The sequence below is a fragment of the Rhineura floridana genome, chromosome 3 (genome assembly GCF_030035675.1).
Source record: "Rhineura floridana isolate rRhiFlo1 chromosome 3, rRhiFlo1.hap2, whole genome shotgun sequence".
In the NCBI taxonomy this organism is placed as follows: domain Eukaryota; kingdom Metazoa; phylum Chordata; class Lepidosauria; order Squamata; family Rhineuridae; genus Rhineura; species Rhineura floridana.
The window spans coordinates 8,663,865-8,788,887 of NC_084482.1; the positions used below are offsets into that span (position 1 = coordinate 8,663,865).

Below are 125,023 nucleotides of genomic sequence, written 5' to 3' on the forward strand. Positions count from 1 at the left end.
CACTAGTTTACCTGTCTGTAAGCCTCCTAGAGCTTACATTGTTCCATAAGAACAGCTTCTGCTAGCTCCTAAAACTGATCCCATACTTGAATCTGGTCAGCAAGGGCTAGATAAGGCAGGAACACAGACCCCCAACTCCAAAGTGTCTATAGCCACACCATCTGTTGCTGTGATATGTTCCAAGGAGGTGTAGAATAACGTATCCATTTGCTCAGATCTAGCATAAAAGACAACTCCACACACAGATTGTTTGCTTTACAAATCTGTATTAGTTTCTGCAATCATAAAAAAGTTGTGGAAAAAGCAGCATAGTGAGTACTAAAAATATAATACGTTAGCTGCAAGCATGGAACTCTTTCAGCAATGATTTTCTGATAATACTGAGCTACACATGATGCCACAGCCCCACTCTGGCTCAGGGGACAAACTAGGACTATAGATTGTAGGATGGAGCACCCTTCCACTTTTTATTTATTTATTTTATTTTATTATTATTTAAGATATAACAAAACATCTAAAACAGTGGGGTACAAAACCAGGAAGTTAAAAATATCTTGTCTGCATATTGAGTCCACAAACGTATGAGGTGTATCTATAAAAAATACATTTTTTCTGTACCTAGATACGAAGAAAAATGATATATAGTACAAACAAAAAAATATTCACCTTTACAAAATCCATAGATAGTAGAAAACCTTGGGAACTTTTATATTGCTATCTGCCTCATTAGTGTAGGAAATAAAACTCCACAATTCTGCAACACGTGTCCTTTTGTTTTCTGCCTTTTGCAATCTTTTGTGTCAGATTTTCTGTTAATGCTTACTGCTGCATTTTTGGTACCACAAGAGGATGGAGATGCCCTTCAAATCCTTCCAAACTTGAAATGCTGGGAGGGAAAAACCAGGTATACAAAATTAGGCAGAGATGACAACCTAAGACAAATGGGAGGGTTGGTGCCCTGTTGCCACACCAACTTCTGCTCTGTTCCCAGATATGGAAAACGCAGCTCAAGCATTTTTATGCCCTTCCATCTCAGCACTCTGACCCACGACGGCTGGACTTACTCTGGGCAAACTCTGAGCAGGCCATGCTTTAGAATACTTGCTACATTGCAAAAAGCAGTCAAACTCGGCTGGAATTGGGGCTTGTTTGGCTTGGACCTCCCTGCAGGGGGGAAGGAAAAAAAAGGTGTATAGCACAGATTATAATCTGGTGACATCCTTCCAAAGGAACTAAGCCCATCTGGAATGAATCCGCCAAGCACAGCAGTCCAGGAACAGCAGTACTCCCACAAGCACACCCCTGGAGCTGATTCACCCATAGGTACTCATGTATATCAGGTGTGGGGAACATTTGCCCCTCCAGATGTTGCTGAACTACAAATCCCACCATCACTGGCCATCAGCTAAAGCTGATGGAAATTGTCGTTCAACATATGGAGGTCTAAAGGTTCCCCACTCATTATTTACATGATTAATACAACAGCAAGTACTGACTTCTGGAAGGGGGGGGGTGTCATCAGAAAATGTTCATACTGTCTCCAAACACAATGCTGTCCAATAGAATCTCTTCAGGTGCTCCGCTATCAGTCACAAAATGTATAGTAATAAATCACAGAATCATAGAATAGTAGAATTGGAAGGAGCCTATAAGACCATCAAGTCCAACCCCCTGCTTAACACAGGAATCCAAATTAAAGCATACCCAACAGGTGGCTATCCAGGTGCCTCTTGAATGCCTCCAGTGTTGGAGAGCCCACCACCTTCCTAGGTAATTGCTTCCATTGTCGTACTGCTCTAATAGGAAGTTTGTTCTGATGTTCAGTCTAAATTTGTCTTCCTGCAGCTTGAGCCCATTATTCCATGTCCTGCACTCTGGGATGATTGAGAAGAGATCCTGGCCCTCTGTATGTGACAACCTTTCAACTACTTGAAGAGTGCTATACTATCTCCCCTCAAACTTCTTTTCTCCATGCTAAACATGTCCAGTTCTTTCAGTCTCTCCTCACAGGACTTTGTTTCCAATCCCCTGATCATCCTTGTTGCCCTCCTCTGAACCTGTTCCAATTTGTCTGCATCCTTCTTAAAGTGAGGTGTCCAGACGCAGTGCTCAGGATAAGGCCTAACCACTACCAAACATAGGGAACTAGTACTTCCAAGAGATTTGGAAACTATGCTTCTATAAATGTAGCCTAAAATAGCATTTGCCTTTTTTGCAGCCACATGGCACTGTTGGCTCTTATTCAGCTTGTGATCAACAACAAATCCAAGATGCTTCTCGCACATAGTATTGCTGAGCCATAATATAAATATGTGCTTGTGTGAACCTGTCCTTGATTGACTGACATCTGCCTGTCTGGTAAACGGAAAGCACTGTTTCAGATAACATGAAATTCTTGTCTGCAGCATTACAGCTGCAGTATGCACAAAAAATGTAGATAGCTTTGCTGATCCATTAGAGTATGGGCGCAGGAGAATTCCTGAACCACAGTTTGGAAACACTGTTATCAGTGCCAAACAAAGTGTCACAAAGATGTGAGTGAGCTTTTGAGTTCTCTGCAATTCTTCACTAGGCTACCTACCACTGACTCCTGATGTGGTACAGGGGGTTGAGAAAATGGGGAAGGGGGAGAGGGAAAGATAAAAAGATGAATCTGCTCTTGTTGCAATTTGTAACTGACTTCCAGATGGAGTGTAGGAGGAGCTCTGCAAATGTACTTGGCTCAGCCTCTCTACGTGCAAGTCAGATTGGAGGATACACCCAGGACTGCTGGGACAAAAAAGTTATAATGGCTGCTCCCCCATTCCCCCACAAAAAAAATCTACTGTAGTAATTACTCGGTTAATCTGTGATGGTTCAGTCACATGTGGCAAGTCACTGCCTGGCGTCACAACCAACAAGTGTGAGCCAAGCCTTAAAGCAACCTGTGGCCCTCCAGTTGTTGGATTCCCACTTCCATCATTCAGTTGTAGTCCAAAATGTCTGCATTCTACAGCTTGGAGAAGGCTGCTTTAAAGAAAAGCCAGAGTGAATTGAAAACACACGACTTCATGAATCCATGCTGATCTGTTCCTAGGCATAGTAGAGTATGCAAGGCCATCAAAGAGGCACATCCATCATTGCTGGGGTGGTCCCACCATCATTGTAAACGTGAGGAGGCCATGAACTCTACGCTTCTTGGAAGCATAAAAGCAGAATCTAAAACTTGGGTCTCTTCAGCCTGGAGAGATGCAGAGATACTGAGATCTTGCAAGTTCTTTCCTCTGACACATTAAGAGCCTTTTTCTTTAGCCGAGATCCTGGAAGAAAGCAGGAAAAATAATGGTTGAGCTAAGAGAAGGATGGGCCCCAAGGAGTAGTTGGTTGTCTGTTAGGAAATACCAGCTGCCTCTTGAAACCAATTGTTTGTATCAAGATACCTTGTTGAGAATCAAAAGGCAGCCTCCCCTGGGATGGACAAAGCTTTTTATAAGTGTTATTTGGGCTTCAGTATGGGTGATAACCTGATGTGGTGCAGGGGTTTGAGAGTCCTTGGGCCAGTCACTCTCTTTCAGCCTAACCTACCTCGTAAGGATGTAGTGACAGTAAAACTGAGGGGAGAGATCCATCTACACTGCCTTGAACTTCTTGGTAGAAAGGCAATATAGAAATATAATAGATGTACTACTGTTTCTAATAATAAATACAACGGGTGTTGTTCTGGAATGCAGAGCAATTGAGAATCTTGTCTGTCATTTACAGACTGCACTCCTTACTGTCCACTGCCAGAAATTAAGAATCAAATTAGCAGAAGTTCACACCATATCTCTGAATTAATTAATCCAACCACTCCACCCTCTCCTATTAATATGGATTAGAACTTCCATTCCACAATAATTAGGTATAGCGGGAATGGAGCAATCCCCCTCCGTATTTTGTCAGTCTTTAATAATGCATAGTTAAAGTCTGTCAAGGAGGCACTTTTAATATGATCTTGACCTAATTTAAACAGACGGGACTACGTGATGTTCTTTAATTGTGAAAGTTGAGATTGGTTGCAGAGTTCAGCACTCTCAGAATTGCAACTTTCATTTAAAAAGAAAAAGCAAGTTCCTAGTCCTTATGAATGCAAAGATAGGCTTGACAATATGTGGACAATGGTAACATTTAAAGTACAATGAGAAGCACAGAGCAGGACTACCATTAGCCAGGGTCAGAGTGTCAGTCTCTAGGTAATTCCTTGTCGCTTTCCATGGCTACAAGAAAAAATGCATTAGGCAAGAGACAAATCTATGCAGTATTTGTTTCGTTTGAATAAGGTTTAGAGGTAGAAGGTTTCAGCTGTGCTTGGTGCAGAATATATTTTTCTTAGAGATGGAGAGCTGTATGGGAACAGATGGGTATCTATGTAGGAGGCATCTGAAGCCTCATACATGGCCACTGGAATCCCTCTCCTCATTCCCACCACACTTTTCCAAACTTCTTTACAAATCATGAGGGCTAGAAACACCCTTCCACCCCATGAAACAGGAGATTATCTAGTCCTTAATTTAAACAACAAAAGAAGATGGGAGATAAGCATGCCATTGTCCTGATTTGGGTCTTTTTGTGGGGTTCAGCCCATCATGTTTTATCCTGATGACAAACCACATAGACATGGTGATCAGCCAATGTGGTACAATGGATAGTGTACCTGAACCAGGAGATCTGCAATCAAATCCTTGCTCATGGGCAAATCATTATCTGTCCCGCCTCACACAGTTGGTTTGAAGATAAAGCAGACTAAACCCAAGTATATAACTCTGAGCAACTTGGATGATACAAAATGTGATAAATTAAGAAGTTATTATTCCTGCTAGTTCAAACAACAGACTATTCCACGAGGTTAGCATGAATGGTACATTCAATACAGGGGAGTGTTGTACAAGCTCCCAAAACCAACTTGGTATCCTATGAAAGAACAGACCTCCAGCCTTTTGGTGTAAAATGGTGGCTTTTTCCTTTAAAGGTTATCTTACATGAGAGGGTCAAACGTTCAGCCTAGGAATCTGGCAATTAAGGGTAAATAGACACTTAGCACACGATTCTGATTGGCTAAAACGTTGGGAGGAGAGGGAGTGTAAATATTGTATAAAAATTGAGTTGAAAAATAGGGCAGTTACTGGAAAGTGTTAGAACAGATATGGGGAACCTGTAGCCCTCCAAGATGCTGGACTCCAACTTCCATCAGTCCCAGCTAGCATGGACAATGGTGAGGGATTGCTATAGTCCAACTGCATCTAGAGGGCCACATCCCTGACTTGGAAAGTTGTAGAGTCAAAAACCTGGAAGAGTTCCACTGCTATAAGAGAGAAAAGGGTCTGAAATGATTTAAGAAAGATGGAACACTGGAAAGTGTTAGAGAGAACAGATGACTACTGCTAAAAGACCAAAAGGGAAGCAGAGGTTGGATGCAGCTTGATACATATTGGCTTGGTTAGGGAAATAGTCGAGAAAAGGGATTCCCAAATGGTGATCCGTGGACCATCAGTGGTCTGCAAGCTTCATTCAAGTGGTCCATGGCGTGTCTGCGGATTTGCGGTTGAAGACAGGAGACAGCACATTCATTGCATTAAATAATCATATTGACCTTTAATTGGATTTTTATTGTTTCTTTTATTTCTTTTGTATTTTATTGTATTACAAAAGAAAGAAAGGAAGCAATAAAATAACAATTTAAAATCATACAGAATCCAGCACAGAGCACTACAGTTGCTACAACAGGTGGAAAAATAATTAAGTGGTCTGCCAAGTCCCTCACTAATTTCCAAGTGGTCTGTGGGGGGGAAATTGGGAAGCACTGGTGCTTTTTTTGCATCAGTACCACCATTTTGTGCTGGCACCCACTGCACTTATAACAAGAGATGAGTACTGGCACCTCATCCTTTCCCCCAAAAGGCACAGTGAACAGGTAAAACTGGATGTGTTTATCTCTTATATCGGTAACTATTCAAAACTACTAAAAATTAGGGGGTGAAATCCAGCAAAGTAATGGATTTACTCTTGGACTAACGGTGTATATCACCCATGTATTGTTTTGTAAAATAACTTTCTAAAAAAAAAAAAGTTAAACTTGTTGCCTCAAGTAAAGGCATCATGGGGGGCAGGGAGTGTTCTGAGGCCTTGTTATTCGCCCCACCAAACCACTTTACCCTGTATAGGGAGCAGGTTGGGCCAGTTAAAATCCAGAAGGTTAAAAGGCTATTTGGGGGAGGCTGCCAGAGAAAAGGAAAGGTATCCACTTGGTGGCAGCGGTTAAGTTCCAGAGAAGAAGAAGAGATTGGTTTGTCTCCCTTTCTTCTCACAGGCCAGGCTATAACCCAGCCTTTCCCAACCAGTGTGACTCCAGATGTTGTTGGACCACAACTCCCATCTTTCCTGACCATTGGCAATGCTGGCTGAGGCTGATGGGAGTTGTGGTCCAACAACATCTGGAGGCACACTGGTTGGGAAAGGCTGCTATAACCCCTGCCCTTCACACCCCCATTTCTGCATACTGCTTCTTTCCTCTCCAGGTGGCAGGCAGACACCAAACTACTAGGACTGACATGTTTTAAAAAATAATACGGCAGATGTTTAACTGACAAGGAGGTTATGATAATGTAGCCTGGAGCATTGTCCACTTAAGTGCTATACTGTTCGCTCTTTTTTTCACTCCAGATCAGATCTATGGTGGTTAGGGAAGACCACTATGCTTCATACTGAAGAGCCTGGGGGATACTGCTTTTGAGTGATGTCTCTGTGTAATTAACTTCTCTGCAAGTAAAAACTAGTCCATTGGGGGAAATGCCAGTATCCTACTTGCAGGGAGCTCTTTTCCCCTCCTTTTGGTTAATATAAGAGCATATAAAAACTGTGATTCCCCCACCTGGAATCTGAACAGACCATAGTCTGGAGAACCCAGAATTCTATCATTTCTGCGACTATGTATATTGAATGACTCAGATATATTTGGGGTCATCAACATGGCAGGAACCAAAAGGCCATCTATACCAAGTGTAGGCAGAAGGTAGATCAAAACCTACTGACAGATCACTGGGTGATTTGCCACAGATTGGCAAGAGTTTCTGACTCCCAGTTGTCCAACAATAGCAACAACTAAAAAGTCCCCCCCCCCAACAAAATTTGATTGTTAAAAAAAAGAAGAAGCTTCATACAGGGAAAACCAATTAATTGTAGTTTTTTTGTGTGGGTAAAAGGACTTGTGAGCTTGGTTCTGCTATTGCTCACAAATTCCAGGTGCTGTGCATGTGCTCAGAGGTACCCTGTTCTTTCATTCTTGGTATATGTCTGTCTACCTGAGTCACATTTCTGAACTTGGCTCTGCTTGACAAACTTCAGGATTCTAGTAAAATACAAAATAGATATCACAAGCCTGAAGCCTGTCCAGCTTTGATCTATGTGACAAATGCCAGTTTCTCCTAAATTCTTTCATCTCTCAGCTTATAAATAAACGATCTGGCCCAGAGGTCTCCAGTTGCTGACCTACACAATCCAGAAAGGAGATCCATCAGGGAATGAGAAAGGTTTGCTATTAAAGTAGGTAGTTCTGAATGTACTAAAAAAAACAATCAGATTTTAAACACATGTGCACATACCATTGAAGTCTGCAACCTGGATACACTGCATAATTAAAGTTTAAATTAAGTTCTTAGTTAAATTAAGTATTTAAAGACACCTCAAATTGTTTTAAGCAGAGAGTTTAGAAAAAAATAAACTAAATGTCAGTTAAGCAAAATGTCCATAATTTTTGCAATTTTCCATAATTTATTCACCTTTTGCTATTAGTCATATGGCAAGATAAGGAGAGACTGTAGTTGCAGACATGCTGTTCCCTGGATCTTTGAAAATTCTGGTCAGACCTCTCTATAGTTTTTGAAATTTCACAAGGTAATGCCCACACTGTTTCAAGCATTGGCAATCCCAAAGATTAAAACCTTGTTGTGTTTTTTTTAGGATGATAGATTCTGCACTCAGTAAAATATTTTACACTTGTACACTGCAGTTATGGAAACTGAAAACACAGACAGACATGAGCACTGGGAAACATCAACTATTTTCTACTATTGCAAACCATTTCTAGGCATTGGGACTGGGCTGTGTATACTCTGTTTAAAAATAATAATAATCCAAATACCAAACCAGGATATTTCAAATTCTGCACTCCTAGGAACATTGGAAGCTGCTTTATATTGAGCCAGATTATTAATCCATCTCACCCAGTACTCTCTGCACTGTAGATGTAGAAAGTTTAGGTACAATGTGAATTGAAATCCATCTAGCAATCACATAGGCTGCACCAACAGCAGACAAGGTGATAGCCCTAATCTCTAAGAACATAAACCCTGCTGGATCAGACCAAAGGCCCACCTAGCCCAGCGTTTTGTTTCTCACAGTGGTCAACAAGATGTCTCTGGAAAGCCCACAAGCAGGACATGAGGGTGATGATAGCCCTCTCTGGATAGCCCTCTATAGATAGCCCTCTGGCTCTGGTGTGTAGCTGATTTATTTTTTAGATTGGGGGTGGGGAATGTTTGGCCCTCCAATATGTGTCTGAACTACAATTCCCATCAGCCCTAGCAAGCAGGGCTAATGGGAATTATGGTTCAGAAACATCTGGAGGGGCAAATGTTCCCTACTCCTAGTTTTGATGGTAGTTTTCATTTGCAACTGAGCGAATAAGAAATACTTTGATAGAATAACTGTTCCCAGACTATAACACTAGAGAGGTGGGCGACTGCCTAACAGCAATCCATTATTGTCTTTTTTTTAAAAAAAAACCCTCTACATGCAAAACTTGTATGCATAACACAAGAAGCTGCTTTTTACTGAGTCAGACCATTGATCTATCAAGCTCAGTGGCTGGAACTGGCTCCCCTGGGATCCAGGCAGGAATCTTAGTCCTACTTGAAGCTACCAGGGATTAACTCCAGGATCTTGTGTATGCATGTGCTCTACAGCTGAGCTAGAAGACTAGCCTCAAACTTGTTTTCTATGTGTCAAGAATTAACCTCATGGAGGCACATCCAACCACGTAATTCTCCCCACCTGCAGTCTGAAGTGATAGTCAGGAGTGCCGACAGAACTGCATAGGGGGCCCAGTGTGCCATTTCTTTTCTGCCTTAAGGACTGTGCACTCTGGTGGAGTGACAGAGCCCCCACCCCACCCCCAGAGATCTGAGTTGGGTTCTCTCTAATAACATCCACCATTTCACAGGGACATCCTTTGTAACTCAGCTGTTTATACACCAAGAAACTGCCAGAGTGCCACCTTCTCTACCTTATCCCCACCCCCCCATGGGGAGTTCCTCCAAGGCCATCCACCTGTCAAGCTTCACCATGATGCCAAGTGAAGCATTCTCCTTTGCCCACAAGGCTCGAGATCAAACCATGTGGACAAAGACACAGGGGTTACAGGTGGCATTTTATCAGTTGATTGGCAGTGCCTACAAACCCTGCTTTTGGCAAGGAATCGCATCTTTACCTGCCCACCTGATGACATATAGGACATCAGGTGCTGGGTAGGTGGGAGCTGCTTAGGGAAAATGGCCCTGTGGGCCAAATTAGGACCCCTATCAGGCCAGGTTCTCCATCCCTGATTTACTGTTTGGACAGGCAGTTATGGCCAGAAAGGAGGAACAGAAGCAGCACAACAGCACTCAGGTCCTGCTTGTGGGCTTCCCATGGGCATTTGGTTGGCCACTGTTGGAACAAAATGTTGGACTAGATCCAGAGGTGGAGAGCTTTTGGCCCTCCAGATGTTGCTGAACTACAACTTCCATCTTCCCTGGCCCTGCTTGCTGGTGCTGAAGGAGTTGTAGGTCAGCAACATCTGGAAAGCCAAAACCTCCCCACCCCAGGCTAGATAGACCTTTGGCTTGATAGAACGTAAGATATGACCTGCTATAATAGGAAGATGCCTTACACTAAGCTAGACCAACACTCCATCTCGCTCTGCATCTAAAGACAGGCAGTGGCTCTCCAGAGTTTCAAACAGGGGTCTTTCTCAGTCCCACATGGACGTGTCAGGGATTGGACCTGGGACCTTCTACATACCAAGGACATGCTTGACCACTGAGCTATGGCTCTTTTAGCAATGGGATACCATGTGCTGTAGAGACTGAATTTCTAGAGAACTGGACAGCAGAGCTGAAGCCTGAAGACAGACTAGCATTTCAAATTTATATACGTATTTTTAAAAGCCACCCCTAAAATCTCTCTCCAGAAGACAGTCTCTTATCAAGGACAGGTATCAGAAAATAGGGTCTAAAAGGATGGTTGGAGGCTTGTGTGTAGTCTTTTTCTGGGGGTTGGGCACACTATCCAGGACCAGTTTAATCAGCTACTCTGCTATTTGCATGAACTAAGCCAAAGGTTAGATATATGGCACTACCCTATGGCTCTTGTTTATCATACTGTGCCCCCAGATTTTAATCTATAAAGTAAGATCCTGTGCACTGAAATATTTAGTCTATAAAAAAGATGTGATTAAAAGAGTGCCCCCAGTTCATCAGGCAGATCTTTATAATGGAAGTACTTGCAAAAACCAAGGCCATGGAAGAAGAGGCATTCCTCCTCCCTGCACTCTCTCTCACAGAAGAGGGAATGTCTCTCCTAAGATGGCGCCTGCTGTGATATGTGCATGCATTCATCTAAAAAGAAAACCGTTTCCTCCTCTACAGAGCTATTTATTAGAATGCAACTATATGTAGCTTTAATTGAGCATTCAATGGATCTAGCTTTATTTAATCAGCAGGCAGCCCTATTTCTTCCTAATCCCAGCTGTAGGTTCCAGCTATGGCTACTCCATGTGGTGAGGGAAAAGCATCATGAACCCACCCAACAGCGTTCTTTATTATTCATTCCAAGGATGAATCCCTGCATTGAAAAGGGACTGTACTCAAAATCAAACTTTCCCCCCTTGTTTACCTTCCAACTGACACTGATGAGCCCAAGCTCCCAAAGAGGAAAAGCCTCACTCCACCCAAAGAATACCACCCCAGCCACCTTCCAGTGTTAATAGGGTTAGACATGCGGTGAGTGAGGCAAAGCTCTGCCCTTTTTTGAGATTTCTTTAATCATTAAGCAGCAAGACTAAATAAATACACTCTCTTTATTCATCTGTGGTTCATGTACATTGGCAAACAGTACAGGCTTTTTTTCTGTGAAAAAAAGCAAGATTCATAGAAAATAATCAGCAATCTAAAAACTGTATATATACACAGACCATGTTACTTTTGATTATCTTCCCACCCCATCCCAACACACCTAACACCAAACTCCCCTCTTTAGGGTTAGTGCCCCCACAACACATAGCCCCCGTCGGCACAGAATGTATAATGATTAAGAAAGGAAGGCAGGTGAAGTCTCATCAACCCTCACCCCACCATCAAGAGGAGGGAAACTGAGGCACAAAGATGGGCACCACCACCATCACCTCCAAGTCCCAACCTGCCATGGCTCAAGCCTGCATAACTTGTGAGCCACTAAGCTGAACACAGCCCAGCAACCACATATGGTGGCTCACTAGGGGATGTATATCCCAGTTCAGCTGCTTGCCTGGAACGGTGAAACCAGAGAGGTTGTTAAGCACCTGGCAGACCTCAAATACATGGCTGCATTAAGTTTAGGAAATCTCACACTGTGCAGGCTGGCCTACTTGGCAGGAATCGTGGTTGCAATTTGGATCCACCCTTCCACCCTGCAGAGTATGAAAGAAACTGAATGGTGCCGATTTTCAGCTTCCTGCTCCATACCTCCCGAGTGGATGCTATTCGGTTCCAGAGGGACAGGCATTCAAGTCTTGCTTCCCAAGTACCTCCATTTAGCAGTAGACAGAGTTTATCAAGATTCCTAGCCTCGCTTAGATCTTCCATCAGTGCAAGTCTGTCCTCTGTGCACTGCTCACGCTGTTCCAACATCCTTTTCCTCACAATTGCTGTAATTTCAAACCAAGTGTCCCTTGTGTTGAGACAACTGGATTGCAATTCAGTTCCGTTGCATCTCCCTCGCCCACAGTAAAATCATAATTAGTAACTAGTGATTCATGCTCCCCCTCTATTTACCCAGTGATCCTCAAAAGACTATAAGACACTAAATACATGCTGGAGGCAGGAAAGAAGTAAGAACTCAGCTCAAATCTTGCTATGATCCAGTGGTTCCCACTAGCCACCCAGAACAGGAGACAGAAATGAATCAGGACTCCTAGCAGCCTACTCTTTCATTATCAGCTTTCCTCTCACCTCAGTTCTTCTCACTTCAGACATGCAAGGGGCTTGGTTTCTGCCACACAACCCTCATCCCTTCTCTGCAGAAACACACATTCAAACTCTTCTCATTTAATTTTCATCTGCCACAATAGATAAATTTGACACGGCCAGCTGTAAGCAAGCAAATTTCTACCAATTCAAAGGTGGTATTTAAAAACATTTTTAAAAACCCCCAGAACATTTGTATGCCCCAAAATGGCAGATGAGGCCCCCTTCCACCCTTCTCTGCTTATGTACAGCTGAGTTATCTCCATGGCAACAAATACAACACCTTCCATGGCTGTATCTGATCCTTCATTCAGAGTATTCATACAAAAATACACCTCTTTGTACATTTACTCCCTGCTGACCAAACAAGAGGGAGCTTTGTGGGTCTCAGGGTAAAGGACACAGGTGATCCCAAAGCAGCCTTTACCCTTTAGCTGCTTCCAGTAGGGCAGGGATTGTCCCCAAACAGGCATAGTGGAGAGAGAGAGACATAACAATGAAGAGTGAGAGAGAGCTTGAGAACTTGTGTTGGCAATGAAAGAAGTGGGATGTTGGGGAAGAATGGATGATAGGCCAAGCACAAGATTAAAGTGTGTGTGGAGGGAGAGAAAGAGAAAATAAGATGATGATATGGAGAGGAAGGATGAGAGGTGACCATGGGGCAGCAGAGAGTTCGAGGTGGAAAAGGGGGACACTGAAGGAGGACAAGTGCTGTGGAAGCTTCACAAGTAACAGATGATGGGTATGAAGCATGTGCTCTTTTCTTCTCAATTGACCAGCACTGACTTTGAGAGGAAACCATCTGTAGTCACGGAAGGGAGTTCCTTGCTCTGTGCTGTGTGGCTCTGATGCTGTGTAGCTGTCCCCACTAAGGACCTGCTGGCCAAAGGTCCCTTAGGCAAGCTGTATAGATAGACAGCCCCTATGACCAGCCCTGCTCCTAGAGCAAAGAGCAGGTTGAGGTGGAAGTCAAAGAGGTAGATGGAAGCCACAGTGGACACTACGATGGAGAAGGAGGTGGCAAAGCCCTTGAGGATGTTGTCAGCATACTTTACAACCACAGCCACCAGGAGGCCACCAAAGGCTTGGTTCAGGATCACTCCCCACACCAGTGGGGTGTAGCCAAAGAAGAATCCATGCTGAGCCACGGCTGTCCCTTCCGCGGACCACAGCCCCAACAGCCCCAGCAAGGTCCCGAAGATGCCAAGCTGGACGTTACGTAGCCAGACTGAGGCTGCACTGCCCTTGAGGATCTTTTCAAAATAGACTCCAGCAAAGCCAGAAGACAGGCACGACACCACCACAGCCACAAGCCCCACCATGTAGTTTTGTTGCATTCCCTGGCCCCCGGGGCTTAGTTTGCCCCCTGCCTGCTGTTGCTCCACCTGGACAATGGCCACACCAGCAAAAAGAAGCACAAGGGACAGCCACTGGAGACGGGACAGGCTCTTGCGGAGCATCAGCACAGAGAAGACAGCTGTGGTGAGGATCTTCAGTTGATAGGTGACCTGAGAAAGGCAGTGCATTTAGTAGGCATCCCAACATGCCACATGATAGGAGAACTTCCAGCCAGAGTGGGACCTATGGCTTAGGCTTTGTCCCCATTCTCTAGATAACTACAGAGGTTCATGTTCTGTTACTGAAACAAGTGGCTGCCTCAGATGCAGGAATGCAGTCTAATACCCCAAACCCATTTCAGATCACATTCTGTTCTGCATGTGCCAAATTAGGCTCAGATCTCAAATGGTGCTGGATTGATCAACAAATTTATAACAAACCCATTTTAACCCAGGAATACAAAGAAAGTAGTAGAGGATCAGAAGCACATACCCAGGAGTGTGCATATCGCAATTGAAGTAGAGATGAAGTGCAGAATGTAGTACTGAGTGGTCAATTCAGCTTCCTGATAATCTCAGCTTTCATTTTTAAAAAGGAAGCAAGTTTCTAGCAGTTATGACTGTGTGGACACTGAGGATAAGTGGACAATACCTGCTGAGATCACAGAACCCAGAAGGACAGTCTGCTCTTCCTCCCGACTTAGCAGAACCAGAATTATGCCAAATAGTAAAAAATAAAAAACAGAATTATGCACAGTAAGAAAAAAATGCTGATTTGCATGATTTATTAAGGGTTGCAGCCAATGCTAATCCCAGAGTAGACCCATTAACATTACTAGACATGAATAATGCAGGTCCATTAATTTCAATTGGGTCTACTCTGGGTAGGATTAGCACCAGATGCAACCCACAGATCACATAATTCTGCTTTTTCTGAACACACTCTCCTGAGGGACTGCACCAGAATAAGACTTTCCCAGAGTTTCTCTGTCCTCACAGAAATGAACAGTTGTCCATGGCAAACTTTCCAGACATAGGGATGGGGTGCATTAATGAAGGCTTGCGAATTAAAACAACAATTTAAATTAAAACATTTAACATTGTGGAGGTACAGAGGAAAATGGGATGTGTGCCCATAAAGTGAGTGAACGAAAGTGACATAGGGCATCCTCTTATGAATAACTTGCATGGGAGAACCTAAAACTGCTTGGGTAAATGCCACCCACAGCTGGTGTCTCACCTGGAAGGTGGCTGCAGGCAGGTTGGAGATGGCCACATACTGGAGGTTGTTTTGGAGGGTGTAAATGAGAGAAGGCACGGCTAGTTTGAGTGTGTCCATGTACTGCACCACAATGGAGTCATACAGGGAGGCAGCAAACTGTTTCAGGTTACCTGGAAAAGCAGAGGCAGACAGATAAGACTTGGCTGGAAACTAGTGATTGTTTTTTTTAACAAGGGCCATATTTTTAACTTAGAAAGGATGAAAGAGCCAGCAATGACAGTCAAGATACAAAAAGAATCCTTTCCTTTCTAGTGGGAACAGGAAGAGAGGCTTTGGCAGATCCCTCTCATTACACACCTCAGCTCCACCTACCTCCTGGTGAACACACAGGAACGAGCAGCTAAGATAAGGACAGACAGATTCAGTTATACTGTTCATGCTGGGGGAAAGAGTACAAATACTACTTTGCCAGGATCTTGGCTCATGCAGAAGTATCTGAAGTTTGTAATGGGGAGGAGAGAAGGGATTCCTGAAGATCAATGTCCTGTGTGCCAGATTGGCAGGTAGCAGCCTGAACACCATGTGCAGGAAAGGCTGAACATTAGAACTTAAGAATTTACATACCTGGTCATACTATCTGATCTCAACATTGTATCTAAATACTTCAGGGAGGTTCACAAATGGACCATAAAAGCAATACCCATGCCCTACTACAATCCCCTCTGGCAATGAGAGGCATGCTGCATCTCAAAACAGAGTTGTAAAAGTCAGAGGGAATCTATTTAAAAAGGAATTAATGTTAGCGGCCACCCATTTATCTGAAAGCAACTAGTTCTTTGGTTAGTTATACACTGTGTGACAAAAGACTTCCTTTTGTTTAAACCTATTAGTTGAAGTGGATGACTTCTGGATTTTGACAGAGATTTTGTTTTATTTTATATACGAATACTATTATGCCCTCATATTTACAGCAATAGCATTGTGGTCATAGTCCAGAGGTAACACAAGGAAGGGAAGGGAAATAAGTGGTGAAATAAGCAAAAGCTTAACAATCAACCCAACCAGAATGCCAGTGGACAAGGGCTAATGAACTGGGCATGGAGCACTCCTTGCAGGGTATGTGTTTTCTGAGGCACAGTATCCCCACCTTTCTTCTGAACAAAGATGAGCAGCAGGCAGGTGACTCCCTTAAGGATTTCAGCCATGACCACAGCTGAAGTGGCAAAGAAACGGTCTCCAGGCAGTGTACGTACATAACGGATACTGAGGATGAGAGAGGCATTCTGCACCACCAAGACAGCTAAACTGATGTATTTCAACTGTCGGTTACCTGAGAAAAGAAAAGTAGGAATCAGCTCTGTATTTCACCCTTTGGAGGAAAGTGGCAAGAAGCAACTACCACAATCCAGACTTGAACAACAGACACAAGAGAGATGAGATTTGGGGAACCATCACCTCTTCCATCAATAGATCTGGAGATGTCCAAGGAAAAACATAGAAAATCCAACACATTGGGAGCCATCTGGGTTCTGTAGGGTCCAAACCATCAGCAGCCACCAAAGTAAGCATGTGTAACTGGAGGCCCAAGGGTTGAATCCAAGCTGCCCATGGATTAGCAGTTTACCCCCTGCAGTTGTCAAACCAGAGGCAAGAGAATTGCATAAATAGAGTGGGGAGCAAAATGAGGAAGGGGAAAGCCCTAGCTCATCATCCTCCATTTCCTCAGAAAGTGACCTTCCCATATAACAATTTGTTGACAACTATGGTAAAGACGTAGTATACTATGCCCTTATTTGAAACAAGCCAGGTACTAATAAATGTGAATTAAGTATGCAGTGTGGGACTTCTTTATCAAACATGTAAACAAACTGAAAGTAGGTAGGAGGGCACCCCAGACTCATGGAAATCTGTGAAATGATGTCCTAAGGCAGGAAGGGGATAGTAGAGAGTGAGATATGTGACACGGAGTGGATTATCAAGAGATATCAAACACAAATGACAAAGTGACAGTGATCTCACGTTTATAGTTGATGTTGTGAAGTTTTATTGTTGGTCATGTATTCGATGCACTTTGTAAATGTGAATTTTCTTTAAAGGTAAATGTGAATTATGAGAAAAGGCCCTGAGATTTTTAGGATGGAGACAAGTCCTACATTTATGATGGATAATCTTTTTCTAGACCAGCTGGTACTGGAGGCTCACCCAATAACCTGGCTGCTTGGCATCAAATGAGACTTCTTTCCAGTCTTACTGCCAAATGGAATTACTACAACAGAATATTAAAATAAACATCCAGGTTGACCCATTATGAGCACAGAGCAAAATCCCCCCTGCAGTACTTCACATCTACTGATCCCAGTCTCAGAACTCTAGTGATATGGAAAAAAGTCAGATTTTCATTCCACTGTTCTGACATTCGAACCGGATTTTTCAGCCAGCTAGCATCCTGTTCTGTTTGGCTATGCAAACAGTATCTTGCACCTGGTCATGGCAGGCGCACACACACACACCTAGCAGGAAGTGCGGACAGAGAAATGACACAGCCACAGCTTGCTGAACTACATTCCATCCCTAGACACAGTAGCCATCTACATCCTGGAAAAGAAAGCCAGGCAGCAAGGAGCCTAATACAAACTACAGAAATGGTTACAGTAAAGGGCTGGTAGAGGCACTCTCCAACTCAGTACCAGGATTCAACTATAGTGTTAAGATTTACCTATCCCAGGATTGCAGAAGTAACTGTTAAGAAGCACGGCCTTAACAGAGCATATCAAAGTCCAGCATCTCAAATCCCCAGTGGCTAGCCCAGTGGACCAAGAAGTTGACAATGTAGACATGGCAATGATAATGAACTAATGTTTGCCCCCAACATCTGGTAGTCAGGGGTATACTTCCTCTCAACACGCAGGCTGCACTTTTAACCATCGTGACAGCCACCAGTCCTCCAGAACTTTTTGCTAGCGGCTATTGCCAATTCTATTAATTCTGTTCACTAATCCTTAATTACACCGGAAATTGCCACCAACAGTATCGCAAAATAACCTCCGCTGGCCCACCAAAACTACTTAAGATTTTGTTTTAATGTTTCTTTGGTCTCTTTTGAAAAAAGGGGGGCACATAATGTAGGGTATATTCAGGAGACAGGCTTTTCCATGCGCAGTCATTGCTATGCCTTCATCCAGATCCAAACAGAAACGTGTAATATTCCCTCCCCAACCTCCTCCACGCGCTAAAGTTTACCCCGACACACACAGAGAGCAATCATTCCTCATAGCTCACCAGCACACACGTGACAAAAAGCGAGAGCAACCCGAACAAAAATCCTGCGAAGAGAGAAGGCAACACCACGCGTGTGGGTGAAGCGGGGAAGAGGGCCACTGGAGACACTGGCAGCTATACAGAGAGAGCGCGCCCCTAAACGGATTCCCTCCCCTCTCCTCCCTCCCCAAACTTTCCCTCTGGCTCAGCCCCATTTCAGGTTGCGGGGAGTAGAGCGAAGATGTGGCGTCCCCGCTCCCTCCAACTCTCACCTCCTATAGCCACAGGACTCCCACCGTCGCCTCCCGGGCCCCCAGCCGCTGCCATGGTGGCAACCGCTGGGCAACCGAGCTACCCCAACGCAGCCGACACTTCCGCATCCTAGCGTCCAACACATTTCCGCTTCCGTGAAAAGTACAGAAAACCACAGAGATGAACTAAGAAAGCGAACAGAGCGTCCCTGTTCCTTTAGAGCTTCCTCGCTAGGAAGGCGAGAGCATGGAGGAAGTGAGAACATAATAATAGACTTATGAAAGTTAGATTGACACACGTTATCTAAGTCCCGAGTTGAGCTAGAATCTTCATTTGACGATTTTGCTAGTCAGAGGCAAGACACAGCAGCGTGTCCAAGGCCACCGCATAGAACTGGGTGGCAAGCGGTTCTGAAGAGACAATTTAAATAAATTGATCTCTATTGGAACCCGATCGCCCCCACAGCTGCTTCCCATCCACTCCCCCAGCGCTGTGACTCCTGTCAACCTCGTAGTTCCCCTCCCCCAACGCACGCACATACTTTTCTTTTAAAAAACACGCTCATAGCTACCTATCCAGCCTGCAATATTAACAACAGCCTAAATCAGCGGTTCCCAAACTTCACCCACCACCACTACTTGAACATGGCTTGAGGGTGTTGGTGGACCACTAAATGGTTTTTCTACCTGTAATACAACGCTTTGTGCTAGTCGCTGAATGGTTTTTTGTTGTATTTTTATTGCTTCTTTTATTTCTTGTATTGTTGTTGTTGTTATTTGCCTTCAAGTCGACTGCGACTTATGGCGACCCTATGAATCAGTGACCTCCAAGAGCATCTGTCGTGAACCACCCTGTTCAGATCTTGTAAGTTCAGGTCTGTGGCTTCCTTTATGGAATCAATCCATCTCGTTTGGTCTTCCTCTTTTTCTACTCCCTGCTGTTTTTCCCAGCATTATTGTCTTTTCTAGTGAATCATGTCTTCTCATGATGTGTCCAAAGTATGATAACTTCAGTTTCATAATTTTAGCTTCTAGTGACAGTTCTAGTTTAATTTGTCCTGACACCCAATTACTTGCCTTTTTTGTGGTCCATGGTATGTGCAAAGCTCTCTTCCAACACCACATTTCAAATGAGTTTATTTTTCTCTTATCAGCTTTTTTCACTGTCCAACTTTCACATCCATACATAGAGATCAGGAATACCGTGGTCTGAATGATCCTGACTTTGAGGTTCAGTGATACATCTTTGCATTTGAGGACCTTTTCTAGTTCTCTCACAGCTGCCCTCCCCAGTTCTAGCCTTCTTCTGATTTCTTGACTACTGTCTCCTTTATGGTTAATGACTGTGGCAAGGTGTTGATAGTCCTTGACAAGTTCAATGTCCTCGTTGTCACCTTTAAACTTACATAAATCTTTTGTTGTCATTACTTTAGTCTTTTTGACGTTCAGCTGTAGTTCTGCTTTTGTGCTTTCCTCTTTAACTTTCATCAGCATTCGTTCCAAATCATTGCTTCTGCTAGTAGTATGGTATCGTCTGAACGTCTGCATTTATTTATATTTCTTCCTCCACTTTTCACACCTCCTTCATCTTCCCCCAATCCCACTTTCCATATGATATGTTCTGCGTATAGATTAAACATGTATTGGATTGTACTGCAATTTGAATTCTATAGAAATCAAATGGTAAGTTGCCTTCACAGACACTCCATGGACCAACTGAATCAAGTTCATGGACCACAATTTGAGAACACCTGCCCTAAATCAGAAAGTTGTTGTAAGCCACTTTTTCTTAACCACAGTCCTCCAAACCCACAATATGGGGATAATGAGACTACATTGCCGGGTTGTTATAAGCCACTCTCTTGCATCCTCCTCAGCCCTACCCTTCAATACAAGGATAACACTGAATTACATTGCAGGAAGGCACAATAATTAAAATTTGCATTATATAAATTCTGCTTTTTGTCTGCTATGCATTTGAACACCTATTAAGATATCAAAGTTTTTTTGCAGGATGGTTCCTGCGATTAGGAGCAGATTTCTGTCTATGTTTGGATAAAATTGGATGCAATTTTGAATCAATATGGTGGACTGAACCTTTTAAAACTGCACTTTGTTTCTGCACTATATTTCCCCACACAATAGGATATGGAAGGCACTATTGTCTTTATTTCTGCTTTGGGGTGCAGAGAGGGTAATGACACACTGCTGCTAATTTTTTAATTGTCTCTTATAAGATTCTTAACCCTTTAATAAGCAAAACAATAATAAGGCTCATCTCCAGACAAAGGAATCATAGCTATTAAAATATACTTAATTTCATTAAAAGTACTTTATCTCTTTTTCTGTCTCTGTGAAAAGAATTATCAGTGTAAGGCTATTTCATGCCTATTGTGATGCCTATCATCATTCTTATCTTTGAGCTAACAGAGTCCAATGTAGAAACAGTCTTACTCCAGAAGACCATGGCATGTATCACAGAAAAGTGGGATAAAGGTCAATAAGATTTAAGTAAATTAGCAGAATTCTCAGTGCTTGAAGTTCTTTTTTAAGCCCTGAAAATTAATCTCCCATTTGCAGTTATCTGTATATAACAGACAATGTAGGAATGCTCTGCTTTTGCAGTGTTGTGATTTCACAGCTGTATGCCCTCCTAGACCAAGACACACACACAAATGCTAGAAGTTCATGCAGTGTGAAACTCAGCTCCTCTTCTGGGGTGGGGGAAGCAATTTTCTAAGATTACTTTTACGTGCCCTACAAATGCTAAGAGTTGGAAAAATAACTATATTCATGTTTAGTTTTGACATAACTATCTAATGTGCTTTGTTGGCATATTTCTTCCTCAAAGCAGAAATAAAAGAAATATATTCTGTGTGTATCATATAGACATAAGCTGTTTCCAACACATCCATGGCTAGCAGTGGAGAAATAAGAATTAAGACAATGATAACAATTACAAAGAGCCTTGTCATGCCATAAAGACTTAAAGGCCACTCCTATACTCAGAAGATTATCCCTCTGCAAATGCAATCTATACAGACTTGTCTGTGAGACCTAGTGAAGTAACAACCTCAGACTGTAAGAAAAGAGGGCTGTCATTTGCTTCAATTCACACTGTAAAGTACAGTGGGCGTTGACAGTGTGCTATGACAATGGATCAGGTTTTTTTCCCAGTCACCGCTCTCTGAGATAGCTTTTCCTTGAACTTTGGGTTTCTGCCACCTGTTACCCAGTTCCCTTGCCTCCTTGCTACTATTCTTTGAGCTGAAACTTTCTACAGGATGTTGCAGCTGGGAAGAATACAAGAGCAGGTACACAAAACATGCAGGTGGCATATAGGTGAATAGTGCAGGTCTTGTCAGGGTGTGGTTGGTGAAGTGTGTACTTGAGGAGGGCAAGTAAACACCTGAGTGACGTTAGTCTCAGTTGTGCGTCACATCTTGATCCTGGCTGGCATTCCCAGACTTATATCCCCAAGGGCAGGATTTACAGGAACTTGTCTTGTTGATTTCATAAACTAAGTATTTTCTCTGATAAGGGAATGTTCTATGTCTAAGCGAAGGGAGCAGCTCTTTAGGGGAAGGCTGCATCTGCTGTGCAAATATAAGCCAGAATTTCCAGGTAGGGCTGGGCAGGACCCCGTCTGAAACCCTGGAGAGTCACTGCCGGTTAGTGGTTAGATGGACCAATGGTATGTCTCAGCATAAAGGCAGCTTCCTATGTTCCACTCATGTCAACAGCGGCTCTAGGGCAAGATTATTTTTAAATACTCAGTAAGGATGGCAGGGAAGACAGGAGGTAATTGCTACAGTCAGAGCCGTAAAGGCACTTCAAATACAGAAGAGGAAAGGAAGGGGACATGCCTCAGCCCCAAAACACTTGGGGGACCTGCTTACGATCTGTGTGTACCTCCTAGAACTACATCTAGGGGTCTATTAGCAGAGATTACTACCACCCAACGGGAACCTTTGAGCATGTACAAAGTTTTTGTTGAATGAGTGAATGAATGAATGAATGAATGAATGAATGAATTTATTGATACAGTCAATAGACCAATCCAGACAGCATACATAGTTATACAAACAAATAGCAAAATTCCAGTGTTAGGTCCAACCCCAGCACAATTAAAACAATTAAAATGACTATACATATTATTTTACAATTGGGAAATTCTTCCTACTTTTCTTAAGTTGGATGGCTGCCGCACTAAATTTAGCGACTGCAAAAGTCACCTCGGGGGAATAATCACCTAGTAAATAGTCTGAATAAAATGCATAAGATCTACCTGGAAGGGATGATAAAATAGGTAAAATTAATTGCTTTCTCAAGTCATCATAGTATAAACAGCATAGCAGGACATGTTCGTTGGATTCAATTTGTCCTTCATTACAAGGGCATAGTCTTTCTGGGTAAGGAATTTTATTATATCTGCCTTCAAGGACAGCAGAGGGCAAAATATTTAATCTCATAAGCATAAAGGCTCTACGAAATTTAGGGAGCTCCAAACTCGAGAGGTAAGACATTAAAGTAAAGAATTTGGGGTTGTGGCGCTGATTTCTAACAAGGAGTAGGTGGTGCTGAAAGTCAGTATCTTTGAGTCGTTGTTTGACTAACTCTCGAGCAGATTGATAACCCAGTTGGAGAATATAAGATAGAGATAAACCTAAACCCAACAGCTTATCTTGAATCATTTTTTTCCAGGGGGAGTAATAGTTGTCAGCAAGAACATGGGGAGCCAAGCCTAAAGGGTTAAAAATCAATTTCAGCCAAAATAGTATTCTCAATTTCCATATACATGACTCGACAGATTGGAGACCACATTCTAGTCTCAGAATGTGGTTAGGGACACAGGTGGGGACTCCTAGAATGGATCTTAAAAAGGAGTTTTGAAAAGCTTCAAACTTTGTAAAATTCATATATGTACTAGTTTGAGCACCATAGAGAATTTGCGGTACAATTTTAGCCACGAATACTTTTATGGCCGGGGAAATAGATTGACCTCCTTTAGTATAAAAAAAAGATAATAAAGTCTTTGTTGTACGCTTGGCATTTAACAGAGTAGAAGTAATATGTTGCTGCTGTGAACCTGAGGCTTGAAATATAATTCCAAGGTACCTAATGGTTTTAACCTGTTCAATGGGTAGTTTGTCAATCCTCCACACATGATTTATCTTTTTTTTGGTGAAAACTAGTACTTTGGTTTTCTGGTGGTTTATTATTAATTCTTCCTCTAGACAGAATGACGTGAGAGCTGCCAGCATTCTTTTAAGACCTATAGGGGTAAGTGATAGCAAAACTATATCATCGGCGTACAATAAACAAAATCTCGGAATGCGGAATAACATTGGAGGGTGCGATGAGATAGGTGTAAGAGTGTCCACTATGGCATTGATGTAGATGTTAAATAGCAGGGGTGCAAGAATGCACCCCTGTTTAACTCCCTTTGAGGTGGAGATTTGTTTCGTTAAATGGCCTTTATTATTACATCGTATTTGTAATGAAGTATTTTGATATAGACTTTGGATCAGAGCTAATAGACGTCTATCAATGCCCAATTTTTGCAATTTCAGCCAAAGTCTAGGTCTAGAAATTGTATCAAAAGCCGCTTTTAAATCCACAAAAGCAGCAAATAAAGGATGGCCCTTATTAATACTATACTTAGAAATCAAGTGCTGCAAAACCAGAGCATGGTCGTAGGGAGAGCGTCCGGCTCGAAAGCCTGCTTGCTCTGGAGCAAGGAGATCCCTTTGGTTGACCCAATCTAATAATTTCCTATATAGAAAGGTGGCATAAAGCTTACTTATAATATTAAGCAAACTTATTGGCCTATAGTTTGCTGGATCTAGATGGGAGCCTTTTTTAAAGATGGGAATTATTATTGCTGCACCCCAACCTACAGGAATGACCATTGAGGAGTTGATCTTAGTAAACAAAGCAGCCAAAAGAGGGGCCCACCATTGAGCATTTAGTTTATAAATCTCTGGGGGTATATTGTCGGGCCCAGGAGTCTTATTAAGTTTTAGAGAGAGTATAAGATCCAGGGTTTCGGCTGCAGTGACAGGTGGCCAGGGGGGGATGTCGGTGGAGGCATCTAAGGAGGGCTTCTCATTAGGAGTATTAGATTGATACAGAGAGGCATAGTAGCTTTCCCAAACAGCAGGAGCAATGGCACAGTCCAGTCTAAAACTGGATTTGGGCCACTGTTGGAATATTATATTCCAAAAAATTGTAGAGTTCTTTAATTTAGCCGCCTGGATAAGGCTTTGCCACGTTTGCCTCTGGGCATATTTCTTTTTTGCTTTTATTAGCTGTTTGAAATTTTTCCTAGTCTCTCTAAATATTTCTAAAGAGTCTCGGGTTCCGTATGATTTAAAGGCTTGATGTGTAGATTTTACTTGTTTCTTGATTTCGAAACATTCTCGGTCAAACCAGGGATTCGTCCTATAGTTAGATCTACTTGAAGCTGAGACTGGGGCTCTCCTGAGCAACCCTTGGATGTTGATTATCAACTGATTGAGATAATAGTATGGCTCACAGTCGTCCGAGGCTAATATAAGTAAATTTTTAATAGTTTCTAATTCTAGGGGATTTAATTTCTCAGAAATCTCCTTCTGTACTTTAGGGATCCATTTTATCTGAGGTGGACGTATTTCTATTTCCATTACATCAAAAGCACGTTGATTTAGAAACGGAGAATCATTGGAACCATATATTGAGAAGATCACCGGGAAGTGATCACTCTCGGGGCGGGGTAAAACTCTACAAGAGTCAACTAAGGGATAAATTTCCTGAGAGACAAATATCAAATCTATAGTGGATGCACCTCTAGACATTAAATAGGTTAGCTCCCCTTCTATATCTCCAATAGTGTGACCATTCAGCAATAAAAGGTTCATCTTCACAGACAAAAGCATTAAATAAAGCCCCGCAAAGTTTGTGCCCTTGTCTTTAGATTTTCTTGTGGGAATATTTGGAGGGCCGTCCAACTCAGGAGGTTCTAAATGAAATTTAGTGTAAAGTTCAACATCTGAGGAGCCTATTCTGGCATTAAAATCACCAGCTAAAATTAAAATAGCCTCTGGGAAAAGAGTTGTCAGTTTTAGAATATAAGTCTCAAGGTTATTTAATTGTTTTTTAGTCAGATTTTTATTTTTGGTAGGTGGCATATAGACGTTGACAATCAAATATGTAAGATGTAGGGATTTTAATACTATAGCAACTGCTAGGCCTGAAAGAGGGTTCAACACAAGAGCTTCGGCATTTAACCTAGTAGTAACAAAGGTACATATTCCACCTTTGGCTCTTCCTCCGCTAGTGCTCGGCATCGCGTCCCATGTAAATGCCGAAAAGCCATTAAGATAAATTTCACCTATTGACCAAGTTTCTTGGATTAAAATAATGTCATATTTAGATAAAAACTCATTAACAGTTGGTAGTTGAATTTTGGAGTGCCAGCCGGCAATATTCCAAGAAATCAATTTCATATTCCAATTTGGGACAGATGTTTTTGGTCAATTGGCAGCAGGAAGATGTCGCTTAGAAATAATAGGAGGTCTTGATTGAAATGTATCGGCTAAGAGGTCATTTAGAGGCTGAGTATTAAAGGTCTTTGGGATATTTTGACCATCATTAGTTAGTGAGGGTATATCCAAAACCATATCCCCATATTTTATATCTCTATCCAGCATGCTTGATGTTTGGGTTTTTAATGTCGTTAATAAAAGGTCCATTTTTATAATTATCTCTTTTTTTGCGTCTACCGAAAGGGTAGAGAATGAGTCAAGTAATACTAGCTCTTCTGGTGTAAAATTCTCATTATTTGAGTTGCCTGAACCATGTGGGTCATGGAAGGTTAATAGGGACGCATGTGATCTCTCCATAGATCTTCCAGGGCCACTAGTGGGATGTGCCCAATGGCACTTCACAGTGGCGGATCTGGTTGACGGCGCGGGGCTGGATTTAGTTGGGATAGTCGGTACCAGACATTGGGGAGAAGCACAATTCACAAACACTCTGGAAATTATTAGATTGTGATTTAGAAAAATCTGTCTTCTACTATAAAGCCATTTAGTCAAATTGTCATCACAGAGTGTTATCATTGCCCTAAGGGATACATAATTATAAGATAGATAGTTTACAGAGATGATCTGATGAGTATCAAGGATTCCAGGAGATATTTTTCCCGAAGTGTCACATAAATGTAATTTTCGAGCTTGATGTTTTAGCATTCCCCTAGGTTTAGGATAATTTGCAATGACTAACATATTTCCTTGGTGTACTAATTTCCATTCGTTCAGTTTGTGAGTTGGTATAAGTTCAAATGTCTGCAGGGGTTGAAGCTCATGGGATTTGGTTTTTTCAGTCTCCATAAGTGAAGGTGAACTTATAATAGCCTTGTCAATATTGTCCAAAGGCAAAGATTCTAAAGCAGGACCTTGAGCTGATAGCTGAGATTCTAAACTTAATTCCTTTGGTTGCTTTTTTTCTTCTTTGTCTTTTTCTTCTTCTGTTGTTTTTTAGACTTAGATGAGGAAGAGTCTATAATTTTAAAAAGTTTATTGTAATTTAAAGTGTTCTTACAATGGTTTTTAGATGACTTTTGATTTTTTGTCTTCTTAGTTTGAACATGCTTGAGACGTTTTTTGGATCCTCTGTAGTTATTGTCAGTTAGGGTCATTAAGTGGCTTTGTTGAGCTTCGATAGTTTGCGTCGATTTAGTAGCTGTGACTGGTAGAACATTGTGTGGTAAAATAGGTTTGTTTCGTACGAAGTCTGTTAAGGTGGTAAGTAATAAATTAGATTCAGCCACAAAGTCTGCAATGTGAATTAGCATTTGAGTAGTAGTATGAAACCAATTATCACTTAAAGGAGAAGGATTCGTGTAAGCTGCCTGAGAATTTTCTGTCTCCTGATGGATAATAGGCTCGTCTGTGTGACTTGAGATAATTGAGTCATCACAGTGTGAGGATTCAAGGGACGGCATTGAGGGCGAAGCTTTAAAGATTAAGTCGTCTAACGTATTTCTTGAAATCAGGGAATCATCCTGAGGAGCATCCTCTGTAGCTTGAGCTAATTCCTGAGCTAAATTTATGGTTCCAACGACCTCCTCTATCATCAGACCCTGGGAGCTGGAAATTGTCCAATCGTGGCCCAAGGAAGGAGTTAATGGGTCAGATCTGAAGTTCGTAGCTGAGCTAGAGTCTACCCTCGGGCAGCAAAAGTTTGTTATTTTCCGTCTGCCTTGTCTGCCTCCCTGCAGTTGGAGCTGGAGTGGAGTCGACCGCCAGAGAAAGACCCAGTTCTCTGTAGCTTTTTCTGGTGAATACCATCTTTATATCGACTTAATGTAGCTTTGTTCACTCTAAGAAATCTATATATGATTTAAGGTTTTAACAAGTCACCATATGGTAAGTCAGAGCTGTAAAGTATGGGAGGTTGCTGTGAACCTGACCTAAATAAAAGTCTCTCCGAGTCACGGTAGCTATATCACTCGACTCGACATAGCATAACAAACAGCAGATAGAAAAAGAAAAGAGGCATACGGAGATAAATTGACTATAAATCTTCAATGCGTGGCATGTCTGCAGAAAGATGAGCAGAGGATAGACAGTTGAATAAAAGACATGGAATGGATGTGTGATGGAGGAAAGATAATGCACAGGCAAGCCCTCCAAGCTGTGGGTGGAGAACCAGGCCTGTGCGTGGTTGTCTTCCTGCTCACAAAGTTTTTGTTTTGCATATGTCATCAGTGAGAAGGACTTGTAGTCAAACCCTGGCAATTCTCATAAAATTAAGTAGTTCAGGGGATCTGAAGGTATGTGGGCCAAATGGGCTGTGGAGAGATTCCGTTTTCCCAAGAAGATTGGGAAGAGAGATTTACAGTACAAGCCTCTATCTACTGAGTTAGAAATAAGTACCATTGATTTCAATAAGACTTACAGTACCTCTAACAAAGCAATGACTGCAGGGGCAGTTAGGAAATGTTTTTTTCTTGGTAAGTGAAACCTTACGGTTTTACTTATAATCTGCTTTTTAATATCATCATCATCCTCGTCATCTAAAAAGATATTTAAAAACGTTACAAAACCAAATAAAGTATCCATTAAGACTGTATGTCATAATGGGACTTCCCGGAAGGAGTGCTGGCTGGTGGTTGTCTCTGAGGGAGCTCTGCCTCAGAGGAAGCTTTTTTCAGTTAAAAGTCAGTCAAGAGGAATGTTCTCCAAGATAAGGAGAACCGAAGAGATTACCCACGTTAACTTCGTTGAGCTGTAGATAGCTGGATTTGATCAGGAATCCCCTGAGATAAGAAGGCATATCTAGCAGCGGAAGACGGAGTCTGGATTTACAACAGGCTGTGCTGAAAATAAGCGAGACTTTTTTTTTCTTTCAAAAAAAAGTTTTTAACGAGCGAGCCTCCTTCTGTCTATATCTTATCATTTGACTTAAATTACTACCGTAAAAGAGACTTGTTTACGAATCAGCAATTCAGAAACCTGGGTGAGTCACACTTTTTTCTTTTATATAAAGTTAAAGAAGAAGGGAGCAACTTAAAGAACTTGTTTTATTTTTTTATGACAAAAAGCTGGCTTAAATTTGGAATTACAAAGATTACAACGGATAAGAGGCAGCTTATTAGATAAGATGATTTGATTATTTGAAGGAAATATATCTGAGACTATTTTTTTATTCCTTTTTTTGGATTATTTTTTTTGAACAAATCTGCTGTTCGTGTATGTTACTAACTGCTGGATGCTGAGAGCTGGATTTGTTTTACATTCCTGAACGTGCTGGAGATAAGAACCGTGCTGGTTAGATCATATTAACAGGCCTGGAATATTAACTCTTTTGTTGTTGGGGGAAAAAAGAAACAGTTTGCCTCTAAGTTTGGGAACATTGACTAGATAATAGAAAAGGTTTTTTCAAGAATGACAACCAGGAAAGCAGCCAAAGTTTTAGAGCGAAGAGGTTCAACTGATACACAGGAAGGGATAGATATGTTCCAGAAAATTATGGAGGGGATTAATGATCTTAAACAAGAGATGAAACAAGAGATGAAACTGGACAGACAAGAATTTAAAGGTGAATTTCGCAATATGAAAAAGGATTTTAAAGATTTAAAAGATCATATCACAACAGAAGTGGATCAGATTAAAGTCACAATTGGGCAACTAACACAGGAAGTAAAAAATGTTAAAGACAAGGTGCAAACCTTAGAGAATAGAACAGATATTTTAAATATAGAATTGGAAAAAAAATTGGACTATATTGCTGTCATGGAACTCAGAGACAAAGAACATTGCTTGAGATTCCGTGCAATTCCTGAGGAAACAGGTGAAGATATCAGAGAGAAAATTGTTAATGCCTTGGTAAAATTCTTGGACTGGGATGAAGATCGGATGGAACTTGAAATAGATAAAGTTTATAGAATTAATTCCAGATACGCAACATTGAAAAAAATCCCAAGAGATGTGCTTGTTTACTTTTTAAAAAAGAGGACCAGAGATATGGTTTTGCAACATCATTTTAACAATGTCTTCAAAATTGACGGTAAAGAAATATTGGTGATGAAGGAAATTCCTATTAGACTTCTACGTAAGAGAAAAGAATATGCTTTCTTCACAGAAAAACTCAAACAATGTAAAATTCAATTTAGATGGGATGTTCCAGAGGGAGTGATTTTTACATTTAGACAGAAGTATCGATTGAATACTGTTCAAAAAGCAAGGGATTTCTTGAGAAAAGCTTCAAAAGACATGGAAGAAGACAAACTTAAAGACATGGATATAATTCCTGGGAAACAAAGTCAACAGAAACAGGTAGAGGAAGAAAAGGATGATGACGAATTAAAGGGAGCAACAGGTACAGACTTTTCTAAAATACATGCCTAAAAATGGATTACAAATATCTAACTTGGAATATAAATGGAGCTAATACATCGCAGAAGAGAAAGAAAGTATTTCATTATTTGAAAAAATTAAAATTGGATATAATTTGCTTACAAGAAACTCATATTAAGAAGAAAGATTCTAAATATTTGATCTGTAAAAATTTGGGTGAAGAATTTATTTCGGCAGGATCCAAAAAAAGAAATGGTGTTGTTCTTTATATTAACTCACAACTGTCTCCTAAATTGATATTATTGGATGATAGTGGCAGATTTGTGGGAGTTGAAATCACCATACAGGGTACAAAAATTTTGATAGTGGGCATTTATGCCCCCAACGAAGATAAAACAAGGTTTTATACAGGACTTATGGAAAAATTATCAGAGTTTGCATATGATCATTGGTGTGTCATGGGTGATTGGAATGGGGTAATTTCACCAAAAATGGATAGACTTTCTGAGAAAAATATTAAAGAGACACAGGGCAAATTGCCGAAGATCTGCTTTGAATTGATGGAAAATTTAGAATTGGTGGATGCTTGGAGATATATAAATGACAATGCAAAGGAATTTACTTACTTTTCAGAAAGACATAAAACATTTTTGAGGATTGTTATGATTTGGATGTCTAAAAATTTAGTGAAAGACATTTCCAAGATGGATGTATTACCAAAAACTTTTTCGGATCATAACCCTGTGATATTGACTTTTTTAAAAAAAATCTTGGATTTAGATGGTGACTAAATGAATCTTTATTACAGAATGATAAAGTAGTGCAAGAAGTAGTGTAAGAAGAAATTAAAAGAGTTTTTTGAACATAATTTATACAAAGGAACAGATGAAAATATTGTTTGGGATACAAGTAAAGCATTTATGAGGGGATATTTTATTAAATGCAATTCTGAACTAAAAAAGAAGAAACAACAGAAAATGCAATTAATTTTGGAAGAAATAAAACAAAAAGAGGAAGAATTGAAAAAGAATCCAACTGAAGTTTTCATTATAAATCAAATTAAAATGTTACAGAAACAAGTGTCAATGTTGACAGTTAGAGAAATTGAAAGGAAATTAAATTTTGCTAAACAAAGGACTTTTGAATTTGCAAATAAACTGGGGAAATGGTTAGCATATAAATTAAGAAAAGAACGACAAAAAAATCTCATTTTAAAGATACAAGAAGGAGAAGAGATGTTGACAGACAATGTAAAAATCCAAAAAGCTTTTCATCAATATTATTCAATGTTGTACAAATGTCAGGAAATTCCTTCTGAAAAAATAGAAGAGTATATATCTAAACAGAATTTGCCTAAAATTACAGATTTTCAGAGACAAGCTATTGATGGTCCTATTACGTTAAGAGAAATATCCGATGCAATAAGTAAAATTAAACTAGGAAAGGCACCAGGACCAGATGGATTATCGGCAGCGTATTACAAATGTTTGGAGGAGGAACTCTTGTCACCTTTACAATGTACAATGAATTCAATTTTGCAAGAGGGGAAGATACCGGATAGTTGGAAAAATGCTAATATAACACTAATACCGAAAGAGGAGCAGGACTTAACTAAAACAAAAAATTATCGGCCAATATCTTTATTGAATAATGACTATAAAATTTTTACAATGATTTTGGCAGAAAGAATGAAAATAATATTGCAACAATTTATTCAGGAAGATCAAGCGGGGGTTTTACCTAAAAGGCAACTATGTGATAACGTCAGGAATGTTTTGAATGTGTTGGAATATCTAGAACAACGAAATGACATACAAGCAGCTTTGATATTTTTGGATGCTGAGAAAGCATTTGATAATCTGAATTGGAAATTTATGTTTAAGGTTCTAGAGCAAATGGATTTTGGAGATAATTTTATAAAATGGATCAGATCGATTTATACATTACAGAAGGCACAAATAATTGTCAATGGGGATTTAACGGACTCATGTGAAATACAAAAGGGTACAAGACAGGGATGTCCACTGTCCCCTCTTTTATTTATTTTGGTTCTAGAAGTGCTGCTTAGAGACATAAGGCAAGACAAAAGGATTTCGGGAATAAAGATAAAAAAAGAGGAATATAAACTGAGAGCATTTGCTGACGACTTGATAATTGTATTAGAAAATCCCTTGGAAGTAATTAAAGTATTGATGGATAAACTAAAAGAATTTGGACCATTAGCAGGATTTAAGACCAATAACCAAAAAACAAAGATGTTGGTGAAAAATTTATCGTTAAGGGATCAAAAAGAATTAATGGAGAAGACAGATTTTAAAATAGTAGAAAAGGTGAAATATTTAGGTATTATTATGACAAATAAAAATTCAAAGTTGTTTCATAATAATTATGAAAAATTATGGACAGAGATTAAGAAAGATTTGTTAAAATGGAATAAATTACAGTTGTCATTAATGGGTAGAATATCTGTAATAAAAATGAATGTATTGCCGAGAATGATGTTTCTATTTCAAACAATACCTGTAATATCCTCTGATTTACCTTTTAAACAATGGCAAAAAGATATTTCTAAATTTGTTTGGCAGGGGAAAAAACCAAGAGTTAAATTTAAATTATTACAAGACGCCAAAGAAAGAGGAGGACTGGGATTACCAAATTTGAGACTTTATTTTGCTGCTTGTTGCTTAGTCTGGATAAAGGAATAGATTGTATTGAGGAACAAAAGATTATTGGATTTGGAGGGTCACAACCTGAAGTGGGGATGGCATGGATATCTATGGTATGATAAAGTAAAAGTGAATGTGGATTTTAATAATCATTTTATAAGACGTCCTTTGTTGAAAATATGGAATAAATACAAAACAAGGTTTTTTTTGAAAATACTACTATGTGTTTCAAGTCAAGAAGCATTTTATAGAAGAGAAATGGCTGGAAAAGAGAAATGGTTAACTTATCAAGAATTATTAGAAAATGTGCATGGAGAATATACAATGAAAGAGAGAGAACAACTAACAAAGGAAGGATATAGTTCTCAATGGTTTGCCTATTTACAACTGTTAGAAAGATACAAAATGGATAAGAAAATGTATGGGTTTGAAATAAATAAATCTGATTTTGAAATAGGTTTGTGTACAAATGATGAATGTATAATTGCAAAAATGTATAAATTTTTATTGAAAATGGACATGGAAGAAGAACAAGTAAAAGAGTGTATGGTCAAGTGGGCAAAAACTTTTGGTTATAATATACAAATGGATCAATGGGAAAATATGTGGAAAAAAGGTTTGAAATTTACATTATGCTATAATCTTAAAGAAATTTTTTATAAAATGATGTATCGTTGGTACATGACTCCAAAAAAGTTGTCAAAAATGTATAGTAATGTTTCTAATGTATGTTGGAAATGTAAACAACAAGAAGGATCTTTTTATCATATGTGGTGGTCGTGTAAACAGGCAAAATTATTTTGGGCACAGATAGGTAGGATGATGCAAAAAATCTTAAAGATAAATATTCAGTCAAAGCCAGAATTTTTTTTATTGGGTTTTATGGATAAACAAAAGGAAAAGAAATATGGAAGAATAATATTATATATGATTACGGCAGCAAGATTATTATATGCACAAAAGTGGAAAATGGAATTAATACCAACAACGGAAGAATGGCTATTGAAATTAATGGACTTAGTAGAGATGGACAAATTGACATGCCTTCTCAGAGAAAAAACGACAGATACATTTCTTAAGGAATGGAAGCCTCTTTTGGACTTTTTGTTGAAAGAAAAAAATGAAATGATGATAATGGGATTTGACGATTAATTAAGATAGACTATGGAAAAAAGTGAATTTTGTATGTTTTAGGGGACAGGTTTGATATATATTATATACTTATAGCTGATCCGTGACAAATCGGAAGTCAAGTTTTTCTTTTTATTTTTGTTGTATTGTTTTTGTTGTTTGATTTTGTTGTGTTTGTTTTATGAAAATTTGAATAATAAAAATTATTATAAAAAAAAAGACTGTATGTCATAATGACAATTTACCAAAATAAAAATAAAAAATAAATCCAACAACCCAGGAGGCAAAATCTAATACCAGCTAGAATGCCAGCAGTTTAAGGCTTCAAAGGTCAGGCAAAATGAAAAAGGGCCAATGGTGTGGCTCTCCTTTTCCAATAGAATTCCACAAGATTTGCATATCTTGTGGCAATCAATCCAGGTTTGCCAACAAGCGCACATTGAACAGGGTATTGTAGTCAATCATGACTTTCTGATGTGTAGATTTAGTCATGTACCGAACCCCCCAATGGAATTGCAATTTAAGGGACCCAGGCTTAACATCTGCAGCATGTAAGAACTAAATAAATTCTATAATCCCACGTATTGTGCTGGCTGACACCAATTTAGCCTCTGTGCATCCAAACTTCCATTTACAATTCAGGATTCCAGTGGGCCAGCCTTTTAGGATATTCTATACCATTTTCCACCACTAGCCCCCCCCCCCTGACAGTCAGCATTTCATGGCCACTGAGCATGATATGTCCACATTGGGCTGTTCTGGGAAAACCCCACCCCCTGCTTAAGGGTTTTGGATTCTGCAAACCTTGGGTTTTCCCTGAACCTGCTGTTATTTATTTATTTATATCCCGCCTTTCCTCCAAGGAGCTCGAGGTGGGGAATATGGTTCTCCTCCTCCACCTCCAGTTTATCCCCCCCACAACCCTGTTAGCTAAGTTAGGCTGAGAGATGGTTACTGGCCCAAGGTCACCCAGCAAGCTTCAAGGCTGAGTGGAGAGTTGAACCCTGGTCTCCCAGGTCCTAGTCCAACACTCTAACACCACTACACCACACTTCCTCTTGTACTTGGATGGTGCCTTCTGGCCACATATGGATCAGCATCTGGAGAATTGGTTCACTATTAGTATATATCAGTCAGGAGGAAACCAGGCTGTGCCCCCCCCCAGATGTTGTTAGACTAGCAGCTCCCATCGGTGCCAGTACAGATGGCCACTGGTCAGGGATGATGGGAGTTGTAGTCCAATGAAATATGGAAGGAGGGCCACATATGTCTCATCCCTACCATAAATGATGGCATCCATTGATATTGACTGGCTATATTGGGGGCGGAAAGTTGGTAGAGTTATGAATCAGGGAGAGACAGAGGACAAGGGCAAATACAGCTATTGGTGGGCATCTGTATCAGCATGGGAGGTAACAAGTCAGCAAGAGAAGCTCTGTTTGTATGCGAGATTGTAGAATGCAGTTAACGGCTTGCATAGCACAGAAGCCCAAGTGCCTTATGTTGCAATTTCCATGCATTTTGATGTATGGACAGATCTCTCTGCATCTTAAAACCAACTTTTATTTTAAACCAAAATTTTTATCCTTTAATTTTTTTGGATTTAAAAAAAAAGAAAATTAACTGAATTATATGAACCATCAGAGAGCAGCTAGCAAAATGTAACTTTACAGCAGCTGTATAACAGTTTGGTTTTAGGGAGATATGCAAGGTTCCCTTTCCCATTTTTACTGTTTTTTTCCTACCCCCATTTCCCCCCATCCCCATCCCAAGAATGGTGCCCTTTTCTTCCCCAGTCTGCTTACTTGAAGCTACAGTAGTGACCACAAGCCTCCTTCCCAATCTGGCGGCAGCCATGTTTTTTGTGGGAAGAAAGAAAGAAGGCACCAAGTATGGATTGCTAGATTTGCCCTTCCTAATTTTTTTTTAAAAATGGGAAATTTTAAAGTTAATAATTTAATAAGAGACCCAACAGCATTTCACAAAGCTAAGAAGATCCCTCCATTTTTGGATGCATTTATAGGGAAGAAAAAACCCACTGAAAGTATGTTATTTGAACGTAAAACACAGTTGGAAAACAGCAGAAATTTTGCCCAAGAAAAAAAAAGTAAACTGGTATATTGACTATTTTATTAACAAAAGTGTGCAAAATTTGGCTAGCTGGGGTTCCAGTTAGATCTCATAACCTTTGTTTGAAAACAGCTGCTTTGGTTGCCAGTTGTTCCTGGGCCCAATATAAGGTGCTCATGCTAATGTTTAAGGCCTGAAACGACTTAGGTTCCAGATTATCTGATACAGACCCTCTTGGGTGCTAACACCAGCAGGGGAAGCCCTTTTGGCTGTTCTGCCACCTTCAGTTCAGGTTGTGTGTGACCTGGGAGAGGATATTCTCTGCGGCAACCCCTAAATTGTGGAATTCCCTCCCCACAGATGTGTATCTGGTACCTTCACCTTGGAGTTTTCGGCCAAAGCTGAAAATGCACTTCTTTAGCCTAGCCTTTGACACCCGAGATGTATATTTTTAGAACCCACCCTACTCTTGTGACTGTTAATTTGTTTTGAACTGTTTTTAATGTTGTATTTTAAATTGTTGTAACCTGCCCTGGGACCTTTAGGGTGAAGGGTAGGAAATAAACTAATAATAATCCCAACGTGTTTCAACCTGTAGGTAGGGTGGGGCAAATAGGGGCACTGCCACCCCCACCCCCACAGCTGTGCTTCACCACCCCTGCCCCAGACATTTTTGGGGAAATTGCCATTTCAGTTTCTGACATGACAGACAATGATAGCTTCCATTTAAAGAATGATGACTTGTTTTAAGAACAGTAGCAATGTAAGAATAGGACCCTCTATAAATTTGGTGAATAAGGAGGGTGAGGGCATGACAAAAGCCTCATTAGAAAGAGCCCAAAAAAGGCTGCTCACTCAAGATTTTTCCTGACTGAGGGTGAATTTTTCATTATCACAATCACCCTATAATTGATTCTGAAAAATCAGTCTGTATAGTAACATGACCCTTTAAAAGTTAAATACTTTGTATTATGAGCTTCCATCCCTTGGACTTTCCTTTACTCTGCTTTTCAGTTTCCATTTCAGTTGTGCTCTACCCAGCCAGCAATAAAAAATGTGTTTGCTTGCCTACAGTAAGAAGTTATTCTGTTATTATTGGTAGAGCAGGATTGGATGCTTATTGCTAAAAGGTGAAATAAAGAGATAACTTAAAGTGATCTGAGAAAAAAATCTCACTATAGTCAAACATAGTGGCTATTTCTTCTTCTTTTTTGCCCCCCCAAATCCCACCTAGAAATATGGCTGCACCACCTAATTCATTTCATTAATATTTAGAACATTTGGGTTTCATAATTGTGGAATACTATTTGACTTATCTACCACCTTCTTAGTCTCCATGACGCATTACAGAACAAAAAGCCAAACATCCTACCCCTGTCTTTCAGCAACATTGAAAGCAGTTGTTTCCAAAACCATTTTGATACACCATTTTGAGTCAGAGGCAGCTGCTTCAAATGGGAAAATTAAGTGTAGCAGGCAGAATCTGTGGTTATGGAGAGCACAACATTGGGATTTCCTGCTTTGTGTCTTGGGCCATGTGACTTGGGCACATCCAAGCCTCTCTGCCTGGTATTTGTGCCATCTGAATGTTGTTAAATGTGGGATAGACTTCAGGGAGAGAAACCTAATGTACATTCTAACCAACATAGGTTTGACTTCCACATTATATACATTTCCAGTCTTACATGTGTATATACGCTGAGATAGAGCAGTCCTTAAACCTCAAAGACAGTCAGGAAAAATGATTCATTTTCAGAAGGTCTTATTTTTATTAAATAATTTCCATTCAGATTTTGTTGAATGGATATTCTCTGCAAACATTCCTTTGAAAGAAACACCACCAACACAGAGTTAGGGCAGCAGAATGCTACCCCAGAATCATCTTCTCCCGAAAAGGCTGGCAAATAGCAATACACAAGTATTTACATAAACAAACATGTCTGATCCCTGGGCAGGCCAGAATTCAAACATAATTTGGGCAGTTGAGAGAACTTTGCATTTCAGCATCTGGGTTCTAGACAAGAGGAACCTCTTGTCCCTTAGTTCAGTTTGTAAACAAAAACAAAAAACACCTGTAGAACCAGGTTAACTCTTTCTCAGCCAATGACCAAGCCTGGCTGCCTAAGGTTCAGTTGGTACCATTAGCACCACCCTCCCCATCTCAGAGGGGGAAGAGACAGAAAAATGGGTTTTAAGTCTCTCAGCCGCTGCTGTTGCAAGCTATGGCCCGAGGGCTTGCTAGGCTCTGTGATTCTTCAGGCTGAAGAAGAGGGTCAAGCTTCAGCCAAGAGTGCAAGAGCACTTGCTCCAGTGTTGGCCGTTCAGAAGCTTCTGGAGATAAGCACCATCGGATGAGATCTTGGCAGTCTGGAAAAGTTGAGGAGTCAATATTTTAAAAAGAATCCAGGAATCCTTGCTTCTGAAGCCATTCCCCTGCCCCACCCTAGTTAGGTCTTTCTACACAATAATCTAACTCAGGATTGCTGGGAGTACTCTGTGAAGAATGTACTATCTTGGGAAATCCAGAATTTCCTTTTTAAAGAAAGGTACACATATATAGACACACAGGCACTAGTCCTTAAGGCTATGGAAATAGGTGGGAAAGGTGTATGTAACTGCTGGTGCGACCTCAAAACTGAACAGAGATGGGGAACCTTGAGCAGCACTCCTGCCACATCTATATGACTGCTTTCTATAGATGTAATAAATAGTAATACTTATTTTTATCCTGCCTTTCAGGACGGAAATTCTTCTTAGGCAGCTTTTACAAGAAAAAGAGTATCATCATCTAAAAAGCCATCTCCCACAGGGCAGTTTATGGTGGGATGGCCCTGTGGTGGGAGGGCCAGATCCACATGGGCAGGGGAATGTATAGACTGGTTCTGATTTAGTTCACTATTAAATGTAAAACTAAATCTGCTCAATTAAAAAACAGAACCATGGACTGATCCCTACAGACGACCCAGGAAAACAGCAGAGAAGCACAAGCAGACGCTCACCAACAGAGACAGGGGTGTGGAACTCCACCCGTGCAGCCACAATCTCCTCGTCCCGTTCAAAGGGGATGTCACCACACACCATGTCATAGAGCAGGATCCCCAGTGACCAGATGGTTGCTGGGAGAGCACGGTACTGCTGGGATTCCACCCACTCTGGTGGGCTGTAAACATGTGTGCCTGAGAGGATGAGAGAAACCAACAGGTTACCAATCCACCACGTAATTTCCTTCACCTTAGTCTAAAATATATTTATTAAAAAAAGAAGAGTGCATTCAAAACAACTTAAAGACCACTTTTCTAGAAATCAAACACTATTCCATTCTTTTCCTGAAAGGAGATTTAGTCAAGCTGGCCTTCCTAGGCAATGCATCCCATAACTAAGGGATGGGGAACCTGTGGCCCTCCAGATGAGGATGGACTCCAGTTCCCATCAGCCCCTGCCAGTATGGCCATTGGTCAGGGATGATGGGAGCTGGAGTCCAGCAACATCCAAAGGACTACAGATTCCCCAGCCCTACCCGTACCTGCACAGCCCTGATTGAGAGGGCCCTGCTGTGGACGCCTGCAAGCTGAACCTCATGGAAGGCCTCCTGAGCAGAATTCCACATGGAGACGTTTATGTGGGAGCCAACTTGTTTTTATTTTTTAAACCCCATTTATTTTGGGTTTTAAAGAACATAGCCAATACCTCAAAGCAACCTCAAAAGCATACTGGAAGCTAGAGACACTGGGCCAGGACTGAAGTAATTAATATGCAGCACTGATAATAACTAGACAGCTGCCTTCTAGACCATAATGCCACCCATCTCCAAGGGGCATTTTAGCAGCATTTTAGCCCTGCTGCAACTTGGGAAGTCAGATGAAAAAACAATTGGGTCAAGGCTGCCAAGTCAACTTTGCTTCAGAGTGGGTATTTGAACCTGGGTTCCCCCATTTCCACACTGGCTCTCAGCAGTTCCACCTCCCCGCTGTCTACTTCTGGAACCAAGAGGCTTCACTTCCCTCCAAGACAGAGAAAACGCTCCACTGCCTTGATACTTACCGTCAAACTCTGTGTAGACGGAATCCCTCAGCAAGGCCCCAGAACCAAAGTCAATCAGCTTCAGGTTGCCAGTGCGCACGTCCACCAGGATATTCTCGTCCTTGATGTCCCGATGCACCACCCCCTTTTCGTGGCAGTGGCATACTGCTTCCACCACCTGGCGGAAGAACTGGCGGCAGAGCTTCTCAGGGAGAGGCCCCTGCTCAGTCACAAAGTCAAAGAGATCCTGACAGTGCTCAGGCCTCTCCAGCACCAGGAAGAAGCCTTCAGGAGCTTCGTACCAGTCCAAGAGCCGAATCACACCATGATGCCCAGTCCCTGAGCACACAAGCTTCATCAGTGCCACCTCCAGAGGCGCCACCGTCCCATTGGGCTGCAAAAGGAGGACAGAGAAGAACTTAGTACAAGAAGCTCAGGGAAGTGCCCGTATTTAAGGAGCAAAGGACAAGAGCTCAAAGGTAAAGAGTTGTCCAAGCTCTAGTCCACTCAGGGGTCTTTCTAGGACTAGTCTGAAAGAACTGATCTACACTATAATCTTAAACTGGTACAAATGCGTTAATGGCTTCTTCTGCAGCAGTCTCCTTCAACCTTGGGTCACCAGATTTTGTTGGACTATAACTCCCACCATCCCTGGCCATTTGCTAACTTGGCTGGGGATTATGGGAGCTATAGTTCAACACATCTGGGGACCCACGGTTGAAGAATGCTACTCTGCAGAATCCTGAGAGTTACACTAAGGATTCTTAGTTAAACATCCCTAGAGGCTAGGGATGGCGAATCTGCGGACCTGCAGATCTTGCTGGACTACACAACTCCCAGTCATATTGACTGGGGCTGATGAGAGTTGGAATCCAACAAGAGCTGAAGGATCACATCTTTCCCCTCCTCACCCTAGTCCTCTCCTCACAGAACTACAGTTCCCAGGGTTCCATGGGCTGAAGGCCTCCAACAGCTCCAGCCTCCCAGTTACCTGTCTCAATGGTACAATTTAGGGGCAGATAGCGCACTCTTTCCCACCCACAACCCCTTTCAAATCACACCCAATTATGCCTTTGGGCAGTGGCAGCTGGTGCTCCGTGTCAGTGGACCAGCGGAATTACTCCAGGTTTTAGTCTGAACTTTAAAGGAGCTGTCCAAGGTGCTTCCACTGCTCTACTGACATGGAGCCACCAGTCAGCACTGTTGTCTCTGGCCAACTCACGTCTTCTACATACTGGACAGCTACTGTTATAATGAGAAGAATCCATGTATAAAGGATGCATACCAAACAATATAAGCCAGTTAAAGACACAGACATAGGGCACACTCACTCGTCCCTCCTCCCCATGTACATACACGTGGAGGGGGTAGTGACAGTCTGCCTTCCCTCTGAGCGTCCTTACTGGTGTACTGGTTAGTGTTGGACTAGGACCTGGGAGACCAGGGTTCAAATCCCAACTCAGCCAGTCATCATTTGTCAGTCTGACCTACCTTGCAGGATTGTTGTGAGGATCAGCTAAGTTGCAACTCCCCCACCCCCTGGCAAATCTTAATGCTTCTCCTGCTCAAATTACTTTGGATGTGATTGGGCGGCAGGGGAGACAGACATATAAATGGGGTACACAAGGAAATGCTTTGCAAACAAACTCACCAGCTCTGCCCACTCTGCAACCTTGTTCCTGGCAACATGTTTGATTGCAACCTGTGAACAAAGACACAGATATAAGAGCCTAATTCACACCACCAGAGACTGAAGAAGGATCAGACCTAACTTTTCCATATACCAGGGGTGGAGAACCTTCGATATACATCAGTATGGCTAACCCTCTGGGTTTTAGCTTTTTTTTGGGGGGGGGGGGTTAGCGAGAGTTAACCCGTCCCTTCTCAATGGCACTCAGAGAAAATTGCCCTGTCCCCAGCAGCAATTAGGGTTGAAACAAGTGCTCTGAGCAAATAAAGGGTGTTTTTTTTGCAAATGTAACTGTTTAACAAAGGGCAAGCAGAGCAAGAAGGAGATGCTATGGACCAGACAGGGATGCCTCAGGAGCTGCATCCAGCCCACTATTCAGCAATTCCCCACCTCTGTCCTAGATTCTGAAGGCATCCAGTGATCTCACCACCCCTTCTATCCACTCCAATAAAGGTCAGTGTAGAGCACTTGTTTTAAATGTGTACATGTAAAATGTTCCTAGGTGTGCATGCATGCACATACCTGTAAAGACAACATAATCAAACCCAAACAAACCCAGAAAGCCGAACTAGTGAGAACCCTATTTTCATGTAGAGTGATATAAGCACGAACAGGGTCTCCAGATGCAAAGGAGAACTGTTGAGCTCCTCATCTTTAATAGCATTTCAGAATAGGGAATTGAAGCAGCTTCAGCTTTTATTACAACTGGAGGACAAGCAGCGTCTGCCAAAGTCTCCTCTTCCAAACAACTACGCAACACTAGAGTTCTACAGCCAAAGGTATGAAATAGCCGGCCCAATCCATGTCAGAGCCAGTTTCCTTCTTCTCTGAAGTTCTGGCAAAGCCATGTCACCTCCTACCTTGCTTTCCTTTCTTCAGGCTCTTCCCTTTCTGGCCTTCTCTTTTGGTCCTCACTCCTCCGGAGCATCCCTTGTTCCAACCCGCCTTTCTTGTGTCTTTTCCAAACCCTTCCTGGCCTGCTTGTCTCACTGCCCTTCGCTCACATCAGAGAAGCTCAGCCAACGGCAGTCACCCTCAGCTTTGTACTTCCACTTCCCCACCCCACACATACACACGTGGTGGCAAACTCACACATGCCACCTCATAAGATGCAAAACGGACGTACGGCAGCCGTTCCCATCCCGCTATCTTACCTGCAGCCCATCAGCAATCCTGTGGCCAGCATACACCATACCAAAGCCACCCTTGCCCAACAAGCTGCCTCGCTTATACAGAGCTTCAAAGGATTCTTTGTCTTTGCCTTTGCCTAAAAGAAGTAGAGTAGACTACAATGTTACATTGGCTGGATCCACACCAGGACATTACTGCTGTTCACCATGACTGCTGCTATCACGCCCACACTTCCAGTGATAATTTGGTGATGACACCCTGTTAACAACTGTTCTGGTTCCAGCAACAGTTCTGATCTTTCAAGCAGTGTTGCCATCAGGGCAGGACATTTGGGCAGGACTACAACTCCCATCATCCCCAACCATTGGTCATCCTATATGGGGTTGATGGGAGTTGTAGTCCAGCAACATCTGCAGGGCCACAGCTTCTCCAGCCTGGCAATAGGTTAAGCTTTCCCAATTTCTGCATCTCCTGGCCTGGCGGAAGGCTTACCTGTCTCCCTCCTGCCCATCACACAGCTGTTAAAGAGCTGTGCCATTTAAAAAAATACATGAGAGGATGTTGGCACCACTCCTAATGTCAGATCCAGCTTTTGGTTGTGTGCATGAATTTAGAACACATGGAATGCACAAACATGTCCCACACACATATCATGCTATTGAGCAAGTTACATTTCTCTAACCACAACTCACTTCCTACTTTGTGTGTACAGAAAAGTGCATCACACTTCAGTTTCATTAAATCCTAAAGCCACTGGAGTGAAGAGGTGGGGGAAGAAGGCTAACACAATGGGCAGCTAGTAGCCAAATTGTGTAAGGTTTTTACATTCTCACTTCTCATGCCCTACACACAGGAAGTCTGAGTCAATGGCAACACCACCCAGATCTTTGCAGCAGTGGGTGACTCACAGAAATGCCACCTGCTCTCCCGCCCTTCAGTGACTGGCTTCCCCAGATTAGCAACTGGTGAAACTAGCTCAGAGCCGGGCTTCCTGGTTAAATGCCTCTTGGCCCAACTTTCGTACAAACAATATGGGGGAGGAAAGAGAGAAGGAATGTGGATTAAGATCCCTGGATGTGATGTTGCCAATTTCTTTTTTATGAATGGAGGTTCCTTGCCTTGAACAGCTGAAGTCAATGGGTGAAGCTTTCTCCAGAAAGGAGACGCAGCAATGGAGGAAGACTTCCCCAATGCTTTCTGCAAAGGTATTACAGGAATAGTCCTTGGGTTTGTGAGTGTGTGCGCATATACATATACACACACACAAGAAGGTGCCATTATAAAGCTCTTTTTGTAGCAGCCTACAACCTTCCACATTTGCCAATTGATAGCAGATTTTTTTAAAAAATCAAGAGCTGATCCTAAAAAAGAAAAAGTGTCACCTCCCCCACCCCAAACACACACCTGCATATGATAGCTGTACAGCAAGCAAGTGATGAGGGAGACTTCAGCTGTTGAATTTTTGCCCATTACACAGTGGTTAAAAGGCACAAGATTTCCATCAGGAAACAATTAGCAACTCAAAGGAGGGAACATTTAGTTCACAGCCACACTATACATTTAAATGGCATGGCTTCCCCCAAAGAATCCTGGGAACTGTTGTTTACCCCTCACAGAGCTACATTTCCAAGCACCCTTGACAAATTATAGTTCCCAGGACTCTTTGGAGAGAAGCCATGTGCTTTAAATGTATGGTGTGGATGTGACCTTAGTTGCTATTATTTAGCCTGAAGCAAAGACCATACCACAGATAGCAAAATAAAGGAGGTTTTCTTTTATTTTCATCAGATGACCCATTCCTTTGTTAGGCAGATGGGCAGGTTAATAGCCCAGGAAGCTTAGCTGATTATTCATCAATGGGAGGTAATGATCTGGAGATGGTTTCTGAGAATTCCTGTTTTGAATGAGATATCAGAGAAGGTGATAACCCTCCAGGGGGGAAGCCATGTGTGTGTCTGAGACAGTGTAAGAGAAAGAAAGAGCTGAAAGCTTCTTGCTGGAGATGGCAGGTGCAAGCAGATCTGCCTTGTCAATGTGCCTGTTCGCTCCACTCATGCTCTGCTTGTGTTTGTAAATAAAGCAAGCAGTGCAAAGATGCCCACAAACCTGTCATCTAGGAAACTAAACCGGTAACAACTGCATGCCCTGGAATGTCTCATTGCGGGGGGGGGGGCAGATGAGAGCACAGGGATGCTCAACACTGTTGTATTTTGAATGAACTTGCACATGTGCACTTTATTCAGCAGGAAGCAGCAGAGAGTCACACTACCTGCTTCCCCAAAACCTCTTCCAAGCATTTATACACACACTGCTTATCAGACCTCCCTAACTGTCCTGCTTATTAGTTGAGGAGTCTTTTGGCCTCCCCAGTTTGTTTGTTTTTTTCTGGGGGGGGGAGTACTCTAATCCCCGAGTACCAGATTTAAGGTAACAAGATGCAATAGGAAAACGGCTTCCTGTACCTAAAGCCCTTGTGCAAAAGGAGAGATTTTTAACAGGTACAGCAGCATTGTGGGGGCAAAAAAAGGATGCATCTGTGGAACATCAGTTACCTGTTGCTTGTTTTAATTTTTAATTTTTGCTTTTGTCTCTTTTTTTAAACTCACAAGAGCAAACAATTTGTAATACACCAGTATGACACAGATGTTAAAATCCAAAAGTCACCTTCACTATATACCCCTCCTAGCAAAGCCAGGTGGAGAAGAGGCCGATCAGAGATGCTAAGGACTGAAGTGACTACACCAAGGATCCTTCCGCTCTTAAAAAGGACTAGCAGCCCTGCTCCCAAACAACCACCTCCCATGCCATCCGGCTCACCCTCGTCTAAAAAGGGCATTGGGAGAGAGAAAACAGAATGGAGAAATTCAAAAAAGGAGGTGAGTAATAAATAGGGCGATCATCCACAGCAAAAGAAAACAGGGCTCTTTTGTTCCCAAAGCTGTTTCTAAAGGTATCTAATATTGCTGTTTTAGAAGAGGACAATTCAAACAGATGCAGCTGATCATGCAGATAACAGAGAGAAGCCACATCTTTGGGAGTCTCTCTAACTTCCTGTCTAACAAGAGTCCTGCAGCCACCCCCACCCCCCGTCGCAGCTGGTGACCCTCTTTAGGCATCTGTTACCCAAAATATGAATTGAGTGATCAGGTGTAGTTTTTTTAAAAAAATACTACTACAGCTACAACACCGGCCCTGCTGCTGTGCCTTTAGAAATACCCCAGCACTCAAAAATTTAGCGGCGGGGGAGATTTTCCTGATGTGCAAGGCAGAGCAAAGAAATAAAAGTGCTCCCACGATTAGGAGAATAATATTCTGTGTGTTTACAAAGCACAGGATCAGAAACTCTTCACACATGACGTTTTGCAGCACGCACTGCAAATATAAACAGACGTACTTCTAAAAATATAATAACGTGAGAATGTGACAAGCACGTGCCTCGTACGGCTACACTCGTTAGGAAGCCGAGACTGGTGGCAGGCAGCTGCTCCCCGCTGAGCGACTTCGGTGTGGCACACTCAGCGTTTGAGGCTGTGTTGCAACCCATGAAAAGCCCTGAGCAACACGAAAGGTTGAATAAAGAGTAACAAGCGGCAGAGAGGGGAGCCCACGCTGTTGTTATTATTGTTAATTTATAGGCCGCCCTTCACCAGAAGGTCCCAGGGCGGGTCATAACAGTACTTTTAAAGCAGTTTAAAACAAGTTACAACCACAATTAGAAAGGGTATCTATATACATAAATATTTACCTGCCGGAGTCCAAGCAACTTCACTCCGTTCTGGGACCATCGTCACCAGGGCTGTAGCGCGAGATCTCAATTCCGATGGAAAGCGAGGAAAGGGCAGGGCTCTTCAAACCCGGCTCACCGGAGCGCCCATGCTGGAAGATCGCATCCCAAGTACCCCGACCAGCCTCTTCGCCGCCGCTTCCCCAGCCAACCGGCGGCAAACTCCTTTCGACACCCAGCCCCCGACCTATCAGGTAGCTCAGCATATTTGCATCGCTCCGCCCACAACCAATGAAAGGCGGCTTTCCCACTATGCAAATCAGTTGACGAATATGGAGCGAGGAGGAAGTGGAGTGCGGAGGTGCGCGCGTGCGTGTCTCCCCCCCCTCCGCCCCACGAGCGTCCTGGAAAGATCTTGTGCAATGTTGTATTTTTGTTGTTTTAATTACGTTGTGGAAACCAAGTTGCGGTCGCCTTCCTTGCGCGTTCTCTTGGGTCACGGCAATGAAACCCAGTTGGCGCTGATTCAACGAGTGGTGACTGGCAGCCTCATCCTCCTGTTGGCCGTGAATTCTTGGTGGCATTTACTCCCACCAGCACCGGTGCGCACGGGATTGTATCGTGGAACAGGGTCAGGCTTCAGGCTTGTGGGATCTACTTTGTTTTTTTTATTAAAACCTCAAGATCTACCGATCAGAGCAGGTGCAATAGATATACTGCTAGAATTAAATAGGGTGCTCTGATAATGCCTAGGAATCTGTTTCTAGCACCAGAACTGAACTGAGCTCACGGTCCATTGGCACAAAAAACACCACTCTTGAAGCTGCGTGCACCCCATACATTTAAACCACATTAATCCCCCCCCAAAATCCAGTGAACTGTAGTTTACCCCTCACAGAGCTACTTCCCAACACCTTTAGCAAACTACAGTTCCCAGGATTTTGGGGGGGAAATAATGTGCCTTCCCCCCCCCATTTCAGCAGACTAGCTTAGGTGAGAAAAGCCATTTTGTTGCTGCCATTGCTAAACAATTGGGAGACTGAAATCCTTCCTGATCTACTGTCAGTCACCCAGAGGTCTCCAGTAGATCCCAATCTACCTTCTGTCAACTCCTGGTCTATGCCTGCAACACTTTGTATACTTACTTGGAAGTAAACTGCATTGGGACTTCTGTACTCACCATATACATTTAAAGCACCTCCCACAAGAATCATGGGAACTGTAAGTTTGTCCCTCACAGAGCTACCATTTCCAACACCCATAACAAACTACAATTCCCAGGATTCTTTTTTGGGGGGATATGCTTTTAAATGTGTATTCCTATGCATATTTAAGTTACCCCCCCCCCCCGCCACTCTTGAACATTGTGGGATTCACTTCTGAATAAACTTGAGTAAATTCAGGCTGAATTTATTATTTTAGAACAATGCCTGCATGACTAACTTGTCCTGGTATTTCCAATGAGGCTGTCACAATTAATTTACTGGCTGGAAATACTGTAAAGGATTGTATCCCACTCTGAGTATTCTTTTCTCCCTCCCTCTTTTTTTTCTTTCTTTCAAAAAATGCACCTGATGAAGTAGGTCTAGGAATCCTCCATGCTTCCACAAACACATTAAACTTTAAGGTGTCCCAAGTCTTTTTGTCATTTTACAAATGTGCATTTGGGGCTACAATTCAATGCATGTTTACCTGGACATGAGTCCCATTGGGAGACGGGTGCTGATCACCGATCCTGTTTGTGGGCTTTCCACAGGCATCTGGTTTGCTACTGGGAAACAGGGTGAAATAGGCCTTTGGCCTATTCCCACTGGGCTCTTAGAGCTGAAGCAGGTTGTAGGTATTTTGCTCCATATCAAATAAAACAGAAGACACAATCCATCAAGAGTCCAGTAGGAAAAGTAGTACCCATATACCCCAAATTCCCCTTTTACTAAAGACACTCTGTGCATTTCCTCCTAATTTTGACTTTTGAAGGAATTTTTGGGATGTCTTTTAAAAATGTTTTTAACACACTTGTATGCTGAGGAAGCCATTTTTTAGGTTTCAGTCTCCACATCTCTCATTTCTCCATCAGCCTTTCGCACCCCAGATGTTGCTGGTCTACAACTCCCATCAGCCCCAGCCCAAGTGGCCAATGGTCAGAACTGTAGCCCAGCACATCTGGGGACCCAAAAGTTGGGAAAGGCTGCAGATGTTAGGACTGTTATGCTTAATACTGCAATCCTAATGCAATTTACTTGGGAGTAAGTCCCAGTGAATTCAGTGACAGTTACTTCTGAGTAGACATGGCTGGGATTGCACCCTTACCAGAGAGTAAGCCTCACTGAACACAGTGAGATGACCTGGGTAAGCTACACATTTATGAGCTATAGTGAGATTCATTTTGAACAGTTAAGTACAGCGTACTGAAGAGGAAACCTGTGTGCCTCCAGATGTTGTTGGACTCCAACTTCCATCAGCCCCAGCCAGCATGGCTAGTGGTTAGGGATGATGGGAGCTGTAGTCCAGCAACATCTGGAAGGCAACAGATTCCCTATCCCTTTACTAGAGCCATTTTTTAAAAAATATAATTTTAATTAAAATAATCAATGCTTTTGTATAATCTGGCCAAACCCAGTTGGTTGCTGATTATTTCTTTGTTGTCTAAACACCAAATATCAGTGTGCTACTTCTATTCCATCCTGTTGTTTATCCAGTTAGTAAATGTTACTGAATGTGTCAAGATGAAATTCCTCAATAATAATAATTACAACCAGATCTACATTGAAATGAACTACTCTATTAAATATTGGATTTTTAACAGGGAAGCCTTTATGTCCAATTTTCTAGCACAACCTCCTTTAGATATCTGCACAGGTCAGACTTTTGCAAAATAAATTTACGGGGAGTTGGATCTAAACTAGGTTAGTTGTAGCACTGTATAATTGAAAGCAGTTTGAAAAGTTAATCATGACTAGTTCAACTGATTCCAGTGGGAAGTACAGCTAAGGCTGCAATCCAATATCTGTTTACTCAGAAGTAAGCTCCATTGGATTCAATGGAACTTACTCCCAGGTGAGTGCATATTGGATTGCAGCCGAAGACTGCAATCCTATACCGTTTCCTAGAAGCCCCATTGAACTCAGTGTGATTTACTTTTGAGTACACATGCATGGGATCATGCTGTTAGTCTGGATCCAATCCGGTGTGCTGAGATTTTGAGAATAACTGTTGGTAACGTATGGGAGGGGGAAGAGGTGACTGAGCAGAGCTCCTTGATGTGAAAATGGGGGCCTTATGAATACATGTGTCCCTTTATTCACCTGTGTGGTGTCGAGGGACTAAATAATATTGTGGCACCAGCTCTATTGCAGCATAAGATTTAATGGATTACAGTCCACTTCACCAGACGCACGATTGGAAGAGCATATTCACAATGGGAGTGAGAGTAGTGATAATTGAAGGAATAGTTGTTACATCAGGGAAATACTAAATGTAAACCACCCAGAGAGCTTCAGCTATGGGGCGGTATATAAATGTAATAAATAAATAAATAAATATTAGGATTCAGTTAGGAGTTGTGAGGAACTTGATGAAGCAATAGTCAAAATGTAAATGTACTGCCTTCAAGTTGATCACGACTTATGGCAACCCTACGGTTTTCATGGTAAGCGGTGTTCAGAGGGGGTTTACCATTGCCTTCTTCTGAGGCTGAGAGGCAGTGACTGGCCCAAGGTCACCCAGTGAGCTTCATGGCTGTATGGGGATTTGAACCCTGGTCTCCCAGGTCATAGTCCAACACTCTAACCACTACACCACACTGGCTCTTGAAGCAATAGTCAGAAGCAATAGTCAGATCCAGCTAATAAAGGAGCAAAGTATTTCAGAAGCAAATGCTGAGCTGTACTAAGCATGTGTGCTCACTAAGGGCTGGAAACGTGTCCTTCTGGTTTGACCACTTGCATGCTCCTGCTGCACAGGCAAGTCCTTCCATTCCAAAGAATCCAGTCAGACTGGCTTTGCATCAGGACCAACACAAAGAAGTGGATTCCTTTCCATGCCTTTTCCTCATGCCTTCCATCTCCCATCCCAGAAGCTTGGAAAGACATTACTAACCTTTGGTACTCATTGCTATAGGAATTATTTGCCCAGAAAATGTCAAATAAAGAGTTAGAGGCTATCATAACAAATCCTCCTCCTCCTCCTCCTCTGCTGTTGAAAGGAATGTAGGCTCCGTACCTCTAAGCTGAGATTTCACAGGCCTGACCTAGACTCCTGTTACCATAGCTTGGGGTTTCACCATGGGGATTTCCTCCTATTTCTTCCTAATGTGTTCCATCTTCAGCATTAAGCTGCAGGCATGCTCTGGCTTCCCTTCCAATGCTACTGGTCTCTTATTGTGTTTGCCTATTCATCTTGCAGAGCAAGCTTTTGGTCTCCCACCATGGCAACTTATAAATGTAACTCAAATCCAGACGTTATTATCTCAAAGTTGTGATGTTTACTCAAAGAAAGAACTGGACTTGCCTGTGATCACAGTTGTGTGCAGACAGTGGCCAGCTGGATAACAGAGCTCATGCATTACAGTAGGAGTGGGGCACCTTTTTCAACTCAAGGGCTGCATCCCATTCTGGGCAACCTTTTGGGGGTCACATGCCAATGGTGGGTAGGGTCATTTTACCTTTGTACAGTAGGTTAGTTTTTACCAACACTCACAAGCCCCTCTCTATCCTTCATCTAGGCAAGCAAAAAGGCATTTGCCACAAATCAAGGACACGTTCTAACCAGGTAAAAGCACCTGAGGATGCAAAGCTGGGCTAGTGAAGGCCATGGCCTGGGAAGAGGGAGAGACTCCTGGGGGCCAGATAGAGAAGCTTGGAGGGCCATATCTGGCCTCTGGCCTAGAGGTTCCTCATCCCTGCATTACAGATACAGACCTGGGCTTTGATTCAACACACCAGGGCTGTCAGGTAATTTTGCTTTTGAAAATATGAAATTCTGTATCCAAGGTAGTTCTAATTCTGCACAAAGAAAAGCCAGATTTTGTGATATATTTAAATTATGGCAATTAGAAATGGCATTGGGATAAGGTACTGTGAAGAGTAGAACATCAACTCTGCTACAACATACATGAGAGCAACTGTAATATATCAAACCAGAGCATGAGAAACCTGTGGCCCTCCAGATGTTGTTGGGCTGCAACTCCCTTCAGCCCATACAGCATGGTCAATGATTTTGGGAACTGTAGTCCAGCAACATCTGGAGGGCTTCAGATTTCCCATCCCTGCATTAAACATAGGAGCAACCCAAGGCTAGGGGACGCAGCCTGGCTCAGGTAGCAGGTTATGGTGTATTAAGAGGGGAAGCTGTAGCACCTCGGACAGCTCCTTGAAAATTCAGACTAAAGCCCAAAGTGGATTCCACTGCCCTACTGACATGGAGCCACCATTGCATCAGGGGATCCTCCATGAGAAAAATAAGCAATGGAAGGCCGTCTTTGTAAAACTGTTTACCCATCTGTACCCTTGCAACTCACAGCCTCAGGGGAGTGTTCGATATGTTCCAAAGTGCCAACTCAATTCATGTAAGGCAGGAGTGAAATGCAACAGGCCTAACCCATGCTTTGCAAGAACATGGAACACCTTCCATATAGAACATGTCTGAGAACCCTCTGCAAACTGCAGGAGATTCCATGGTAGACAAAGAAATACGGAAAAGTTTCCGGACAGGCTGAAAAACCACTAAGAGGCCAGGAAACCATTTCACCAGCCTGAGCGTAGCCAACCAACACATTTACTTTCTACATCAGTGATGGGAAGCATGTGGCCCTCCGGATGTTACTGGGGTTATAGTCCAACAACATGGGGGGATCCAAAGGTTGAAGAAGGCTGGTATACAGCATGTGTCCCTCCTCCCCTAGATGCCAGTGGCACATGGAAGGAATGCCAATGTAGGGACTTCCTACATCTGCTTCTCTCTTCTCAGGAACTGGAACAACCTTAGCATTGGAAGCCGAGCTGCACAACCCAGCTCTTCCAACATTACCAAAGCTGTTTCAGATGGACACATGCCATATGGGTGCTGTCCCTCAGAATATGTTGGAATGGGCCCTACCAGTAAGGGAAAAGAGTTGCAGTGCAAGCTCAGTTGTGACATCAGACTATGGACATTAGGAAGTGGGATGGGGAAGGCCAAGACAGCAGCAATTCTTGCCGATACATGGTTTAAAGGGACCTATGGCACCTTGTATTGTTCTAAACAGAGCAAGATGATTTACCATTTGATTGGCGAAGACCCTGCTGCATATAGAAAGCTGCCAATCTCTCTTTATCATAGCCATACCATCACGGAGGCCTGATCTACACATACAGCAGAATGAAGTGGTAAAACCTTAACAGACTGTACAACCATCTCCAGCTACAGGTCGGGCAGGGGGCTTGCCATTTTTTAATTCCTTCAAGTAAACAACGAGGACATGGGAGAAGGGTTCTATCTCTTAGCCTACTTCCTGCTATACTAGTTTTGTAGTTTACTTTTTTTTAATTACAGGAAAGCATTAAAAATGTGACAACTGTGCACCCTCCCCATGTGAAACTATCACCTCACCTCATTCTGCTGCATGCACAGACCAAGTCTAATATCCTCAACTTGTTTTAGCTCACATCTGGTTATGGCAGGAAAAATGTTGGTAGCTGCAAGTATCTGAAAGCAACAGAGCCAGCCTTGACTCTCAGTATGCTTTCCTGACCAAAACTGGGTCTGTTCCCTTTTAGACTTAGCCGTTCCTATGCCACTTCCTCTACCCTGACTGCTGTGTAGAGTACTTACAAAAGCTCCTCCTTTTAGCCATGGTTTGGCTATTTTAAATCTAGGGAAGCAGTTAATTGTCTAGCAACTACACTTCCCTCCAAAAGGTAGCAAATATGAGGGCTAGTTAGCCATGGGTTGGTGGATGCTCCTTCAGGGTTAGCGTTCTATGGAGCAAACGTGGAAACAATAGACCAGCTGCCTCTGGCAATCGCTTGTGGCACGGGACCTGGCTACTGTGAAGTATCTTTTCCACTTTCTGGAGACTGTGGCTTGTAGGATACACTAGACTCAGCAATGAAATATGTGCTACAAACTCAAGGTGTTTTTTCAAGGAAGTGAAGCCACCCTGGGCTCCTACTGGGAAGAACAGGATATAAATTTAATAAATAAAAAGAATAAGCCTGTGTGCCTGGTGTTTCTACATGCTTAATATGCCCTGATACCTATTAGCCAATCACCTAGTTGTGCGTGTGTGTACGTACGCGTGCACACACACACATCTAAGTAACTCTTTGCATTGGAAATAAGATTGAATGCCAATTTCTGACTGCTATGTGTCACTTAAAAACCTGTTCTTCCCTAGCGGTTATAGAGCACCAACAGTAACGGGGTTTGTGTGTCACAGAACCCTTTGGAGCCTTACCAGGCGAATAGCATTAGACGGTGGAGAGGTGACAAAAGGGCACGTGAGGAATGAAGCCTGGCTCAAAGGGCCGGTCACCCAGAGAGAGTTGTGTATTTGCACAACTTGTCTTTTCCCCTCCAATACAGAAGTCCTATATGCAGGGATGTGACATGGCCCTACTGCATGACTGCTGTCAGAAACTACCTTCACTCATGGAATGTATTAGACTTCTGCAAATGTCAATTTCATTTTTAAATAAGTTGCCAACCCTGGTGACAATGGAGATCTTGAAAGGTAAAAAGTGGATGCAGTATCAGGGGGCTCCTCCCTCCATTTTCTTCACAGCCCTTACATTTTCTAATAAGCCTGATTATTCAGCCCTTGCCCATCCTTTTTTGAAACCACTTATGAGAAGATATGGCTAAAAAAAATGGCCACCTCTGTGATGCACAGCATGTGCATGCTCTGTGTAATGGATTTCCAATATATCTGATTGCTTTACTAGATCAAACAAAGTCATATTTACATGATTTATTCTGCTTATATCAGTCTTGCAGAATTTGGCATTTCGGGTCAAGAGATTTTCATTGCTAATTGGCAGTAAACCAGCACATAGGGTGGGGCACAGGGCACATGTAAGTGTGGCCCTTTTAGCATTCAGTCCTAAACAGTTGAAAACCAGCAGCTGTTTACCACTGTTGTGGGGATCATGGAAGCTGAATGCAAGGCCCCATGGAGAAGCAAGGACAGGCTACACTATTCACCTCCAGCTACCAGTGAGGTTTGTAGGAACAAGAAAGCACATCAAAGAAACAGACTTGAACAGTTTGCTTTGTTCTCATAGTCTTCAAGTACATCCTCACCTGTTCCCACTTCATTTTTTCATTCTGTACAAGGGAGTTCATCACCTCTCTCACAGGTGAAACGTGAAGGGAGAAGGGAGAGAGAGGGAGGGAGGCGGGGAGAGGGAGAGAGGGAGAGAGAGAGAGAGAGAGAGAGAGAAGTAGAGTGCAGGAGATAAATTCTTCCCATACTTTATTTCAGGCACCAAATACCACTTTTAAACCAGTCTCCCATGGACCAGTTTTTCCTAAAGTAGTAGACTACCTACTTCCTTCTCCCCTGTTCAAAGCTGCCTCTTTGGAGCCTTAGAAAGCAATGTAATGGGGCAGGAGCTTTAGCAAATCCCACCCCTTCATGAATTTTGGGCACAGCAGAAAGATGCAGGAGTAGTTGAGCACACTGGTGCTGTGCCCTTGCACGAACAGAGAAGGCAGAAACATTTGTTCAGACCCAGGCTTTGAGAGTAAAAAAATGGCCACAATAGGTGAATTATAACCACAGCAGTAGTGAGGAAGACACCACACTTAGAAGAGGTAAGGATGCCAGACATCTTTCCTTTCTAGGAGTTATTTACCTTTAAGCCAACCTGCCAACAGTCTAGGCCCTCATGGGACAGGTGCCCCTCCCACCCTATTTGCATTGGCCCTAACCATGGGATTCGACATCTATTTTCGCCACAGGAGAGAGCTGGTACCTTCCCACCATTGCAGTTGCAGCCTCCAGCTTTTGACCTGTCAGAGTCCATTTTGTTGCCAACAGCTCCTCTCCATTCTGCAACTAAGGCCAGGCCCATTCCTGGGAGGTATTGACACTGAATGACAAGTGATGCCCCCCTGCTGCCAGGCACAGGGAGAATAGAAGAGTCAGCAGCAGGTGAGGCAAAGACAGGCCAACATGCACAGAACAGCTCCATGGAGACCAGTGAAGTGGGGCAAAAAAGTTAGGAGCCACGGGAGCAGTGGTACACTCTGGGGATGTCAGGAGCCACATGTGAACAAACGGGGACTGACACATGGGCAGGAAGCAAGAAAGAGAGGCTGTCGCACGGAGAAAGAAGAGACAGCAAGGGTGGTGGTGCTACTGCAGACAACCAAAAGCTGTTCCTCAGAGATGAAGGTGGAGTGATATTAACTGGCTGCTGGTTTAGGGCCCGCTCCACTGAAGTCCCTTCCATTAGAAGCCCAGGGCACTAGTGTAAAAAGAGTGCAGGCGAAAGAACAGTACACACACTGCTAACCCCATCTCCATGCCCGAACATGGTTACAGTCCCAGCTCCCAGGGTGAGAGAACTTGGCAGGCCCTACAGTCACACACTGCTTCCGCAGAAGCAGCTGAGCTTCTCTCCACTCCCCTAAATCCAACCTGAAGAGTCCCTTCCCGCATCTCCCCCCCCATATGCAAACTGTAACACACACACCCTCATTCCAAAGTGGGGAGGGCTCACTTAGGACCAGATCATTTTTTTTTAATAATGAAGGAACGGCTGATGAAGGGGGAAGCCCAGCATGCCCCAGTTTGTGTGTGTTCCAGCTCCTTGCAGAGGAGGTCCTGTCCTTCTCTTGCTTCTCCCCCAAACACACTGGAGGTTGGATGCAAAGAGCCAAAAAATGAGGGGCAAAAGGGCAGCCGAAGGAGCGTTGATCAGCAGAGGAGGAGGGGAGGGGTCCCAGGTATTGTCATCCTTCTTGCCAAAACATGCACCTAAGGGGTGTCAGGTGAGCACAGGCGCTGCGAGTTATCAACTTTTGTCTGAACCACTGTCTCTGTGCAGGGCACTCTTCTTCATGCTTTCCAAGTACTCCTGTTGTGACACTGCCAGCACCGAAGCCAAGATCTCGTCGTCATCCCAGTCGCTCAAGCCTGGCAGAAGACAAAGGAGGTTGAAGTAGTCATGGATGGGGTCACGCATTGCTATGCTCTCAACCTTGGCTATGCTCCTGCCTCCTTCCACTTCCCAAGCTACCCAGCCATCCTCAGTCTACTGTGCCGTAGTTCCATACCCAGCCCAGCCTTTACCACCATTGCAGCCTATGCTTGAAACTGGGCTGCAATATGGATGCTTTCACCTTAACACCCTCAAAAAGACTCCATAAGTACTGGCAAAACGAGATTTGAGAAACAATTCAAAGCTCCAAACATTCCAGTTTTCAGAATTAGCAGTTTCTGGATCTGGGCACTCAAAATTGTTCACACAAAATCCCCACCCCCACCTCTTCTAAACGTTGGAATTCAAAATGTGAATTTTACATAATTAAGAGAATTAAAAATCTTTTTTGCTCTACTCACAGGGCCCTATTATCCATGACTCCTTCTCACAAGGCTTATTTTCCTTCTCCACTCCCTCCCTCCATGTCCACAGCCTGAAGCCAGAGAGGAATTAGGCAATAAGACCATACGAGGCCATATGTGATCTCCTCCACTCAAGGAGGTCAGCCCACTCCTAAGAGATCGTGCAAGGGGTAGAGAAAATCTGAGAACCAATTGCCCAAGAAATGTTAAGTACAGTTTAACATTTTAAAGGCAAGTTTCTAGCCAACAAGATTATGAATAAAAACCCGAGTGTATATTGAAAACATCAAAATGGGAATAGATGGTGGTGGTGGGTTTTTTTGCAGCATTCAGGAAATCTTTACTCAACACAAGTTATCTATTGTTCATGTCCAAGACCACTCCTCTCCTGTCAACTTCCCCCACGGGCTGGCATTTTAATACTTGTTCAAGCTTAAAACGACCAATTTTGAACTTCTTCCCCCTCCAAATATACACTAGACTGTTATACAAATTGTGAGAAGTAACAAGTGGCCCAGCTGAAACCAGCTACTGAATGCAGGATTCTGTACTGGAAAACAGAAGGACATTCCAGTTATAGCACCAAAATGCGTGAAAAGAACATGAGATATAGTTTGGAATTATTAAAAGGCTGGAGCCAGATCTTCAAGATCCCCCTCACGTCCTGGTTGTTTGGCACAAGGAAGGGCACTTACCGAATGCTGTGGGTGACATCTGTTGCATGATTGCCCGGCACTCCAGGGCTGGATACAATGACACTAAGGGAGGGGTTGCTCGGCCACTGCCGGCAGAAAGCTGGCTGCTTGTACCTGGGTAGGTGTGGAGATTTATGGTGGAATAGTTAGTGATGCCAGGATATGCTCAGGCTAATTTACATGTCAGGGTTTAGAACCTGGTATTCATTATAAGAAATCACCTGCAAACTTCTAAGTTTGAATTGCCACAGCTTCCTTTCCAAGAATGTTAGGAGAAAAAATGGAGAGGAGCCATGCACTGAAAATTGACCTTTAGGAGATCTACATCCCTTTCATATATAAATAATGTTCAGGATGTTCCTTGAGAGAAACAAAAGTGCATAGTGTAGACAGGGCCGAAACAGAGATTCCTGAGAATCTCAGTTTTCTTTTTTTCTAAAGAAATTTTCAAGACCCAGAAGACCACATAATTCAGAGGCAGAACTCTTCAATTCTCTATCAGTATCCATCCTGCACCCCTGTAAGAGCTGTGTCGATTCTGTCTGGAATGCTAGCATGGAATTTCAACATCAGTTCAACATCTGCAAATCTATGCAATAAAATACTCGAAGGAATCACCGAGGCAGAGAGGTCCATCCTCAAAATAACAATGGCACTGCTTTGTCTCCTCTAGGCCCGAGTACGGACGCACCTATGTGAAGACTCAAATCCTTCTCTTATGTAACTGAAATATTAATGCAGCATTGCAAGTCATGGGTGTGTGTGCTACCAATCCTGTTCTGCTGCCCCACCTCTTTTCTGTTCTAATGAACCACCTCCCCATACTTTAAGATCTTCCCAGTCCAATGTCCACAGGGGATGAAATCTGTGGTGTATGGATAGGATCTCCCTCTGTCTGCTGTGATGCCTCAGCTGTAGAATAGCCTCCCCAGGGAGGCCTAGCTGACAAATTCACTTCCCAAGTTCAGTACCAAGGGAAAGCTCTCCTTGGCCTCTGGCTTTAAGGATTTTGCTTCCAGCCCTGCAGTCTCATTTACAGCACTGAGTCCATTTATAGCTTATGGCTTGGTCTTGTGGCTGGGGAAAAAAAAGCTTTACTTCTGCCTTCAACAGGATTGTTGAGTATTTTTATTTTATTGTTTTTTATTTTGAAATTATGGTTTGTCAGTGTGAACTTTCTCAGGCAACACCATTTCAAAGGCATGTGACAATTTTTAAAAGGATGAGTACAGCTAAGTATCTTGTCCTCTCTCCTCATACCCTACCCCAGCTGCAAACTCTTCCCCCCACCCTGACCCTCATCTCTGAAAAATGACAGAGAAGATGCAGATGTGGAGAGACATACCACAACGGGGCATTATGGCAACAGCACCTGTGACTCTTCATCCAAACTTAAACAGGAGGTACAGCCTCCATAGGACCGTGCTGTGTCAAAACAGAACAGCATTATGTTGTCTACAGTGTGACTTTATTCCTTGCAGCACAAGCAGTTTGGCTCCTGGATGAAAACGCAATGACAAACTGCATGATCTTGTCCTGTCACATGGACTACCAAAATGAGCACAGAGACACCCATGTACCTTTAGTATGCAGAAAGAATGTGCCCGACACTGGAAAATAGCTGTTTGGTCTGTATGTGTCCCAAGTAACAATCAGGTTTGTCTCCCTGCAGCATAGAGGCCACGGGCATCCAGCCCCTTCTGTCCCCACCAAAGAGGCATTATGCTCCCCGCTCTGACTCATGTGGCACTCACCAGGAGCGCATGGCGAGGGGGGCTTTGTAAGTGCTAGAGTTGTGGTGTTTCCAGGGGAAGGTGGTTTGGCAGCATTCAACTCATTGTGCAAGTCTGGGTGCTCTGGGGAAGACGCTGAACTGCGCTGGCGTGGTGACCGGCCACTCCATTCTTCCAAACCACTGGCTGCGGCTGCTGTGGCAGAGCTGCAGGTAGCGCTGGCTTTGCGAGGCTGTGGGGAGGAAAAAAGCAGGGATGCTGTTCAGGGCCACAGATCTTGCTCCCTCAGTTCCACTGAGCCAGTCCCAACTGGAGGGAAGAGGCCCACTGAAACACTACCTCAGTGATCCCCAAGATACCCAATTACACTCACTCCCCTCACTTGTGGAGGAAATCATCCAAACCTGTCTGGCCTGCTTTTCCTGGTCACGCAACCACTGCAAATAAGACTCCCTGGCAACCTGCTCCTCAATGGCCTCGTTGGTTGCTTCCCAGTCTGTTGCTCGCTTCTTATCTTCCAGCATTTGTTGCTCGATCCACGACTCCTCCGATGTCTTGATTGCATTTTTCATCAAGGACTGCTCTGCATACTACAATACATGGGAAGTTCAGCAAGGCCACAGAAGTCCCAGGCTCAAACCCACTACTCAAGTTTGTTTGCTGGATTTAAATAATGAAAGACCCAACATGCTTTGGACCTCAGTCCATCATCAGGGAGTTTCAAATACAGAAGAGCAGTCTTTTGTCACACTGTCTCCACTTTCCTTCTACTGTCAAAGAATGAAAATGACCGACAGTATAACAAAGGACTGGACCTTCTTCAACGTATTTCGGATCTTGGTCCCTCATCAAGAACCAAGGTCCGAAATGCGTAGGACATTTTACTTTTTCTCCTATCCCTTTGCTTCCTGCTCCCCCACCCTCCATTTGCCTGGGGTTTCCCCCTTTTTGCTTCACTAGTTTTAAACAGCAAAAGGAGACAACCCCTACCAGTCATAAAAACAAACATAATTGTAATTAAGAAAATTGGAACAGAATGAGAATGGCTCCTGTAGGAAGAGCACATATATTCACTTTTTCCCTAGCAGAGAGGAAGAGATGAGAGTAAATAATCCTAAATGTGGTTACGGCAGCCCTGGACAAATGGCTGCTTTGCCGGATCCAGAGGAAGAAACAGGAGATAGTTTCCTAGCAGCCAGTACATATGCTTCTCCAGCCCTTCAAGGTTGGCTTGGAAGTGGCTGGGGAGGGCATCCTAGAGCTGCTGTTTTCAACATGCTTCTTCACCCTGCTCTGCCAGAACAGCCAGATGGCCACATCTGAAGTGTGATGGTGGTAACATTGGGATTGGCAGGCCCAACACTCTGGACAGATTCTCCTATCTGTCAAGCCGGTGGGCTGGTTCTGTCCCAACCGATTCGCCAGATCAAGCAGCAGCAGCAGGAGCAGAAGCAGCAGCAGCAGTATCTAAGGGCTGGAGAGAGGGCATCATCCCTCCAGAGCCTTCATCAGGCCCCCTGTAATTAGAAGCAACCAGGAGTTGCAGATTGTCCAGCTGCCCCTATGAGGAGATGCCGCATCCTCCCAGGGACTAAAACGTCTGGTACTACCTGGCCCTGGGTTGCTAGGTTGCACAAAATGGAGGGGAAAGGTCCACACCATGGAGAGTCTGAAGGGTAGCAACTGAAACAGCCATAGTATCAGCATCTAAGGCCATGGTGGGAAACATCCAACCCACAAACCAGACCTTCCCATTTGGCTCCCAGGCCCATTTTGTCCAAGCCATGCCCACCTGCTCTACACATGACACCATATATGACATTGTGTGTGGGGCAGGTGAAGATGCAGCTGGTCTGAAAAGGGGTTTGCAGGCACTGCTAATCAGCTGGTTTGTTGGGGCTTGCATAGTGCTATACAAGCCCCAACGATCAGCGGAGGGAGGCTTGAGGAGAGGGCATTTGCCCTCATCATTATCCCTGCTCCCCCAAGCTTTCAGAAGTCACCATGGCCTTTTAAAAGAATATTGTTGTATTACACTTTAATTTTCATTTGTTGTCAGTTGCCTTGGAGGCAGTTGTCAGGCAGGATATAAATATTTGAAATAAATAGATATTTACTTGTCTTGGGTGTCTTTTTGAGAACAGAAAGGAGGAATATAATTATTTTATATATAAAAAAATAATGTAAGAGTACTCAGCTCACAATGCCGGTTACATCATCAGGCACAACTCTTAATAAACCTAATTTCTCCCTGCCCCCTCTTTATCCATCAAATCTCTCCTTGCCATGTCCCAACCTTTCAACTTCCAGAACCCTGCTCATTTAACTGACTGCCACTCTTCTAGCTTGTATCTTGTTATGAAGAAAGTTACAAGGAGCAAGGTCAGGAAGGGACACCGAACCCCAACCTCTTGCTCAGGCTAAAAAAGGCCTCCCTTCCCCAAAACGCACCCGGAAAAGACTCACCCCTGGCTTGAAGGAAGGCAGCCCCAATCCCACCCCAATGGTAGCCTTGTTGGGGTTCACCACGGAGTTGTAATGTATGTTGCGGTGATAGCTCACCCGGATGGGTTCATCCTCATTCTGATGGATGCCGTGGAAAGTGTTGATGGGCTCTGGAAGGGAGAGATGGCAGCTCAGTGGGAGGTTTAACATAATACCCTCCTCCACTTGCCCCAACGCTCTTGATGTAATCACCCAGTTTAATAGCAGCAGATAAGAGGCTAACACCCCCAGCCCAGGGTGGGCATGAGCAAGGGTTAGGAGACAAGGACTCACGCGTACCTGTGCCATACTGGTAAACCTCCACAGGTCTATTGTACATCTCTGCCATAGCCTGCATCTCAATGTGGTTGCCATGACAGTTGTTTTTCCGCTTCCGGTTAATGTAAGTGGTGAAATCTTCCGTCACGTAATTGGAGAAGTAATCAGCATTCTTCATCTGCAATATGAAAGGGCCTCAAGATTAGAGGGATGGAGAAAGACTCCCACACTGAGAAAGGAGGAGGATGGTGAGATAGGAGAGCTTTGCTAGGAAATGATCATAAGTACAAACCTATGTGAGAGCTGACCCTGCAGAGAGAAGGGGGGGGGTAGGCTTCATCAGAGCTGCTTTTCTCCAACAACATGGGAGCTGTTCTCTCTCTCTCTCTCTCTCTCTCTCTCTCTCTCTCACACACACACACACACACACACACACACACAAAAGCAGCAATTCCGGTAGAGCTGGGGTAATGCTTAAGAGTCCCCTCAGTGCTGATCCTACAAGGCCAAGGTCGACCAAACTGCTCTCAAGCAATTTATGAATGGTTCCCTGAACTGCAATTTTAAGAGAGGTTGCTTAATATATAAACATATTACATCATCTATATAAGACAGAGATTTGTCAATGACTCCTCCTTTCTCTCAGCATCTGGGAATGGGTGGGAGATGCGAAGAAAAATGCCAGTAGCTATAGTACCAGTTGCAGTGTTCCAAATGTGAGGATGAAAGGCAGGATGATATTTGGGTAGGATGCTTAGTGCTTGGAAGGAACAGTTGGAGAAGAGGGTAGAGTCAGGGACCTAAGCTGGTAAGAAGACTCTGCTCTTGATTGGCTGCCTATGTTCACAGATTACAGAATGCCTGGTAACCACAGTCCTGAAGGCCAGACTTAGAGGCCTTGGTAGAAGCCCACCCTCCTCTGGATTCCTATCCTCACTTACCAGGTAGTCCATACAGTGCTTCCTGACCACTTCGTGCATATCTTGGTCACCGTATACCTGGTCAGCTGGAAAGAAAAATGGGAGATCATCATCAACCCAACCCAACCATTACTTGCCCTACAGGTGGAAAGAAGAGATGGGGTAGAAATCTCAACAAACCCTTGCTTTCTTCAGATGGCCTGTGGACCCAGGTTGCAATATATAAGCATCTGCAGCCAAGTCAGGCCTCAGTCCCAGGTCAGCCTCTTATTCCCTCAGTACTCAATAACACTGGGATGGAACTTTGGTCCTCTTGACTTCCATGAACCTCCAACAGAGGCATGCTTGGCCTTCCTGTCCATGAAAGTTCTCTTCCCCCACAGTACAACAAACTGGGTGGACATGAGTGCTGAAGACAGAATAGAAGACTCCAGCCTTCCTCCCCCTCACCAACCCAAAGACAGTAATCAACATTTGGCTCGCAAACATCAGACACTTATTTGGCACCCTTAAACATTCTAACTGGGGTAAGCTTCTTTAGTATTTCTCACCAACCCAGATTTCTAACCCCCACAACTATGTTGGAGGCAGGGTTGATGAGAGCACCCTTCAGTCCTTTTGCTTAGAAAGGCTTTCTTTTGGTCCTCCTGTGTTGTGATTTTGCAGTCCTGTGCCATTCTTTTTGGGGATTGATTTATGGAATTTTGTTTGTATGCTACTGAACATTTTGTTGTTTTAATATGCTGTTTACTGCTTTGGGGTCTTTTGGCTGAAAAGCAGCACATAATTAATTATTATCCAGAATCAACTAAGACTCATATCACGTGTCATCCAGAGGGACCTGACTGATCACATATTTAGGGTCAGGAAAGAAAAACTTCCTCACAAAACAGATTTTGGTTAGTAGCTGAGGGTAGGGCTTGAGGTTACAGCATGTAATAATAATAATAATAATAAAATTTTATTTGTTAGTCGCCCATCTGTCTGACTTAACAGACACTCTGGGCGACTTACACAATATAAAACACAATTTAAAACATATTCATACAACAGTAAACCACCTGTTAGTAATAGCCTAACCCACCCCAGAAATCCCATAGGCCTGCCTGAATAACAAGGTCTTTAAGGCTCGACGAAAAGCCATCAGGGAGGACGCATGTCAAAGGTCAAAAGGAAGCAAGTTCCAGAGGGTGGGGGCCACGACCGAGAAGGCCCTCTCTCTGGTCCGTACCAGCCTAGCTGTTTTCACTGGTGGGACCGAGAGAAGGTCTTGTGAGGCTGATCTTGTTTGGCGGCATATTTGGTGATTTGGTGTAGTTTTAGTCTGTATGTAGCTTCTGCAAAACACCAACTCTTTGCTTGTAGAACACCGTTACCTGCATTATGAGGATCTGCTTTCATGCTGCAAAGTCATTTATTCCATCAGAAAAACCTTAACACTAATTAATCTGACAACCTGGTTTACAGCTGGAAAAGAAGTGGGCCTATTAGGAAATTAAGTCTTTTCTGCAGGCTTTTTTTCCTCCTCTGGTTTTGTGTTTGGTGCTACTTCTGCTCACAGTTCAGATTGGGGCAACAAAAGCTTTACCTTGAGTAATCTAACAATTACAACTGATCAAAACTGGGAGCCCTAGTTCCGTTATTAGTCAGCTAAGCCACAACAAGGCAGCAAATGAAACTGACCAGAGCCAGCGCTGAAACCCAGGGATGTGCTTAAAAGCAAGATCTTACAGATTTCTCACCATCACAGAATGTCTTTGCAGATGTGCAACTATTTCCAGGAGCAAGTGTAGAAACAGCAACCTGATGCCAGCTTTGGAAGCATCAGAGAAGCAAACATTATTGGAAAGTGGGTTACCTGGAAGGCAAAGTGGCTGAGAGAGGTCACGGCTATCAGCAATGACTTACAGAGAAGTGCCAAAATTCCTGGCTATTTTGAGTTGCCTATATGGCCTCCACTTCAAACTACTGCTGTAACTCAAAAAAAGTTGGATTCAATATGCGGTACCACAGGGACCCTGAAGCTTTACCATATTCAGACTCCCTCAGATTCAAGCGTCAATTCTCATTAAGGTGTAGCAAATTGAACTCAGATAGTCAGTTGGCTTGGCATGGTCCAAGCTTATCTATGACTCGGGCAGTCAGATCAAAAGAAAAAGAGAAGGAGCCAAGCTACACACTGACAACTGACTTCAGGGGCAGGGAGAAGAGGGGAGAACAGCCTCCTAGTGTTGGGAGGGAAAGTTCAGATAGCAGCTGGGGGAGGGGGTGGTTATGCACAAAATGACAGAGAAAACTTAATGAAAAAGCAAGGCATACAATCAAAGCAGTTTCTCTTTCAGCAGCACTTATGGCAAATATAGAGGATTCCAGTTAAGTCTAGGGAAACTGGTTTATGGAGCTCAGTGACCATGACATTCAAATTATTCTACTGAGCTACCTGCACCGCTGATTATCCCCTGTACCTCCCAGCCCAATCAACTGACACTGAAGGAGGTTGAGAGAAGAAGCTACCTTGAGATGCATGTCAGCAGTCCTTCTCTAGGAATGCTATTTTGGGCAGGCACACTCTTGATGTGGAATCAATAGTGGCAGGGACAGGTAAACCAGGCTCAGAGCTCTACCACTGAAAGGTGAGAGTCAAAGGGACATGCCAAGTAGGAAAGAGGAAGAGAGACCTGTGACAATCACAACAGACCACAAGGTCAAAAGACGGCAAATGAAAGAAAACCTGAATGAGGCAAGGGCACCACAGGGGAGACAAGTTGCTGCATGTCCATGCCAGAGAAGCTTCCAATTGTGGGACAAGCTGTGAGTACTGTATGCCCAGCCCCTAGATAAGCTCTATCAAGAATAGCCAGAAAGGGTAGGATGTCAGGTTCATACTGGGAGAGGTTGAGGAGGAGTTTGCATCTCCTGAACGACTGCCTATGCTCTTAAGCAAGGCCTGCTTCTCACCTCTAGACTCCCCAGGAACCAGATACATAAAAGGAATCTCACAAGCTAGGAGATGGATAGATGCATCTGCGTATAAAATATTTAGAAGCAAAGGGGAAAAGCTAGTGAACACATAAAAACCCTTTGATACATCATTACATAGCTCCCACAAAACAGGTAGCCACTGCCATATTCAGCTGAGGGGAAGGGGAAGCAACATTAAACACCACTACATTAATATCATGTCACTGCACACATACCAGGTTTCCCCTACTCTGCATTACTGGCCACTGCTGTCAGGGGTGAGAAAACTTGGTACACAACATGTTCTTACTGGGGTGGAGGAATGAACACAAAGGCAGGCTTTACAAACAGTTAGCCTTATTGGGCCAGTTACATGTTCAGGACATAAGAATGTTCTTCTCAAGTCACTCCTGCAACTGAACATTTCAAAACATAATATAAAAAGTGATGAAAAAGAGTATTCACTTTTAGGAGGCAGGCAGAGTTTGAAAGACTTTTTAAAAAATGCGTAGGTGCCAGCATGGCATAGTGGCCAAGACAGTTAGGAAGTCACAAATTTATTAAGTGGCCCAAGGCAAACAATGTGTTTCAGCTTCAGTCCCTCCACAAGCAATATGGAGGCAATAATTCCGGCATACCTTACAGCATCCTTTCCCAACCAGTGTGCCTCCAGATGTTGTTGGACCACAACTCCCATCAGCCTCAGCCAACATTGCCAATGGCTGAGGCTGATGGGAGTTGTGGTCCAACAACATCTGGAGGCACACCGGTTGGGAAAGGCTGCCTTACAGGTTTGTCATAAGAATGAAGTAGGTGAACTGAAATAAATGGTATATGAAATGACACTGCCAGCAAGGAATGGAAAAGACTTTCTCCTTGTTTCCTCCCAAGTAAGGCTGTTTTTACATTTTTCAGTGCGATGCAAAAGCAACTAATGGGAAATTAAAGTTGGGGAGAAGTTTTAGTACATGAGAGTAGAGGTCAGCAATCCACCTCCAAGTTTGCCTCCCTCCCTTTCACGGTCCTTGAAACATCTCCATAAGTTGTTGGACTCCATATCCCCCAACCCCAGCCAGAGTCTCCAATGGTCATTGTAGCCCACCAACTTCTGGAGAGAATATCTCCCTTGCCAACCTATAGCCAAAATGTTTGGTAACACAAGAAGGATGAACGTGGGAGAACAGGGAAACCTCCCTGTTTAGTGTGACCTGTTGATAAAACAAAGCTCCGAACCAGGAGTAGAGCAAGAAGGGAATGGAAGAGAGGGATCAAAGCTCCTAAGCCCAAGAGTAACAAATGTTTGTACACAACCAAGAGCCTCAGGATAAAGCCTCTGTTGCTCCTCCAAACACAGCAACTTCCTCAGCCCCCTGCTTCTTTTCTCTGCCCAAACACTTGCAGCAATTGTTTCTCCTCCCTCCTTGCCTGGCTTCTCTTCTCATGCCTGGTCTTTTTTCTGCCTTTTAAATTCCATCCATTGCACTTTCCCTCCTCACTCCAACGTCTGTCCACAGGCTCTGCCAGTACCAGCAGCACCACCACCTATGCTTCAGGAAAGGGAAAGGCTTTCTTGCACCCTTAGGACACACAAACATTAGGATCAGCTTCTTTCTATGCTGAACAGGAGCCACAAAGACTTCACAAACCATCCCTAAAACAAAGAGCAATATCCCAACTACTGGAAATTGGACTGAAGTCCTGGGAGTTCCAGTGTGGCGAGTGAAGTGGTGGCTATTACTGTATCATCAATTCTGGTGCCAGAGGTGAAAACTCCCTGCAGCAACCTCCCAGATGACAGGACAGGACCCACTGAAATGCTCTTGCGTAGCTCTCATTTGTTCCAGAGGGGCTCACAGAGAACTTCAGTGGATTATGTAGTCCAGCAGTCAAATCCATTTAGCTTAAATCTAGCTGCTTTTAATGATACCCCAAACCTGTCAACCAATGCAGCAGCTTCCCCTTGTCTCACAAAACGGCCACTTCTGATGGCACATGCTGGAACAGCAGTGGCCCATCTTCCCAGTTAAGAGAAACATTTTATAATATAAATCTAATAATGCAGTGGCGCAGCTGCTTACTGGGCCAGGGTATTGCCAACATGTCACCCTGCTGCTGAAAGAATTGCACTGGCTGCCCATTAGCTACTGAACCAAGTTCAAGGTTCTGGTTTTGGTGTACAAAGCCCTATACAGTTGGGACCAGGATACCTGAAAGATCATTTTACCTCTTATATACCCAGTCAATCACTGCACTTTGCAGGTGAGGGACTCCGGCAGATACCATCTTATCAGGAGGCCTGTTCCGCACAACACAGGAAGCGGACCTTTACTGTAGTGGCACCTACCCTTTGGAATTCCCTTCCCTTAAGACTGAAGACCTTCCTCTTTCAACAAGCTTTTTAAGCAGACACCTTATCCTAGTCTGCATCTGTGTTGGAACTGCTTTTTAAGATGTTTTAAAAACTTTTTTAAAAAATGTTTTGTTTTAATATATTTTAAAGTCTGCTTTTAAGATGTGTTAGAGTGTTTTTAGTGTTTTGTTTGCCACCCTGGGCTCCTTCTGGAAGGCAGATAGATTAGATAGACAGATTAGACAGACAGACACCTGCCTCAAGGCAGTATGGAATGAACAGACCAAAAAAAGGTGGCTTGCTTCATATGGCAACTTTTGCATGCACTAGTAAGAATAAGAAAAATGAGAGTGGCATGTGGGATAATGTAAGTGTGTGGACCCCCAGGGTCATCAATCAAACACCATCTTCTAAGCAACAGTGTGCCAATAATGTAACAGGGCTTCCTACAACAGTGGAAAGGGGTGAAGAGTATTAAAAAGGTAAAGGTGTCCCCGCACTTATAGTGCAAGTCGTTTCCGACTCTTAGGGTGACGTCTTGCGACGTTTACTAGGCAGACCGTATATATGGGGTGGGATTGCCAGTTCCGTCCCCGGCCTTTCTTTACCCCTCAGCACATGCCGGGTACTCATTTTACCGACTACGGATGGATGGAAGGCTGAGTGGACCTCGACCCCTTTTACTGGAGATTCAACTTCCTCCTTCCATTGGAATCAAACGGCCACGAGCAGAGCTTCGGCTGCATTAACCGCTGCTTACCACTCTGCACCATGGAGGAAGAGGTATTATTAGGCCCCTAATCAGGAATCCTGATGGCAGTTCCATATATTTACTTGACACCCTCTAAGGTTACCTTTCTATGCTCCCCAAAGCAACGGCAAGAAAGCAAGATCAACATGGGTCAACAGCTTTTTGGCGGGCCGCACACTGCATCATGGGAGCAGGTGACTCATCTCTAACCTCTATGTAAACAAGGATGTGGTTTCTGGTGTGGAGAAGTGAAGCCGGCAGTTCCAGCAAGTCACATGGGCATCGGCTTTTCTACGAAACTTGTGTTGTGGTCACCACTCCAAGCCCCATTTTTGTTGATGATCTGTGCACGTGCACACAAATGCCCTCAATAAGGACATGAACAGAAATGAAAGCCCCACTGCATAACATATTCCAAGAATTAGGGCCATGATAACATTTTAGCTGGTAGTTAGAGGTTACAGCTGCAACTTGCTTTATTCTATCTCCATTAAGGAAATTTTATGGTGTATATTTATTGTTTCTGTTTTCAATTACTGTACTTTCTATTTTTAATACTATACTCAGTTTTATTTTTGTAAGCCACTGCGGGAATATTTAATTATTAATTATTATTGCTGTAAACTGCCGAGAGAGCTTCGGCTATGTGTGTGTGTATATATATGTGTGTGTGTGTGTGTGTGTGTGTAAATAAATAATGGTAGAACTGGGAGCTATGGCTCCCAGCCTGAATTCCAAGTCAATCAATTGCTGTTCTTAGAACAAAGTTTTATTTATTTATTTATACCGCCCCATAGCCGAGCTCTCTGGGCGGTTTACAGTAACTTTTATATAGTCTGCTTCTTCAAACTCCAGAGGGAGGGTGAGGGTGACAGGACAGCTTTTTCTCCCTTTTTTAAAAGTGCAACATTTTAGGCCTCATGTCTGCATCTAAGAAAAGTATGTTAATAGCAAAACTTCTAAAGAGCAGAAACACAGAGATAAAAGCAGCCCCAATTCATTTCATTTATCAGCTCTTGCATGTCTTCTAAGAACACCTACTGAGGTTGTTCAAAAATTGACAGAAGGCATGTTCGAGGGGCAAAGTTTGTGAATGCATATAGATTAGGGATAAGTGAGACACTCCACCAAGCCCATTCACAAAGACAGGCAAAGTATGTTAACGGTATACAGTAGGGGCCCACTCATACGGCGGGTTATGTTGCGGACCCCCTCTGTAAAGCGAAAACCGCTGTAAAGCGGAACCCATTGAATAGAATGGCGCGTGATGCCCGAAAACCGCCGTAAAAGTGGAACAAGCGCCATATGAGTGGGGCTTTAGTCTAATTGTGTCTAACTGAGACCGCTGTATTAGAGAAGCGCTGTAAAGCGGGGCCCTACTAGAACGTCCCTCTGACCCAGGGGCTTGCCAGTAAATCAAACCGTGAGTGTTCTTGAACCTCCTGGATGACTTTGCCTCACTTATCTACAATCTCAAAACTGTTGAAATTCACAGAATTTCAGATGTATTGCCGCTGATTAATAGCTCACACAGAACTGTCAACAATAATCTTTAACCCTTGCTGCCCGAAGTTCAAATACACCACCTCTTCTGTCTTTTTATTGGGATGGAAGTGGGTCCTGAGGCCCTTCTTCAGATCCCTCCTCTGAGGAAGGCTTGGAGGGTGGCGATAAGGGAGACAGCCTTTTCAGTTGCGGCTCCTCATCTGTGGAATGCCCTTACCAGAGAGGTGTGCCTGCTGCCTTCACTGAACATCTTTTCAGTGCAAAGTAAATAGTTATCTTTTTTCATAGGCATCTGATAGACTAAGATACTACTGTTTGTTATCAGTGTGCTGCCAAAGCTTCCTGTGACTGAATGAGGGTTGTTGCTGTTTTATTGTTTTTTAATTGTATGATATATTCGTTTATGTTTTTAACAGTGTTGTAAGTCACTTGGAGCTACGGCCATACTACCCTGAACATGCCTGATCTCGGCTGATTTCGGAACCTAAGCAGGGTCAGGCCTGGTTAGTACTTGGATGGGAGACTGCCTGGGAATATCAGGTGCTATAGGCTTCCCTCATACCATGAAAACATTATGAATATATATTTAAAAAATTCATAGGGTCACCATAAGTCATAATCATCTTGAGGGCATATAACAACAACAACAAAGCCACTTGGAGAGCTTCAGGTAACAAGCAACTAACAAATCTAATAAATAATAATAATGTGTAAATGGCCCCTCCTTATGCTTCCACCTTTGCCAAGCTAAGCAGAGTGCCTGTAAGCCAATAAATCTTGATTAGCTAATTCAAGACACTTGGCATCTGCAACAGGCTTTGCAGTGTCACAGTGGGTCATTGCTCTGCCACAGAGACAAGCCCTTTGCTATTGGTCTAGCTAATCCGATGTCACAGCCAGTGATAATGAGCAATAGCAAGTCTGGGCAATTTTGCTTCATCAATCAGCCCAAGTTAAGTATATTTATGCCAAGGGATGTTGAAAGCTGGCTCAGATCAGTGAAGTGGTCTCTGAAAGTAGCCAGCTTCTGTTTGGGAGGTATCCCTAAAACCACTCCCTTCTGTGTCTGGTGTTCACAGGTGAGCGTAATTGCATATGCAGCCGAAAGAGAACCCTCCACACACAAGAGTGGCATCAGCAGGTTTGGGGAAACCTCATGGGTTTACATATTTTTCTCTTTTTTTAAAGAAAAATCCTGAAGTGTATTGGGGGGGGGGAACCCCACAAGCATGTTCTGTAGCCACAAAATGCTGACTAACTGTTGGTAGGAGACGGGGAGAATGGAAAACCAGGAAAAAGGGGAGAACAGAAAGAAGTGTCATGAACAGAAGCACTCCACTTTGAGACATTTTGTTGCAGGCCCCATAACCTTCTATCGCCAAAGAAGAATGATTTACTGCCAAGAGTTGAGCTGCATCTGAAGATGGAAATTGGTTGTAATATTCCCCTATAATATTTTTAAAAAATTATTTCCAGTATTTGAAGTGTGATAAGTGTATCTTTTAAAGAATGTGAGTGGGTGGGGTAAATCCCATCATCTGAACAGCAAGCTAAGTGCCATGGGCATATTTTTGCTGCCGCTACTTGGTGGCTTTACTGTTTTGTGATTTAATGACTACTTATACTGCCGACACAGAATTCTTTTTAGGGTATTGCACTGTATTTTAGTGTAGTGTATTTATTGTCATTGTCAAAAGTAAGTATTTATTCTTTATCCTGAGACATTTGGGTGAAGGGCAGATTATAAATATACTTAATGATTAAATAGATGACTGAACTAAAAGTGAACTACTATAGGTAAGGAATAAGTTTGATGTTGTTGCTCATTTCAAAATGCCCAGCTACTATCAAACATTCCAAAACAAAACGTATTGGGAGAATACCAATTATAATTAGAAGAGTGAAGAGGTGGGCTGTTATAGTCACAACAAAGGAGACGGCAAGGTATCTTTGGATACACAAAGGTAAGTTACGGGGTTGCTAACAAGATGAAGGACACTGCAAAAGCCAACCAAAAAGGGAAAGCAGTGGCAAAGGCTGCGTGTCAGTGGGTTAGAAATTAGATGAGTTGGTGGACAAATCCAGGACAGAGCACTGCAGCAACAGGTTGCATTAATTCCTTTCCTAAAAAACCAACCCTCCCTGAATGATTTTCAAAACCACTTCAAGGACGGAATTGCATTCTGTGAAAATGTTTTCCAGAATCCTCAGTTTATCTAAGTCCCCCCCCCCCTCCGCAAATGTCCCATGTTGGATAATCAAGCTCTACACACATTCAGTAGGCCGAGCTTGCTATACAGATCAGTGTCATTCCTCATACAGGCAGGAATCAAAGCTCAGTGGCAGAACACACACATACTGTGTGGATGGTCCAAGATTCAATCTATGACATATCTAGTCAAAGGGTTTCAGGCAGCAGAGCTGGGAAAGACCTCTGTCTAAGGAACTAGAAGAACTGGCAGCGTAGAGAATTCTGGGCTAGATGTGCTAAAGGTCCAACTCCAGCAGCTTCATATTATCTATATATGCACTGTGGGTACCCAATGAAACTGTATCATCAGGGAAGGAGCAGTGCAGTGCAGGGCTGTGGAGTCGGAGTCTGAATCAACTTTGGGTGGAGTTGGTAGAAATGTACTGACTCCGACCTCAAAATAAAATTAATATTTTAATTTTAATATTAATTTATTAATATTAACACATTAATATAAATTTGCCATTTATGACTGGGTCAAGAAGAGTGTGGGCCTTTTTGCCTGGGCTGCGCTGCAGCTTTTCCATCCGGAGGCCTCCCGCTTGCCGGTCCATTTGCCCCGCTTTTGCCGCTGGTGGAGGACGCAGTTCTGGAGCTTTGGGGGCAGTGAGAGGCAGTGAGAGGCGTTTTCTGCCGGTCTGGACTGCATGGTTGTCGTCCCTTTCCGCAGCATTGAGCGGCGCCAAGTGGGGAGGCGTCTTGCGCCGTGTGGTTCCGGGCACCGCCCCTTGGGTGCTGCCAGATGGGGAGAAGGACTCCCCGCTTCCTGCTTCCTGTTTTCCATCCTGTGCGGCTGTCGGCGAATTGACGAACGAAGCGGGGGCTCTCTATTCTCTAGTGCTGGACTCTCCAACACTGCTCTTGTGGAGACCTGCAGGACTGGGCGTCGAGACGACTGGTTGGTGTCTGTTGAGTTGTTCTTCCGCTCGAGATCTATGTGCAGGAGCGATAGTTGGACTTGCAGCGTTTGCCGACTTCCGTTTGTGTCTTTTTTCGCCTTATCCGGTGGACGAGGACAGCGGTTAGGCTATTTTCAACGGAGTGAGAAGTTGCTGATTGTAATGCTGCCCGTTGTGAGGAAGTCGTTTCATCATACTTTCCCAGCGACGAGGTTCTGCTAGAGAGCTCTGTAGTGGCTCTTGCTTTGTGTGGGGTGGCGGGGTGTGTATGCTGTGAGTGTGTGTGGTGGGGATTTGCATCATGTGCCTGGGAGAGAGGAGCCAAAGCCGACTGGGAGGATTTGAGGGGCCCCCAATTAGGATAGTGACGGGTAGAGGGAGATATGACGTTATGCGGAAGACTTGCCAGGTGAGGGGAACTCGGCCCAGGCAGTTAACGGCTGTGCCGTGTTCCGGTCTTTCACACATCCACAGGTTTGTTGGTTGCCCTATCAGCCAGCTCTCTGATCTCCGGATGCTGCTTTAAATGCCAGATCGGTACATAACAAGACCTCCCTCATCCACGATTTAATTGTGGATGAGGCAGCTGATTTGGCATGTATAACTGAGACCTGGGTGGGTGAGCAGGGAGGAGTTAGTCTCTCCCAGCTGTGCCCACCGGGGTACACGGTTCAGCATCACGGTAGATCTGAGGGCCGGGGAGGGGGTTGCTGTGGTCTATAGGAGTTCCATCTCTCTCTCCAAGAACCATGTCCATGTAACCACTGGTCTGGAGTGTTTGCATCTTATGCTGGGTCAGGGGGACAGACTGGGGATTCTGTTGGTGTACCGCCCACCCCGCTGCCCAACAGACTCCCTAACTGAGCTGGCAGAGGTGGTCTCGGATGTTCTGCTGAGATCCCCTAGACTGTTGATGCTGGGGGATGTCAACATTCATGCCGAGGCCGTCTTATCTGGGGCGGCTCAGGACTTCATGGTCTCCATGACAACCATGGGGCTGTCCCAATGCGCTACTGGCCCAACGCATGTGGCAGGACATACTCTAGACCTGATTTTTGTGACTGGACATGGAGATGGTGATCTGCATGTAGGGAATCTTACATCAATCCCTTTGTCATGGAGAGATCACCGCTTGTTGAAGTTTAGACTTACAGCGGCTTTTCCCCTCTGCAAGGGTGGGGGACCTATTAAGATGGTTCGCCCCCAGAGACTAATGAATCCGGATGGTTTTCAAAAGGCTCTGGGGAGTTTTCCGGCTGATAGGGCTGGCGCTCCTGTCGAAACCCTGGTCGAATTGTGGAATACAGAAATGACCCGGGCAGCTGACATGATCGCTCCTGCGCGCCCTCTCCTATGTAGAGCTCATACAGCTCCTTGGTATACTCCAGAGCTGAGAGCGATGAAACAGTATAGGAGACGGCTTGAGTGCAGATGGAGGTGGACTCCTGATGGATGCAACTATGCTCTGGTAAGTGCCTATACCAAGTTGCATTTTGGAGCAGTACAGGCTGCAAAAAAACAATATTTTGTTGCCACTATTAAATCTTCTATCTGCCGTCCGGCGGAGCTTTTTCAAATTGTCAGAGGACTATTACATTCTAACCCTAGGGACATGATAGAATCATCCGAAGCACGCTGTAATGAATTTGCTAGGCACTTCCAGGATAAAGTCTCTTGCATCCGTCAGGACTTGGACTCCAATGTTTTAGCAGTTGAATCAAATGAGGTATCCGGAGCACAGCCTGGTCGTGATTTATTGGATGAGTTTCAATTGGTGCAGCTTGAGGACGTTGACAAGGTGCTTGGACGGGTGCGAGCAACCACTTCTGTGTTGGATCCTTGCCCTTCTTGGCTAATAAAAGCTAGCAGAGATAGCACCGCCAGTTGGGCCAGGGAAGTGATTAATGCCTCACTGCGTGAGGGAGTGGTCCCTGGCTGCCTGAAGGCGGCAGTAGTGAGACCACTTTTGAAGAAATCTTCCCTGGACCCAGAAAACCTTAACAATTACAGGCCAGTAGCAAACGTTCCATTCTTGGGCAAGGTCCTCGAAAGAGTGGTTGCGGACCAGCTCCAGACACTCTTGGATGAGACCGATTATCTGGATCCATTTCAATCGGGTTTCAGGCCCGGTTTTGGCACGAAGACAGCCTTGGTCGCCCTGTATGATGACCTTTGTCGGGAGAAAGACAGAGGGAGTGTAACTCTGTTGGTTCTCCTTGACCTCTCAGCGGCTTTCAATACCATCGACCATGGTATTCTTCTGGGGAGACTTGTGGACTTGGGAGTTGGAGGTACTGCTTGGCAGTGGTTCTGCTCCTACCTGGCGGGTCGTCTCCAGAAGGTAGTGCTTGGGGAGCATCGCTCGGAACCCTGGGCTCTCCAATATGGAGTTCTGTCCCCCATGCTCTTTAACATCTATATGAAGCCGCTGGGTGCGGTCATCAGGAGTTTTGGAGTGCGTTGCCACCAGTATGCTGATGACACGCAGCTCTACTTCTCCTTTTCGTCTTGTTCAGGTGAGGCTGTCAAGGTGCTGAACCGATGCCTGGCTGTGATAATGGACTGGATGAGAGCGAATAAATTGAAGCTCAATCCAGACAAGACTGAGACGCTGTTAATAGGTGGTTCTTCTGACCAGATGGTGGATGTTCAACCTATTCTGGATGGGGTTGCACTCCCCCTGAAGGAGCAGGTTCGTAGCTTGGGAGTTCTTTTAGAACCATCCCTGTCACTGGAGGCCCAGGTAGCCTCGGTGGCACAGAGTGCTTTCTACCAGCTTCGGATGGTGGCCCAGCTACGCCCCTATCTGGACAGGGAAAACCTTGCTTCGGTTGTTCATGCTCTGGTAACCTCTCAATTGGACTACTGCAATGCACTCTACGTGGGGCTGCCCTTGAAGACAGTTTGGGAACTACAGCTCGTGCAGAATGCAGCGGCCAGACTGATAACTGGGACAAGGCAGTCCGAACATATAACACCGATTCTGGCCCACTTGCACTGGTTGCCTATATGTTTCCGGGCTCGATTCAAGGTGCTGGTTTTAACCTATAAAGCCTTGCACGGCACGGGGCCACAATACCTGATGGAACGTCTCTCCCGATACGAACCTACCCGTACACTCTGTTCAACATCGAAGACCCTCCTCCGGGTGCCTACTCAGAGAGAAGCCCGGAAGGTGACAACAAGAAAAAGGGCCTTCTCAGTGGTGGCCCCCGAACTATGGAATATTCTTCCTGATGAGGTACGCCTGGCGCCAACACTACTATCTTTTCGGCGCCAGGTAAAGACTTTCCTCTTCTTCCAGGCATTTTAATTTTAGTTTTAGTTTTTTAGCTTTTTAGTATTTAGTATTTTAGCTTTTAATATTTAATATGCATTTGTATGTGTATACATATGCTTTAATTTTGATATCATTAATGTATGTTTAAGTGCTTGATATGTGGTTTTAATTGTATATCAGATGTTTTACTTGTTGTGAACCGCCCAGAGAGCTTCAGCTATGGGGCGGTATATAAATTGAATTAATAAATAAATAATAAATAAATGAAGGCGTCAGAGTTGAAGTCAGACAGTAGAAAAATTAATATACACTTGCCATTTATTTATTTATTTTTATTTATTTGTTAGATTTTTATACCGCCCCACTAGCATAGCTCTCTGGGTGGTGTACAACAGAAGGTATATACAATAAAATCACATAAATCAGTACAAAAACATATATATAAAAATCCACAAATCTAAAACCAAATTGAACATATTAAACTAAAATGCCTGAGCAAAGAGAAAGGTTTTAACTTGGCGCCAAAAAGATAGCAATGTCGGCGCCAAGCGCACCTCAACGGCAAGACTATTCCACAATTCGGGGGCCACCACTGAGAAGGCCCTAGTTCTTGTACCCATCCTCCGAGCCTCTCTATGAGTCGGAACTCGGAGGAGGGCCTTCGATGTTGAACGTAGTGTACCGGCAGGTTCATATCGGGAGAGACGTTCCAGGAGGTATTGTGGTCCCACGCCGTATAAGGCTTTATAGGTTAAAACCAACACTTTGAATCTGGCCCGGAAGCATATAGGTAGCCAGTGCAAACGGGCCAGAACAGGTGTTATATGTTCGGACCGCCTGGTCCTCGTTATCAGCCTGGCCGCCGTGTTTTGCACAAGCTGTAGTTTCCGAACCGTCTTCAAAGGCAGCCCTACGTAGAGCGCATTGCACTAATCCAATTGAGAGGTTATCAGAGCATGGACAACTGAGGTGAGGTCTTCCCTGTCCAGATAGGGACGTAGCTGGGCTACCAACCGAAGTTGGTAGAACGCATTCCGTGCCACCGAGGCTACTTGAGCCTCGAGTGACAGGGAAGGATCTAAGAGTACTCCCAGACTACGAACCCGCTCCTTCAGGGGGAGTGTAACCCCGTCCAGAACAGGGTGCATATCCACCATTTGATCAGAGAAATCACCCACCAACAGCATCTCAGTCTTGTCTGGATTTAGCCTCAGTTTATTAGCTCTCATCCAGTCCATTATCGCAGCCAGGCAACGGTTCAGCACATTGACAGCCTCACCTGAAGAAGATGAAAAGGAGAAATAGAGCTGCATGTCATCAGCGTACTGATGGCAGCGCACTCCAAAACTCCTGATGACCGCACTCAGCGGCTTCATGTAGATGTTAAAAAGCATGGGGGACAGAACTGACCCCTGCGGGACTCCACATTGGAGAGCCCAAGGTGTCGAGCAATGTTCCCCAAGCACTACCTTCTGGAGACGACCCGCCAGGTAGGAGCGGAACCACTGCCAAGCAGTGCCCCCAACTCCCAACTCCACGAGCCTCTCCAGAAGGATACCATGGTCGATGGCATCAAAAGCCGCATTTATGAAGGAGTCGGAGTTGGACAGTAGAAAAATAGAGTAGGAGTCAAAGGTTTGACATACCGACTCCACAGCCCTGGTGCAGTGGCACAAGTTTAGTTAAGCTGCCAAGTCGTGCCCACTTTTAACATGCCTACTTTTCACATGCCTACTTTTCACTGGATGCCAGGACTGGACACCCATCCTCCCTTCTCTTCTGAACAGGAAAGGCACAAAGTGCTTCTTTCTGTGAGCAAGCATGGAGTTGGGCTAATTAGGTGCTGTTTCCTCCACTGATGGGAGGCCATGCCCACACAAGTTTGTGTCCTTGAGTCTCCTTCTGCTCTTTTACATGTGGCAACTGTTTCGTGTTATGCCACAAGCTCTTGGCAGGCATTTGATGAGTGGTGCCCATGGCACTTTCACAAAATTCTAAATGTGCCCACTGGTCCAAAATAGTTGGCAACCCTGCTGTAGTGCGTGTATCCACTGGCTGCAAACATGTCCATATAATCCCAAGCACATTCAAATGGCTACAAGAGAAGTATCCAATTGCCTCCATGTCTATTAATCTCAAAACAGCAACACCATTCTTTAAGCAAGTCTCCCCAGGGTGGTGCTATTACGTGTGCACACAACCACGAATCCTGTCTTTTTCTTTAGCTCTTTTCTACTAGTTTCTAGGATTTTATACAGCAATGTTATGACTTAGGCAGAGTGAGATAGTGAGGACAGGCAGTGGCAGCAGTTATAGAAAAACTTGAAAATGCACTAGCCATTTCTGTGAAACCATGTAGAAACAAAGCTTAAGCGTTAACCACATTTTCTACCTTTTTCACACAGCAAAACTTCAAAAATGCCTTTCCTCCACCCCCAACCTTTACAAGCCTATTCCTACCATCTGCATTTCCCTTCTTCATTTGATTTCAAAGTTACAAATTTTGCAACCCACAGCTAAGAGTTATGTCCAGTCCAGCAGATTTCCATCAGCTTGCCTAAGGCAGTGGTTTTCAAAACCATGTTCCAAGGAACAGTGGGGTTCCTCAGAAGCATATCAGTAGTTCCTTGGTGAGAAGATGAGTAGTGGTGGACATGCTCTGTAAGACAGCTTGGTCATCATCACCAGTCCTCCGAAACTGTGGATAAATATTATGTGTGTTCTAGGCACACTCCTAGTTGACACAGAGTGACAGAAGTGAGCTTGTGCTTTAATGCCCACAATCCTCAGCAACATCAAGGGGTTCTTAGCAGATGAAATGATCTGCTAAGGAGGTGTTTGGAAGGTAGGACATTTACAAGATCACTGGCCTACTGCCTTCCCACCCCAGACTCTGTTATTCTAAAAAAAGCATTGCCACCTATGAAACAAATCCATTTATTAAGTCAACAGTAAGGAAGAAAAAAGTATAGAGAGGTTATGGGGGCTGTGACAGTCTCTACCTTCGCCAACCCTTGATTTTTTTAAGAGAAAAGAGATATTGGGGCAACTTTACCTGGCACTATGCACAGCAGTCTGAAAAGCACCCTGCTTTCAAAGTTTCGGCACCATAGCCCAGAGCTTCTTTGACCCTGGACTGTTTTATATATACTCTACCAGGGCAAGAATACTTTCGACTTGCAGAATCTTTTTTACTAAAACCCTGGTGCAAAAGATATGCTCTTAAAATTTGATGATTCTGAGCCTATGACCCCCAGGAATTTGTTCTGAGTACACAAAGTGCATTGAGCTCACAGTCAATCTAGGTAAAAATCCACTCCTGGGTACCTCTTCCCAAGCTTTCTTCATTTCAATAGAAATGAATGTGTGTGTCATTTTATTAATTCCTTGTTAAAAATTTAGTCAGAAATCCCTACTGATCTACTTCAAATTGCTCAGAGATCAACCAGTAGCTCCTAAACTTCTTCTGACTACTCTTGCACTATAAATGGGCTAAGAGCAACTTTAGGTATTGCTCAAGATCTTGATGATGCACAGTGGATTTTTCTGTCACATTTTTTCTTGATCAACTAACTCCCAAGCTATACTACTATCTGGTTTTGACAGCCCCTGCACATTTCAAAAGGGGTTTCCCATGTTGGATTGGGGGTGGGGAGCTGCTTGAAAAAAACAATTTTAAACTATCTTGGGCACATGGAACTCATTCTGTGGTTCTTTGCATCCTGGCCATTATTGAAGCCCACTCGGTGACCTTGGGTCAGTCACTATCCGCCTAGCTAACCTCACAGGGTTGCTGTGAGGATAACATGGAGAGGGGGAGAAAGCAAGTATGCCACCTTGAGCTCCTTGGAGGAAAGGTGGGATATAAATGTAATAATAAAATATAGTCAGCAGCTCTGGAATTCTATGCTAAAACCTTCCAAACTGGACAAATATAGAATTCTAAAAGTTCCACGCTATATTAGTAATTTGTGTTTGCAAGGAGTTTAATAGAATTTGATAAGTCAATAATAAGATTTTCTTATTGTTAACAAAATGCTATAAAAAAATCAGTCATGCTTTCCACTTGCCCTGCTTCACCCACAGCTTTTGTGGCCCCAGTGGCATGTTTTCCTGTGTGTGCAGTGTTCATTCTTAAACTAATCATGTTTCTCTTCCTCCTGTAGCGAAGGAGAAAGACCCATTCCAGAGGGGGTTAATGAAACCGAATGGCAACAAGGAAACTCACAATTTTTTAGCAGCTGTCCCAGGACAGGCCTTTGAAAAGAGAAATCAAAGGAAAATTAGGGTTTGGGCCCATGATCCCCCTTGTCAATATGTCTCAGGATCATTTCCAGGGCAAGAGGCTGGAAGTGATTTGCATGTGTCAGAGAAAAGTAGGTCTGTGACCCTGGAGTGAGAGTCCAATCCAGCATGGAACTGGGCCCTTCCTGGGTTGGAAACGGGGGAGTGTTGAGTTTTATCCCAGGTGAAAGCTGAGGTCTGAGCCACAGGCAATATTTTTATATGGAGGGTTTCTCCCAGTTTGATGTCCTCTGATATTAACTGCTTGCTGTAGTCTTGTATTTTATTAGAGGTGGGCCAGGGAAATGTGTATGTGTGGACAGAGATCGGTGGGTGGGATGAGAATAGGATTGCCATCCCCATGAGAGTAGGTAGGGGGAGGTATGGAGGTGAGCAAAGGTACACAAGGGGGAGGAGGAGGGCTAATTACATCAAAGCTCTTGCTATCTCCCTTGCTAGGAGACCAATCCACACTGTGTCTGGTTTTGAGGGATTGTTCACCGGGATGTTGCTAGTATATCCACTCAGCCAGCTTACACTACAACCTCCCTAGCTGTGCAGAGGGGGCTGTCTTGGTAGCTCCATCACCTTCAAAAGTGCAGGGAATGGAGGCCTGGGAGAGGGTTTTCTCTATGACAAACCCTAAATTGTGGGATTCCCTCTCCACAGAGATGCATTTAGCATCCTCATTGTACAGCTTTTTCCGTATGCCATAGATGCACCTCTTTATCCTGGCCTTTGACCGTTTTGTTTTGTGGGACCCACCTCTTTTGTTGAATCTATACTGCTCTGTTCCAGTTGAAATGTCTTTGTTTTATAGTTGTAACGGGTTTACCTATTTTTATAATTATGCATTATATTGTTGTAACCTGTCCTGGGACGTTACTTGGTGAAGGTAAGAAATTTTATATAAAAGAAATGAAGGTGCTTTTGTAATGGTTTTCGTTAGGGCTGGAAAAAAATTCATATTACTTAGTGCCAAATCAAATTTCAGCAGCTGACACTTTGCCAGACTAAAAAATTCAAGAATTGTGAGACTTTATTCTCCACTGTTCTGGGGCAACTGAGAGCCAGATTTCCTTCTAGTCCTTAACTTCTTTTGTTATTCTTTAAATAAAGCATTTAAAATGGAATTCCAGACACCAAGTTTTAACACAACAAGGGGCCTGTTGAGATCTTCAGTAAAACAGCATCTTGCATGAGTTGGGGGGTGTTGTTAATGGTATCTTCCTCCCACCTCATTTCCTTATCAGCTTTCCTCTTACAATTGATTTTCCTGTCATTTACAAATGAACACCTTAAGCCACTCTCCTTTTGAAAAACAAAGTGAGGTATCCAATCAAGTTGAGAGGGCCTCCGACTACCAATCAACTTATAGATGCAGTCATGAAACATTTTATACATAGTTGCATCAAATGGAGGGAATCTGAAAGCCCATGGGAAGAATGGCCCCACCCTGACAATCAGTAGGGGGGAATCTGCACTTATTTTGATAGAAACTGAAACTATTGGTCAGAGGTAACTTTGAACACTAGCTCTTTGAAAGAAGAATTCCCAGTGATCCTTCCCATGCGTAACTGCAAAATGGCATTAGCCTCTTATACAGGGCAGGAAAGTAAGAAAGTAAGAGAGATGTAATAGTGATTTTTTATTTTTAAAAACATTTATAAAGTGCTGAATATCATGGCAGCTAAGTTACAGCCAAGATAACCTTACTGTGAGTTATCTCACACACCCCCAACATAAGCAGCATAATGCCAACAGGCAGCCTTCCACCTCACTACAGGCAATTTGGGTGAGGATACAGGTGGGCTTTTACTAACAATGAAACCCCCTCTGAATACTGCTTACCATGAAAAGCCTATTCATAGGGTCGTCATAAGTCGGGATCGACTTGAAGGTAGTCCATTATATTATATCTGGTGCTACTGGACAAGCATTGGTTATAGCAAGTGTGGGGAACCACTGGCTCTCTAGATGATGCTGAACTACAAGTCCCATCAGCCCCAGTGGCCTGTCAGATGCCTTTGGGAAGCCTGCAAACAGGATAAAAGCAAAAGCCCTCTCCAGCTGTTCTTGCCCTGTGACTGGCATTCAGAGTGATGCTGCCTCTGAACCTGGAGGCAGAATATGGTCATCATGACCAGCAGCCACCAATAGTCTTATCCTCCATGAAATCAGGTTTTCTTGGCACACAAATGTTTTCTTAAAGTGCAGAGTAAGATCTCCAATCCTTAGTGTACCTCAACACTTGTTTCAGACAAGTTTACTTCAATAAACCACACAGCAGCCCTGTGAAATAAGCCGGGGTGTGTGGGAATGTTTGTCTAAGGGCCAACACCATTAGGTTACCTTGCTCTGTCACAAACACAAAGGGTTGCATCCAAAGCTCCATGAGCAAAACTCCGCTTGCACAACAGGACTTCCCTTTCCTCTCCTCCTACCGCCCTGTGTGCTCCCCCAAATCTGCTCTAGCGAGTCCCCCAGCCCTCCAGAGCTCATTGTGAGGTTGTGTAGGGACTACAGGGAAGAGGAGGGGAGGAAAAAGTTCTATTCCACAAGCAGAAATCTCTTGCACTAGCAGCACAGGAATGTTGGATACTGCCCAAAGGCACCAGCTAGAACACACAAGAGCAGTACATCTCCCTCAACAGTGTAAGCCATCTGAAGGACTAACTTGCCCTGAGGAGGAGAGGAAAGCAAGAGCTTGATGAGCTGCCACCATCCAGCTCCCAGAGGTGGCCCCTCCCTCCTCCAACTGTCACCACAGGGGCTTCTGCAGATCCATCTTACCCTGAGGGAAGCAAAGAAAAAGCAGTTACAGCTTCTTCTAGACAGTTGTTTTTTTTAAAACTTTATTTAAAAAAAAGCTTATTGGTGTAATAATCTTATGAAAACTGCTTTGTGAGGTGCATCTGAAAAGTGATATATAAATACAGTAAATAAATGAACAGCCACAGTGAATTCACAACTAGCGAGCTTGAGTATGGGCCTTTGCGGATCAAACTCCTAAACACTCTGCACTCTAGACCTCCCCAGCTCTCATTCTGTAGCAGCAAGTCAACTTTCCCTTTTCATTTAATCTCATGTCCAAAGAAAGGACAAGAGAAACCACAGAACCTGTTGTGAAGACTCTTCCTCTAATGGGATGTTCCTTTTAGAGAGGAAAAAAAGACTAGTGCAAGAGTAGGGTGGAAATGACGGCAAAACTGTCAATGGAAACAGTCAAGCTAAATTTTGTACCAAGGGAATGAAGGTATGGATACAAGAATATGACAGGAGGACCCATCTGGTTACTCATTTCCAGTCTGTGCAGCAAGAATACTCTTTGTCACCTCTAGCAGCACATTGGTGCCAACTTTGAGACTGTCCACCACAAGAGAGACTTGGCTGCCACATATAGAAATACACAAGGGTCAAGCCTGTCTTGAAATTAAGCCTCTGTTCTGGAAGGTCTGTAGTAACTGCTGGTGGATATATATTTAAGAGGCACTCTCCATTTTTACTAAACCTTTGTGAGCCCTTGGTGATCCCTAGGCCAGGAGTTAAATTTTATGCAATCTTGGTGCACCAATGTAGGGCTTGGCATTTCAAGGGTCTTGGTAGGTTTTAGATTTGCATTCCCAGAGAACTGCAGAGAAGAGCTTGAACTCATTTGGGCAAAGTCTATCAAAACCTTACAAGCCAGACTGCGGTGAGGAAGACTTCAAGTACGCAGGGACTGCAAGGTGCTGAGCCCCACATAGTTTTTTGTTTATCCTCTATGATTATAAAGATGTAAGTCTCAACATTTTTCTCCTTTCATTTCCCACATGTCTGAATGCAAACCAAGCACGTTTACATGTATTATCAATTAATTTTCATAATTTATTCTGGCAGCAAATATAGGCTTCCTTTGCCTAGAGCAGCCTTTCCCAACCGGTGTGCCTCCAGATGTTGTTGGACCACAACTCCCATCAGCCTCAGCCATTGGCAATGCTTAGGTTTTTTTCTGTCACATGGTTCTGAACTTAGCCAAGGCTAACACTGTAATGCCATTTGTGATCAAATTCTGCTCTTGGAAACAGCTGCACCAATCAGACAACTGTATGTAATTTTACTTAAAATTATGGAATTTAGCCTGACTTGCATTATCTAGACTTTTCATGAAACACAGAGTATTTTGTCAAGGATTGGACTGATCAATAATGGACCTTCTCTACTGCAGTGCCCCTTAAATATCAGACAGGCGCCATTTCTGTTATCTTTTTGGCACCTACTGAAGGCCGCCTCCTTTCAGTGAGCCTTTTAAGTACAGACCTTATCCCCTTATCATCTGTTATGGAATTGCTTTTTAAGGTGTTTTTAAATATTTTTTTGAAAAGATTTTTTCAGATGTTTAATTTTTAAAATGCTTTTAAGATGTATTTGAGATGTTTTAAGATGTATTTAGTGTTTTCTTTGTTTGCTGCCCTGGGCTCCTTCTGGGAAGAAGAGCATGATAGAAGTTTAATAAATAATAATGATGATGATGATTGTTGGAACTCCCTCAATTTATTTATTTAAAGCATGTATATACTGCTTAATATTTTTTTAAAATCATCAAATGGTGAATGCACATTCCACAAAGAACAGAAGCCAACTGTGACTCCCTGATGAGAGTGCTGGTGTGATATGTTTGTAGCCACATCACTGTCACATTCACACTTTTAGATATACACTTAAAACAACCTAGGCTGCAATTCTATGCCCTCTTACATGGGGCAAGTCCCACTGCACTCAATTAGACATGTATAGGATTGCACCGCACATTTCATTTATTCTTATATTTTGTTCTGCTCTTCAACCAGAAAGCTCCCAAGGCACAGACACAAAACTCTGATGTGCAAAATGGCTGAAGAACATGGAAGTTCCAGCTCTGAAGTAGTGCCATTTGGGTTGCCAAGTCTTTAGCAGACACTATCATTGCTTTGAATGTTTAACAATGAACCTTGCCAAAAACTAAAGCCAAGATTCTCAGAAAGCCAACTGCTGCATCAGAATCCAGAATCTTTGTTAGTGTAGGCTGCTGATATGTTGAATATGAACAGTACAGAGCACTTGGGGAGTAAACAGCCTGCCTAGAGCACAGAGATAAAGAAAGAGGGAAAGTAGTACATTAAGACACTAACTCTAGCCACCCACTAAGTTTTGGTCAGAACAAAGTCCTAAAAGGTATACTCTAGCTCTACAGTCAGGTACATAAATTCACAGCAAGTCCAAAACAGAATTCCATGGGATAGGCTGCATGTACACAAACATCAGTGAAGAGCACTAGGCACTTGTGTAGTTTATTTAAGTAAGCATGCCCTACAAAGGAAGAGTACAGATAAGTAGCACAGAACTGCAGGGATGGCGTCAGGAAGGCTAAAGCTGAGAATGAGCTGAGGTTAGTGAGGGATGCCAAAAGCAACAAAAAAAGCTTTCTTCAGGTACATCCACAGTAAGACAGAGAAAAGAAATGGTGGTACAACTACCCAATGAGGATGACAAAATGATAACAGATGACAAAGAAAGGACTCAATTCCTACTTCTCCCAAAAGAGGGTCTATGACCCTTCTGGGAAGTGTGAAGTTGAAGGGGCAGGATTGCAGCTTCAGACTGATAGACAAATGGTTAAGGAAAACCTAATCACTTTGAATGAGCTCAAATCTCCAAGGTCCGATAAACTGCATCCTAGAGTATTGAACTGGCTGAAGAACTCTCAAAACCACTGTCTATTATCATTGCAAAATCGTGGAGAACGAGTGAACTGCCGGATGACTGGAGGGGGGCTAATGTTGTCCCTACCTTCAGAAAGGAGGAACCTGGGAACTACAGACCAGTCAGCCTGACATTGATCTCTGGGGAAATTCTGTAGCAGATTATAAAGCAGTCAATCTGTAAGCATCTTGAAAACAATGCATTGATTACTAGAAGCCAAAAACAAATCCTGCCAATCTAATCTTATTTCACTGTTTGATCGGGTATCCTCTCTGGTAGACTGTGGGAATGCTGTGGACACAATACATCTCAACTTCAGCAAAGCTTTTGACAAAGTGCCCCATGATATTTTGATTAGCAAGCTATCTAAATGTGGGCTGGATGAACAACTATCAGGTGGATCCACAGTTGGCTACAGAATTGTACTCAAAGTGTGTTTATCAATGGTTCCTTCTCAAACTGGGGGGAGGTAACGAGTGGAGTACCACAGGGCTCAGTCCTGGGCTCAGTGTTCTTCAACATTTTTATTAATGACTTGGATGAGGAGGTGCAGGGAATGCTTATCAAATATGCAGATACAGAATTGGGAGGGATAGCTAGTAACTTGGAGGACAAACAAAATTCAAAGGGATTTTGATAGGCTGGAGCTTTGGGCTGAAAACAACAGGATGAAATTTAACAAGGTTAAGAGTGAACTTCTATATCTAGGAAAAAGAAACCAAATGCACAGTTATAAGATGCAATACTATGTGCAAGAAGAATCTTGGGATTGTTGTTGATCACAAGCTGAGTATGAGCCAAGAGTGTGATGTGGCTGCAAAAAAGGCAAATGCTATTTTAGACTGCATTAACAGAAGTATAGTTTCCAAACTGCGTGAAGTATTGGTTCCCCTCTATTCTGCACTGGTTAGGGCTCATCGTGAGTGCTGCATCCAGTTCTGGATACCACACTTTAAGAAGGATTCAGACAAACTGGAACAAGTTCAGAGGAGCGCAATTAGGATGATCAGGGGACTGGAAACAAAGCCCTATGAGGAGAGACTAAAAGAACTGGGCATGTTTAGCCTTGAGAAGAGAAGGCAGAGGGGAGATATGATAGCACTATTCAAGTACTTGAAAGGCTGTCACACAGAGGAGGGCCAGGATCTCTTCTTGATTGTCTCAAACTGCAGGACATGGAATAATGGGCTCAAGTTACAGGAAGCCAGATTTCAACTGAACATCAGGAAAACTTTCTGTTAGAGCAGTACAATAATGGAAGCAATTACCTAGGGAGGTGATAGGCTCTCCAACGCTGGAGGCCTTCAAGAGGCAGCGGGACAGCCACCTGTCGGGTATGCTTTAATTTGGATTCCTGAATTGAGCAGGGGGTCAGACTCGATGGCCTTATAAGGTGCCTTCCAACGCTACAATTATATGATTCTACTCCTATACTATTCACATACACTTCAAGGAATCCTTAATATGGGGATAGCCAACATGGTGCCCTCCAGATGTTTTGGACTACAATACCCATCAGCCCCGACCATATATATATATATATGGCTAAACAGCACAGGGATTAAGCCATTACTCTGCTTTGATGGTCAAGTCCCATCCTCTCTTCTACTCCCCTCTAAATGTGAGAAGCAAAGGAGTGAGAAAATAAGTCCCTGAAAACGAAGTGCAATGTAGGCACTATGAAAGGAAGTTATGTACAATCTGAAATCCAACTGGATATTTTTTTTTTGGCCCAAGTCCCTTTCAGCAAAAGTACTCACAATAATTTCATTGTGATGCTATCAGGGCCACATCACATTAAAATGTTCCTGAGATGCCCAAAAGGCAAAAAGTAAAAGAAAGGATGGATTAGAGAGCAAATAATTAGTCAGTACTAGTTAAGGGAAGGTAGGATACAGGTTTATGGGGAGAAAGAGTAGTTCTCATATGTTATCAAGTCTCTCCTCCTAGTCTCCTGAAACCCATCCCAATGCCTTTACTTTAAAAGCCAATGCATTTGCCCTTTAAGACTTAAAAAGTAACGTTTCCAATCTCTGGATTCACGTGGTGGTGATGAAATGCCTTGTGCTACCATTTTACTACAGTAAATTTGTTATTACTAGTTAATATACATTTGAAGGAGTCGGAATCGGAGTCGGACAGTAGAAAAATAGAGGAGTCGGAGTCGAAGGTCTGGCGTACCGACTCCACAGCCCTGGTCACAACAGCAATAATGATGCATTTTCCATGGTAATGCCCTGGCCTTCTCTCCCCCCCCTCCCCGAATTTGGCCATGCACACCACTAACAGTCAGATGCCAGGTGTAAATCTGGGTGTTTGTTTAAGCCTTTGGCCATTAGCGCTACCATTATCAGATGATGTTTTATTATATTTAAACTTTGGTATGTGAGACTGTTTTGTTGATTTTATTGGGACCTGTCCAGAGATCCTAGGATGCAGGGCAGCATACAAATAACCTATATAACATAAATTATTGGTTGTGATAATGTTGTGACCCATCCAGAGATTATATCATATAGGGTGGGATACAAATAGACTAAAATAAAAAATTTAAAAATCCTAGCAGTGACAAGATACACCAAAAATAATGTATGCAAAAATATTATGAAAACAGACAGTAAGCAAATGTAACAATTTAAATAATATCTGTAGTAATATCAAGGAACTGCAGGGCTGGAGTGGGAGCACAGAAGAGAACTGGGCTTGGAAGGGTCTGCTGGGCAGTTTAGAGTCCAGTAGGGCCCCACTCATATGGCGAGTTACGTTTCAGACTCCCGCCGAAAAGCGGAACTCCGTCGATAAAATGGCACCCGAAAAATGCTGTAAAAGCGGAACAAGCGCCGTATGAGTGGGGCCTTACTCTAAATACTCTAATTGAAAGCTGCCGTATTAGCAGGCCACCAAAAGAGGGGCCCTACTGTATACGGAAAACTCAAGACCCCTGAAAGCAAAAGACTGTAACTCACAGTTGTGATTTAGAGGCAGAGACCACAGGGCTGCAATTGTGATACAGCCCTTGTCCTCAAAAACAATTCAGTTAAAGTACTAACAAACTTTGACACTAGCTCTCACAAAGAGGGATCAGAGTGAATGAGCAAAAGGTATGTACTGTTGAACAGTTTGAGAGTGTACTCCCAATGTAAAGTTGCATCCACCCCATCCCAGAGTACCTCTGTCCATTACAGAAGGGGTGACCATTTTCTATGACAGGCAATGAACAGAGTACAAATAGTGAGGGCTTGCAAAGAATTAAAGAGGAAACTCTGCAGGATACTCCTAGTGGCTTTCCTAACCTGGTGTTCTGCATCGTGTAAAATGTACTCCTGCACACAAATAATACCATGTGTAATCCCACCAAGGGAACAGAAGAGTAGAAAAAAGGGGAGGCCAAGAGAGAGGGGAAACCAGAACTGAAAGTATGGCTTTGACAAGATTACAGACTACAAACACAAAACACAAACTAGTAACACAAAAGAGATGACATCTGGTGGGACAGAAAACATAATGAGTACAGGCAAGTATCACGGAATTGCAGGGATGCTGTCAGGAAGGCTAAAGCTGAGAATGAGCTGAGGCTAGCGAGGGATGCTACAAGCAACAAAAAAGCTTTCTTCAGGTATGTCCATAGTGAAAGACAGGGAAAACAAATGGTGGCACAGCTACTCAACGAGGATGGCAAAATGATAACAGATGACAAAGAAAAGGCAGAAGTGCTCAATTCCTACTTTGGCTCAGTCTTCTCCCAAAAAAGGGTTTATGACCTTCCCGGGAAACATGAAGTAGAAGGGGCAGGATTGGAGCTAGAGATTGATAGACAAATGATCAAGGAATACCTAATCACTTTGAATGAGTTCAAATCGGCAGGGCCTGATAAACTGCATCCCACAGTATTGAAGGAACTGGCTGAAGAACTCTCAGAACTACTGTCTATTATCTTTGTGAAATCACAGAGGACTGGGGAAGTGCCGGATGACTGGAGGAGAGCTAATGTTGTTCCTATCTTCAAAAAGGGCAAGAAGGAGGAACCGGGGAACTACAGACCAGTCAGCCTAACATCAATCCTTGGAAAAATTCTGGAGCAGATTATAAACCAGTCAATCTGCAAGCACCTTGAAAGCAATGCAGTGATTACTGGGAGCCAACATGGATTTATGAAGAACATATCCTGCCAAACTAATTCTATCTCATCTTTTGACCAGGTAACCCCCCTTGTAGACTGTGGGAATGCTGTGGACATAACATACCTCGACTTCCGCAAAGCTTTTGACAAAGTGCCCCAAGATATTCTGATTAGCAAGCTAGCTAAATGTGGGCTGGATGGAACAACTATTAGGTGGATCCACAGTTGGCTCCAGAATCGTACTCAAAGAGTGCTTATCAATGGTTCCTTCTCAAACTGGGTAGAAGTAATGAGTGGGGTACCACAGGGCTCGGTCCTGGGCTCAGTGCTCTTCAACATTTTTATTAACGACTTGGATGAGGTACAGAGCATGCTTATCAAATTTGCAGATGATACAAAATTGGGGGGCATAGCTAATACCATGGAAGACAGAAACAAAATTCAAAGGGACCTTGATAGGCTGGAGCATTGGGCTGAAAACAACAGAATGAAATTCAACAGGGATAAGTGCAAAGTTCTGCACTTAGGAAAAAGAAACCAAATGCACAGTTATAAGATGGGGGATACTTGGCTCAGCAATACGACATGTGAGAAGGATCTTGGAATTGTCGTTGATCACAAGCTGAATATGAGCCAACAGTGCGATGTGACTGCAAAAAAGGCAAATGCTATATTAGGCTGCATTAACAGAAGTATAATTTCCAAGTTGCGTGAAGTATTCGTTTCCCTCTATTCAGCACTGGTTAGGCCTCATCTTGAATACTGCATCCAGTTCTGGTCACCGCACTTCAAGAAGGATGCAGACAAACTGGAACAGGTTCAGCGGAGTGCAACAAGGATGATCAGGGGACTGGAAACAAAGCCCTATGAGGAGAGACTGAAAGAACTGGGCATGTTTAGCCTGAAGAAGAGAAGACTGAGGGGAGATATGATAGCACTCTTCACGTACATGAAAGGTTGTCACATAGAGGAGGGCTGGGATCTCTTCTCTATTGTCCCAGAGTGCAGGACATGGAATAATGGGCTCAAGTTGCAGGAAGCCAGATTTCGACTGGACATCAGGAAAAACTTCCCAACTGTTAGAGCCATACGACAATGGAATCAATTACCTAGAGAGGTAGTGGGCTCTCAGACACTGGAGGCATTCAAGAGGCAGCTGGACAGCCATCTGTCGGGAATGCTTTGATTTGGATTCCTGCATTGCGCAGGGGGTTGGACTTGATGGCCTTATAGGCCCCTTCCAACTCTACTATTCTATGATTCTATGGGCTCTGAGGCTTCCTCGAAGCCTGCTGTCCTTAGCACAGTGAGGATCTGATCACACTATAGACCAATATGGGGTAGGCGGACAATGAAAGTAGTGGTTTTACAATACTGACTTTGTGGAGTCCATTTAACACAGCAGGTGGGATGAGGACAGTGGCTTACTCGGGCTAGGCCTAAAATGCTTGGAAGCATTTTAATGTGGCTCTTGCCAACTCCCAGCACTACCACCTACCAATCCCTCCTTCTTTAGAAACCTAAAAATAAGCATTGGGAGGCTAAACTTACTAAAAGATGCAACTGTAGCACAAAGGAGTAAGACATCTTTTAAGCCTGATTGTTTCCTGCAATTCTGCACATGTGGGGTTCTGATAGCATTTTGGTATGTAGCTCAGGGAGGATAGGTCTATGAATTGCTATTAGTTATAATAACAACTATTTGGAACCTTCACGTTCAGATTTAGGGTTATGTCCAGTGTAGTTCTACATGAACACTCCGTCAATGCAAGAATTTCCTGCTTGTTAACGAGCATTCTACCCCTCCCCTCCCCTCCCTCCAGGTGCCCAACAAATCTGTTCTAGCAGTTCCCCCAACCCACTGGAACAGATCTGGGGACAGTGCAGGGGGAAAGTCCTGTTGCGCAAGTGGAAATCCTTACACTGACAGAACATGTTAGTTGAATAACACCCACAGGATACCTCTGAATACCTGATGCAGATGATAGTCAACAGGGGAGCACCATTGCTTCCTTGCCTTACTCGAGGGCGTTTCTTGAAGCATCTTGCTACTCACTGCTAGAAATGGGATGTTGGACTGGAGTTTTGGTCTAAACATAGCAGTATGCACTTAAAATCTTGAGAATCTGTGGGTTTCTTTTTTAAAGCACGAAGTTAGTTCTCGGGGTCCTGGAGAGGCATTTGAAAATGTCATTTGCACCTTGCATGGCTACCTCTTTCTACACGTCAAAGCCCTGTTTTCCTAGCCACTTATTCAGGGATCCCATGGGTTCAAACAACCCTGACCCTCACATTTCAAGCAGTACAATATTAAATTTCACTGCTCAAAAAAGATAAGCAGCCCCCTGATTACATTGCTACTCAGATGAGTAGTGTTAGCAGCTCAGTGGAAAAAAATGCAATTAAAATCTAGCAATTTGTAATCCCTAAATGCTCATACATAAAACTGAGAGCTCAGAGGGAAGTGAGGATCAGACCCCTTGTGGTTGGATGGGAAGGAATAAGCTGAAGCTGAACCCTGACAAAACCGAGGTACTGTTCGTGGGAGACAAGGGAAGGTTAGGGGATTTGGACCTGATGCTCAATGGGGTACAATTGCCCCTGAGAGACCAGGTCCACAGCCTGGGGGTCATTCTTGACTCCCAACTGTCCATGGAAGCTCAGGTTTCGGCTGTGAGCCAGGCAGCACTGTATCAACTCCATCTGATACGGAGGCTGCGCCCCTGCCTTCCAAATCATCTGCTCCCATCGGTGGTACATGCCCTGGTCTCCTCTCGCCTAGACTACTGTAATGCGCTCTACGTGGGGCTACCCTTGAAAACAGTCCAGAAGCTGCAACTGGTACAGAACGCGGCGGCACGCCTGATTAAAGGCAGCCACTGGTGAGATCACATCACTCCTGTGCTAAAAGAGTTGCACTGGTTACCAGTTGCTTGCCGGGCCCAATTCAAGGTGTTGGTTTTGACCTTTAAATCCCTACATGATTTTGGCCCAGTCTATCTGAAGGAGCACCTCCAGCATCATCAGCTATGCCACCCAACAAGATCAGCCTCAAAAGACCTTCTCTCCATCCCAATCAGTCAAAACAGCCAGACTGGTGAGGACTAGGGAGAGGGCTTTTCAATTGTGGCCCCCACCCTGTGGAACTCCCTCCCAAATGATCTCCGCCATGCTCCTTCTATGACAAGCTTCTGCCAGGCCTTGAAGACCTGGCTCTTCAGGCAAGCTTTTGGGGTGGGCTAGATTTTATTATCATTGTTTTCAGATTTTTAATGTCTAATGTATTTGTATGGCTATTTTGTACGTCGCCCAAAGTGGCTGGATAACCAGCCAGATGGGAGACTAATAAACTCAAATAAATAAATAAATAGTTGAGGTTACTCTACATCCTATTAGTTTCCCTACATACCCCGCACTTATTTCTCTTCTCCTGCTACAAACTGCCCCAAATTCTAACAAACCTCACCTATCAGTTAAGAATAAATCATGCTGACTGTGCAAGCTTATGGAAATTAAGCATATCTGCCTCTGCAATACCGTTTTTGTTGTTGTTTTTAGAGCATAATACACTTGAGGTCAAAATGCACAATTGTGGATATTCCAGACACAGAGTATCAATGGCTCTGCTTTTACAACAGACACCCTCAGGTTTCAACCCAATCAGAGCTGTCATCTGCAGCCTCCGGTTCTGGGCTCCCTGCTTCATTGAGCCTGTTTTGTACTTATTCAGGTTCCAATGAGCCTCAGGGCTTCCTCCTTCCTACCATACTAGATGGAATTTGGCTGGGGAACCCCACAGCTCCACTTGCCAGGCAGTGTGTGAAAAAATGGTGGGGAGGTCGATACAGAGGAGAGTGAAGATACAATTAAAAACATGACCTGTAACCAGAGTTGAACTTAATTGTGTTCTCCTAAAGTCAGGCCTCCGTTTCAGCATATTAAACCAAAGTATGTGTTTCGGCATATTATGCTTCTACTGGTCACAGGGAGGAACAAGGAGCCACTACTCAAGACACAAACTTAATAGCTTACTTGAGATTTCATCAGGTACTGCCCATGTGCTTTTAAGGACACCTTTACATCCTTAAGGGCAAAAAGCTTACCTAAAAATAAATGAAAAAAGGCAGATTCTTTGCATGATGCACTGAAAGAAATGCAGGGCAAATACATAGCTATCCCCATGAAGTCACAGGGGGCCATTTTGCCTCAGACTGTATTAGCACAATTCAGACGGTCCAAGAAGTGAGCACAGACTGTTAGCTCACAAGAGTGTGCTAAAAAGGCAAACTTGTATAGTGGAGAGTAGCTATCTAAGCTGAATTATGGCTTAATATGAACAAGGAAGTGTATTGGTGTCTAGTGAGAAAATTGGTGCCACTTCACTCCTCTCCTGCTGATGGGCTACTAAGAGCTACGTTTGGCTTAGCGTTACATCAAAACACAGGCATATGGCTTATCTCCCTCAAACAAACTGCGAGAACAGTAAGTCAAGAACAATCTTGGTTTCAGCTTGTGGTTTGTTTGGAGTAAGACAAACCATGATCCCAGGTTCAGATGTAATGCTAAGCCAACCCATAGCTTAGTTCACAGTAGCAGTGCAACAGCAATAGTGGGGGAGGAGTGAAGTGGCTACCATTTTCTCAATGTACACCAGCACACTTGCTCATTCATGCTGAGTCATAGTTTAGAGTTACATGGGAGCCAGGCCATTCAGTGTTTGTCGGAGACCTTGGGACGGAAGGAGAAATAAATGGGCAGGCACTGTTTATGCAGATATGGATGTGGAAATTATGTAGAATGAACAGGATGACCTCAGGCCCTGGAGTTGAGGAAACAAAGTTCAGTAGGACAAAGTGCAAGGTGACACACTCAAGGGACTAAGGGCAAGTCTCCATCAGGGGGCAGAAGAGGAAGACAGATACAATGGGACCTTTGTCATTCATAAGGCAACCAAGACTGGCAGCAGTGGGATGGCTGCATATAGCGGCAAATCCAATTCTCAGGTGCATTAGACAAGGTATTTCTAGTAGAGATAAAGCAATATTTACTCACTGTTTATGATAGGGATTGGTTTATGCATCATCATCCAGTTTTGGTCACTTCTATTCACAAATGAACTCATTCAAATCAGACCAAGTGGAAGGAACCACAGCTAGAATGACTGCAGAAACACAGTACTACTTTCACGTGACAAGCATGACCTCTTAGCTCAGTAAACTGGATGACAGGTCATCATGTTGATGCCTGCTAGACAGCAGAGCTCCCACCCACCCTCTCATCCTATGTTGGTGCAGGGCCAGAATGGATTCGCTCACTGTGTTTGGGATCTGAACAATTTTTTCTTTTTTTGGACTGTGACTATCCAGGAAAAAAAATAGGGTCATGATGGAAAGCTTGCTTAACATCACCACGGTGTGCAACAACAGTGAACAAGGAAGACCGCTGTTGGGAGTGATTACAAAAAGGATAGAAAGATGAAACAGCAAGTGCCATGTTGTTATTTAAAAAACCTATGATATGCCCACATTTGGCATACTGCAATCAAGAGATGGACTGATTCCATAAAGGAAGCCACAGATCTGAACTTACAAGATCTGAACAGGGTGGTTTATAACAGATGCTGTTGGAGGTCACTGATTCATAGGGTTGCCATAAGTCGTAATTGAATTGAAGGCACATATTAAAATTGTCTGGTCAGTCCATATACAAGAAAGTGTTATACAGCCACCACTGCAGCCTGCGGGGCCTCCTCCTCTGCCACCACCTTCTCTGCCACCACCTCCTCTGGCGACACTGTAACAGCCTGTGCAGCTTCCTCTGGCACTGCCACTGCCTCCTCCAGTATCACTTACATTGCAGCCAGTGCAACTTCCTCCAGTATTGCTGCCGAGTAGCCCACTCACTCGCCTAGCAGTCTTTGCTGCCTCGCCCCCGGTGTCATGCCACACGACATCATGAGGGCTCACATTTTTATTAAATAGGAAGAAAATCTGGCAATGGGTATTAGCCAAGATGCCCTTAAAAAGGATAAGAAATTAATGGAGGATAGATCTATTTATAGTGAATTACCCTTGATAACTAAAAATGGAAGGATGTTCTGGGCTCAGCTTGAGCAATTCTGGCAGGCCACTGCTGGCAAGTGACACTAGATTATATGGACCTTTCCTATGGCTCAGTAAAGCAATTCTGAGCAATTCTGAGCAATTCCTTCAACTCGGAAGGCACCTGAATACCAGTCACTGGGGGGCACAAGTCTGGAGAGTGCTACTGTGTTCATGTCCTGCTTGTAGGCTTCCCAGAGGCATTTGGTCAGTCACTGTGATAACAAGATGCTGAACTAGATGGGTCTTAGGCATGACACAGCAAATGTTTCCTATGTTCTGGCATGGGTTCTGCTTACTCCAGATGAGATGAGGTTGGGCGTAGATGCGTAGCCAGTGAATGGGCAGTGATATGCAGCAATATTGGTGCACATGGATTACTCTGCCAAGGAGAAGACATCAGACTAGATCCATTCCAGCACTGTGCTTCTATAGATAATGCTAACTCAACTGTGGCAAAAACACACTGGCTTCACTGTGAATGTAGGCTGACAGAGAGTAGCAATATCCAAACACTAATGTCATAGAGATCTTAAAAGTAGGTGCTAAATGCTTTGAGGAAACAGACTGGCAACTCCTCCCAATTATGGGTGTGTATCACATACAATTTTTTGTTATAGCACATTTTTGTCTGTTTTACACAACTCTACCACCATGCATTCCCAACACATACAATTTTGTCAAACTTCAGTGGATTAAAAGCCAGCTCCTGGCCATTTATCGTAACCCCACATCTCTTAAAAATGCCGTGTCACCAGACAATTTGCAGAGTCATGTTTTCTCCAAGAGCTGCCATCTGCTGAGTCAGTAAAGCAGGGTGTGTTAACACAAACCTTCTATGCCCGAGGAATGGGGTGCTTTATCTGTAGGTGGCAGTCAGAGATGGAAAAAAGGTAAGCTGTAAATCTTATGCTGCCCCCTGCAGGGCACAGTTGAGAACCATTACCTACTTAGAAAGCAAATACTGCATGAACATTCTTTTCGAAGAGCTTGCAGTGGAAACAAGCTAGCCAAGAGTTTAAAACTCAGTAAAAGCGATACAGAAAAGATACACCTTTAAATGAGATCAAGGCCAGGAGGCAAAATCGCTGCCTTGGCTCACACAAACAGTGAAATTCTTGATTATTCCCTCATCTTTCATGCCCCATTCACAAGCCACTTTGGAAACTACTGCCTCATTCAAAAGCCATTTGCCAGGAGGCAAGAGGGCAGTGGGGTATAAGAGAGAGAAAAGGTGTGCTTCACTTCCTCTGCAAGTCTAGACCTAGGCAAAAAACCTATATAGGCAGCAGAGGAGACCCTAGAATGATCCAAGCATATTAAATAACAGAATGCAACTCAGTATGATTATATTCAGCCAGAAAACACAGATGTTTCTGAACTCCCAAAGTTGGATTTCTGGAAGGTGAAATTCTAGACCTCTTGGTCCAATTATGAGAATGCACTGCAAATTTAGCTGTTTCTGAAGAAAAAGATGCTTCATGGATTCCTCCAAGAGAGAATCCGTCATCATGGAGGACAGACGTGGAATAGCTGTGATGAGATATCACAACTCACTTAAGGTTCAGGAAGGCACTATGAGAGAAAGGTCTGCAAATATCAATAAGTTTTAATTTACACAAAAGAACATGCATAAGCTCTCCCCTCTGTGACAGGAAGATCTTGCAATTTGCTAATCACCAATCTCTCTGGGAAGACAGTCATTAAGCACTTTTCAAATGTGAATCTTTCTCATCTAGGCTCCCACTTCATGGTGAAAAGGCAATAATTGCCCTTTGGTTTCTAGGGATGTGTAGCTTGCACCTTCACAACGGTTAAGAATGCTTCAGTTTCTAGATGACTCAGGCTCCCTTTAGACACAACGTTAGCAGCAGAGAAACTTCTTTCACAGGTTCATCCACAGTGCTACAGAAAAATGTGGGAAGTGCCAATCACACAGAACCTTAATACCCCAAATTATCCTAGCTGGGCAATGTGGATACTTGATAAGGACCTGCACAGTTGCCCTGCCTATGTACAGTACAATATTTTTGTATAGGTCTAAAGTAGTAGAGGTGGTGAAGGTTTGGACAGGGCAATTGTCCCATCATCCCTAACCACTGGCCTTGTTGACTGGAGCTAATGGGAGTTGGAATCCAACAACATCTGGAAGGCCACAGGTTCTCCCCCCCCAATTCCTGCTTTAAACACTATAGTAGCATAGCAGGACAAACACATGGGACATGGGCTCCCATAGTAGTGCTGTAATATCTAAAGTTCACCCCTGTGGATGCCTACTACTAATGTTCAAGGACTGACTGCCCTTAAGATCAAATCCCCCAGGTCACATTGGTAAGAGCCTTGGGAGGAAGTGGGGAGATCACCTTTCTTCTACAACATGCAGCTTGGCTCACTTGCATGAATCACCTGGCTTTTTTTGTTGTGTGTGTACTTTGTGAGATAATCCACAGCTCAAGAGTAGAGTGCATGCTTTGACGGTAAAGGTTCCAGGTTCAGTCTCTGCCATCTCCTATTATAAAGGAAGTCAGGCAACAGGAGCTGTGAATGACTGCAGCCGGAGACTTTGAGAGCTGACTTGGTAGAGTAGGCAATGCTCGGTTATGCAAACCAAACCACTGGCGTGACAGTAGAGTAGATGGGTTGGGGGCAGGTGCTGCGGGTGTATGGTTCTGCCTTGCAGCACAGAACTGGATTAACGGCCATTTGATTCCTTCTGACACGACGATTATAAAACAAAAACAAATATTAACTGCATGAAGATGCAGCTGGTGTGGAATGCAACAGCCAACATGTCTCAAGCACACGTTACATCAGCATCTGTTAAGTCTGAATTTTCCAGGCGAGAGTGGCCCTCCAGATGCTGTTGGACTTCAACTCCCATCATCGCTGGCCAAGCTGGCTGGAGCAACATGTGGAAGGATACATGTTCCCCACCACTGTTCTAGGAAGAATTTAAAAGAGGTTGGTTTTGACTAATACCACCACAAAGAGTTTGAGATAGACTGGAAAGCACCTTCATACATAAGAAAATTTGGAGGGTGGCATAGAAAAAACCATTCTCAGAAGATGCTCCCAAGCTTTGCAACCTATAAATGCAGTCTTCTCCAACATGGTGACCTCCAGATGCTTTGGACTCAAGTCCCATCAGCCCACTCAGCACAGCAAATGATGGAAGTTGTAGTTGTAGTCTAAAATGTCTGGAGGGCACCATGTTAGTAAAAGCTGCTATAAATGGTTATCAAAGTTTCAGCCTGTTTGTTTTAGGAGCAATGTTTTTAACTGGTGGGAAGAGGCAGAGAGATACAGTGAAAAATAAACAATTAATGCATGTGTGATATATCTTAATGGGTATTTTAAAAGAGTTAAAAAATCTATTATTCAGGCAATACCTTTATTAGGCCAACCATAATATCACAAAACAGCGAGCTAGCTTTTTGAGTTTTCCAGAACTTTTCAGCTGTCTAGATGATAAAGGGGGGAGGGGGAGGTTGGCTGCTGGTAAACTTTTTTTCTCCCTCCCCCTTGGTTTGCTTACCATCAAGACAGCTGAAGAGTTCTGGAACTCAAATTGGGACTTCATCGGCATTGATGGATGACCTGTATAGGGAGAAGGATGGGGGAGTGCAACTCTGTTACTATTACACGATCTCCCAGCAGCTTTTGATATCACTGACCATGGTATCCTTCTGGATCAACTGTATGGGATAGGAATCAGAGGCACTGTACTACTGTGGCTCCATTCCTACCTGCGTGGTCAAGGCCAAACAGTAGCATTGGGGAAGTGTTCTTCAACTCCCTTGCAACTGTGCTCTGGGGTTCAGCAGGGCACTATTTTTGTCTCCAATGCTATTTAACATTTATACGAGTGTTTTGGAGCATGGTGCCATCAGTACACCGATAGCACACTCTGTTTCTCCATAACAGCTGAATCAGGAGAGGCTGTGCCAGCTCTGAAACAGTGTTAATGCAGTGGTGAACTGGATGAGGGCCAAGAAACAGAGTTTGAATCCTGGGAAGACAGAGACTGTGTGGGTAGGTGGTTCCTATGCCCAGAAGATAGGCCAGTGGCCTGTTCTAGATGGGGCTGCACTTCCTCTGAAGCAGCAGGTATGTAACTAGGGGTTACTCCTGGATACACCTTTGTCATTAAGAGGCTCAACTGATCTCAGTGGCTAGGAGTGCCTTTTATCAGTTTCATCTGGTACGCCAGCTACAGTCGTATGCTGATCAGGATCACTTGGCCACTGTAGAGCATGCACTGGTAACCTCTAGACTGGATTGCTGCAATGTCTGGAAGCACCTGAGGGTGCAAAATGCAGCAACTAGTTTGCTCATGGTGGCAGACAGCCAAAAGCATGTGCACCCCTGCTAAAACATCTGCCCTGGCTGCCCATAACCTACTGGAGCAAGTTCAAGGCTCTTGTATTGATATGCAAAGTCCTGATCAACTTGGGCCCAGGATACCTTAAGGACCTCCTGAGCCATGACATCCCAGCCTGATCACTGAGATCATCCAGAGGAAAGCTGTTAGTTGCCCTTATGTTACAGAGGCCCAACTGGCCTCAACCAGAAGTCGGGTATTTAGTAACACTGGTCCCATGCTATGGAACACTCTTCAAGCAAAAATTAAGCAGGCACCCTCACTTTTGACTTTCAGGCATCTCTTGAAGACTTTTTTGTGCCAACAGGCCTATGCAGCTGTTTAAAATGTTTTTTTGAGTAGCCAGCCATTTTAATGATTGTTCTGTATTGCTTTTAAATGTTGTTGTACTCCACCCTGACATTTTGCAAGAGGGCAGTATATAAATACTTTTATAAATACAAAGCTTATTCATTTTCGATTCACCTAATAAAGGTATTGCCCCAATATGGATTTTGGATTTTTTCCAAATGGGCCAAGACAGCTATCTTTACTTTTTGTTTAAAATACTTATTTTGTTTAAAATAGCAAAGGAGGATAGGGTGGAACAGAAATGTTCAGTTGCAAGAACATTTCTTCTCCCCACCCCCACTAAACACAGCTCCAACTACCTCAAAGTAAAAGCCTTGCTATATGCTTCTGAAAGATCCTCACCGCTGGGTCTACAGCTAGTCTCCTAGGTCAGGAGGATCCACAAGTGGGGAACAGACACAGAGGATGCCTCTCCTCCAACAACCCTAGCTGGAAAACTTGGCGCAAAGATAGAAAAGGGCATTTGTGATTAATCTTAGAGACTGCAATGGGTCAAGAAAGTGGCTAAGCTGGAGCCATTTACTGATGGGGAACAGAGGTTGATAGATAGTAAACTCAGCCAAATTCATGTCATGTACATAATCAAGATGAAATCAGAATCCAAATTCACCGTTCTATCAACTCAATCAGTGTCTCGTCCTAGACAACCTTTGATCAAAAGATGTCCTACTCTTAGTTCAACTGTATTGTGATTATGCTGATATGTATTAAGGACCAGTCTTTTTTATTATGTCCCATAACCTGCAAACACATTGATGATGCTATCTATATTTTAAAAAACATGAGGGGCAGTACTCTGATTATTTGACATATTTCTCTTTCCTATTTGTGACAAGCCCCAACCTCTTCTAGGTATAGATGAGGTTTTACTAAGAAAACTCAGATCATAAGTAGCAAAGTGGTCAGCGCACTCACCACCGCTATCTAAGAGGAAACGTCTTTTTCAGCCTACTTCTTGTAAGGGAGACTGGATCAGCACCCTTTCTAGAAAATGCATTACAGCTGTGGGGAAGGGGCTGAAGTATTTCCACTTTACCAGAGGGTAGTGCCCAGAACTGGAAATTTCAGATTTCTACAAAATTCAGAGTTGTGCTATGAGTTCCAAGAGAGCTGCTCCAGAAACCATTTCAGAATAATCTTAGAAACAGGATTTTTTTTTTTTGGAGATCCCCTTTTTTTTGTAAGAATGTACCATCTAGGTATATGGCAATTTACACAGGCAAAACAACACATTCCTGCCTGGCTGAGTTTATCATTTGACATTTCAAGTGGCAGGGAGGGTAAAGAAAGAAACAAAGGCGGCAGGCGAAGAATGTAGCTGCATGTACTTAGGGTTAGTTTCTGAAGGGGGAGAGAATTAAAAATTTAAGCCAACAGCTCTACAGAAAAGATGGTTCTCACAGAGGGATATGCAAGAAGGGGCATCACAAGTATTTTGGGAAGGTGTTCCAGGCATCAGGGGCAGCAAGAGAACACAAGTGGCTTTGTTGAAGGGAGCAAGAAACCTCTAGGAAATTGAGGGAGATAGGAATAATAGGACTGAAGGGCATGGGCAGGAGCCTAGTGTCCAAGGAGAGTGGCAAATGATTTTGGTGGCAGAAATCTGGGTAGAGGTGAGAAGAATAAGCTAGAAGACCAGAGAGAATGAAGTTGCAAGACCCAATAAGGAAGGTGACCAGAGAAGGTACTAGAGTTTTAGGAAAGAGGATGGGGATTGAGATGTAGGGTGTAATTTTCACAATGCTGCCCAGGCAAATGTGATATGGCTGGATGACTGAATGAATATGGGGTAAGCTAATGCATCTTGCCTAACATTCTCTCAAGCGACAGTGCACGATCAATAAGAGAATCGCTTGGGAAGAAAGATGAGAAGCTCAGTTTTGAGCATATTGAGTTTGTGAGAGATATAGAACAAAGCAGAAATATCAGACACACAGGACTGGAAGGAAGGGGAAAGCTCTTGAGGTGGAGAGGTAGACCGAGATGTCATGTTTTAAATCAACCTTCCTCAACCTGGACCTCTAAATGTTGTGGTCAGGAATAATGGGAGTTGTAATCCCAAACATCTGGAGGGCACCAGGTTAGGAAAGGCCACTTTAAAATGGTACTTTTGAAAAACACTTTATTTCAACTTGTTTATCTATAAAAAACATTTTCTGCTGGTGAAGAGCGACCTTTAACTCAAAATGTATTGGAACCATTGTTTCTCTAATTAATTCAGTCTTAGACCTTACATCAGTCTCTCCGTGGCGCAGAGTGGTAAGTGGTGGTAATGCAGCTGAAGCTCTGCTCACGGCCAGAGTTCGATTCCAACGGAAGGAGGAAGTTGAATCTCTGGTAAAAGGGGTCGAGGTCCACTCAGCCTTCCATCCATCCGTGGTCGGTAAAATGAGTACCCGGCATATGCTGGGGGGTAAAGAAAGGCCGGGGACGGAACTGGCAATCCCACTCCATATATACGGTCTGCCTAGTAAATGTCGCAAGACGTCACCCTAAGAATCGGAAACGACTCGTACTGTAAGTGCGGGGACACCTTTACCTTTACCTTTTAGACCTTACATCAGGTTGTATCCAACCAAGTCATACTTGAGAGTAGACCCACTGAACCAAGACCATTAATTTCAATGGGTTGAATCCAACGCTGTTCATGCACGAGTGGAACAGACTTCCACTCGTGCAAAGGGACTCCAAAGTCCTCTCCCTTCAGTCCTCCACCCCCACCTCAACATCTGCTCCAGAAGGTGGGAAACTCTCCAGAACAGATTTTGGAGGTGTACTGGGGAAGCAGAGGACAGTGAAATCCCATTGCGCAAGTGAACTTCTTCATTGGATCTACTCTGACTGTGACTTAGGTGGCCACAACCCTAGTTTTTATTTTCACTAAGGGGAACACAACCTATTGTGCTATTCATATACTCTTAAGCAAAGCCACTTTCTCCTCCTTGCCCAGTATTCATAAACTAGTACACAAAGTAGCATAAAGATGATAATGACACAATTAACTCTGCCCTACCACTCTAAATGTTGAGAGTTTTGGGACATGCAAGTTCTAAAAAAATTTTTATTCTTTACAAAACTCAGGAGCCACCATCACTTTCTAGAAATCAGACTGGAAGGTGGCATGGGGATTTGAACATGCTAGAGAGAGGAGCAGTCCTGTTCCCATTGATGCATTTTGGTGTCCAAGTTCCACTACCTTTCTCTAGCTAGTAGGCCACTTCTACCTCCGTCTGAGAAGATTGTAAACTGCAATGAAAGAGGAATGAACTAGGGGAAAAGGAGAGTAAAGGGTGTCAGCAACCAGGCCCAACAAATGGTGGCATCCTTGGGAGGTGGAGGCTACTTCCCACCTTCAGCAACCAAGGTGCCAGTCAGACCCCATGCCTATTGGGCACTGGGATTTGTCTTCCCACTGCAGGTATCCCAGTACTAGTCATCAAGTAGTAAACACTATGGTAAAGTCAATGATCAAATCTAAATAATGGAATCTAGTGTCAGGTGTTAAACACTATACCAAGTATTCTGCAAATATGCAATCTTAACATTTGCAGGACTTTGAGCAGAATTGAGGGTGGGGAATTGTTTCAGCTCTAGTGCCGCCTGCTGTCCAATCTCTAAAAGGAAGACCCGTCAGCAGGCAGGACTTACCCACAGCCCGGAACAAGCAGGCCCCATCTTCCTTCATCTGTTTTATGATGAACCCTTTCTTCTCTCTCAGCGCCTTCTCGAACCTGTGTTCCTGCTGGTGACAGGAGGGGCAGATGTCAGCAAGTTAGACAGCATCCCCATCTCCCAAGCTAGAGAGTGTGACATATTCTACTCTTTCTCTAGTACCACATGCGCAACAATCCAAAAATGGGGTACCAGCCTGAAAATCCACAACTGGAATAAGGAAGGGATTTCCCCATGCATGGTTCCACTGCCCCCTAGCGGCTGATCCACACAAAGAAATGACCATAATTATAGCTCCTGGGCTTATCAATGGAGACACCAAGTGATCTCAACATTGAACCAACTGAGGTAGTTTTAATATGGGATTATAATGGCCTTCCATGGCCACAACAGCAATAGGAAAGGGTTCATCAGCTTCTGAGGGGTCATATAGTACAAAGCAAGTATTCAGCTCTCATGATTAGAAATAGACATTTGGTAATGGGTCCATAATATGTGCAAATGCCCAGTGCTCGAAGAGTAGCACTTCCATACCATGCTTGGCTACATAAATGCCCCTTCTACATTTTCCTACGCAGACATCCCACACACCTATTCTCCAGTCTCAGTGCTCTTTACCAAAAGTGCATCAACTCCAACAATAATGAAAAGGCATTATTTTATCTCGTGCCAGTTTTGTTATTGTTTGCTTTGAAAACTTACAAAAAATCAATTTTAAAAATCCCAATGAGGACTAGAAAGGTCCTCTTTATGTAACATTTGTGCAAGGTGCACAAATAAAATTTGAAAGTTTTGAAATTGTTTTTGAGGAAGGAACCTGTGCTGGGCTGTAATAAATCTTAATGAAATGGAAATGGACTGCCTTCAAGTTGATCCCATAATAGCCAGCACTTTTTCTTTTGAGAACTAGATTCTCCTGTTTCCATTCTATTAGGTCAGATGAAACTGTATGAACAGCATGCAAGCAGCTGCATTTAGCCAGGAGGTAATTTCTACTTCAAACACACTAGGCAACAACAACTTAAGTCAATGGGCTTGCTCCACTGAATCTTAGAACACTTAATTTTGACCTCCTTCATCAGCTCAGGATTTGTCAGAACTTCCAAAGAAAAGCACACAGAACTCCTCGCCCTTGCGTTTATAGTTTAAATTACTGTGCTGCCATCTTCTGGCAACAGAGAAGACAGACAAGTTCATGGGTTGCCAGGTTTTCCTCCCAAAGTTCCCTTTTTTAGCAATACCTATCCTTCCCTGCCCCCATTTTTACAATTTCTACACTCAAACTGAACAACTAACTGGGGTAAAGAGAACCATCCATTTGTATACTTGGCGCTATGGAAAAGGACTAGAAGTATGTGCCGGATGATGTTTCACTTCCTGGCACTAGAAGCCCGGTTTGTATCCTTCCAAACTTTTTGTGGTCAATATATTTGGTCCTTAGGATCACTTGACAACATCCAACAGGCCAAATTGTAAGGAAGCAAAACGGCCAACATAGCTCCCTATGAACTTCACAGACAGGACTATTGTAAGAATTTACCAAGGTAAACGTAAAGCAGGCAACTATTTTCATCCCCATATAACAATGGAGGACTGAGGCTAGGAGTGTTTTGCCTAAGGCCACTTAGTGGCTTTATGGGAAAGGCTAGATTTGAAGGGAAAGCTTCCAAACTCACAGCTAAGGCTGCAATCCAATATACACTTACCTGGGAGAAAGTCCCATTGAACCCAATGGAGCTTACTTCTGAGTAGACATGTACTGGATTGCAGCCTTATTCTATTAACGCCTACACTAGCAGCCCAGGTCACACCACCACCATTCTCTCTCCTTCTCTCTCTCCTTCTCTCCCCCTCCCTCCCCCCTCTCCCCTCCCCCCTCTCCCTCCCCCTCTCCCTCTCCCCCTCCCCCCCTCTCCTTCTCTCTCCCCCTCTCCCCCTCTCCCCCCCTCTCCCCCTCTCTCCCCCTCTCCTTCTCTCTCCCCCTCTCCTTCTCTCTCCCCCTCTCCTTCTCTCTCCCCCTCTCCTTCTCTCTCCCCCTCTCCTTCTCTCTCCCCCTCTCCTTCTCTCTCCCCCTCTCATTCACACACACACACACACACACACACACACACACACACACACAACTATGCAAATGATAATGAGCTGAGTTATTGCCTGTTTTATAAAACATATCTCAGGGCAAAATTGTCCTGTAGAAATAGGCAGACATGTTCAGAATGCTCCCATACCAGTAATACATCCTTTGTATCTTTGTACATGTTTTGGCTCATTTTTCACAACTACCACTCTTGAAATTTTCACAATGACACTTCATATCACATGTTACTGCCTTGAAAACTACAGTGCTGTGAAAAAGTATTTGCCCCCTGTCTGATTTTCTGCATGGTTGAATATTTTTGGCACTGAATGTTATCAGATCGTGGACCAGAACCTAATATTAGAGAAAAGGGAACACAACATTTTGATACTCATTTCATTTATTTATTAAAGAAAGTTAAGCAACACCCAATGCCCCCATGTGAAAAAGTAACTGCCCCCTAGTTAACTCAACCCAATGGAAGGGATGATTAGGGCCAGAAGTTTGAATACCTTGGTAAACAATCAGATGTGATTTGGGCCAGCCCTACCCAACATAAATCTGACTAACTTTGGCCCTTGCCATCAGACTGAAGTTGCCAGCACACAGGTTCCAAAGCCACATCATGCCACAATCCAAAGAAATTCCTGAACACCCCCCGGAAAACAGTTGTTGATGCATATCACTCTGGGAAGGATTGCAAAGCCATTTCTAAGGCTCTGGGGCTCCACCGAACCACAGAGCCATACTGACCAAATGGAGAAAGTTTGGGACAGTAGTGAATCTTCCCAGAAGTGGCCGTCCTGCCAAAATCCCTCCAAGAGCAAAGCATAAAATCATCCAGGAAGTCATGAAGAACACTAGAACAACATCCAGGGATTTGCAGGCTTCTCTCACCTCAGCTAAGGTCAGTGTTCATGACTCCACCATCAGAAAGACACTGTGCAAACATAGGATTCATGGCAGAATAGCAAGGCAGAAACAACTGCTCACTAAGAACATGAATGCTCATCTAGAGAGTTTGCCAAAAAGCACCTGGATGATCCTCAAGAGTTGTGGAACAATGTTCTATGGGCAGATGAGTCAAAGATGGGACTTTCTGGGAGACATGGGCCCCGTTATGTTTGGCGAAAACCAAACACTACATTCCACATGAAAAACCTCATACCAACAGTCAAGCATGGTGATGGCAGTGTCATGGTCTGGGAATGCTTTGCTGCATCAGGACCTGGATGACTTGCCATCATTGAAGGAACCATGAATTCTGCTTTGTATCAGAGAATTCTACAGGAAAATGTCAGGCCATCCGTCTGTCAGCTGAAGCTGAAGCACAGCTAGGTCATGCAGCAAGACAATGATCTGAAGCACACAAGTAAGTCTACATCAGAATGGTTGAAGCACAAGAAATTAAAAGTTTTGGAATGGCCTAGTCAAAGTCCAGACTTAAATCACATTGAGATGATGTGGAAGGACCTGAAAGGAGCAGTTCATGGTAGAAAACCCACAAATGTCACTGAGTTAAAGCTATTCTGCATGGAGGAGTGGGCCAAAATTCCACCACAGAGCTGCGAGAGACTGATCAAAAACTACATGAAGCGTTTGGTTGCAGTCATTAATGCTAAAGGTGGCATAAGCAGGTTTTGAGTCTAAGGGGGCAATTACTTTTTCACACGGGGCATTGAGTGTTGCTTAACTTTGTTTAATAAATAAATACAGTAGGGCCCCACTCATATGGCGGGTTACGTTCCAGACCCCCGCCTAAAAGCAGAACTCCATCAATAAAATGGCGCCTCACGCCCAAAAAACACCGAATAAGTGGAACAAGCGCTGTATGAGTGGGGCCTTACTCTAACTGAAAGCCGCTGTATTAGCAGAACGCTGAAAAGTGGGCTGCCGAAAAGTGGGGCCCTACTGTATCAAAATTTTGTGTTGTTTGTTCACTCAGGTTCCCTTTTCTCTAATATTAGGTTTTGGTTCAACATCTGGTATCATTCAGTGGCAAAAATATGCAACCACACAGAAAATAAGATGGGGGCAAATACTTTTTCACGCCACTGTATGTTGAAACATAAGCAGAACATTGTAATGTTATTTATATAAATAAATAAATAAATAAATGCACGCACAAATTACCCTGGGATCATATATAATTTAAAATTGAACAGATACATAGACCTTAGAGTTTTTACAAATTGGAGTCGGCATTTCACAACAGCTATACAGAGAAATGTTGCTGCTTTCAGACAGGGTACTGAAAGATGCAGTTCAACAGGTTGCACACAGCATGCTGATTTTGTTTTGTTACTCCAGCCCCTGAAAAATGCCAAATTTAGTGACCTAAACTAGAACATGCTTTTCAAAAGGAAAAGGAAAATAAACCTCATTCATGAACAGAATTTCTCTTTCCTCACAACTATGAGGGCAAAAGGTTTCCCCTCCCAAAGTTCAGGTTCTTTGTATTGTATTAAAGAAGATATTCTGAACTTGGTGGTATGGACCACAGTGCTATTCCCACCCCCTGTCTAGGACACTGTTGGCCTTGGAAAAACTTTTGCAGACAACTGCTAGTGTACATGGATAACTTAATGCTGATATTCTTGCTATTTTGCAGACAGGCAGACTAGTACATATCCTGGAGAATAGAAAGGCATTCTACTACTAAAACGTAGTAGCAGAGGGTGCTGGTTGCTGTGCAAAAGTGACAAGATCCCAGTCTGGAGTGGTTATAATCCATGGACAAAGCAGGAACACAATGATCCTGATATGATCCACTTTATTTGTTTGAAACCTACTTAGGAGGTCTGGCAACATAAGGATATGCAGAAAGCGTGGTAGTGGTGACTTACAGTGCATTTCAATCATCTCAAGTATGGGAGCCGTAAGCCCTTGCTGCAATACGCAGAAATAGATACAGACCCATTTTTTGACAATGGATTGCTCCAAGAGAGAAGACATTTACTCCATACTGGTGTGTTGCTACTGGCTCCTGCCAGTACAGGGACTATTTTAGACCTCTCCATTCTGACTTTCACAATAGCATCTGCTCATTCACACCACACAGAGTGCATTTCTATTCTTTCCACCCCCATGATCTGAATGAGGCACCACTTATTTACAGAATCAGTCAACAGCTGCTCCAGATTTCTTAGTAAGCAGGTGCAACACTCTTCTTTCATTGACCAACTGAAATAATATGAACACCACACACACATAGTCCCACCGTCAGAAATGTAGTGAAAAAAGAACTCTTCAATTTCGTCCATAAAAGATTCTGGACCACAACAAACTTTTTTTCTGTCCTAGCCTTCAACAGTTCCTTTTCACTCTTCCCCATACTTTTTAAAATGTCTCTTCCCATTCTACCTTTGCCATGGCTGATTTACTTCAGGTGTATTTTCCACCGTTAAAGGGGTACAGTGTTAGATTTTCTGCTGGGACCTATAGAATTTTAGACTTCTGGATTCTTGGCCCTCACCTATAGATGATTTACTCCAGTGTTTTACTTGTGCATTAATCACTCACAACAGTCCCACATAGCTTCAACACACTAAGAAACCAGATTGACAATCCCATCCACTTCAGAGTCTCTGTATATCCAGTTACAGTTTCCAGGCCTGTGCCTACTACATGTGTTAAGGATATACAGCTACCGTCACAGCTGTGGAACACTGGCAAAACTCACCAACTGCATAGTTCAAGATTGGATTTCAGAATAACATTTTGCCAGTCTGTCATTGAGTTCTATAGAGAACATCTTTGTCCAGATTCTGCCCGAACAATTTCAAGTATCCTGTAAGCTATCCTCCATCTGGTATTTGAAAGGAGAAAAATGCATCCTAAGATATGAATGTACTAAAGGCCAATCTAGATGCAATGTTCATCATGTTGTTTGGCCTTATGTGTTTCTTTAAAGAAACATAGCAGGTAGAGGGGACCAACCCAGGCCAGTACTGGACCATCCATACCTGCTAGTAGCAGATGTGGGGGCTTTCCCATTGCAATTTGTTTTTTTTAAAAAAACAAGGCCAAACCATGCACACAGCTTTGCCCCTGAATTCAGAAGACAGGTGCAATGCAAGGAATTCAGTGACTGCCATGGAATTTTCCTTGCCTTGGAGGCTTCACAGAATCTGACCATCTTCAGGAAAAAAGAGGTATGGCTACGCCATGTTACGTATTTCCTATACAGAAAGCACTTTCATGTAGGAGAAACTATAAAACCCATTATCACATGCACATATAGTGCATGGTGAAAATAATGTATATGTGCATATGCTTGTGTCTAAGGCTACATTCATACACTGTGCCAAACCATGGTTTAGTGGGGCATAAATTAGCCTAGCCTCCTCCCTGGCTCATGCTCCCCTCTCCTTCTGTGTAGCCAGGAGGTGGTGTTCACAAACAGAATTTAAAGGAAAGCAAAAGAGCTTTCAGGTGCATTCGAAATAGGGATCACAATTTAACAACAACTAGGATTAGCTTCAATAAGCCAGCTTCATAACCTATGGTTTAAAATTGACTTGTCTTGAAACTGACCTAGTCAGTGTTCAAATACAACTACAAGCTTCATTTAAAGGAAAAGCTTCCTCCAAGCTGCTGGGGGGGAGTAATCAAGCCTGGAAGGAGTCCAGGCCCTTCACATCACATGGCTAAATTATGGTTCACTGTGATATGCAGACACAGAAAACATCAACTGGCCGATAAAGCACACATGTGTGCAGGTACCATTTGTGATTATCCTATAAACTCAGGTATTTCCCATCTAGAAAGCATGTAATATGTGAGCAATCCTACAAGGTAGCAAGTCCTCATTTGTGTTAAATCAGATGGCATCATTAGTAACTGTGGGTTGGGTTACAGTACTGCTACTAATTCAAATGAACACTTCAGTACCAGCCACGTGCTAGGCAATTTACAAATGAGGTGCAATCCCTGCCAAAATGGCTTCCAATTTACTTCATAACAATCATCATGGGTCAACATGGCCTTGTTTGAAAAAAGTCCAACAACCCCCCATCATACAAGAAGTGCTCTACACATAAGGATCCAGGATCCAGTTAATATAATTGCTTCATGTGCTGTGCACATCTACAAGTTCACCTTCAGAACCCTGTGCAGAGTCACATCTCTAAAGACAAAGAAACTCTGTGCCTCTTTAGCTATGGATCTTCTGGTGATGGACACACAAGAACAAGAGAGTTGGGACAACCAGGTGACTTCTTTCTACACAGAGCTGCACAGTGTTAAGCAGAATTCTGCGGAAGATTGTAACTAGCTGGTCACCTGTAGCAATTAAAAGTCATCCCAAGCAACAGGCAGGGACACCTGACATAAGTCACTTCGGTCCTGTATGTCATGATCGACAAATATGAGACATGACCTTTTCTGTTGCAGCACCCAAGTTGTGGAACTCCCTTCCTAGAGTGGTTCAATTGGCTCCTTCCTTTCTAAAGCTTCAAACAAGCTGTTAAGACCATTTCAATCTGCTTTAAGTTGGGTGGGGAAGCAGGTCTCTTTTTACAGTTTATCAAGTTCCAATTAATATTTTGCTCTCAGCTTTGTTGGTGGTGTGGGTTTTTTAAAATGTGTTTTACTGCAAGCCATATTGGAAGTCCTTTTTAAGGCTGAAAAGCATGATATCCTTTATCAATCATAATTTTACAAATAAATAGATATGCACAGGCAGAATGGCGAGCAAAAGACCTTGTTAGCCTTGTAACTGTTGGGGAGTTCTTTGCAAAACTAGCTCCACATCAGAAGGAAAGCTTCAGGGTAAATTAGCATTTCCTCAGGGGAATTTCTGAAGCCTAGCGCTGCCCAAGGCTATCACTGCTTGGTGGATGAACACACACACACTGAAATTCCTCCATGTCTGTGGAGATACTGAATTCCAATGGCTCAGAATAAGTTCCATACAGACTACTGGAGCTGCATTGCTGGTATCCTACTTCCCAGACACAAAGAAGCCAGGAATACTCGCACACCTGAAATATGTTTGGCCTTTTTTTACCGTCTCCCTGGAAGATGCTTTCTGCTGAGCCTGGGCAGGCTGCAATAACAGAGAGTGTAACAAACACCTGATGGGCTGTAGTACGTGGCCTGGAGGACCATGCATAGAAGACCATGCAGGCCTGCTTCTGAGATCATCGCCTTTCATGTGCCCCATCACAACTGTTGGCTGACCAAGGACATCTTAGGAGCAATGTGTAAGCAGTATGTTAAAACAAGCAAGAGCACTGCCGAGCCATTCACAGCGGCTGTCCTCTTAACAAGAAACATCCTTGCCTGGGGAGTTAAAGGCATTTTTCATTTATCACTCAACATGTGTGAATCCATCATGACATATCATGCATCACAAAACAAATGTTTCCAACCCCCTGAAGCAACCTCAAACAAAATACTCCAAATGAGGCAGTGTATATAGACTGAAGACATCAAGTAATATTCCACCCCAGACTTGCCTTTTTATAGGCCTGTCCTGAAACCACATTGTCTCCCCCATCCAATATTTATTTTATTTAAATAAATAAATAAAATTTATACACCACGTAACTGTAATAAAACCTCAAAGAGGTTTACAAGACATTGCATCCTATTAACATGCATCGTAAGGAAATATGGAAATTAGGACTGCTTGTCAACATAAAACATGGGGGTGGGGGTGCCCAATTGACCCAGCTCATTATTTAATTGAATCACACTGCTATATAGGTGCCTCTTTACTGAATATTTGGAATAAATTTTGATTTGACGTTTTTCATACAGTTTAGTTGCTCTGAGTTTTTGGGGAAGGCAACATAAACATTTACCAACAAAACAGAAAATATTTGGCTTCTTCAGAACAAAAACTTTGCAGCTATCCTAGGCAATATGCTTGCTGTCCAGTATTTAAAGACAAGACATTCTCCCCACACACACACACACACACACACACACACACACACACACACACAAATATTCAGGCCAAATTCACAGTGCTACAATTTAAAACAGCTGCCTTTTTTCCTCTATAGCAGTGGGAAATGGTTTTTCAGGTTCTTTATTGCTGCATCTGGCAGAACCTTAAGCTAAATTCCAAACCATCAAGAATTCTGTTTCAGCCATTCAACATCTGGATTTCACATCACTTCCAAAAAAAAAAAAAAGTGAAGCACTTGTTGATGGTGTTAGCTATTCCAAGTCTGGCTACCTCTCACTTGCCACGTAAATATCCGACTGATCTCGAACTCTGTTTCTAGGTTGGATTGCCAGTCAAAAGTACATTTAGAAGACACTGAACAGGCAGCCAAGAATATGTCTCAAAAATCCTCTGCATCACACAGGGGTTTTGCAGCAGATATACAGATGAAGAAAGTGTTTCCTGAGGATAAAAAATGTTTGCTCAAGAGGAGGAGTGGGGAACCTGTGACCCTCCAGATGTTGTTGGACTCCTATCAGCCCCAGTCAGCAAGGCCAGTGATCTGGGATGATGGGAACTGTAGTCGAACATCATCTGCAGGGATCACAAGTTAGCCATCCCTGCTCTAGAGCCATCACAGTAGTAACTCTCAAGCTAGCTTCCAAAAGCATTTTGTGGAATGGGGATTCTCTTGTGCTTAGATACTTAAGATTCATCTGAAGTATTTCTCTCCTTTGGTCACTCCTCACAAGTCTGGGATCATGATCTTGTGGGACACAGCAGTAGGTCAATAAGAGGACAGATCTGCTTCCAAATGGACCAAGGAGGCTTTTTGCCTAGAACAGTTTAACAGGACGGGACGACCAAACAATTTATACGCCACTGGGCAGAACACCCAATATTATACATCAGCAAATGGCAGCACACTACAGATAAGGCCAAACCTAAGCCATACTTTAGTAGTGAGACCTAACTAGAAACACTATAGGGGAGCTCTACTAACCCATGATCTCTGGTTGCAAGACTGGAACGAGGCCTGTGCCCGAGACACTAGAAAGCAGTTGTCAATCAGAAGAAACAGTGGCTTGGGGTAGATTGGCTGACTCCATGTAAGCCAATTTCATATATTTGCACATAGAGTAGGAAGATTTTTTCCCCAATATGTGAATTTGCTCAATTTTGCTACTTCTCAAAATGCAGACTGTTCCCCTATACGTATTTCCACATTTCTTTAGAAACAAAGAACTTAATCATAGTGAAGCACAGAGGGGCATCAACCCCACAGCATGCCACTACTTTTGTTGCCTCCTAAAATGGTCCCTAATCACACCTACACTGCCATGCCATCCCTTTCCAACTAAGCCAATCCATTTTCTTTACAGAAGCAAGTTTCTCTCAGGCAACGACCTTCATTTTCACTGGCTGAAGATTTGTTTGGAGTTACAGGAAAGAAAATGTCATTTCTATATACACAGGGGGACCGGACCATGCACCATTCCTGACCTCAGATATCACCACTACCAAGATGGTGGGTGGTTCTCTTCTCTCACTGCAAAATGTTAAGGTACAGATTCAAGTTCCCAATGCATTACAACAGAGACCCATTCCTTATTTCCCTCTTGGATCCCATGCTGGAAACATTTTCTCTATAGGGATTTTATTTCCTTTATCCTTTGCTCAAAGAGGAAATTCCCATCTCTCTCGTCACCCCAAAATAACTTCATATTCTATAAGGGGATGATGTACAATGTTATTTTCTTTGAAATGAAGTTATTAAAACTTTCCTTCATCAGCTCTTCAGATGAACAAAAGAATCCTTCCCTTCAAACCCATTTCCTCCGTTTCTCTCAGCTTTCTCAGTGCCCCCCCATTACTATAAAATCTCCTTGCAATCACCAGAACAGGCCTTTCCTCCTTTCAGCCAGAAGGTAGCCCTTCCTCCATCTATTATACAGCAAGGCACCTACAGCACCATATAAAAGGGATTTTGTTGAGACAAGCCTCACATTTTAACATGTGACCAGCCAAAACAGTGAATTTGCACACATTTTCCTTTTACACAGGATACCAAAATTTAAACATTACTAACAAGATGGTTCAATTCTTTGCAAAAGAAAAGACCTTCAGATTCTGTTTTTGCTCATTCCCCTACAGTTACTTAGAATAAACCCAGCAAAAGTGATTCCTCCAGGAACCCCCGAGAATGCTCCAAGTGCACCCTTACCTTGAACCTGTAAGTTGGCATGTTATGTTTTGTGGTGTAACCACGGGTGTTAATTGTGCACCTAAAAGCATGAAGTGAGTTAAGTGACAAACGCGTGTTTCACACGGGTGAACTCATCAGGAACCCCCTGATGGGCGAGTTGCCTCTACGTAATGCACGAATGGGCATCTTTAGCTACACGGTGCTAAGTAAGCGAACTCTGTTTTACGCCATCACCGCCCTTCACAGAACAAAAATCCCAGGAACAAAGACATCAAAAAGAATTTAAGCTATATAGGCCTCTCCCTCCCACCCACCCCACCCTACCCTACCCTACCCTACAACTCATGGTCTCGCCGCCCTCTCCCCACCCCCACGAGGTACCTGCTCCACGGTGGCCGGATCCATGCTCTCGATGCGGGCCGCCGCCGTCTCGTATTCGTCCTCACTGTTGTAGCCGGCGCCGGCCTCATCTTGCTCGGGACTGTTGCCTCCCCCTCCGCCAGGCCCCGCCGCTCCCAGGCCCCCGCCAGGCCCCCCCTGCCGCCGCCTCTTACTGTGGCCAGGGCCGGAGCAGCAGCCGCCACCGACCCCGCCCCGCGCCTCGGCCACTCCGGAGTCCAGCAGGCCGAGGCCGGGCCCGTCGCCACCGGCTCCGACCCCGGGATTGGGCGGCGGAGGGGACCCAGCGGGGGGCAGACCCCAGCGGGGTGGCGGCGGAGGAGGCGAGGCCCGGGGTCGGGCGCCACCGCGTCCTGAGTGTGGGTCACCGGGGCCGACTCCTCCTCCGACGCCTCCGCCGGTGCCTCGCGGGTGCGAGTCAGCGCCAGAGCAGCCTCGGGGGTCTGGGCCTCCAACGCCGCCGGGACCCCCTGGGCCACCCGGGCCTCCTCCCCGAGAGCCAGGCTGGTCCCTGTCTCCGTCCCCTGCTGCCGGGCAAGCCTTCTTCTTGGGCAAGATAGTCATGGCAAGAGCGGGTGGGAGCAAGAGGATGGGAGGAAGAGGCCGGCGACCTCTCAGGGAGCGCGGGGTGAGGTGGGTGGGTGCAAGTACCCGGATGAAGAGGACAAGGAATGAGTTACCCAAATGAACAAGGGACGATAGGTTTGTAGAGTACCCGTATGTAAGGACTAATATGGGTCAGGTTCCGAGGTGGAGGGGGGAAGAGATGAAGCAGAAGGAGGGAGAAATAAATGAAAAAAGTATCTGAAAAAGAGAGAGGGACGAAGGGTAAATACCGGGACGAAGAGGGCTAAGGGGGCAAGCAGATTACCCGGATGAAGAGGGCTAAGTAGTAGGCAGGTTACCCGGATGAAGAGGGCTAAGGGGAAAACGGAGTAAGGGCAACTATGTGGGCGCAGGGCTTAAAGGGGATGGTAAAACACTCTTTATAGAAAAGGGTACAAGGGGAAGGCGGCGACAAGTGCCCGGATGACAGGGTCAATCACGGTGTATCGCTTTCCCCAAAACCACCACTCAGCAGGGAAACGGAAGAGAGCGAATCAATCAATCCCGAGGAGGCGCCGGAGAAGAAAGCAGTTATCCTGAGCAGCCCAAGTCGACCAAATCTGACTCTTCCCTCTCTTGTCTTTCGGGTCTTTCGTGGTATCCTGACAGCGGCAGCTACTACGGCCCGGCCTAGTGTCAACATCAACACAGCCGGCCTCTGACCTCGGCGAGCTCGACTTCCGTTTCCACGCCCCCTTGCAACAGGTGAGGCGGTCCATAGGTAGACCATAGCAACCGCGGCGCTTTCAATGGCTAACCGGCACGTGACCACACAGTCATTGGCTGGGGTGACGGGCGTCCTTCATTGAGTGGCTAGTGTCACTGTCAGTTTGTGGTGTCCCGCCTCTCCAATTTTCCTCCTCCCCTCCCTTCTGTAACAACTTAGGAGGAAGGCGGGAGTATTAGCTCCTTTAGCAGCAGATATCATTCCGATAGGATAGTGAAAGTAGTTACCATTTTTTAATTCGTTGACAGAAACAGAACTGAGTCGTGATTGGCTGAGAATGGCCGGTTATTTCTGATTGGTTGTGAGCATTCCCAGGCGAGGAAATTGATAGTTCCTGCAGCTGGATAGCATGTCGAATCTCTTATATCTGATTGGCTGGTACGTGCTCCTGGTTGTGCTGTTTCCAGTACTAAGAAAGCGTGTTATGTGAGCGGTGAGCAAAATATTTTTGCGAATTCTTGGCGTTTCAAATGTTCAAAGCGTTTCCAATGCAATATATTAGTATAATCCCTATAACTGCCCTAACTGCTGCTGTTATAATTATTAAATTTTCTTTAAGTAGAATTACTTATGTATTTATTTTAAAAAAATTTCTCTGGCCCTTTGTGCTCTAAAAAGCCTTATTTAACTTATGAACTTCTTTCGGAATTATTATATGGGGGAAAATCTGTAACATTTTTTGAGCTCGTAAGATACAATAAATAAGTACCTCATCTTATAGCTCACATAACGCTCTCTGTGATGCTGTTGATGGCCACCGGCTTTAAGGGAGATAGACAAATTCATGGAGGAAATGGTTACTAGAAGTACGACTAATGATAGTAAAATGGAACAGGCAGTGTTCCTCTGAACAAGAGTTTCTGAGGGGAGTATGGCAGGGGAGGACTATTTCCTTCACGCCCTTCTTAGTGCTTCCTGGAGGCATCTGGCCAGACAGTTTTGGGAACAGTATGCTGGTGTAGCTGAAACTTTGGTCTTCTGATCTAACATTATTCTCTCTCACTCACACACACTTTACAATACACATGTGCACACTTTGGTTGATCATCACTAAAGAACTGAGAAGCTTTCTTTTGTTGAATAAGGGTGCAAATCCTATATGCATTTGCTGTGAATCCTCACCTCATTTCCACACCTTTATGTTAAGTCATGTAAATATACCATCAGCCTTCAGTTCTGGCTCTTGGATACCTGTGTTATAAGTTCCTTGGTGTGATGTGGCAGGCAGCCTTGCCATACTTAGTTTGATTTAAATTAGATTGCTAAGATTCCATATTGTTAATGAGATTTATAGAAGACAATGGGCTAATTTGTGCTAGGATTCAGAGGACACCTCCAAAACATTGAGATAGTCAAGAATTCACAAGGATTATATTTCTCTGCACATGCCGATTGCTTGTCAAAGGGAGTGCTCCTTTCCAAAAGGCTACAAATATTCAAATATTTGTTAACATTGTACTATCTCAAAAAATATATTGGGTTGTATTCATGACTAATTTAGGTCCCTTTAATTTTATTGGACCTGCTTTGAGTAAAAGTTGGTTGAACACCACCCTTTATTTTTACTTATTTTTAAAGCTTCTGTTGTTGGGTTTTTTTAATCATATGCTAATTTCCCCCAAACAGCTGGTATAGCACAGTGGGGAGGAGAGCCTGGCTGGGAGTCCAGAGTCTGTGAGTGCAAATCCCCGCTGGTGTCTCCTGGGTGTAAACTGCCAGCTGATGATCTCCCCCACAGTGAGTGGTTCAGGGTTTACATGCCCTGCCACCTGTGCAGCCATGGGCAAGCTGTATAGTCCTAAGGAGCCCAGTTGCCCGGCAGTTGCGGACAAGGAAGGGGATGGCTTGTGCAGCTGTGGCAAGCTGAGCAGGCCCTAGCTAACTGGGGAGGACTAGCCTCAGAGGGAGATGTGATGTTCCTGCTTATATTGTAAATATGGTAAGTGCTGTTTATATGGAAGACATATGGTAAATGGAGTGAAAGAGGAGGGGGAGTACATGAGCAGTAGAATGCTGGATGATTGGCTGAGCATTTGAATGGCTGGGAGTATAAATGGAAGAATGACAGTTGAATCGGGGAGGTGGTGAATTGAGAGGTGGAGAGAGAGGTTGAGGTGTTGTTGTTGAGAGTGAGTCGGAGTTCTGAGGCAATTAGTAAGAAGTCAAGTACCTAACAGAATATAGATGAAACCATACGCTTGTGAAACATTCCTTCAGTAATCTTGTTATTTCTAATATTAAATAAATACTTATTTGGTTTACCAAAGGCCTGATCCTTGGCTGGGGGAATATACAGACCAGAAGGGAGGGCAAGGTAATTACCAAGGCTGAACAGAAACTGTATCTAATGGTGGCAGCGGTAAAGGGAGAAATTGTAACAAGTCAAGTATCCAGAGCAACCCAGAGTTGTGTGCTTTAAATATAAAGATACAAGGGGGTTGGGAACAGCATAGGCACACAGTCACAAAGTAACAAGCTATAGAGAGACTTAGGCAAAGTCTCTGGGAGTTTTGGTTACAGAAAGTGACTGGTGGTGCTGCCTAGCAGTGGGATTTGTTGAAATCTGTGCTAGAGCTGTAAAGGGTAAGAATAAACCTGATGTTCCTGTCTGCTGGTAGCCACAAAGAGAGCTTCACAGGTGGTGCTGGGGAACGACGTCACAGGAGACAATGGTAAACCCTCTCTGAATACTGCTTACCATGAAAACCCTATTCATAGGGTAGCCATAAGTCGGGATTGACTTGAAGGCAGTCCATTTCCTTTCCAATTTTCCCCAGTCCTGAACTCATTACCAATCTATAAATTTTACCCATTTTTGTTTCTTCATATCAGTGTAATCCCCAGCAAAGCCCGTTTATTAATAGGGCCCAAGCCTTACCCAAGCCATGCTTTCAATATTCAGTTTTACTTAAAAGGAACTGTGGCCCATTTTTTCCCCTTTCCCACTTGGCTAGAAAACTATTCATGCAATATGTCTTATAATAACATGCAAGTGATTTTTTAACAAACATGGAACTAGTAGGCCCAGGCCTCTCAAATTATTACATCCATCCCCAATCTGCCCCTCCCCAACCTAGAATAAGAATACAGCATATGACTTCTGTTTCAGCTCTCATCCAAGTTTGTTTATTGGCACAAAACTACAGCAGCATCCGCCTTCTTCAAGCAGCAGTTCTCTCCTGCACTTCTCCCTCAGTGATGATACCCCCATACCCCTCCTAGACCCCCAAATACCCTAGACTTTCTCCCTCTTCACACACACATTTTCCACACAAATTTCTCCTCACTCCAGGTCAGTTTTTTTCTCCACAATTGTATACAAACAGGAACCTGAGTTGAAGTGACTTGACCAAGGTCGCACATGAGTCGACACAACACATTTATACACAGTGTGGGAACTAAGCATGTCTTCATTTTCAACCCTACCATCTTTCTCTGCCACTCTAAATCAGAGCTCCAACTTGTCATGGTGAGGGGTTAAGTCCGGCCTAATTTCTGCCATCAATAGAACAAAGTGGTAAAGCTTTTCCTGGACTGCACCTGATTTGAAGATGGCTTTGTTTTGTTTGCATATTTGAATGTTTCCTTACCATAACAAAAAAAATCTGTGTGTGGTGCAGAAAGTTAGCATGTCAAGTGTCAAGAAGCCTAATCTTCTTTCTCCCTGACATGCTACTTTTCTACATTCAGGGAGGCCTTCTTTCATGGAGGAGTCTTCAAACTTCATCCCCTGTGTAGCATGACACTGTACAGTCCAAACAAAGCTTTACCACTTGATTTTGGTGCAGTGTTATCAGACATGCAAGAATTCTCATACAGACATGAGAATCAGGCCTCCATTTGAGGGAGAATACTCTTTGCTCTCTTGTATGAAACCATATGGAGTTGCTCAATGCAGCACTAACTGAACAGAAGCAGTTCCTAGAATGGCCATCAAATCTCACACAAGAGCTTTGAGTAGGAGGATGGGTCCTCCCGCTGCCCCACTTTGCTCCTGTTGTCCTCATCAGGAGCAATAGAGAGCTCTAATTGTCTATCAGCTCCTACCCTTTCTCCCAAGTAGCAACATCCATAGTAGCAGAATGAAGGGAAGTGGCTTCCTTCCTTCGCAGTTTGTCTAAGTGGATCATGGGTAGTGCCTTTTCAATTGGAAAAGGCGAAGATTCCCCCCCCTCTTTTGCCAGAGGCAGATTAAATGATGATGGTGAAGGACATTTCTTGTGCCTCTCTAGCTGCAGCCTGAGAAGGGCTGAAAGTGGAGGGTATGATTGAAGTCTGCACCACCCCTTCCCTGCATGTGATTTTTTTATTTAGGTTTTTTTTTTTTTCAGGCTTTGAGATGAAGATTTATAATTGCTAAACATGATTCTGTTAAGGCTAGGCCTGTGTTAGTGACCAAACTGATATGTGAGAATGGTGGCTGATGTGCAAAGCCAAAATGGAAATGGACTGCCTTCAAGTCGATCCCGACTTATGGTGACCCTATGAATAAGGAATTCATGGTAAGCGGTATTCAGAGGGGGTTTACCATTGCTCCCCAGCTGGCTAGGGCCTGTTCAGCTTGCCACAGCTGCACAAACCAGCCCCTTCCTTGTCTGCAACTGCCAGCTGGGGGGCAACTGGGCTCCTTGGGACTATGCAGCTTGCCCACAGCTGCACAGGTGGCAGGGCATGTAACCCCTGAGCTACTCACTGTGGGGTGATCTTTAGCTGGCCCTTTACACCCAGGAGACACGAGCAGGGATTTGAACTCACAGACTCTGGACTGCCAGCCAGGCTTTCCTCCCCACTGTGCTATACCAGAGCCAATAGTGATGCAATTGTGCACATTATTTATTTATTTGGCCATATACCCAGCTCATAAGTTATGCCAGGTTTCCTTTGCACAACAGAACTGCTGAAAAAGGGGGCAGTGGACACAGTGAAAAAGAAATCGGACATATCCACAAATATTAGCTATGGCTATCATTGGCCAGATGTGGCCTTAAAAAGGGGAAACTGTTTAAAGCAGCCTTGTCCAACCTTTGGGCCACAGATGTTGCTGGACTACAGTTCCCATAATTCCTGACCATTGGCCATGCTGGCTGGGGCTGATGGGAGTTGCAGTCTAGCAACATCTGGGAACCCAAAGGTTGGACAAGGCTGGTTTAAAGCTTTCCTTCCTGATCACCTGGAGGTGATTCTGAATCACCACAGGTGAGAAGGTGTTTACAAGCCTAAATGCAGGCAAAATATGAGTAATGTACATGTGCTTGAGCCAGTCACAGAAGGAGTTCACCACATCATGAACTGTGAATGGATCCACCGACCCACTGCACCTTCTAAACATGCCAATCTATTTGTGTGAATTGGCCTCTTAAGCCTCCCCTGATCTGGAAAAGTATGGATGTCATTTCCCTTGGTGTAATTAAGTTACAACAATGGCAGGGGGCTGGGGGAAGAGATAAAGAGATGATGGCATCTTTTAAGGTTTCCAAGGCAGTGAGCCCAGGGAATAACATTCTCCCCGTGCAGAAATTTTAAAAAGGCATCACTGACCAAGAACTTTCAGGGCTGGTTCAAGGTTGGTGTCAGAACCTGAAAACCTAATGGTCATCCCCTGAATTAAATGTGGAGCACAATCTACTGGGAAGCTTCTGGTGCAACCAAGACTCATTGAGATGAACAGGAGCTGTACATGAACATTAGGAAGAGCCCTGTGCTCCAGGTTTTACAGGCTCTTGGGCAAGATGCCTTCATTGGGCTCCCTTCCTTAAGTGCCTGGTCCTCACCAGTGTGACTACTAGTGCTTGTCACTGCTCACATGCTTGGAAGAGAGCAGGTGAACAAGCATAGATATCAAGGAGGAAGAGGAGCAGGGCCACAGGGTGGCAGTAGGTCCCCTACTGTAGAGTGGGCCTCAGAAGCTGCCCACTTATGCCAACCCTACACTTACTGGAGTAAATCAAGGGTCTTGCTCAGGGATAGGAAAGCCTTCCAGATATTGTTGCTCAGTATGGCCAACAATCAGAGAGATGTAGTCCAGCAACATCTGGAGGACACCAGGTTTTCCATCTCTGGCCTAGTTAGTCCAACATACTGTTTCCAACAGCAGGCAACCTGATATTTTTGGAACTTCACAAGACAAGTATGAAGCCAAAAGCCTCACAGTATCCTTGCCTCTCAACATGGACCTTCTCGTTTGCCATCACAGCTAATAGCCGT

General features: G+C 43.7%; 3 protein-coding genes and 1 pseudogene across 5 annotated transcripts; 1 reads left to right on the forward strand and 3 right to left on the reverse strand.

Moving 5' to 3' along the window:
* Positions 1-11,117: 11,117 nt before the first annotated feature.
* SLC35A2 (solute carrier family 35 member A2) lies at positions 11,118-18,518 on the reverse strand. The gene is made up of 4 exons (XM_061614257.1): positions 18,365-18,518; positions 15,982-16,164; positions 14,853-15,004; positions 11,118-13,783 (listed from the first exon to the last, which is right to left on the reverse strand). Exons 1-4 carry the CDS (start codon positions 18,417-18,419, stop codon positions 13,043-13,045), a joined length of 1,131 nt encoding a protein of 376 aa, XP_061470241.1. The 5' UTR covers positions 18,420-18,518; the 3' UTR covers positions 11,118-13,042.
* Positions 18,519-37,798: 19,280 nt separating this feature from the next.
* PIM2 (Pim-2 proto-oncogene, serine/threonine kinase) lies at positions 37,799-46,852 on the reverse strand. Its single transcript, XM_061614258.1, has 6 exons — positions 46,640-46,852; positions 42,918-43,030; positions 41,725-41,775; positions 40,095-40,467; positions 39,053-39,229; positions 37,799-38,420 (listed from the first exon to the last, which is right to left on the reverse strand). Exons 1-6 carry the CDS (start codon positions 46,677-46,679, stop codon positions 38,254-38,256), a joined length of 921 nt encoding a protein of 306 aa, XP_061470242.1. The 5' UTR covers positions 46,680-46,852; the 3' UTR covers positions 37,799-38,253.
* A 7,699-nt stretch (positions 46,853-54,551) lies between these two features.
* On the reverse strand, positions 54,552-118,818 carry OTUD5 (OTU deubiquitinase 5). Of its 3 annotated transcripts, none has more exons than XM_061614262.1 (9): positions 117,469-118,818; positions 105,883-105,973; positions 63,300-63,364; positions 62,380-62,536; positions 62,062-62,210; positions 60,000-60,185; positions 59,617-59,827; positions 57,863-57,976; positions 54,552-56,738 (listed from the first exon to the last, which is right to left on the reverse strand). In XM_061614262.1, exons 1-9 carry the CDS (start codon positions 118,048-118,050, stop codon positions 56,617-56,619), a joined length of 1,677 nt encoding a protein of 558 aa, XP_061470246.1. In that variant the 5' UTR covers positions 118,051-118,818; the 3' UTR covers positions 54,552-56,616. The 3 variants fall into 3 exon arrangements, with proteins under 3 accessions (XP_061470246.1, XP_061470244.1, XP_061470247.1); XM_061614260.1 differs by having other exon boundaries at positions 105,883-105,976; positions 117,469-118,817; XM_061614263.1 differs by lacking the exon at positions 117,469-118,818 and adding an exon at positions 117,106-117,185 and having other exon boundaries at positions 105,883-105,976.
* Positions 71,280-71,398, forward strand: LOC133382529 (5S ribosomal RNA; annotated as a pseudogene).
* Positions 118,819-125,023: the final 6,205 nt, after the last annotated feature.

Coding starts and splice junctions, on each gene's coding strand:
- SLC35A2 (XM_061614257.1), bottom strand. CDS start 18,419: ATGGCAGCGGCTGGGGGCCCGGGAGGCGACGGTGGGAGTCCTGTGGCT. Junction 16,165..18,364: donor GAGTCCTGTGGCTATAGGAG/GTGAGAGTTGGA, acceptor TTCTTTTCTCAG/GTAACCGACAGTTGAAATAC. Junction 13,784..14,852: donor TGCCTGCAGCCACCTTCCAG/GTGAGACACCAG, acceptor TGCCTTTCTCAG/GTCACCTATCAACTGAAGAT.
- OTUD5 (XM_061614260.1), bottom strand. CDS start 118,050: ATGACTATCTTGCCCAAGAAGAAGGCTTGCCCGGCAGCAGGGGACGGA. Junction 63,365..105,882: donor CTGCTTGTTCCGGGCTGTGG/GTAAGTCCTGCC, acceptor TTTTCTTTCCAG/CTGACCAGGTATACGGTGAC. Junction 62,211..62,379: donor GGTTTACCAGTATGGCACAG/GTACGCGTGAGT, acceptor TCTCCCTTCCAG/AGCCCATCAACACTTTCCAC.
- PIM2 (XM_061614258.1), bottom strand. CDS start 46,679: ATGGTCCCAGAACGGAGTGAAGTTGCTTGGACTCCGGCAG. Junction 39,230..40,094: donor CGTCTACACAGAGTTTGACG/GTAAGTATCAAG, acceptor TCATCCTCTCAG/GCACACATGTTTACAGCCCA. Junction 38,421..39,052: donor CCACACCCCTGTCTCTGTTG/GTGAGCGTCTGC, acceptor CAACTTTTCCAG/ACTGCCAAGATCTCATCCGA.